We start from the raw sequence: 132,934 nt of genomic DNA on the forward strand, positions 1-132,934 counted from the left end.
TTGTATTTGAAGGGGTTGGAAATGTTTTGCTTAAGCTGCGATACCTTTATTAGTTACACAAAGTCATATCCCCAACACATTGGTTAAAAGAAGGGTCAAACATGTCAAGTATTTAATGAAATGCTCTCATCAAGGTAAAGACATTGTAAAGGAGGAGGAGGTGAGCTGTGACATCACCTATTGTGAATGGTGGATCCTGTGTAATCTACTGTATATTGAGGTGTTATCAATCACTGTACAGGAGGAGGTGAGCTGTGACATTATTGTGAATGGTGGATCCTGTGTTATCTACTGTATATAGAGGTCCCATCAGTCGATGTACAGGAGGAGGAGGTGAGCTGTGACATCACCTATTGTGAATGGTGGATGCTGTGTTATCTACTGTATATAGAGGTGTTATCAGTCATTGTACAGGAGGAGGAGGTGAGCTGTGACATCACCTATTGTGAATGGTGGATCCTGTGTTATCTACTGTATATAGAGGTGTTATCAGTCATTGTACAGGAGGAGGTGAGCTGTGACAACACCTATTGTGAATGGTGGATCCTGTGTTATCTACTGTATATAGAGGTCCCATCAGTCATTGTGCAGGAGGAGGTGAGCTGTGACATCACCTATTGTGAATGGTGGATCCTGTGTTATCTACTGTATATAGAGGTGTTATCAGTCATTGTACAGGAGGAGGTGAGCTGTGACAACACCTATTGTGAATGGTGGATCCTGTGTTATCTACTGTATATAGAGGTCCCATCAGTCGAAATATATAAACACTACAGCCCAAAAAAATGAAAAAAAAAAATCAATCCATATTTTCTTTCCGAGAAATGACAGCATTTTATTAAGGTAAAGTCCGGATCTCATGAAACGGAATTTAAATTATTTTTCTTTATTTCCTAAAACAAGGAGAGGAGTTATAATCCTTATTACTAAAGCCATTTTTATATCACTCATTGTATGAACGCATCAATGGACTGATTTCGGGTCACAATATTCACCATAACAAAAATGAAAGAGTTTGACAAAATAACCTACATACAAAATAAAAAACCTTAATACATCCCCCTGCATACAAGAAATGTAAAATAATTTAGTTGTTATTTTACGGTATTGCTTACAACAGAAAACACTGTCATATTAAATGAACGGCAACAGACTGGAGGTCTCTGGATTCGTACATTGTATGTAAGGCTATTTGAACTTGGGGCCAAATTTTGAATTGCTCTAGTGAATATAAAATGTTGCAATTTTGATTAAAAATAAAATCTATTGTTTTGTGCGTACAACTCCTATACAGGCCTATGTGTCTCCATGGTAACAGACTACAAACCCTTGTAGTCTGATTCTACAGTTTGACTCTCTCCTACTTGAAGATTGAAGGGAATGTGACAGAGCAGACTACGCAGGGTGTGTTTGTGGTCTCCGACCATGGCGATCTGCATGGGAGCTGTATACACAAGACGGTAGAGCGGTTTTAATGATTTAACCATATGCAATGTTATATCAGTTTTTATTTTAGGTGGAAAAATTGTTGAAAAAGTGAACTTGATATATTCCTCGTCCACTTGACCCGTGGTGGGGACTACTGAAATGGAAGAAAATTTGAGGTGTCAATAAAAGTTATTTCTTTACTTTATTACACCCTCTATGCTAGGGTCAAGTTTGAAAAAATAATAAAACCCAATTAAAGGCGCCATTTAGGAAATTTGATGCATCTTTATTTCGTGGGATCTGGGATAAAGGGAATCTTGTCAGCACAAAATGACTGTTCAAACCAAGCACAGGAGCTCAGCGCACCCTTATGGTGGCCCAGCCGGTCCAGGCTCTTTCCAACCTACCTGTTTTGCATTCATCTCCGTCCTCCTCTACCCTGATTGACAGCTCTGGTTATAAATGAGCCAGCGAAGGGCGGAGGTAGAGAGAAAACAATTCGATGGGAAGGTGCACTGGACTACCTGGCCACCCCAAGGGTGCACCGAGTGCCTGTGCTTGGTTTGAACAGTCATTTTGTGCCTCCCTTTAATATACAGCTCATATATGAAATATATGGCACCACTCCTAACATGTCAGTTTAGTATTCTCCATAAAGCAGTTCTAGTGCACTTTTTTCACAGAAATAATAATTGTGCCATTCCTCCGTTATTTCTCCTAGATTGCATTTCATAATGAGAAAGATCGGTCAATCAAAAAAAAAAAAATTAATAGGACATTTTGGATAGATCAGGAGTGCACTTTATTTATTTTGGATGTTTAATAACCATATTTTAACACCATGTCATTTGTAGGTCTAAAGTTTTGAGCCAATTACTGTCTTAATCTTTCTTCATAGCAGCCGGAGCTTTAATTTTAACAAAGGAGTTTCTATTTACCCTCATGGGCACAGATCTAGAACATAAGATTCCCGTCTGCCTGCAGCCACCACTAGAGGGAGACCAAGAGCTCAACGCAGACAGGTTCTACATTTAACTGCACAAAAACACAGTCTGCGGACAGGTTCTAAGCTCCCCCTAGTGGTGGCCGCAGGAGCAACCAACCATTTTAGAGATGCGAAACAATCAGCACAGAACTTTGATCCCATCATATCGTATAGCTAATCTTTAAAGCGTATTGGTTTTGTTTCAATTGTAAACATTAACTAAACATAAAAATAAATTGGGAAGACATTGCTAAAAATGGATGAAATTGCATTATTTATTTCTGTGTCTTCGATTTGGAGAATATTCTGTTGAATTATATGACAAATTAGAATTAAAAAGGTAAAAGGGATCTGGCAGAATGGATGATTTTATGCCAATTGAATTAAAGAGGTTATATGTGATTAAAAACAAAAAAAAAAACAAAAACAAACTGTGTGCTTTATTTTCCCAGATAGAGGTCTCAAATAAGTGGATCTGAGTTGCAATACCAGATGTGACCAATGGGTGGGCACAGATTTCAGAATCTATATATTTTTTATTGGACAACTCCTTTAATTAGAAGGATTCCTCATCATTCTAATTATATATTTTTTTATTGGACAACTCCTTTAATTAGAAGGATTCCTCATGGGTGTGCTTATTCCGGTGGCGTCCCTCCCCTGCGGTTCCCGCTAATTAATCAGGGAGGAGACAGATACCCAAGATGCATCTTGTTCCCTCCCATCAAGTAGTCCGCGCTCTATAAAATTTAGGCACGATCTGATATTCTGAAAGGTCCCCTTTAAACAAATGGGGGAAAATAAATCAAATTAATAACGACCAGCAAAAACAAAATAAAACTTAGCAGCTCACATATGAAATGATGCACCTTCACTCTTGTCTTCGTAAAATTAGTACTAATCGGTGACGTGTCAGAATTTGTCATTTATTTCCAAAAAAAACAAACAAAAAAAACATTCAATTTCCATACGTGAACAAATGCGTGATTTTATAAATAAAAGAGCAAAATCCTAAACTTGGTTCTTTTGTACCTTGCAATCATTTGACCACTGGGTTTAATTTTTGATGGTCTTAAATATAATAATTCTACATATTCTACAGCTAAACATTACAAAAAAAAATAAAAATAAAAAACCTAGTATTTTCAGTAGAAGGAAAAAAAAAAAAAAAAAGTGTGGCATGAATACTGCCAAGCCGGATTGCCCCATTATTTTTTGCCTGTAGCTCAGTACTAGTGCCAGCTCTGAAGTCTACAGCTAGACTAGACTGGTTGTTAAGGACTTTGCTGCCTGGCAACACTGTAAAAAGCATATTTGTCGGGAGGGAGGTCGCTGCAAAGAATGCAGGTTTTGATTTTAAGCCAAATCCCCTCCATAGAAGAGACCGTCCCAAAAATGCCACTCTCGGAAGATTTGGGGAGGTCTCAGAAAGGAGGATTTCCAGTGTTCCGTGACAGTAAACAAGTACATGTAAGTTGTAACTTTTAAACAGTGTATCCATGGTAACCAGTTTGAAATGATACACTAGTATTGTGCTGGCAACAAAGTGGGGCCGGTAACTAAGCAGCAGCGTATTCAAGCCACGCCCCTTCTCAACAGAATTATTCATCAGATTTTTCTATGAAAAAAAAAAAAATCACTTTAAAGAACCTACGTAAAGACCATAATGAATCAGGCTTGGAGATTAGTTACCGATTTAGGTTTACACCCCGATTCGGCCAATGTCCGTAACAAATCGGATTCTTTGGGTTATGGGCAGTATAATGGGATTATTTGAAGTTAATAAAAAAAAAAAAAGGGAGAGCCGATATGGCGGCTCAGACCTATTTACTGAAATGAGCTGCAATACCAGACTCAGCCCACAGTGAAGGGGGCACCATTTCTAAAATAAAAACTTTTTCTTAACTCCGGAGACATTTATCTTCGAGTCCATTTACATAATGTTTTGATACGCCATAGAACATGGGTGTCAAACTGCATTCCTCGAGGGCTGCAAACAGGTCATGTTTTCAGGATTTCCTTGTACTGCACAGGTGATAATTTAATCACCTACACAAATAATGAGTTGGTGATTAAATTATCACCTCTGCAGTACAAGGAAATCCTGAAAACATGACCTGTTTGCAGCCCTCGAGGATTACAGTTGGACACCCCTGCCGTAGAACATGTCTGAAGATGGCAATGGGATGGGTAACTGAGTTATCTTCAACCATGACTAGAAATAAGGGGCCAAAAGGTGGCCATACAGTTATTCATCTCAACATACACATGCGCGCTCATTTGGGCTGAGCGTGCATGTGTTTCTAAGGGAGAAATGGGAATAAGATGCTGCCTGACACCTCTGACCACAATTTATCTCCCTTGACATGTTAAAATTCAGCATGCCCCACCCTTCGATCTGCTTAAATCTGTCTTCAGGGAGAATTAGGACATCCCCCATACTCATTACATTTTTATTTAAAGGATATTCCCATCTTGGATATTTAGGGAATAGGCAGAAGATATTCTCAATGGGGCCTCATCTTGAGCCCCCTGGAATAAAGAAGTGTCTTCGCATCTTATCCTGCCGATATGCCATAAATGTCCGAGAATGGACATCCCCTTTAAGGAACTTTTTAGAGACTTGTGAAGGTCCCAGGACCCAGACAGCCACGGATAACTCTTTCTGATATGATTCTATGGCGTATCAAAAAGACTTTGAATTGAAAGGCGTACGGTAAATTAGTGTCATGTGTCTGCGAAAGCACACAACAGATCTTCATTCTCAAATAGGAGGAGGCGGAAGTGAATTAATACTATGGTCTTGTCTTCTCATTTTTCAAAAAAAAAAAAAAAGAGGTGGCGATATAATGGAACAGTCTACCACATTATGGCTATATAAAGCTCGACTCTATAGAAAGTGCAACATGTGATCTGGTAGATATACTGAATCGGAGGTCACATCTCCAGCTAGAGTAACCTAAATATCCAACACTACTCATCCGATCAACTCGTAGGTGGGGTACAAGAACTCCCCTCGCTTCAACGTCTTCATGAATACATCAAATTGCCACGATTAATATCAACAGTTCATGACATTAAATAGAATTAAATATTGCTATAATACTTCTTTAAAACATTTCCTTTCTACAAATGAGCGATCGAAAAAACAAAAACCAAAAAAAAACATTGAACTCGACAGCTTTTTGCTTTCCACACAGTGGAACAGACGTACATACACACAAACTCTGAAATCGACTTTGGATGTAGCATTGATAGAAATGGAGAAGGGAGAAGGTTTGGGGTGGGGGGGGGAATGGTCTATCTGGTTGTCATCCGAAAAAAAAAAAAGAAAAGAAAAAAAAGTTTACTCTATTATGAAAAAGAACCCATAAAGGCACAAAACTACCGCACATCACACAGTTTTTTTTTGTAGCTCGTTTCGAGTTTTCCTGACTAAAATCTAAACAGTTTACCAAATGTACAAAGCTTTGTCGACAAACAGCAACGTATGGTATCACTGCGACCTGAAAACACAGTCGAGATTATCATTTCTTCATTATGCTAAAAAGTTGACGCTTTTCGTAACAATTGTTTTATCTCCTAAAACCCTTCTGGAGGAACCCTACAGAAAGTCTCTGTGTTTCACCACCGACGTACGACACATCGTGGGCTTCTGCCAAACAGTTATCAGGGATCTCAAACCCACGATTGTCTATGAAATACAGGAAGCTTATTCTCTGTTCAGTCAAATTTTACTTCCAGCAAACTGAAGTCCAATTGGTGCCACCTCCCAAGAGGCTCACGCGGATTTGCCAAGGTTCACCGTAACATGTGGACCTCCTCCAACAGTAGTGTAGTATCCGGTCACTAGAGTTAGTCCTTTTGCTTCTCCATGTCTTCTGGTGTTGCTGCCCATCTCAGTAGCTTAGATTAAAGGTTTTTCTAAAATCCATTAAGTTTTTGATTGCCACCTTGAGGGGTGGCGATAGTGGTGGTGAAGGGTCACTTTACATTTTTTTTTCTTTCCTGAAGATAAATACAAACAAATCTATATATTGCTTTTCGATGGTGCTTCGTCATACGACAGCTCCATATTGCAGGTTCCTTAAGGACCGGCGTGCAGAGTTTGGTATTTCTTTTTATTGTCAGCATCTTTCCCGTGCTTGTAAACCAATTCCTCGCAAGACGCCTTATTTTTCTCCAAGTTTACAGGACTCGAGAAATCCGTGGATACAGTTCCGCTCTGTAAGCCAGATTCCTTATCAAGTAGACTTCTTCTTCTTCTTCTTCGTTCCGGCAAAAGAAAAAAGTAGTTACAAGTAAACTTTCTCCTCCTACGTCTTAAAAATCTACCGTCATGTCTTCCTAGAGACTAATTGACTAGAACATAGCCACTGTGCTGAGAGTCAACGGTTTCCATCATCTCACAGTCATAAGGCTCATTGAGGTTCAATGTTTTGTAAGATGTTTGAGGATCGAGTCCTGGTGAACTACCCGGGGTTTGGTGCAATGCCAAGCCGCTTTGTTGACTAGGATCTATGGAATACTGGCATTGGTTTGTATATTCCGTTTCGTGCAGCGGCACCCCTTGTAAGTCACACGTCTGGTAGGCATAGTGTAGGGGAGGCTGCTGCACGTGAACCTGACTTAGGACCTGCGGCTGGCTCGGCTGTACCATATGTTGCATCTGCTGGGAATGCAGCTTGTGATACTGACTCAAGAACGGATCGTATTGCATTTCATCGGAAGCGGGTTCCAATACCGGACTCAACGGCTGAGACAAGCTGAACTGGTTCTGCTGTACGGACTCTTGGTGTGACAACGGGAGCTGCTGCCCCTGAAGTGGGTAGGTGTTTTCCACTATCTGCATCTGGTTGAAATAAGCCTGCAGCTGGGGTTGCTTCTGCAGGAAAAGCCTCTTCTGGTGCAGCCTGTGAGGTGGAAAACTAAATTAATTACACAGCAATAAAAACAAAATAAAAAAAAAAGACAGGGACGCAATATAAGAATAAACTGCTACAAAGAATCAAAATCTGAAGACTATCCTGGTCGGATTAGACTTTAAAAAGGTACCGAAATCTGCTAATAACACTGACAAGCTGTGCACGAAAACTTATGATTATCTACAAGCTCAATGTCTTCTTCCTCCTGACTCCCCAGTATGCTCTGTTTGGTAGGGCAAGAAGCTGCTTCAAGAGACCTCTGGCGGTGGCCGATCTCCCCAAGAGATCTAAAGGCTCAGATATGTTGAAATCCAACTATGCGATCCTTCTCGTGACCAACAACTTCCATTGGGGTAATGTAGGAACCCGACATAAAAATTAGCTGGTGGATTCAGACTACATTAATCTCAAGTGCATGGCCACATCCAATAGCCACGTGCAAAATAAATCGGGAAATGGCCTGGCCCACTGAATATCCACCAGCCAAGAAGAAGAGGACGACCTAACCATGTGTGAACAACTGGATCTCAAGGTCACCTGTGTTCCTGAAGTTGCTGCTCCAAACTTCTGGGTGTTTCCTTGCAGTAGAGCGGGCAGCTGTTCTGAGCCAGAAGATTCCCTTTCTGCAAAGGAAGCAAAACACCGATTGAGTATGTAAGGCGGGAACTAATGTCACAGACAGGACAACAAGAAAGCGGAGAAGAGGAAACTAATCTGGATATATGAGCTGAGACCCAGGAAGTCTAAATTGTGGTCAGACTCTAAAAAAAAAAATAGCTGCATCAACAAAGTCTAAATGCACCTGGCATGGTTCTCAAGGTTCTCATGCTAGAACTCTGGTTATGTCCGTGCACAGACCTTGAGATGGTTATTCTGGACGCCATCAGCTGATTTTTCTTCAGTTAACATTAAAAAGGCTTCCCACAAAAAATCATATCACCTATCCACTGAGTAGGTGATACATGTATGATTGCTGGAAGCTCAACCACTAAGACCTCCAAGAATCACCAGAGTGGGGGTCCTGTATCACCTGGGCCAATGGAGGAGTAAGGCACATTCATTACGCATGCACACTACTGCACCCATGGCAGTGGTCACGCATGCTCACTTCTGCTCCACTCACAACGAAACTTGGCCTCCCGTCTTCAGACCCATTGGTTGAACATCCAGTGATCATTACATATAACCGTTTTTTACAGAGTTGTCCGCATTGCACAATTTCCGCCTGTAATCTGCGTTGAAACTGTCAGATGTGAAACCTAAAGTTGCGACAATTGTGTATATGGCTGACAATCCATAGCACATGGCATTCACATCCTACCTGCAGCCGATGCTGTAAATACTGTGTCTCCAGGCTCTGACGCCTGGACAGAAGTGGAGGTTGCAGGTTACTAGGGAACGTGGAAATATTCTGAATTTGTGCAGAGAGATTAGTCTGCAGAAACAAAAGCAGATGAATGTGACGAACAGGCCATAAAATCCTACACGCAACATGACAGGAACCCTAAACTGATATTTCTGAATGGCAGATTCGTAAAGCTTCTGACATGGGTGGATACGCCAATTATCTGCTTGTCCGGCAGTTAAAAATATGGTCGATGGCCCAGCATTCTAGTATATACGAAGCAGGCAGACTACTAGAGAATGTTAATATGCAAAAGAACCAAGCTTTCTGTAGACTCCCTGACCTCTACTCCCCACTGAGGCTTACATTATACCTGGGGGTGGTTGGGATCTTGTAGAGTATGGGATGCAAGATTTGGATCTTCTGTAGGTCCCATCTGTTCATATAGCATCTGGATCTTATTGAGCTCCAAGATCCCCTTGGTTCTGGCCAAGTTCTGGAGGTGCTGCCGGAAGGCCACGATTCCTAAGGTGGTGAGAAAAGCACAATTTTTCAGCACAAAATACTGACATGTCTTTCTTACTCCTTGTATCTTGAAATGAGAGACGTTAAATAACCAGTTTAGTAAAAATGAGAAACTTATGTACATGACATCTCATGACCAAAGAGATCTTGAAGACCTCCACTTAATGAGGTAAATAATCCCCCAAAAAAGATCAAAAATGTATAAAGATACCTTGTGTTAGTGAGGTGTCAGATGCCCGTCTTCCTTCACGAAAACTGACTGGAGACCTGTTATGTGCTTCACGCTTTTGAGAGGACATTGGTGGCATGGCCAAGTTTGTAGGCCGTAAGCCTATATATGGTGGAGTCAGCCTTGTGACGGACTGGTTGGCCATAGACACTTCCTTCAGAGCTGAAAAATCATCCGGGAAGTTGAGGTCGCTCTGAATTGATCCCATGTCATATTCGGAGTCAACACTGCCCAAAGATGGGTTGTTCCCTATAGTGAAGAGTTTGCCTGCGACAAAGAAGACGATTGTAATAATTTCATCACTCCACAATGACACTTTAATGGACAAACAAGGATATTATTTATTTCCCAAACCACCTTATCGAACACTTCCTTATCAGAGTCTTACTCGAAAAAGTAAAGTCTCCTATACATGTGAGATAAAATTCATTTTAAGTTGCCAAATTTGGAGCGATCAGCCTACCATGTACATGGAGGCTTCCAGACTCCCTCCTTCCCCAAACATGGGAAAGAGCCAAAAGTTTATGTTCATGGGGCAGTCAGGAGAGACAGCTTAAGGTACAGAAAAATGATATATTTTGGGTTAAAGGCAAAACTGTTGAAGAATGAAACATTTAAAGTATTGTCTTACAAACCCAACCCTCGTGCTGCACTCTATTAAGGCATATGAGAGTCCTCAAGGTGGTCCCATGCTTGAGAGCCTCTTCTATGAGCAAGACCTGAACACATATGGTCAGCCCTTCACTTGGATGCAAAGACAAACAAATGGGGACCAAAATCATAATGGCGGTCCTCTCAGGACTAGTAAAAAAATAAATCAAAAGCCACTGTGATCAACAGATTATTGTTCCACTTTTGCTTTGGAGTTTGCTAGGTGAACATCACTCAGGACTGCAGCGACGACATTTGGTTCTCCAACATTATATTGGGTTTCTAAGACTGTATATGGCAGATCCATCCTTAGGATGGGTAATCGATATCAGACTGGAGATGGTCCAACTTGTGGTTGAAGAAGCTGTTGCGCATTGGATGTGGAACAGCTCCGTACATTGGTGACCATAAGTCCAATCGCTCACTATGGGGTGGCGAGAACTTGCAGTGCCAATAATGGCTGCTTAGGACAGTCCATCAATTTTACATCAATGTGGGTCCGACTGTGTCCCGACCAATCATCTGTTCGAAGTGGAACAACTCCATTTTTTTAGGATTAAACCTCAGTCTGATGAGCTGCATCCACTAGAAGTAGAGAGCTCAGCCTGGCTAACAATGAAGTGGACACAAAGCTCATGATGGACCCCCACTGTAGTAAGGATAAGGCCATCATTTTAAGATTATCCGGTGGCGCTGACTTCGGCATTTATAATACCTGGTCATCGTCTCAGCAGGTGCGGTGGGCCGTAACGTCATCGGCACCAATCACCTCCAACACAGACGTCACCAGCGCCGGATAAACCTTTTAAAGACCTCGATAGCCCCTATAATAGTGACGTGTGAATACCGTTCTTATATTGCGAACATGCACACAATTGTGTAGACATATGGAAATTGTGTCTTCCCGAAAATAAGCAGCGCCGTTTTCATGGCAGGATGTGAGGATGTTACTCGAGACCAACTGTATAAAAGTTTCTATGTAATTGTGGGATTCACATTTTGGGCAAAGCAGTAAAAGAAGGCAGTCCCAGCTGTGGGATCCACATCAATCTGATAAATATCAGCTATCCAACGGATGTGAAGACTCACCTTCCATGTCTGGTGGCACACTGGGCAAGACGACTAACTGGTTGGTCACTTCCGCCAGAGTGTGTCGCCTCTGCCCGCTGCGTCTGCCTTGAAACGCTGCAAACGCCATGGCCGGATCATCCTCCGAGTCATCTTCTGTCTCAATCCCTTCATCTATAGAGGTCTCCATCATGTTACTTGGCAAAGACTGGCAACCCTTCCTCATTACTACAGGGGGCAGAGGATCCATCAGGCAGCCATTAACCTGTTAAAGTGTAAAATAAAAGTCAGAAATCACCAACACAGCGGAGCCTGACAAGACGGCCACACTGGGTTATACATTTACAAATGTGGTTTCTGATTCTCAGAGCATCAGGGGTCCCATTTTCACATTTTGTGCAAACTTAGGCGCGTTCAGCATGGTCTTATTTATTAAACTAGAGAAATATCTGTACTTTATTCCTGTGATCAGTTTACACAGGTCAAGATTAAATTGCCACTATTCACTAAGTTGCAGCCATAAAGCAAGTTCCTCCCCGCTTCGAAATTTTGGTATTATTTAATATGAAGCTTTTTACATTTCTATCCGCCACACAATAAGGCATTCTTACATTGTCTAAATAAGGCTACATAGAGTGCCCACATAACACCGTCCTATATTGCCCACACAATAATGCCATTCAATGCCCAAATCAAACAGATATTCATTATGTAAATAATACCGCCATACAATGACAAGACAATAGTACTTCCCACACAGTTCAAATAGAAATAACATATATTGCCCCTATAATAATGCCAGATAAAGGTGCTCTTCACTGTGCAAATACAGTCATAAAATAGATTTTTGGGGACAGGGATGATTATGTCTGTAGAGAGCTTTAAATAAATGGCGCTATTATAGTAAAATAAATACAATACCTAAATAGTATCTAAACAGAGCTACTATATACTGCCCATAACATTGTCATAGTAAGCTGCCAAGCATTGCGCAAATAATACTGCCATATGATGCCTGAATAATATTTTAATTAAAAAAAGGAATACCCTACACAGTCCAAATGACAGTCATAATGTCTACATAATATCGCCATTAAATACCCAGATAAAACTGGGTGCAAACACTACTACCGCCATACAATGCCTAGATAGCACCTTCACATATTATCTTAACAGCACTGCCATACAGTGCTCACATAACACTGCCATACAGTGCCCACATAACACGGCCATTCACTGCCTAGATAAAACTGCTATTTACAGTGCAAATAACACGGCCATACAGTGTCTAAATAACACAGTCGCACATTTCAAAAATATTAGTATATAATGCCGAAATACCACTGTCATATATTGCCCATAAAATGCCGCCATTCAATGTCCGGATAAAAACGGCTATTTAGTGCGCAAACAATACTGTCATAAAATGCCTAAACATACACCTGGCCACACAAACACTGCATCTACAGTTCACATAATACCGCCATATCGTTCTGTGCAGAGCAGACAGCAACGTTCATACAGGCAGCCCTGAAAAAAAGAAAAGAAAGACAACCAAAAAATCCCTATATGTAAATGTGATTGTATGTTGAAGCTTAATTAGCTTCGTTAAGAAATGAGTGCGACTGATGTGACGCGCGCCCTGTGTTTCCGACAAGGACTAATGACTTTGGACTTTTCATGGTTTCGTGTGAGCCCCAAGGTCAACCGGTTACAGCCGTGCAAATGATGCATAATCATGTAATTAAATGGGGGGGGGGGGGGGAAGCGTTACGCTGCGAATGTCTGATCTGCATCAGTGAGATCGGACCCAAAGCAGCGAGATGACAACAATGCCTTCGGCGGGGAAGGAGCTTGGAAAAAAAAAAAAACATGCAGGAAATGGTGGCAGAGACTTGGGAATTTAATCATTTCTCTCCAGGATGTGACTAAGAAATCGTTCCAGAGAAAAACGGCCTCTGCGAGCCGCGGATCCTGTGAACTTCAAGAACCAGCGGGGGCCTCCTTGTGCCGCGTAATTCCTTTCCGGCCTTGGTGATGCCAGCGCACGTTGCCTTCTCCTTTATCTGGATGTCCACGCCGTGGCGTTCTCACAGCAGGAATGGGCATCTTAGGAGTCCAAGGTAGGAGAATTAGCTGCATCCCTGGTGGAAGCAGAATCTATGCGTCTTCAGATGAAACCACCAGAAGGAGCGCAGGCCGGGCGAAACACATGGACAACAACACTAAAGCTGCAACTCCCGCACGGCCCATCAGCCGCAGGGACATTAGCATTGCCTACCCAACCTAAAATAGTTGCTACCCCAAAAATACCTTAAAAGGGGTTAACCAGGTGGGGAAAAAAAAATACATTTACTGATTTCCTAGATGGTCTCTTCATCTTGGTCCGACCCACAGTGGAAATGCCCTTTAAGCCATTCATTGGCTGAGACTGGTCACGACGGAGGCCAGTGATTGGCTGAACAGGCATTTCTGGCGGGTCAAAACTGGACCAAAAAGCAAAATGTTACTACTATTATGTTTTTGAAGCTTTTATTTTTAACCTTTTTTCAATCGCCCCATTAAAAGCAATATTTATCAGCTAGAACACCCTTTAAGAGAGGAGGTGTGTTGTGAATTCTGTGGTCAAGCTCCCTCCTGTGGTCATGAGTGGTACTTCGGCTGGTTCTGTCCATGAGCTTCCTCTGGTGGATGTGAGTGGGGCTGCGGCTTCTGAGTTTCCTTCCTCAGGTGACGAGGTTAAGTCGTTAGGTGCTGCTCTATTTAACTCCACCTAGTTCTTTGTTCCTGGCCTCCAGTCAATGTTCCAGTATTGGTCTTGCTCTCTCCTGGATTGCTCTTGTGACCTGTCTTCCCTGCATAAGCTAAGTCTGCTTGTGTTACTTTTGTTTGCTATTTTTTCTGTCCAGCTTGCTATATTGGTTTGTCTTGCTTGCTGGAAGCTCTGGGACGCAGAGGGAGCACCTCCGTGCCGTTAGTCGGTACGGAGGGTCTTTTTGCGCCCTCTGCGTGGTTGTTTGTAGGTTTTTGTGCTGACCGCAAAGTTATCTTTCCTATCCTCGGTCTATTCAGTAAGTCGGGCCTCGCTTTGCTAAAATCTATTTCATCTCTGTGTTTGTACTTTCATCTTTACTCACAGTCATTATATGTGGGGGGCTGCCTTTTCCTTTGGGGAATTTCTCTGAGTCAAGGTAGGCTTATTTTTCTATCTTCAGGGCTAGCTAGTTTCTCAGGCTGTGCTCGAGGCACCTAGGTCTGGTCAGGAGCGCTCCACGGCTACCTCTAGTGTGGTGTGATAGGATTAGGGATTGCGGTCAGCAGAGTTCCCACGTCTCAGAGCTCGTCCTATGTTATTAGTAACTATGAGGTCACTTTGTGTGCTCTTAACCACCAGGTCCATTGTGTTTCTGAACCACCAGTTCATAACAGAGGTGCGCTTTACCCTTAAATGTATTGAGGATATTATTTTGTGACATTTCCTAAATATTACAGGTTCTGCTCCTTCCTCCCACACTGCACAGTTCTCCTCTCCACAAAACAGCTGTAGTAGGAGGAGAATTTGACCAGACACACCCACCAGCCTCCTCCAATTGAAAAGCAGCTTGCCTATGTGTAGCGTTTTTTCATTGGAGGAGGCTGGTGGGTGGGTCTGATCACATGCTCCTCCTCCAGAGGCCAATTTGAGGGCAGAACTGTGCAGCCTGTGAAGATGGAGGAGAAGAACCTGTAATAAGTATATATTAGGAAGTGTCACAAAATCATGTCCTCTACACACTGGATAAATTATACATTAAATGGACAATCCCTTTAAGTGAAATAGTTGGCGCAGAGAGGGTAAAGTAAGCTGAATTAAAGTCCCAAAGGGCAAGTAGTGGAGGGCCTGATCTACACCGGGCCCTGCAGAGTTCACGACAGCAGATATTTACGCAGATGTTTCCGGCCTCGGCTCCCCAGACGGAGCTAATCTTGTTAACATGAAATAAACTGATTTTTACGACCCCGCTGGTCCCCGTGCACTTAGAGAAGATGTTGCTGTGTGGAAGCAGCGGCACATTTCTGAGAAGATCCCCGCGGTGAAGCTAAAAATACCGGATAATACACATTGTTTTTACAGCTCTCGGTGGATGAACTATCACGACTCCTCAAGTGATTGTTCATGGTGGTAATGTACCCATCATCCCGTCACCTCGGCCGGAGCGGGTGATAAAACACTACCTCTTCACGAGCACAGTTCACGCCATCCGCCGCCGCCGTTGTGGATGAAAAGATTTTAGCCATGAAATACAAAGAGTTTACGTTTCCAATATGAACAGGACTATATTTATCTCATAGGCACGCAGGGCGCCCGCGGGGTACGGCGCATTATCGGCAGCATGTAGCCCACGGTGCACCCCAGGTAGAAGATTAGGTTAGTTCTCCTAAAAGTCCAAATGGCACGAAAATTGTACCTTCTGGCTAAAAGGAGCGATCAAAGTATAGAGCGGCCTCATGAGGGGGCCTGCTCTCCGCCCTCCTCACAGTGACCGACAGGCAGCTGTGTATTTGCAGCCCGCCATTCACCGCTGACAACCGCAAGAGAAGGCAACATACGGTATTCAGATAATGGAGCCGCGTAAACTTTACTTTTTTGTATTAAAAAAAAAAAAAAAAAAAAATCAATACAAAAGGACTCATCCACTCAATTCTTCACAGATCCAGGGGTCTCCGCCAGTGCAGCGATGTTGTGTCATACACCCATGTGACTGATGCAACCAATCACTGTCCTTGGCGGTCTTGTGCCGGACGTGCCCAGCATCACTATCAAGGCTAGTGATTGGCTTTGACAGTCATGTGATGTCCCGGTACGTCATCATAACTAAAAACAAAGAGGTGGGCGCTGGATCGGCGAGGGACTGAACAGGTTACTTTTTATTTCATCACATTCAGTGCTGTTAGATTCTTCCATCCCAGGACGGACAAACCAGCGAGGAAGTTTTCATTATTATTGTTAGGGTGGGGGTGGGGGTGGGGGGATCCTGCAGCTTCAGGTTTCCTTTGTATGTTCATACATTTGGGACCACTTTAATGAGAATCTGTCATACCGAGCATGCTCTCTGCAGGCCGCATATTATAGAGCAGATTGAGATATAGATAGAATATATATATATATATATGTGTGTGTGTGTGTGTGTGTGTGTGTGTGTGTGTGTGTGTGTGTGTGTGTGTGTGTGTGTATGTAATATATATATATATATATATATACACACACCGTAGTTTTATGGGTAAAGATTCAGGTATGACTGCTCGTTATAGGCTTAGGAGTCAAGTGGGCAGTCCTAGAGATTGACACCTATTTCTGTATGTACACTGATCATGGATTAAGACCGCCTACTGGACTCAAGAAAAGATTGAGCAGGAAACAAAATTAATAAAATACAAATACTTAATCTTTTCCCGCAAACCAGTCGCCCATCACCCGCATTCTAAGAGTTTGTATCGGTCAGATCCTTGTTGATCTCTTTTCTCTTTCTCATATATCTAAAGCATAAACCTAATATTTCCTCCTTATATTTACAGTTTCACTTTCAGGTTTACGCCATAGTTTTCAGATCTTCTTCCAACTTCAAGTACGGAGGTCTATGAATGGGGAAGGGTCCTCTGGACAACTCCGTAGACACAATCCAAGTACTAGATGAGTTGATAGAACATTAGGGGCCATCAAGCCGACCAGACTACAAAAGACTTGGTGACCGACAAGCGGGTTTCTCCACCATGACAGTGAGCACAGGATGGCGGGACTGTGAGCAGGGAGATGAGCCTTAACACTGGAAAAAACATGGTTCTTGTACCAACTCTTCGTGATGAGTAAAACCAGCAAGCCACCACACATTGGACAATGCTATTTGAAGGCCGAAACTTGACCCGTTGACTAAAAAGCCAAAAATAATGACCCCCTGACCTGTAAATTCCTGTGGAATTCTTCTAAGGATAACCCTGTGTCAATGAAATACCTACTAGTTCATTCTCAAACCAAGTTTCAAAAATGGTGGTGACACAGATGAGGCGCGCACTCGGCAGTATTGGTACTTACCGTTGGTGTATTCACGCCCTCCTCCTCTAGGAATGTGGTATCAGCCTGGCAGCTGGTTTGGGGGTAAGAGAAGGGCTCCACCATTGAGGTCTCTGGGAGAACTTGGGTCCTCATCAGCCGTACATTTTGAGACAAGAGGTTCACTGGAGACACCACCGTACTGGTCTATAAATAACCATGAAACAAGATGGACAAGCTTAGTTTGCATTATCGACCAGTCATAACAACAAGTATACAAGTATCAGGCATACACGATGATATTACTAATTGTCACCGATCTTTGTTGACTACTTGCATCATGTAGACTAGGATCCAACCGGTGGGATGCTGAAGAGAGCTGGAGAACCAGAGAGGTCAGACCTGACAGAGCTGGGCGTGAAGTGGGCTGGCTAACCGGCTCATTTCAATAGCCAAGTCAGCCCCCGTCCGCATCGACGCATTAGTCAGACAGCCAGCCCCCTTCACACACAACAATGATCTTGTTCTCTTCTATGTCGAGCACTAGCCAAAAGATTAACTGCTGAGACCACAGACCAGGTGAACCATCACGGCCCCGACGCCGGTTGGATGGAAAGTAAGTGATGCGGTTCTGTTCTTTGGTCACAAAACTGGAAAGGGATGTCATCGACTGTGCCTCCCTTTCCAGTCAACATAATGCTGCAGCCAATCACAGGCATTTCCACTCAGATGAAACTCCCCCCAAAAAATTGATGAAATCACTTCCAATCTTGGCCGAGAGCACCAGATGGGCATATACTGGAGCCTATAGCAACCAGCTGTACCACATGAGGAACCCAGGACCTGCTGGATGTTACTTCCCACCCTATACACTAGGCCCATTTCATCCATCATTTGCTGGTTATCAGGAGCAGCTTTGACTCATATCTAAAGGTCAAGTACTTAAATTTGCATTAGGCCGGTCATGCCGTGCAATAATCTGATAAATGTGTGAAATTCTGCATCTGCAGTGTTAAATTAACTCTACGTCCGTTTATATCCCCGATCTACAGTTTTCTTTACGCATTTTTCCCAAAAATTTACCAGTAAGTTTAATAAAGTCCATAAACATTCTTGTATCAAGACCTTCAGGAATTGTAAACCAAGAAAAGACAGTCAACGTCACAATGTAGAATAACTGGGTCCACGAAGACACGATACCAGGACTGGTGACCATTGGATTCACCCATAGATTACAAGAATGGGGGTTACTGTCCTGTGTGAGTGAAGTGCTAGGATGCGTGTGATCACTGCCGAATTCACAGTCTATAAGCATGGTGGACAGGTGTGCGTAGGTACCTACAGGATGAATGGTGCAGCGGTCACAAATGCAGGTTACCACTGTTCTCACGGTTGATCAGACCCCAGCCGATCCCACATGTCCCACCTTTAGTTTGGATAGGTGATACATGTACTAGCCCATTTAGAGAGACCTGTACATGATGCTGACTTACTATTCCACCTGACACACTCCATCTTCGAGTCGGTGAAGACGCTTACACAATCCCTTTAACAGGGCACTGCGGGCAGACTGATGCACTGGAGGCAATTTCTCCAAAAGAAAAGTGGACCTGTTGACTATTTCCACTTTTCCTTTGCACTTTGTTGTGACAAATCCCCACCATTCTGTCATACTCTGCTCTCTTTTAAAAAGGAACACACAAAAAAAAAAAAAAATGCAGAAAAAATATTCCGGCGCTTCCTCCGGCAATCTCTATTGCTTTGATCCTGCTATTTCATGTTACAATTAAAACAAAGAAATACATTTAAAAAAAAAAAATTCTCTGCAAATTTCAGGAATGCCTCCATGTCCCCCTTATTCTCCTCACTAGCTGCAGCAGGAGCCTCCCCCCTTTCTGCAGTAGGACATAAGTTAGCCAACCGCATAAGGAGCAGGGAAATAAGGCAACTCCTATTTCTTTGGGATTTCTACACAACAGATTTTCCAAATCCTAAGAATAAATGCTGAAGACTGACGAACAGCGAGGACAAGGATGATATTTCTTGTCTAACAATTTATTTTGAGGATTACAATTTAAGACAAAAAAGAGGCGCAGAGCGAGTGCCGGGCATTGCCTAAGATGTGACACAACATCTAGAGAACGCCGCACAGTGACCGGTCTAGTCTGCCAGCTCCTCCATTTATTATTACGAGAAGCAGAACTATAAAGCAAATTATTATTATTGCTAAAGTAAAAAAAAAAAAAAAGAACACTGGAAGAACTACGTCAGTACGGAGCGATCATTTCCCTTTGGAAGAGACAGCGCTATCTCTCCGCGACCTTCACCAAGGTCGTTTCACTTCTCTGCACCAAAACATTGATAAGATGAAAATATTTCATGAATGGCTTGAGAAGAACAATGGGAACAGCAGCTCCTGCGTCATTTTATTGTTCAGAGCCTGCTCCGAGACAAGAAGGAACCTGTTATGCAAATAGGAGCGGAGTTTATCCCGGGGCCGCCTGGCGTCCTGCAGTGACAGCCCGTTTCTCGGGCTACTTAGTTCTTGCTGACGGTGAGGATTTGTTCAGGATGCTACGCAACCGCCGGTTTATCTGCTCTATCACAGTAATTATGGTTATTGACAGTGTATTCGCTCCGGTCGACATGGTTAATAGGCCGTGTAGTGTGTGTATGAAACGGGAATGCAGAGTTTATTACCGAGTCACGCCTAATTTGCGCCCAAAAATAATCATCAGCGACTTACAGGAAAAGGTACTTCAAATTGCAGGCACGTGTAAATGGGTCCTTCCTTAACGTGTTTTCAGAAAAGTGGGTGATGCTAAGCAAGAGGATGTAGAGCTACCATCGGACCAAAAGATTTATTAAAAATTGGGCCGGAAATTTGCACAAATTGGGAGTGCAAATTTACGTAAGCTTGTGTTCTGCTGCAAGTACAGCCAACAATGAGCCAAACCTGTTTAATGCATCTTACAACAGCACAAACGAGAGGTCATTCTCTATACTGAGCATTCAACAAAATACAAAGAAAAGAAAAAAAATCAGCTTGGTTCAAGTGTTCATTTTCACCATCAGTGATTTTCTTGTATTCTGTAAAAACAAAATTGCAAACCGTATGCTATCCATTACAAAATGAACACAGTTGGTATCCGCGTGCGGTTCACAATTTCGCAGACCCATAGATGCACAAAGGCGATTTTAGTCAGTGACGCGGTCCACAAAAAGCATGGACATCTGAACAAGACCCATAGACCATACTGGGTCCATACAATATGGACGTGAAAATGGGACGTCCGAATGAGGCCTTGACCAGATCCAACCGTGGTTACAAGAGGTTGATTAAATGTATTGATTACAGATTCTTCAAACGGGTCATCAATATCAAATGAGCAAGGGTCCGGCTCCCGCACCGGTCACCTGTTAGCAGGTTGTGCGGCCACCAGAAGTATGCGGTGTAAATACACACCATACACTGGGGCAGTGGGCGTTCTCCGGTCCTGCAGCTCAGATCACAAAGGAACCTTCAATCAACTGTTGGTGGTGATGCTGGAGGTCACTTGCCACCAATCTGATGGCTATTTCTAAGAATAGGTCATCAATATTATATTTTCGGATTCTTTAACGTCTTATTTTTACTTAGAAGGCTCCGTCACCTTTTCTTAAAGATGAAGTAGACAAAAATTCCCTCTTTCAAACAGATAAAGTCAATGGAGTCAAAAAGAAAGATTCTCCCCAAAAATCCTTATTCGGCCCTCTTCTCACAGCTTGAGACATTGGCTCCATGGACAAAGAACCGTACCTCCTGCTATCTGGTTCTTATAATCACATGACTCTTCTATGAGGACTACATGTCTTTACATCTCACGTCCCCATCTGCCCTGGCATCTTCTCACATGGCAGGTAAGGTGAGGCTCTTCCCAACATTCGGTCTTACATCATCCACCACATGTGATACTCTGGCCTACAGCCCAGAAACCTTTCAGTGACCACACCTGGGATCATCAGATCCAAGACCCACAAGCTTTACCGCACCTAAGCCTAAGATGTCAAGAGAAGATTTCTGCGGTGAGGAGATTAAATCGACGATAAAGGGCGGCCGTACCAAGTTGTTACGCAGTGATCACAATCCAATGTATTGCAAGGCTAATCTGCAGCTCTACAGAGGATGCCAAGGTGGACTGCGATCATTGCAATGTCATACTGTCCATTGTTTGCAAGACCAAATGTATCCCAGATACTTCCACATTGCAGAAATCATTATGCCGGTATGACGGCACAAATATTAGGTCATCCTCCCCGGTGAATACAAGTGCTGCATTGATACACAAGCATGTATAGGAAGAGCACATTCTTCCAAGTGGTGTGACACATCAGTGCCATTGTCAGTCCGTACGGGGCGATGTCAATAATATGATAAATCTGTCAGTCCTAGTTATAATTATAATAGTTTCCATCACGCCCCACCCATTAATAACATAGTACATGATTGTTCCTGCAGCATTACCTAACAGGCACACATTACATAACCAAAACAGGTATCCGAGATCTTTCCATTTCAAGTAAGCAGGACATTAAGATTCAGCTGTTATTTACTGTACTTTTATGGCATCAATCTAGAGGCACTGTCCTATGGGATGTCGTAGATTAGGAGACACTGTTGCATGATACTGTAGATTAGGAGACATTGTCGTAGATTAGGAGGCACTGTCTGTGGTGTTGTAGATTAGGAGGTACAGCTTTACGTGACGTTGTAGATTAGGAGGCACTGTCTGTGGTGTTGTAGATTAGGAGGTACAGCTTTACGTGACGTTGTAGATTAGGAGGCACTGTCTGTGGTGTTGTAGATTAGGAGGCACTGCTTTACGTGACGTTGTAGATTAGGAGGTACTGTGGTATGTGAGGTAGTAAATAAGGAGGCACTGCTTTATGTGACAGATTAGGAGGTACTGTGGTATGTGAGGTAGTAGATAAGGAGGCACTGCTTTACGTGACATAGATTAGGAGGTACTCTGGTATGTGAGGTAGTAAATAAGGAGGCACTGCTTTACGCGACAGATTAGGAGGTACTGTGGTATGTGAGGTAGTAGATAAGGAGGTACTGCTTTACGTGACATTGTAGATTAGGAGGTACTCTGGTATGTGAGGTAGTAAATAAGGAGGCACTGCTTTACGCGACATAGATTAGGAGGTACTGTGGTATGTGAGGTAGTAGATAAGGAGGCACTGCTTTACGTGACGTAGATTAGGAGGCACTGCTTTACGTGATGTTGTAAATAAGGAGGTACTGCTTTACGTGACGTTGATTAGGAGGTACTGCTTTACGTGACGTAGATTAGGAGGCACTGCTTTACGTGACATTGTTGATTAGGAGGTACTGTGTACGTGAGGTAGTAGATAAGGAGGTACTGCTTTACGTGACTGTAGATTAGGAGGTACTGTAGTATGTGAGGGTGGAGATAACGAGGTACTGCTTTACTTGACTTTGTAGTTTAGGAGGCACTGTGGGTATGTGAGGTAGTAGATAACGAGGTACTGCTTTACGTGACATTGTTGATTAGGAGGCACTGTGGGTATGTGAGGTAGTAGATAACGAGGTACTGCTTTACGTGACATTGTTGATTAGGAGGTACTGTAGTATGTGAGGTAGTAGATAAGGAGGCACTGGTTTACGTGACGTTGTAGATTTGGAGGTACTGTGGTACATTGATGTTTTAGATGTGGAATATTTTCCCCTGTTCACACGAGACTCCTCAAATTGAGCTGCCGTTTGGTGCAGGGCAGTTTTGTATAATGTGTATATAACATGTATGACAATAAAATGAATGGAAACGTGTCAGGTCTGTCATGTGTCCGGATTCCAGTCTCGGCAGCACGGACATCTTTGTAGCCTGCAGTCAGTGAGGAGTCTGCAGTGCGCGAGAGTCCGACGGTTTCACTTCCGCTCGCTCCAGCAGCAAAGTGGATGTGGTACGAGCCGCCCCCGAGGAACGCGACCTGTGGTGAGAGCGGTTAGTTCTGCGCACGTCAATTTATGCTGCAGATTTGAAAAGCAAAGACTGAATTGGCAGCAAAGAAATCTCTCTGGTCATCCTGAGCCGAGCGATCAGCGTGAAGAATAATTGCTAGAATTACTGCAATTGTTCTTACACTTTCACAAGTTTTCAGTCCTTACAGTTGGTTCCTTTTTCATACAATAGACCAGACAATCCCCTTAAGAAAGGAAACATCGTTACCTTGGAAACTGTTTGCTCCGCCACCGTGCTCGGCCGCCGTTGTCGCGCGTCGATCCTGGCCTCCACAGGGAAGCTGCTTCTGTGAGACTTTAGTCTTTCCACCAGGAGGTAATATATGGCAGCGAAGTGATTGTAGCTACGGTCCTGTAACGACTGCAAGAAAACACAACCATGTTATGGGCTCAAAATTAATGTGCAGTTCAAGCTGCAAACCGCGCTAACGAGCATTTTATCTCGTCTACACCATTTCTGCATCTCGTTACACTGGATATCAGGAAACATAATTATTGGCAAAATGAGCAGAGACCCAATGAAGGTGTATGGGCACGTTACGACAGACCTAAATAGGGGACAATGCCCCCAAGTCGTTTGATCGATGGGCTGTGATGAAGTAAGAGCGACCGTTCTGCGCTGGCCCTGTCTCTTACCTCTATGGTCTTTTGCTGGTCTATCCCCAAGCTGTGCATGAGCCTCAGGACTTGCTCGTTGTGTTCCCCGATAGAAGCTTCCTTGTCTTGATTCTGTGCGTACAGGACGGGCCGGTTCACGGGAACCTCCGTCATCATCCATTTGTGCTCTTTGATTTGAGCAATTGAAAGACGTTTCGAGGGCTCCAGCACCAACATCCTTCTAATTAAGTGCTCACATTCTAGAAAACCAAACAATAAAAAGCAAGAAAAACCATAAAGCAAAACTTATATTCATCAAAAATATTTAACAAAAAATTGCTTAAGTACGGATGGAAAGCTACCTTTAAAAAAAAAAAAATGGAAAAAAAAACGCAAAGCAAAAAAATGGGACGAAAAAAACCCAAACAAAAACAAAAAAACAAAAAACACAAAAGCAAAAACATGGGAAGAACTGAAAAGGGTGGAGATGGAGCGATAATTTTGGCACCCTGGTGAAGACAACAGTACAAAAACGGCACATGGTTCGTGGGGCCCCTGTTACATTTTTAGCTTTGGGGCTCCGGAGCTTCTTATTACTAGCTCAAACCTATTAAGACTTTTCAGATTCTGCGAGATTTTAGGGTTTCATACTTTGTTCTTACGCTAAATTGCGCTGGAGTAAGAAGCAGTTTTTTTTTTGTATAGAAGAAATCTAGAACTGCGCCATAGGTTATGCCAATTTATGGTGTCTGCCATGCGGTGAGTCCAACAGTCTCACTTAGGGTACGTTCACATTAGCATTGCGGCGGGCGCAGCCGCGGCGACGCATGAGTCATGCACCCCTATATTTAACATGGGGGCGCATGGACAAGCGTTGTCTTGCATTTTGTGACACATGCGTCATTTTTGGCGCAAGCGTCAGGGCGCAGAGGATGCAGCAAGTTGCATTTTTTTGCATCCAAAAGCAAGCCAAAAATGGACGCATGCGTCACAAAACCATGCGTTTTTGCATGTGTTGTGCGTTGCGTCGCCGATGCAACACACAACAACGCAAATGTGAACGTACCCTTATCTAGTCACTAATGAAAAGAGCTAAAGTTTCCCAATTTTTGGCTTTGGCAAAAATGTGGTTTTTTTTTGTTTTTTTTTTACACCAGAAAATCGTGGTAAAGCTTTGATAAATCATTCTGTTTGCTTCATGATTTTTCGCCTATTTTGGATCTACTTTACCGAGTAGTAACAGTTTATAAACTGCGATATGTAAATCTTTTCTTCTCGCTGACAATTACATGCAGTTCTTGGCCTCGGAGCAAATAACAGACAACAAGCTACATGTTACTACATGCGGGGGAAAAAAAGAAAGAAAGAAGTTAAATCGCAGATAGTGTGCCTCGAGGGATCACAGTTTAATGAATCTCCATACGTCACAGCCTTAGCCCGAGGTCTGTGTTTCCACCACAAAGAATCTGGAGAAAGATTATGGCTTTGTTTCCATTATTAATCCTGTCATTCTTTACTTGTAAACATTCGGACAGGAAGGAGGGAAAACTAGATGGGGCGAAGAATGACCTAGAAGCGTCTGTCTGTCACTAGGACGAGCGATACTGTGGGAAGATGCCAGACGTGCGTGAAAATAAAGTCAAAGCCAAACAAAGTGGAAACTTTCCCAAAATTTTGGAAAGAAAATATTTAAAGCCACCAAATCACACAAGTCTGACGTAGAAATACGGCAGCGCTGACTTCATTTCACCCGTTCTTTTGAGAACCAAAACAAGTAAGAAGGTTTCCTTAAGGTTCTAGGATAGACCGTGGACAATACTTTGTTCCGCTTCTCTACATTTTTACGACTTCTACAAAACCAAAATTAGGATCTCACAGAACATTTTTAATAATTTGGATGAGTTGTCCAGGATTCCAAAAATGTGGTGGCTTATTTCCAGGAAGGGCACCACTTGTGTCTACAAGAGCTCAGCTGTTGAGGTAGGTGCTGTTTTTTGGAAGAAAGCAGCCATGTACTTCTGATCCTGGATGTCGTCCTTTCTGAATGAGCTTCTTCTAATATATACACACTCCCTTGTATTTGGTTTCGTTTCATGGAGGCTTGTAGAGGCAAGAATCGTGTATGCGGCAGGGCCAAATTTGTCATAAAAAACACTGACAACCTGACGGACTCTCGTCTAATCTCTCCTGAGAAAATTATTGAGCATTAGGCATGTCCGGTGAAACACGTCATCATGTATCCACGGGATAGGTGATCAGTGGAGGTCCAAATGCTTGAACCACCACCAAATTGGCACATTTATCCCCATTAGGATGGAGCGGCAATGTGGTTATTCGACCACCATTTCATTCTCTATGGGGTTGTGGAGCCTTTTCCGTCAGCTCCTTAGAGTTTGAAAGGAGAGGTGGTTGGATGTCTGACCTGCTGCTCCATTTTGTAATTGGAATAAAAGTTCCCCTTTATGATGATCAGCATTTGGACCACCATTGATCAGCAAGTAATCCACAATCCTGCGGATAGAAGATAACTGGATTTTAAAGGTCTTGAGTGAAAACAAAACATGCCCAATCCTTCTCTTCCCCAACATCATCTGAGATAGTCTGGTGGAAATCGGCAGATTTGGACGGCTGGGGTCATCTACATAGGGTGAGTAGTAAAGAGAAGAGGTATGGCAACAACGTAACTTGGACACTCGGGAGCTACAGCTAATTGGGCACCAAACCCTGTGGATGCTCTCATGGCAGCTGTTACTGGTTTTCATCTCTGGAAATTCAGGAAAAAAAATAAAATAAAAATAGCACAACAGCTACAAAGACTTCTCCCTCAAGAAGACGACATTGGTCAGAACCTACAGATAAACCTGAAGGACCGGCTCACCAGACGAGGGCATTGGAAAGCCGAGCTCTGACGTCAGATCATCGCCATTCCCTTTAATATGCACAATCCCACGAGGGATATTTTGATTGCAAACATAAAAGTTAATTAAACGACATTCAGAAACAAAACACCGAAGTAAAGAGGTTTTGTAAATGGATGGAAACACATGAATGCGCGACCGCATCGATCCGGCAGTGTTTTTAATTGTCAAGATACATTTCATTTACAGCAACTTGGAGCAGATGAGCCCGGACGGCGGAGCCTCCTGAAAGGTTCGTCCGCTCGGGAACAGGCTGCCTGAGAGATGGATTATGTGAAGGGAAATCCCTGGTGATCGTCTATTTACCAAGATCGCAAGAGCAAAGCATTGTGGGGAAAGTAACTGAAAGGTCAGCCCCATGATCGCCTGCGAGCCCGAAATGGAGACGTTGTAATCATATTAAAGCACACCCGCCATTTTACGAGACTGTTCAGAATAAGCTGTGTGTCTACAGGAGAAAACGTTACTGGCTATTAAATAAAGTCTATGCTGAATTGCTCGCCAGTTTTCCCTTCTGGGGGATTTATCTATAAGTTTCAGTTGTCTCTGAGCTAGAGGGTGTCCCCCTTACACAGCACACACAGACATGGAGGGATTTCTGCTCTCCTGTCTCTATGTATTGCATATTCAGAAGCATGGAGGACAATATACAGCAGTACTGAGCATCCAGCTCTAGAGTGAGAGAAAACAAGTACTAGAAAGCAACAGCACAGTCTGTGTATGTCTCTGCCTCTCGCTCGGCTCTTCGCTTCTCGTGTTCTCCTCCGTAGACCTTAATAGCAGCAATATAATCCCTCAGTTTGCTGGTATTTCATCTTGTCTCGTGCAACTCAGATTTTAGCTCTATTTCATTCAGAGTGAATGAGTTCAGGATGTAAGGGAGGGAGGAGAAGTGGCTCATATGTGGGCAAAGCAGCAGATTTCTCTGATATACTATCTTGTGCTGAATGCAACAACTAAACGCTACACTGATGCCTTCACGCTGTGCCAGCCTTAGCACTGGTTGTCCATCCACTATAAAATCCAGTGTCAGTGCATTACTCTTAATCACAAAGCTCTCCACAGTGCTGCACTTCTCTTATCGGCATCTACCTTAGCGCTCTGTTCTAATGATCAAAGACTAAGGGCATGTTCACGTGTGCCGATCGTGGTCGATGAAGGACTGCCGATAAAGGACTGCCGATAAAGGACTGCCGATAAAGGACTGCCGATAAAGGACTGCCGATAAAGGACTGCCGATAAAGGACTGCCGATAAAGGACTGCCGATAAAGGACTGCCGATAAAGGACTGCCGATAAAGGACTGCCGATAAAGGACTGCCGATAAAGGACTGCCGATAAAGGACTGCCGATAAAGGACTGCCGATAAAGGACTGCCGATAAAGGACATGCAAGCAGATTGGTGGCAGTTTACTGGCCTGTTTAGACCAGCCGACCAAACTTCTATGTGCCCAAAATGGTTAATGCTGTGTACATCATGTTTACATGGGATGATGTGCTGCAGAAAATTAAAATCTTTATATTTGCTTAAATGTCATCGCTCCAGACGAATGAGCAGTTTGTTCATTTTTCAGGCATTTATGTCGTGTTTGGATGGGCCGATAATAGAGTAATGAGGAAGCTTAGGCAGTACATCCTTTTTTTCTTATGTTCACTGTTCCCAATTATCAGTTCCTATAAACTGGCCTTAACATCCTCCAAAATCAGAACCTCCCCTTCAAACTCCAAGTGTTCTCTCATGCTGCACAACCTCTCTGGATTGCACTATACCGGACAATCAGGCAACCTCAAATATCTACAGTTTCAAGAGTGTCCTATAAAAAATACTGGCTGTTGGCTGTAGCATTTACTGTACAAATCTAGCACTTTTTTGCCTTTTGTGACACCCTCATTTCCGCAGATTGTAAGCGGCTGTAACCAGGGCTTTCACCTTTACATTAGTGCAGTCTATGGTGGATGGCTGACAGCAGTAGAAGTCGGCTACTGGTTATTAACGTTTAAGGAGCAGTAGATTATTTCCTAAAAAAATAACACGAGATCCGGAAGATGGCAGTAAGTGGACCTGGTCATAGAAACATCAGTCCACAATTACTAAACTATTTGTGCTTTCATGGCTTTACTTCAATGTTCTTTTTTTAAAGTACTAGGCACATCATTTTGCAAAAGAAAAAAAACAGTAGGTATGTGGGCTACAGCCATGCAAGGACAAAGCTGTAAATAATGCCCCCTTTCTCTTTTTAAAGGCTTTTCTTGTGCTGCACTAGTTCTTTAGAATGCGCTACCCTAGACAGTCAGGTAAATCCTTAATTTTACATGTGCCCTAAAAACGCATCGGATCCACATCAAAATCATAATTATACAAATAGTTCTGCAGATTTAAACTGCAGATTTTACCGCTGTTGCTTTAAAAAGAGTTGAAAATCACCAACGGGTCAACTGAGGTGCAGAACATTTCTGCAGCATGTGGACAGGCATTTTTTTTAAATGTCACCCACATGGTAGACGTGGCATGATTTCCATCCGGTGTAGAATCACCTTCACTCTACCTGCAAATCTCTCCAGACCATGTATGTATCCACCACATATCTGCATAAGGGCGCATTCAGACGTACCAGAAAATTATTCCGAGATCAGACCACAAAGCACGGACTGGCCACGAGCTTCCCAACCTGAGTGTTACAGCGTCATAAACATACATGAAGCTTCCATGCTGGGGCAGGAGACCAGCGGCCAGTCCGTGCATTGTGTACAACCTCGGACCTATTTGCAGGGACGTCTGAATGCGCCTTAAAGTTGATAGCACAAGTCATTAGTTTAGAGTCTGGCTGCAAACGGACAAGACCCAGAGTCCAACTGACTGCGAAACGAACCTCCACAAATCCAGCAATTTGTGCGAGTGCGAGATCCTGACACCCAAGAAATGAATCAAGGTAATTTGCAGTTGTTAAGAAGAAGTCATCTCCAGCTCTTCCGCCCTGTGCACTCTCCAACGCCTGGGTTTTTCCTTATCCCGAGTCTTCGTTCCTGGCAGCCGCCTGCTCATTATGAAGCGCGTGCAGATCTCGTCTGGCGGGTAATTATATTGGGCCAGGCGAGCGCTGCTGATTCAAGGCTTTAGGCCGAGACATCACGTTTTCCCCACATTACAGGTTGCTGAGGACAGCGGAGGCTACTTAGAAGCATCTTCCCAGCAAGGTGTGGTTTTATTTCTGAGAGACCCGTCTCTGAGGACCTCTGTATACACCAATAAAAAAAGCATCGAAGGAAAAAAAGCTAAAGGAAAAAACAAACAAACAAAAACGGGACTTTGTGCATCCATGGCAGATGGCTTAGGAACGCCTCTTTGTAGGTCATTATTGCCTTTGCTTTATTAATTACATGCACTGAGCAAATGTCGCTAATTATCTGCAGATGTAACAAAGGCCGTAATGTCACAGTGTACAGCAAAGGGTGCACTGGGTGCAGGACAAGCGTGCTATGTGCGTGAGGCATCAGTATGAAGGGCCTGGATTACAGGACAATTACAGTGGAGACCGCCTATTGATTTCCGGTAGGGCGAGGTCTTGGAAGGCAGTTAGCATGGTGGAATTAAGGAGATGTGGAGACCTTTTTTGGAGCGTTTAGGGGTTGGTGGCTGTTGTCGAACACCATAAGGAGTGCAGTACTTGGATAGAGTAACCACCTTCCAAGAGGCTGCAGTGCAACTTGCCATTAAGCCTTGCTACTGCTTGAATACAGCCATCCCGGAACCAATTTTAAGGGATTTGGCCAGGACTGAAAGTTCAAGGACTCCCACCGATCGGGAGAATGGAGGTCTACAGAGCTTAGTCGAGTGCTCTGTTCATGGTCTATCGAGCTACCAGATATCGCGGAGCACAGCACTCCGCTATCTCCAGCAGTCCCATAAAGAATGAAAGGAGCGGAAGTGCGCATGCTTGACTTCCGTAATACCAGTCTTCTGGATTGATGGAGTTCCCAGCGGTCAAACCTCTTACAATCAGTGGTTATCCCTCATCCTATAACAAGGGGATAACTCCCATTCTCAATAAAGCCCCCCTTAAACGTTCATCTGGGTTTAGAAATTATCAATATTAGATTGGTGGGGGTCATATTCTTGGAACCTGCGGCGATCAGCTGATTGAAGGCGTCTACCTGCATTACGTCCATTATGGCGGTCAACGCTCTGTGACCGCGCTACTAACCAGACTGTGTGCAGGTAGCCAACATGATGCAAATATTGAAAAGGTGGCCGAATTGGCCATGCCAGACTCCCACCAATCTAACGTTGATAGAAGATTTTAAAATCCCTTTAGAAGACAGGGTCTGATGAGCAACGACCCCAGAACACCAGTGTGTGAGTGATGGGCGCAGGAACAATGGGGATCTTCCTGTGCCGACACCTAGGACTCGTTGGGATCATTACATGATCACGTCAACAACAAGTAGGGCTGCATTTGTCGTGTTAATCATCCTCGTTACATTATTCATGAAAAAGCGAGTTGTACCTTCAGACATGAAATATGGGATCCGGAATCTTCCCTCCAGCACTCGCTGTCTCAGGATCGGGAGCGTAGGGCCGTCGAAGGGTAAAGCTCCGCACACCAGGACATACAACACGACACCCATACTCTGCAGGAGAACGGTGAGCGGAGAGGACATCAATTAGTTCAGAGCGAAATTAACATTTTCCACCCATCTACCAAAGTCACACACATATAGAAGTACCCATATATCCAGCTGAGGTCCCTCGTACTGCTGCCCCTCAAACACTTCTGGTGCAGCATACGGTGGGCTACCACACCACGTGGCTAGGGGCTCTCCGGTCTTGTAGAAGTTGCCAAAACCAAAGTCTATTAAAAAAAAAACATGATAAATGTAAAACAGGATTACTCTAACACATACGATGAGATGCAGATCTGCATTACAGGACTTTGTTGCAGTGCGGATGATGGACAGAGATAGGGATGTTGCGGCCATTAGTGGTTTTGGCAATGCTCTGTAAGCTTAAAATGGTCCCTGTAATTTCAGACAACTTTGTCTCAGTTTTTAGTTAATGTTACAGATCCACAATCTGAAAAATTACTTTATTTATAAATTATGTCATCTTACCACGCAAAAAAAACGCAAGCTGGAAAGTTGAGCAAAGGCTGTTCTAGCACCTACAGTGCTGGCAGAACACCGGCGAAGAGGAACAGAGTTGATGACAAGTTGCAAAGCATGACAATCATGCCAGTTCCTGGATATTAGACTGGTACGTGCAACAAAAACTTGTGGGAGATGCTTTTCTACAGGTAGCAGGCTATTAGAACGTTTTGCTCGTGATGATTTTGTATTTGTTTTGCCCGGACACATTTATATCCATGTCTCAGCTGAGAACAGGACTGTGAGAACATTAGGAAGTTATAGATTCCCCCCCCCCCCACTTGTACCAGAAAACCCTTTAGATATTCCAAAGGTCATGGAATGTACACAGAGGGGGTCTCGTAACGAAACGACATGGTGTAATCATATTGGTCGTCAACTACAACAGACGTAATGTCTGGACAACCGACCTCAGGGCACGAGCCACATTGTTATACTCTATCCGGCCAAAAAAAACCACGTATGGAACGTTTACCGATCGCTGGTTCTTGCAATAGGGAAAAACAAGGGTCCATTTCATATGGGCTCCAATATAGGCTTTGAAACGCCGCGCATAGGAACCAGTGACATCATCGTGATGCAATAGACTGATAATATTGATTTTGAAGCCAAATTTGTCTCTGAAAATCTATATCAACTGTGTCACTGCATCGACCTGCCGGGAAGACTAAGAATAACCCCAAAAAAGGAAGGAAGGGGGGGGGGGGGGGGGAACCAGAACCCAGCAGCTCTCTCCCCCCTACAAAGCAGGAAATCACAGCACCACTTCTCATATTTATCACTGACTAATCAGAAACCTGTAAACTCAGCTGTGCCATCTGCCGCTGGGAAAACTAGTAACTTCACAATGTTAATGCTTTTTTCCTAAAGCCGAAACCAGGAGAAATTTCTAAATGATATTAAATTAAGACAGTCATATACATTGTAAGGCGGCCATTCGGTCAACAGCTCACCCTCCCGACCAACAGCTCACCCTCCCGACCAACAGCTCACCCTCCCGACCAACAGCTCACCCTCCCGACCAACAGCTCACCCTCCCGACCAACAGCTCACCCTCCCGACCAACAGCTCACCCTCCCGACCAACAGCTCACCCTCCCGACCAACAGCTCACCCTCCCGACCAACAGCTCACCCTCCCGACCAACAGCTCACCCTCCCGACCAACAGCTCACCCTCCCGACCAACAGCTCACCCTCCCGACCAACAGCTCACCCTCCCGACCAACAGCTCACCCTCCCGACCAACAGCTCACCCTCCCGACCAACAGCTCACCCTCCCGACCAACAGCTCACCCTCCCGACCAACAGCTCACCCTCCCGACCAACAGCTCACCCTCCCGACCAACAGCTCACCCTCCCGACCAACAGCTCACCCTCCCGACCAACAGCTCACCCTCCCGACCAACAGCTCACCCTCCCGACCAACAGCTCACCCTCCCGACCAACAGCTCACCCTCCCGACCAACAGCTCACCCTCCCGACCAACAGCTCACCCTCCCGACCAACAGCTCACCCTCCCGACCAACAGCTCACCCTCCCGACCAACAGCTCACCCTCCCGACCAACAGCTCACCCTCCCGACCAACAGCTCACCCTCCCGACCAACAGCTCACCCTCCCGACCAACAGCTCACCCTCCCGACCAACAGCTCACCCTCCCGACCAACAGCTGACGAGGCAGCGGTGCCACAGGGGTCCAGAGTATCTTTTCGATAATCTCTACTGACCTATTTCATGGGAGAACAAAAAGATTGGGACTGGTGAACTCCAACATGTCAGACACGTCTACTCTCCAATAACACAATTTGGGGTGGAGGGGCTGCCAGCACAGGTCACAGGAGAGAACGCTGCGCCCCTCATTCCCAGCACCACTAACAGCATTGTGCGCTGGGGTTATATTGGCAGTGGAAATATCTATAGAGCTTCCGAAAAAAAGAAAAAAAAAAAAAAGGTGGAGGACTTTAACGATCATTTGTCCCCTACTGTTCAGCTACTTCTAAATCTCTCCAACGCTGATGTTTTGGCAGAGACCGGAGTTACCCTGGGATCTGAGGCAACTAAAACAACAGCTGCGTTACTGTGCTTGACCCGTATCTGCACAGACAAGTGAACGCCATGTGTCCCTCCAAACAGCGGAGTGACGCCCCGATGAAGCGTGTGGTCAGAATCCACCCAAAAACTCCTGTGGAGCTGTCGCACGCAAACTTGAGGCTAAATAACAGCAGAGGCTTTGTGACGGACAGATGGACAGAAACGTGTCTGTGCAGCCGTCAGGATGGGAACGTCGGCTGCGCCCTCCCCGCACAGCGAGACGCCTCATTTCTAGGGGCAGAATACTGACCCAGTCCACCTCCCTCCATTACTGAGGTTACATAACAAGAATCTATAATTACCGGGATTGGGAATACAAGCTGCACAGAGAACAGAGTGTTCCTCAACCTCTGCAGGAACGTCATCCCCCGGACCCACACTGTAAACACTGCACCTGAGGGGCCGCACATTCTGGGACGCACGGGAGACGCTTTATTATTACTATACATACAATGCGGGTCATTATAATCGCTCTACCGAATGACCCGAAGCCCAGAATGAAGGCATTGATGCACGAGTGACGTGCGGATACGTAAAAGATTGTAGAAAAACTCACGTGGCACAAATATAGATCCAGATTTCAATTATTCCATTATTAAATAGAATTTAGACCTGATGAGGCTGGTGTGCTTAATCTACAAAAGATAAAAATCATGGAAGAATGGCTTTACAATGCTAAAAGAAATATCAGCATTTTTTTTATATATATATACGGTATATATATATATTAAAAAAAAAGTCCTGGACTCCTAAAATTCTCATCTTAATATTAGAGGATGGCTTAGGCTACGTTCACACTAGCGTTGCGCCGCCCTGCGTCGGCGACGCAACGCACGAAAAAACGCGCGCAAACGCGCGCAAAAACGCGCGCGTTTTGCGACGCGTGCGTCGTTTTTTGACCAAAATCGGACGCACAGAAAATGCAACTTGTTGCATTTTCTTGCGTCCGACGCTAGCGTCGGAAACGACGCAAGTGTCGAAAAACGCCACCCTAAAAACGCACGCGTCCCCTATGTTAAACATAGGGGCGCGTCGCCGGCGCAACAGCGACGCACATTGGCGGAACGCCAATGTGAACGTAGCCTTACGACAGTTTCCCTGCCCAAGTACAATATACCAGCCTCATCAAGACTCAGATCTATTTCATATTGTATGATGTCTGGTGAAATCACACCAATTTCCGTAGTAAAAAAATAATTCTGACAGGTTGCTTTAAAAGGCTCCCACGTGGATCGGAAGATTTATTACCAAAGCCGAACTTTATTCTGGAGACATCACGTAGTCGATAAATCCAGACGCTGCTTTTCAGGCGTAAAGACATTAGGACACGAGTAATTCTCTGCATATTATTTCAGTGCAGTGCGGCCCTAATCTGAGGTGCGAATGTTGGATTTTATGCTGATGAGCGCCATGCTGGCCATCTTCTCGGCTGGCATCGGCTGTTTACATTTGGCTGCGGAGCTGCCGGCAGTCACAAGATTAGCCATAGGACATGCGGTCAGCAGCAGTCTCACATGCACGGAGCTGTCACTGCTCCAAGTCATTACATCAGACGTGGAGGTCAGCTCAGGAACACGGGCAGAAAAAGGCAGAAGCAGCTCGAATCTATAGACGAGCGCTGAACAGAAAACATCACTGAGACACTGCTAAAAACGTGGGAACTTATTTACCAACGCCGAATTCTGTCGCGTGCCTTTTTGCACAAAAACTTACAACTTCTATTGACAGTAAAAAAAAAAAAAATTGCTTAGAAAGTTCTGTGTGGTTAACTATATTGAAATTAAAAAAAATTGGGGGGGGGGGGGGGGGGAGAGGAGCATAATTTAGGTGTTTTTATGCATTTTTCATCTCTAAATGCAATTTTTGTTCCATAGCTTACAGCTAAGGTAGCTCCCGATCCACTTAAATATAGAGTCACCTGGTGCGCATGTGAAATGGAAGCAAATTTTGTATTTTTTTGGTCGGGTGCATGCGCAGAGGAAGTCGAGCAAGCAGAGCATCTCATTATGCCCATCAGCATTTCGATGGGACGTCCTGTGCATTTTCCAGATGGGAAGGAAAGTCCAAGAGCAATGTACAGGATTATTATTATTTATTTATAAAACACCATTATTTCCATGGTGCTGTACATGAGAAAGGGGTTACGTACAGGATTATAGATATCATTTACAGTAAACAAATTTACAGTGACAGACTGGTACAGAGGGGAGAGGACCCTGTCCTTGCGGACTTACATTCTAGGGGATAATGGGGAAGAGACAGAAGGTCGGGGGAGGGGCAGCTCTGGTGGTGGTGGGGCGACAGCTCTGGCGGTGGCTGGTGAGGCGGCAGCTCGGGTGGCTGGTGAGGCGGCAGCTCGGGTGGCTGGTGAGGCGGCAGCTCGGGTGGCTGGTGAGGCGGCAGCTCGGGTGGCTGGTGAGGCGGCAGCTCGGGTGGCTGGTGAGGCGGCAGCTCGGGTGGCTGGTGAGGCGACAGCTCTGGCGGTGGCTGGTGAGGCGGCAGCTCGGGTGGCTGGTGAGGCGGCAGCTCGGGTGGCTGGTGAGGCGGCAGCTCGGGTGGCTGGTGAGGCGGCAGCTCGGGTGGCTGGTGAGGCGGCAGCTCGGGTGGCTGGTGAGGCGGCAGCTCTGGCGGTGGCTGGTGAGGCGGCAGCTCGGGTGGCTGGTGAGGCGGCAGCTCGGGTGGCTGGTGAGGCGGCAGCTCGGGTGGCTGGTGAGGCGGCAGCTCGGGTGGCTGGTGAGGCGGCAGCTCGGGTGGCTGGTGAGGCGGCAGCTCGGGTGGCTGGTGAGGCGGCAGCTCGGGTGGCTGGTGAGGCGGCAGCTCTGGCGGTGGCTGGTGAGGCGGCAGCTCGGGTGGCTGGTGAGGCGGCAGCTCTGGCGGTGGCTGGTGAGGCGGCAGCTCGGGTGGCTGGTGAGGCGGCAGCTCGGGTGGCTGGTGAGGCGGCAGCTCGGGTGGCTGGTGAGGCGGCAGCTCGGGTGGCTGGTGAGGCGGCAGCTCGGGTGGCTGGTGAGGCGGCAGCTCGGTTATTGCAGGCTTTAGGATTTCCTGAAGAGATGTGTTTTCAGGTTCCGTCTGAAGGATCCGAGAGTGGTTTACATACCTAATAGGGCAATCTTCTACTGATGACAAAGACAGCGATGAGAATGACCACGAAGACGATGCTGCCTGCCACGGACACCAGAAACACAGTAGGATTGGTTCCTTCACCGATCATTGGAGATGGCATTCTCTGGGCCATGTTGTGAGTTCTCTCTGCTGCCAGCTCCATGCTGTGTGCCTCATGTCTGCTGCTTGCTCTGTTCATGCTCACTGTGTGCATAGGGATGTCACCGAGTCATGAAATCTCACAGCTGGGGCATCACGTAAAGGGCACATGAATAATAAGTATGGTATATTCAAGAATTTTTTTAATGCATTAAAGGCAGCCATTACATTTTAGGAATGTCATAGAAACTACCTAAAAATAAATAAGTATAAAAAATAAAAAAAAACACTTTCAATACCCAAGAAGCGCTTATGACAAACTAATGGTGTTTGACCATAAGCTGAACTTCAGCCATGAAAAAAGTTCTCAGGATGGAACTGATGGCAAAGACAACGTCCCTGCAGCCACACGACGACGTCCCTGCAGCCACACGACGACATCTCTGCAGCCACACGACGACGTCTCTGCAGCCATCAATGAGCCTAATCTGATTGTTGGAGCCATGAATAGCTCTTGTATAATCCGAGTCCTACAATAAAGCTTTATGTTAAAATAAATTGATAACAAATGTAAAAATAAAGAAATGTACGGAGACCGCTGGTAATGAATCACGCGGTCTGAATCAGTCAGTCACTCGCGCATATCTTAACCTTATATGCCTTCTGGGTCAGATTTTATGTAGGGTTTGTGCATACCGTTCTGATTTTCTTGGCACCCGCGTGTTTTTAGGACATGTCAGCCAGATGTACGACCGAGTCCAAGAAAATGATGAAACTGCGTCACATTCAGCAGCCAAATTAATCCTGGCAAGTTCTCTGGCTTGCACTTTACGGGTCAAATTAGTTTGCTGACATGTCTCTGAATCGAGTGGTGGTGACTCATTATCATTCAGAAAGCCCTCACCTTAGGCAAGACATCTGGTCACATGGAGAACAACGCGTTTCGCATGTTAGAGAAAACATTAAACTGAGCACGGAGGGTCTTCTTTTTTTTTTTGTGCTTTCATCTATTCTTCAGTTTCAATGGTTCTGGGGTGGGTCCAAAAGACTAACTAGTATCTAAAGGAGCCAAGAACCAATGTGCAATATTTGATATATAGTTTTTTGTCTGGATTCCAGACTGCCACAATGGGGCACTTTTATCTATTAGAATTAAAATTGGCAGTGCGCTTGCCAGACCACCGAACAACAGGTGGTAACTTTTAGATAGTTGGAGGTCCAATAACTGCGAAATAATCGGGCACTTACTGTCGGCTTCCATATTAGACAGTTTTGATCAACGAGGCGCATCGGACCAGATTTATCAAAATTTAAAAATAATAATAATATAATAATAATAATTTTTATTTATATAGCGCCAACATATTCCGCAGCGCTTTACAAATTATAGAGGGGACTTGTACAGACAATAGACATTACAGCATAACAGAAATACAGTTCAAAACAGATACCAGGAGGAGTGAGGGCCCTGCTCGCAAGCTTACAAACTATGGGGAAAAGGGGAGACACGAAAGGTGGATGGTAACAATTGCTTTAGTTATTCGGACCGGCCATAGTGTAAGGCTCAGGTGTTCATGTAAAGCTGCATGAACCAGTTATCTGCCTAAGTATGTAGCAGTACAGACACAGAGGGCTAATACTGCATAAAGTGTATGAGAACATGATGCGAGGAACCTTTTTTTTTTTTTTTTATTATAAATAGGCCACACAGGGATCGTTAGGTTAATGCATTGAGGCGGTAGGCCAGTCTGAACAAATGAGTTTTTAGGGCACGCTTAAAACTGTGGGGATTGGGGATTAAATCGTATTAACCTAGGTAGTGCATTCCAAAGAATCGGCGCAGCACGTGTAAAGTCTTGGAGACGGGAGTGGGAGGTTCTGATTATTGAGGATGCTAACCTGAGGTCATTAGCGGAGCGGAGGGCACGGGTAGGGTTGGTAGACTGATACCAGGGAGGAGATGTAGGGTGGTGCTGAGCCATGGAGTGCTTTGTGGATGAGGGTAGTAGTTTTGTACTGGATTCTGGAGTGGATGGGTAGCCAGTGTAATGACTGGCACAAGGTAGAGGCATCGGTGTAACGGTTGGTGAGGAATATGATCCTGGCTGCAGCATTCAGGACAGATTGGAGCGGGGAGAGTTTTGCAAGAGGGAGACCGATTAGTAGAGAGTTACAATAGTCCAGACGAGAATGAATAAGTGAAACAGTCAGAGTTTTTGCAGAGTCGAAAGTAAGAAAAGGGCGAATTCTAGAAATGTTTTTGAGATGCAGATAAGAAGAGCGAGCCAGTGATCGGATGTGGGGGGTGAATGAAAGGTCAGAATCAAGGATGACCCCAAGGCAGCGGGCATGTTGCTTTGGAGTAATGGTGGAACCGCACACGGAGATGGCAATGTCAGGCAAAGGTAGGTTAGTAGAGGGAGAGAACACGAGGAGTTCAGTTTTTGACAGGTTTAGTTTCAGATAGAGGGAGGACATGATGTTAGAGACAGCGGTAAGACAATCACTGGTGTTTTCTAAAAAGGTCGGTGTGATATCGGGAGCAGAAGTGTATAATTGGGTGTCGTCAGCATAGAGATGGTACTGGAAACCAAATCTAGTGATTGTTTGTCCAATAGGGGCAGTATACAACGAGAAGAGTAGGGGGCCTAGGACTGATCCTTGAGGAACCCCAACAGTAAGGGGAAGGTGAGAGGAGGAGGAACCAGCAAAACATACAGTGAAAGATCGGTCAGAGAGATAGGAGGAGAACCAGGAGAGAACGGTAAAAAGATGGGGACAGCCCATGCTGGGATCAGAATACCAGGCAAGACTTCTGGGTCTCCTGACCGGAGCCAAGGCCTTCTCTCTTGGTAAGGCCTCATAAGTTTATCCAAGCTTTTCTGAACTGAGGGCGGTCAGTGTTTTAGTGACGTGTGAAACAAACCTTTGTTCCTCATATCAACCAATAAGAGCAGCTTAAAAGAGAACTCGTCATTGGATTTTTTTTATTTTTTTTTATCATTATTTAAATTGAGTGTCGCCTCCAACTGCCACTGCTCCACAGATTCCGGAACAGTTGTTCATTTCCTTCTGTGCCCCTCCGTTCCAAATTTATGCCTGCTGGAAATAATGATGCAAACATCTAACAAACTGGGCGTATACCACAGAACTTCTGTGTGGGCGTTTGCTTTTCGCCCAATCAAATCATGGCCACACCCACAAGAAGCTCTGTGGTAAACGCCCAGTTTAACGGGACGATTTGCATCACTATTTCCGGGGGGCATAACTTTGGAACGGAGGGGCATAGAAGAAAAAGGAAAACTGTTCCAGAATCAGGTGATCAATGGCAATTGGAGAAGGTACTTGATTAAAATTTTAAAAATCCAGCGATGGGTTCCCTTTAAGACGTAAAATCTGAAATGATTATTTTTTTATTTTTTTTTGTACCCTTGAACAAAGAAAACAGTTTTGCACCTATAATTAAAATACGGCGCAGATTCTTATGACAGCCCATGGTTCACTTTTGGCAATGCCACCTTTTAAATAAGACACAAAATGTCATATTTATCACATACTGGAAGAAAATATCGAAGTAAATTTTCCGCGTCGGCGTTCTACAGTTTTAGATTTGCAAATGGGAGCTCGGTAAATCTAGGGTTACAAACCTAATTAGCATCTGTGCATATGATCTATGGAAAGTCCCTGGTTTGGAAAGCGGAGTAGGACATGTAGGATTAATTATTAGGCGCCTAATTACCAGCAGTCTGCGCTGCGCTCCCCTTTGTGATTATGGTAATGTGGAGGTAGCGGGTGATTGGGCGGGAAGACGAAGCTGATAACGGGAAGGTAGGAGACAGAGATTGGGACGGCTAATTGTCAGATCTGACCCATTTCATGCCCTGAATGTTAATGAGCGGCTCTTGACGTCAATGCTGAGCGAGCTGTCCGTCAGCGAGACAGAGCCAGCTATGGGGGGAGCTGCCGGAGGAAAGCAGTCCCTTTCACCTTGATTCACTCACACACAGCTGTGTGCATGAGCAGCTGCACAGAGCAGGACGGAGTCCGTCTATGTGTGGCTCATACGCCCGCGTTCGGCAATTAATGAGACCGTGAGCGGAGTAGAAGAACAAATTAATCCAACAGATTTTCCAAAAAGACATCATGTGACTTAACTTTCCTGCAAGAGTTTTTCACAAGACTCCGGGTCAGGACAGTAAAAGGGGTCCATAAGACCACATCTAAAGATGCGTTTACATGTGCAGATATCTGACCAATTTCTCTTCAATCAGATTGAAATTGTCGGGCAAAAAAAAAAGATAGAAAAATCAGCCATAAAATTGATCTGTCGCGTTTAATAATCTGCATTATCCAATCTCCCTGCTGTCTTTCCCGACAGAAAGAGTCCTCTGTTACAGCACCACTGCAGCTGATCACCGGCCACTGATTGGCGGCAGCGGTCAATTGACATAATGTTGTGTGTCCTCACACTGCAGGTAGATCACAGGAGCCAGTTCGGTCGGGCAGGTTAAGTATATTGGGGTTTTCTTGTGTGTGCGCACTGCGGAACTATTAAAAAAGGGGTCATCTAGAAGTGGACAACTCCTTTAATAATCCAGAAACTGGGTCCCAAACTCCAAAAATCTACAAACTGTGCAGCGTGCTCGCCAACTGTTAAAGACGTAAACACTAACGGATTTTCTAGATATTCGCATGGCGGATATTCCCCACTATGACCACACAAAGCGCCTTGTGTCCGTCGGATCTTTTCTTCCCCCTGAACAGTCCGCATTGCATTCTTGTCATGTGGTTGTCGGCCCTTTTATTTTCTCTCTGCCGTTAGCTTTGCGGCTGGATGGAGCCGGCTTGTCTTTCAATCGAAATGGACATGGAGTGGTCGCTACTGTCACACGGAGAACATGTCGCCAGGATGCAGTGTAAAATACAAAGCCGCGTCACTACATAGGTTCTCAGACAAGGGAAACATGATGGTGCAAAGATCCTTGTGCGACTGGGACCACAACATGAATAGTCTGTTATTTTCAGTCTGCAATCTTCATTCCTTTATTAATTTTCAGACCCCTGAAGTGTAGTCTGCAGCAGGATTCAAGCTTCAGATCTTATGGGAGTGTCTCTCTCAGTAATACAGGCTGGACTGTGTGTATTCAGGGTGCTGCAATCTTCAATAGCTCGCATATCAGCATGACTTCTACCCTGCACTTATTTCCTCACTTTGTACTTTCCTCCCTATCTGTTGCCTGTTTTCTCTGCCATCCCTGAGCTACTTTATCCCCTCTCCACTGCACATCAGTGAGAAACCATCTCTGCATCCCTCCCGTTCACTCCAACACAGGGAGAAGATCACGCAGACAACTGTCAGGAGCAAGTGCTGATGGATTGGCATCATTTCTGCAGAACACTCAACTAAATGAGCAAAACGGTAGAACAGTGTTAGTGAATTTCTACGAGAAGGTGCACACAGTCAAATGTTTTGCTTCAGATCTGAAAGGTGCCTTACAAAAAGCTCTGCTGCTGCCAGCTACTCTACGTTTCCGATCCAGAAGGGGGCTGGCTTTAGCTACTAAAATGAGCAACTGGGGCATTTAACTACATTTTTAAAGCCATAACTGCATAAAACTCATTACAATTGGAGGGTAGGCAGCTGCTGGATGGATCAGGATAATCCAGTGCTACTAAACATGAAAAAAAGTGATGTGTCAGATATGGAGGCGCATGCAGAAACCATAATAAAAAAAAAAAAAATGGCAAAAGTAAGACTTACTGACTCGGCAAAGCTAAAAAGAGTTAAGGGCTTTTGTATACATTTTTCATTTCTGGAGAATATACCGCAGAGCTCAGTGATTCAGGGGTAGCGGCTTTACGCTACGTTTGCTATTCTATATACATAATAAATGAGTTTTCGCCTCGTACACAGATGGCGGCTATGGCCACGTAAAGCTCGTATGTAATTACTGAGCAGCTACATTTTATCTCCATCAGATTCTTATATACTAGAGAGGCCAATAATTATCCAAAAGCTGCAATGTTGCCGGACACCGGTAGGGTGACTTTCCAGCTGTGTTTTCTGATGAGATGAATAGACCCGCCTTACTATTAAAAGATGATGTCCCAGCTTTAGAAGGTGGGTTTCAGATGCTCGGTTAGAAGAGAGTGCGCGGGCAGACGATCAATTCATTGTCTATTGGATGGCTGAAGACTGCAGAGCGCTGTACTCAAATGAATGGAATGGTGGAGTACAGGCAGGGTCATCACTCCATTCTAATGCTCGAGGTATCAGAGGGTTTCCCAGGGGTATCACCCATCCTCTGGATACAGTGCCAAGTTGGAAAATAATCAGCCATAATAGATCTTCATTACAGGCACATGCGACTTTACTGTCCATCCCTATGAGCATGCCCGGCCATCATTCCACTGTAACAGGGCATTACATATTGTATCGTTCCAGAGATTGGAGGCTGTCCCAGGGTATCACCCATCCTATGGGTACAGTGCAAAGTTGGAATAACCCCATCACCTATAATAGATCTTCATTACAGGCACATTCATTTTTACAGTACACCACTATGCACATGTGCGGCCATTGTTCCACTATCGAGGCATTATAGTGCATCGTTCCAGGGATTGGTAGCTGTCCCAGGTACCACCCATGCTGTAGATCACTTGTCGAGTGGGGGAAACCCCTATAGCTGTAAGAGGGCGATAACTATGCCTCAACTTCAAAAGGTTTTTTGTACTCATACCAATGTTGCATGCGCCATTGGACTCCACGTATATAGGAATTTATTCTCCCAGAAGCTCTGCTCTGCTCACATGGCGCCTGGCCTCTGTGCCATGTCATACAGGCACCGTGCCTATAAGCCCTTCTAAAACTCGTACCTGAGAGTTTGGAAATTGTTAGATTGACTAAAGGCTGGGTAAGATCTTAAACAATAAGAAAGCCAAGAGTACACAGACTGCGGTAACACACAAATCCATCTGTACAAAGCCGACAAAGAGCCCTCATGAGAAATCCTTCACTCATCACGACCCGCAGCAATGATAAAGGTCTGAGTACGCTGAAGGACCCGACCATCATCATGGCCTTAATAACAGGGTAATCCATTCCCATTACTCTTCCCTCATCATATATTCTTCATGTCTGATATGGTGGGGCGTTAATGTGGATGAAGGTATGGACAATCATAGGTTAGCTCCACCAGAAGAAGAAGCCAAGGGACACTGGGCGCAATATGGAGGAATACTGCAGCCTGAAGCCCTCCACCAGTAGAGGAAGCCAACAGACATTGTCCGCAGTACGGAGAAACATTGCAGCCCGACACCCTCCACCGGTAGAGGAAGCCTAGAGACACTGTCCGCAGTATGGAGGAACGCTGCAGCCCGACACCCTCCACCGGTAGAGGAAGCCTAGAGACACTGTCCGCAGTATCGAGAAACATTGCAGCCCGACACCCTCCACCCATAGAGGAAGCCAAGGGACATTGTCCGCAGTATGGAGGAATGCTGCAGCACAACGCCATTCACCGGTAGAGGAAGCCTAGAGACACTGTCCGCAGTATGGAGGAACGCTGCAGCCCGACGCCCTCTACCAGTAGAGGAAGCCTAGAGACACTGTCCGCAGTATCGAGAAACATTGCAGCCCGACACCCTCCACCCATAGAGGAAGCCTAGAGACACTGTCCGCAGTATCGAGAAACATTGCAGCCCTCCACCCATAGAGGAAGCCTAGAGACACTGTCCGCAGTATCGAGAAACATTGCAGCCCGACACCCTCCACCCATAGAGGAAGCCAAGGGACATTGTCCGCAGTATGGAGGAATGCTGCAGCACAACGCCATTCACCGGTAGAGGAAGCCTAGAGACACTGTCCGCAGTATGGAGGAATGCTGCAGCCCGACGCCCTCCACCGGTAGAGTAAGCAAAGATACACAGTCCGCAGTATGGAGCAACGTTGCAGCACAACGCCTTCCACCGGTAAAGGAAGCCTAGAGACACTGTCCGCTCCACCGGTAGAGGAAGCCAAGAGACATTGTCCGCAGTATGGAGAAACATTGCAGCCCTCCACCCATAGAGGAAGCCAAGAGACATTGTCCGCAGTATGGAGGAACGCTGCAGCCCGACGCCCTCCACCAGTAGAGGAAGCAAAGATACACAGTCCGTAGTATGGAAGAACGTTGCAGCACGACACCCTCCACCAGTAGAGTAAGCAAAAGATACAGTCTGCAGTATGGAGGAACGCTGCAGCCTGACACCCTCCACCGGTAAGGGAAGCCTAGAGACATTGTCCGCAGTATGGAGGAACGCTGCAGCCCGACGCCCTCCACCGGTAGAGTAAGCAAAGATACAAAGTCCGCAGTATGGAGGAACGCTGCAGCCCGATGCCCTCCACCGGTAGGGTAAGCAAAAGATACACAGACTGCAGTATGGAGGAACGCTGCAGCCCGACACCCTCGACCGGTAGGGGAAGCCTAGAGACACTGTCCGCAGTATGGAGGAACGCTGCAGCCCGACGCCCTCCACCGGTAGAGTAAGCAAAGATACAAAGTCCGCAGTATGGAGGAACGCTGCAGCCCGATGCCCTCCACCGGTAGGGTAAGCAAAAGATACACAGACTGCAGTATGGAGGAACGCTGCAGCCCGACACCCTCGACCGGTAGGGGAAGCCTAGAGACACTGTCCGCAGTATGGAGGAACGCTGCAGCCCGACGCCCTCCACCGGTATAGTAAGCAAAGATACACAGTCCGCAGTATGGAAGAAAGTTGCAGCACGACACCCTCCACCGATAGAGTAAGCAAAAGATACACAGTCTGCAGTATGGAGGAACGCTGCAGCCCGACACCCTCCACCGCTAGAGGAAGCAAAGAGACATTATCCGCAGTATGGAGGAACCTGCAACCTAATGCCTGAAGACCAGCAGAGACACCTGCCACAGTTCAGAGGAACGCACACTGACCCGTTCTAATCCCCATGGTGGATGTTCTGATAGCCTGCAGCAAATGGGGAATAAATTGGGGTTTTCACTTTTTTTTTTTTTATGCTTTTACCCTCCTGCCCCGAACTGTATAATTTCCATGCAATCAGTAATAAATGATGGTGAAGACCCTACTAACCAATGGCTGAGCTTCTCATGTGTGTAACATCACAACATATCTATAGTTGCTAGTGAATACGGAATCTGCTGCTCCAGCACAACACAGATGTGATGAGACCGCGATATTTTTTTTAATTTTTTTTTAATTTACACTCCCATGCGTGGAGCAGCTTTGCACGCTTTCCCAATGATGTTCCAATTACACGTCAGAAGGACTCTATGCCCCGACTCATTATCACGAGGTCCCATGTAACAGCACAAACACAATTATTACATATAGATGTGGAATGTGCAGCACCGACACCGCGATCTGCAGGAATCCCACCAGAACTGCAGCAGGAGGGGCCACCCTTGGCTCCTAGACGCACGGTACATGCAATATACATATAATGCATCATAATTGCTCGACCCTCTAAAATCTTAATTCCCCATTAAAATTCATTGTAGCCTGCCAATTCCCAATTACAGGGAATTCATCACCCAAGTAATGTTCTCACTAAATAAAACCAGATGATACATATTAAAGATCAAAATAAATTATTTTCAATTTTTTTTTTTTAATTCTATTTCAACTACACAATCATATAGGAGGAGGTGAGCTGTGACATCTAACGTGAATGGTGGATCCTGTGTAATCTACTGTATATAGAGGTGTTATCAGTCATTGTACAGGAGGAGGTGAGCTGTGATATCACCTATTGTGCATGCTGGATTCTGTGTTATCTACTGTCTATAGAGGGGTTATCAGTCATTGTACAGGAGGAAGAGGTGAGCTGTGACATCACCTATTGTGAATGGTGGATCCTGTGTAATCTACTGTCTATACAGGTGTTATCAGTCATTGTACAGGAGGAGGAGGTGAGCTGTGATATCACCTATTGTGCATGCTGGATTCTGTGTTATCTACTGTATATAGAGGTCTTATCAGTCATTGTACAGGGGGAGGTGAGCTGTGACCACCTATTGTGAATGGTGAATCCGGTGTTATCTACTGTATATAGAGGTGTTATCAGTCATTGTACAGGAGGAGGTGAGCTGTGATATCACCTATTGTGAATGGTGAATCCTGTGTCATCTAAATTACGGAGTTACTCCTTTATTGTAATCCTGCCTGTGATGATAATGGGACTGCTGAGAGGCGTCCCTATAGAACAAGGAGTGTCAGTCTTCGTATTAGCCAAAGTGAAAACTGCAAAATTTCAGGATTTATTTATTTTTAATAGAACCGATTCAAGATTTAATTTTCGCCAAGATTAGACTAAGTAAAGTGGTTCTCATCTTCGCTTTGAAGGAGGTTAAATTACGTGGAGAATTCTGCCAGGTATCTCCGGTGTTGTGCAGAGTGACCTAGCTGCTGTATCAGTAGCTGCACCCGATACAGATCCTATTCCACGGTCATCTCCGGCCGGTATATCCGGTGTACACCCCTGAATGTGTCTGCCGCAGTTTACCTGCTATCTTGATGTTCATGTGGTTATCCAGCAGGAGGTTTTCAGCTTTCAAATCTCGGTGCACGATGTGGCGACTGTGACAGTACTCCACAGCCGAGAGGATCTGCCAAAACTTCCTCCGCGCCTCTGACTCACTGAGGCGCCCGTGGTTCGCCAAGTAATCTGCAAAGGAAAGAGTGGAGACACTTTAATTGACGTGAAGCCAACAGGATTCCGGTACACAAGCAGCTCCTCTTGATTTCGGGGAGTCGGAATCGCTGATCATTAGACATAAAATATGGCTCAAAATTCGCATCAACTCTGGTTGATTTTGCTTCAGACATTCCGTGGCGGATTCCGAGAACAGATCTGAATTCTCAGAATACGCGGAAGGTGGATATCTATTTTTCTGTCATTTTAGACAATTTTCTAGGATTTTCACTTTTAACATTAAGTGAGCAACAAATCTTTGATCTTTCCTTTATGAAAAAAATAAAAATAATCGGCATGCTGTGGAATTACCATAAATGAGACCAATTGAACAATTTCGATCAGATTGGACATACCCTTATAGTTCATCAGATGATGTTGGCAGCTGGAAAAAACACAGTATAGTCTAACATCTATCGATGCGGAATAAGGGGGATAAGTAATCACCATACCTAAAAGATCAAAAACTGCCGAGACGCATTACAGGAAAACAATCTTGTTTTTAGGCCAAACGCGTTTCATTTTGTATGATTTTAAGGTCCAAGTTTCCAGCCAGAACTAAAGGAAGAGATTGAGATCACTGCATACTGGGTCACCATTGTATCCAATGTAGGGTGTGTATGCGGTGAGCACCTCAGCTCCCTCTAGTGGTGGTCCATATGTATGGAACGCTGTATCGGCAAAATGAAAAAAAAGTCAAGAAAGCAAAAAAGTTTAGGCAGGTGTTAAAGGGTGCACATTGGACCCACATTCAATGTTATATCAGAGAATTGCATAAATAGTAAAAATAGAAATGTGATACCCTGTTCAAGGTTTTTTGATAGAGCTAATTATTAGTTTCTTCCCCTACATGCTACTCCTGAACGAGTTTACCACTAGCCGTGTTACGGAATTATTACATGTCCCTTATCAGTTGATTTATTTCCGAATTTTATGGGTTTTGAGGGTTTTTTATATTCGAAAGTAAAACAAATGGCAAGAAAATATCTGTAATAATTGAGAATACGTTAACAGGGTTCGCACAAATGAGGCCTTCCATAATAAAGTGTTTTTTTTCTTCATTTCTGGCCACTTTCCAGGAATAGAATGGCTTCTTCGTTCCAGAAAATCTGACTGATTCGCATTCTTACAACAGCAGACATTCTGCTAGAAAACTTATTAGAGGAACATGTCAGAATATGGGTCACTTGTTTAAAGAGTTCTGTTCGGGTCAGAGGCTATCCATTCAATCAACTTGGAACCTACACATGAAACCATTTTTCTTGGCTTTTTTTTTGAGGACCATGTTCACAGGTCAGATTTGTGCCGTGGATTTGCCGTTTGAAGCGCTGCGGACTTACACTAGTCTTCGCCCCGTTGCCATTTACCAAGGCTTATCCTTCTGTGCGGATTCACGATACTCATTGCCTCTAAGCTGGGGGTTGGCAACCAATCAAGATAGTCATCGATCTCCATAATCTTTAAAAGGCGGAATGATCGCGCATGCGCGATGCTGCTCCGTCAACAATCTCAGCACGGATGAAGATCACTTAGTGCGGCAGGTGGCTTAGGGATGGATGTCTAGTTACCCAACCCAATAATGGTCATATTGGTCATGGAATAGTCCCAAAAAGAGACTAAAAGGAAGAAGTGGAGCATATTTAGCCCAGATGTTAGGGTCCCTGGATACGTGAAGATAAATTTATAAAAATTAATCCTGATCAACAATACAATTAATCATTTTATCTTTTGAAAGGCTCGAACTTATAGGGTTTTTCATCATTTCAGACGCTTTCCTCTTTCCAATTAAATCGACGACAATCTGATGATTTGTCACGGAACCTGGTTTGGATCTAACAAGGAAAAGGCCTTTTAGACCTATCCTAATACACCATTATATGATTATTCAGCTAAAAAAAAAATATGTATCCCCCTATTTACAGCAATCTCAAGATGGGAAATCTGGCAGAGTGAAAATGGGGCTGTAGAGTATCAATAATGAAAGGAGAGGAGGCGCATATTTCAACCCCAGCCCCATTAAATAGTCAACGGGACTGCCAGAGAAAGTCACTTATTTTCGGGATAGACAATGAATGGAGCGAAGGATGCTCAAGTGCACTTCCACACCATTTGGTACGGTGCTCTACAGCCCCTTTCTCAGAGCTCCAGATCACTGATCTCGGGATCGTTGAAGATTCCGGTGGTAGGACCCCAAGCGATCAGCAAGCTATCAACCTGTGGATAAGGGGTAACTTTTTTTTTTTTTGAATAACCCTTTGAATCCTGGAAAAGGAACCTGCACATTCACAGCCAAATAAATGTGCAAAGTCATGAGGACCAATACATGAAGCAATACCAATGGGCCAAACAGGATCATCAGTAAAATATATTTTTCCCACCAATTAATTTTGTTTGAACCATGGAAAACTTATGCGTAGTTGATTTGATGAAATCATAAGATCTTTGTTCCTTATTTTCATGGGTTGTAGAAGTTTATAGACCCTCTTTATTAAAAAGAAACCCATCAGGTCCCCTAAGCAGTTACTGCACTTAAGAGCCCACGTCCTGCATTTTAGTAAGGTCTCTGATGTCCCAGACCAACGTGTGCATATGTTGCAAAACAAGTTCTTTTCTGATGATTGCCATCTCAAAATTACTTCGGACTAATCCCGTGGGTGGGTTGTTGCTTCCTTACCGGCCTAGCCTGGCCCCAATCATCATCAAACGTTCCCTCCATTGTCTACATACTTTCCAGCTTGCTGCAAATCTTGCGTCTCATAGTCTTCCTCCAGCATGCACAGTGGAAGAAAAGCCTCTCATGAGGATATTTGGAGTTAGACCTCCACCAAATTATCCGAGGCAGAAGACTGCTAACCATAGTCTCCGGAGTACTAGACTGTGATATGATTCCAATGGCCACTGTGTAATGCTTCATATGGCCTGTAGGAGTGCTGCAGGGAAATTACACACCAGCTGCCATGTTCTAAATGAGATTGGAGCTGATCGCTGATGGTCTGAACAGCAGGACGACCTGTGATCAGCGGATTTTTGGGGAACCAGTCAAAACAAAAAAGGCATCTATGCAAGTAAGGCATAACAGAATAGGTGGAGTATAAAAAAATATATATTTCCCTGCAGCACACGATTGGCCCGACTGCCTTTCATTCAAAACTACCAAAAAAGAGAAGACGAGACAAATTTGCTTATACTTGTAGCCCAATGTCAGGAGACCACAATTAACCCTTTCTTGGCCAGCAGGCTAATTGTTAACCATTACAGAAGTAATTATTGGCCATAAATAAACAGATATCGTGTCATACGGATTCACTGCCGGCAGAAGATATATAATTACGGGCTAAATTATTGGTAGCTCGTTCTAGTTACGATGGTAATTACAGACAGTTAATTAAACTATAATCTACGAAACAATACCCAGATAACGCAGCCGGCACCGTAACTTCCACAGCAATTATCAGTTACATCGGTGAGGTGGCCTTACAGCCCCCACATCTCACGTAACGAGAGCCATAAAATGCGGCACCGCTGGGCTAATATTCACAAGGTATTAATTCTCAAAGAATTGATATCGGTCACAGTCTCACAAAACTTAAATTTAGTCTGGGAAGATGAGAACTTTTCTTTTGATGGATTTACTTTTAATGGACCTTTTTGTGTAACATGGCCTGTAGAAATTTCTGAAAGTAAGAATTTATAGGCGTCTCAAAGAAATTGTAATGTTATATCAAATTTTTTTTTCCCCATTAGATGATTTCTATCAAAATTTCTAAATCATGGAACTGGATAAAAAATAAGTTTGTTGGATTTTTTTTTTTTTTTGCAGAATTTTTATTTTATTTTATTTTTTTAAACTGTTTGTATAAAACTTTTGCAAACTTTTTCCGTTATGGTACATACATTTGAAAGTGGTTGGGAAAAGAGAGCAGGAAACAGGTTAAATCTAGGGCTATAGACTGGTGTCATGACCTCCTGGAATTTGAAGGAAGTCTTTTCAGGTAGATATGGGTGCAGTGCTTTCTACTCCACGGTAAGTGGACGATTACGGTAGGTGCTTTCTACTCCACGGTAAGTGGACGATTCAGTGCTTTCTACTTGGTGGTAAATGGACAATTCGGTGCGTTCTACTCCACGGTAAGTGGACAATTTGGTGCTTTCTACTCCACGGTAAGTGGACGATTCAGTGCTTCCTACTTGGTGGTAAATGGACAATTCAGTGCTTTCTACTCCACGGTAAGTGGACAATTATGTGCTTTCTACTCCACGGTAAGTGGACAATTAGGTGCTTTCTACTTGGTGGTAAATGGACAATTCAGTGCTTTCTACTCCACGGTAAGTGGACAATTAGGTGCTTTCTACTTGGTGGTAAATTTATAATTCGGTGCTTTCTACTCCACGGTAAGTGCACAATTGTTGGCTTCCTAACTTCACGGTAAGTGGACAATTCAGCGCTTTCTGCTCGGCGGTATGTGGACATCACGGTGAGCATAATCCTGAATATCCAGCTGGTCAAAATCGTATGAAGTGGATTTACTGTATACAGGACTGTGCTCTGCACCACAGGGGGTGTTCAATTAAATTCTACGACTCATGTCCAAATTCATACAAAAAAGTCAAGGAAGAAATTGGTACATAAGGGCAAGTTTGCACCATGTCCATTCCTTTACATCCATTTGATCAGACTAAGATAATTTCAGTACTTATTTTACTTTAGTCTAAGCCAGGACTGGACTAGCCCACCGGCAAATGCACTGTTGGGTGTAGGTGCCTTCACAAAAGTCGTACCCCCCAGCGTTCAGCAGAAGATATCCCAATTCATATCTAGCTGTGAAGTCAACTACTTGCCACTTGATTTCTTACATCAAGAAAGGCGCCGGTTCGGAACCAACAAACATTGGACCAATAAAGTCTTCTCATTTACCGCAGTGCAGCCCATTTAAGATGATATTCTCCTCTACAACTACTTGGCATTAGTGTTTTATTTGTAGGATGAGAGGAACATAAATGCTACGACCTCAAATGAAAAGACCACAAGTTGGTTCTACTATGGATTCTCCCCACCAAATCAGTTTACAAGCTGGACTATAGCAAGAAGACTTGTAATTCACAGATGGAAGGTCTCCAAGGTCACAGACCCTAGAATAGTCACTGATGGTAGTAGCCGCTGATGATGCAATAAAAATAGTCTGGCTGACGGCAAATGGGTCATCACCACCAAAAGAGCATTGAAGAAGCTACAGGTCAGAGGACAAGACAGAAGAGTAGTCGGAGACAGTAATAGAACAACAGGTGTCAGGAGAAGTATGAAAGGGGCAAGGCAGGAGCAGATAAGACTTGTTGTGAATTCTGTTGTCGAACTCCCTCCTGTGGTCGTGAATGGTACTTCGGCGAGTTCTGTCCATGGACTCCCTCTGGTGGCTGTGAGTGGAGCTGCTGCTTCTGAGGTTCCTTACACAGGTGACGTGGTTTATCCTTTGGTTGGCTGCTCTATTTAACTCCACTCAGATCGTTACTCCATGCCAGCTGTCAATGTTCCTGCATTGGTTCAATTCGCTCTTGGATCTTTCTGTGGCCTGTCTTCTCCAGCAGAGGCTAAGTTCCTGATAGTTATTATTCGTTCATTGTTTCCTTGTCCAGCTGGTTATGATTTTGTCTTGCTAGCTGGAAGCTCTGGGATGCAGAGTGGCATCTCCGCACCGTTAGTCGGTGCGGTGGTCTTTTGTAGTTTTTTGTGCTGACCGCAAAGATACCTTTCCTGTCCTCTGTCTGTTTAGTAAGTCTGGCCTCCCTTTGCTGAAACCTGTTTCATTTCTGCGTTTGTGACTTTCATCTTTACTCACCGTCAATATATGTGGGGGGCTGCCTTTTCCTTTGGGGAATTTCTCTGAGGCAAGGTAGGCTTTATTTTCTATCTCTAGGGCTAGCTAGCTCTTAGGCTGTGAAGAGGCGTCTAGGGAGTGTCAGGAACGCTCCACGGCTATTTCTAGTTGTTGTGATAGGATTAGGGCCTGCGGTCAGCAGAGCTCCCACATCCCAGAGCTTGTCCTGTGTGAGTTTAACTATCTGGTCGTGCCGGGTGCTCCTAACCACCAGGTCATAACAAAGACTGTGGCCAAGACCAATCAAAAGAGGAGTCAAAAGAACTCACAGAAACAGGAACCAAGAACGGGGATTAACTCAAATCAGCCGAGAACGTGGTGCAGAAGTCAGGCCAGCAGAACTTGACATCATGTTTGGACAACCCAAAATCCTGACTCAGATTGTATAGCAAGTTGATGGCAAAAGACAGAAGCCATTGCGTCCAATCACTGAAGATTGGCATTAGGGCTGGTGGACCATCCAGTCTAAATCCTGGCCTAGATGATACGAATTTGTCCTCTTCCCTACAATGCCTGGCACATCTTGGAGAAGGCTAGAAATCCGCTTGTCATCCAATACGATGCATGACATGTTCTGGTTGGGGGACACGGTTCTGAATACTGGTATAACCCCATACGAGCACCACTTATCTTCTTCCCTTACTTCACCTTCCTATAAGAAGAGCACTCGTACAAAAAAAGGCCAAGAACTTGGCAGATTCGCAGATAATATTACAGACCAACGCTGGGGTTTAGGCATCTGTATAGATCGTGTATAGCGAATACTATTTTTAGGAATCTATTTTCACTGATAATATTTATCTTGGAAACTTGTTATTCAGAGTGCAAGAACAGATCAGACGTCTGAGGAACCACATGCCGTACTGCGCCCATCCCTGCAGGCATGGTGCATCACATGGACTCCGCAAGGCCGGAGTGTAGGACTGATGGGTACACGATTGTGGCTTCTGATGGGCTTACGTAAATTTGATGCCAATCAGAAGTAAATGGGTGGAGGATGATTAAAGGATTTTTTTTTTTTAACACAGGTCTATAAAACAGCCAAGCAAATGTTTGTAAGAAAACTCATGATACCATTGTCAGAAAAAGCCAATTCCCAAGTAGCATGCTTGTTCACCATATTCCTTATGTGGCCTACATGATGATCATTTTCAGCAGCACATCCGAATGTGAAATAGTGAAATATCTTTGCACTCGTGGTCTTACCGGAAGAGGGCGACGATAACGATTAAAGGATCATTCATCAATTTTAGCCGAGGTTTTGAAATCTCCAAAAATCTCATCTCCTTTGCCAAAAATTTTGGTGCAGAAATTGTGCAGATTGCAACTTCACAAGACTTAAATTTTAAGAAAAATCCACAAGAAGACCATGGAGAAATCACCAACCACACAACTGAAGAACCGATATCAAATCTTTGTAGAGGATGAAGATGGCACACCTAAGAATGAAGCAATACCAGCAAGCAAAAAAGAAAAGGGCACACAGCAACAAGTGACAGCAAAAAGTACAGCCAAGAAGCAACGAAGAGTGGTGGTGGTGGGAGACTCACTACTGAGAGGCACCGAAGCAGCCATCTGCAGACCGGACATAACTGCAAGAGAAGTATGCTGCCTTCCAGGTGCGATGATCAAGGATGTGACCGATAGGATACCAAAGCTCTTCAGCTCCAAGGACGTCCACCCATTTCTTCTGATACATGTTGGCACCAATGACACGGCAAGGAAGGACCTACCGACAATCTGCAAGGACTTTGAAGAGTTGGGGAAGAAAGTAAAGGAACTGGATGCACAGGTAGTTTTTTCTTCTATCCTTCCAGTAGACGGGCATGGCACCAGGAGATGGAACAGGATCCTTGATGCAAACAACTGGCTAAGACGATGGTGCAGACAACAAGGATTTGGATTCCTGGACCACGGTGTGAATTACTGGTATGATGGACTCCTCGCCAGAGACGGACTACACCTCAACAAACCTGGGAAACACACATTCGCCAGAAGACTCGCTACACTCATCAGGAGGGCGTTAAACTAGAAGAAGAGGGGACGGGAAGAAAAACATTAGACTCGAACAAAGACGACCCAGGAAAACATACTCAGAAGGGAGGTAAGAACATTTCTAAAACAATCCACAGTGAGGAGATTGGAACAAAACAAAATCCTCTAAACTGCATGCTCGCAAACGCCAGAAGCCTGACAAACAAGATGGAAGAACTAGAAGCAGAAATATCTACAGGTAACTTTGACATAGTGGGAATAACCGAGACATGGTTAGATGAAAGCTATGACTGGGCAGTTAACTTACAGGGTTACAGTCTGTTTAGAAAGGATCGTAAAAATCGGAGAGGAGGAGGGGTTTGTCTCTATGTAAAGTCTTGTCTAAAGTCCACTTTAAGGGAGGATATTAGCGAAGGGAATGAGGATGTCGAGTCCATATGGGTTGAAATTCATGGAGGGAAAAATGGTAACAAAATTCTCATTGGGGTCTGTTACAAACCCCCAAATATAACAGAAAGCATGGAAAGTCTACTTCTAAAGCAGATAGATGAAGCTGCAACCCATAATGAGGTCCTGGTTATGGGGGACTTTAACTACCCGGATATTAACTGGGAAACAGAAACCTGTGAAACCCATAAAGGCAACAGGTTTCTGCTAATAACCAAGAAAAATTATCTTTCACAATTAGTGCAGAATCCAACCAGAGGAGCAGCACTTTTAGACCTAATACTATCTAATAGACCTGACAGAATAACAAATCTGCAGGTGGTTGGGCATTTAGGAAATAGCGACCACAATATTGTGCAGTTTCACCTGTCTTTCACTAGGGGGACTTGTCAGGGAGTCACAAAAACATTGAACTTTAGGAAGGCAAAGTTTGAACAGCTTAGAGATGCCCTTAATCTGGTAGACTGGGACAATATCCTCAGAAATGAGAATACAGATAATAAATGGGAAATGTTTAAGAACATCCTAAATAGGCAGTGTAAGCGGTTTATACCTTGTGGGAATAAAAGGACTAGAAATAGGAAAAACCCAATGTGGCTAAACAAAGAAGTAAGACAGGCAATTAACAGTAAAAAGAAAGCATTTGCACTACTAAAGCAGGATGGCACCATTGAAGCTCTAAAAAACTATAGGGAGAAAAATACTTTATCTAAAAAACTAATTAAAGCTGCCAAAAAGGAAACAGAGAAGCACATTGCTAAGGAGAGTAAAACTAATCCCAAACTGTTCTTCAACTATATCAATAGTAAAAGAATAAAAACTGAAAATGTAGGCCCCTTAAAAAATAGTGAGGAAAGAATGGTTGTAGATGACGAGGAAAAAGCTAACATATTAAACACCTTCTTCTCCACGGTATTCACGGTGGAAAATGAAATGCTAGGTGAAATCCCAAGAAACAATAAAAACCCTATATTAAGGGTCACCAATCTAACCCAAGAAGAGGTGCGAAACCGGCTAAATAAGATTAAAATAGATAAATCTCCGGGTCCGGATGGCATACACCCACGAGTACTAAGAGAACTAAGTAATGTAATAGATAAACCATTATTTCTTATTTTTAGTGACTCTATAGCGACAGGGTCTGTTCCGCAGGACTGGCGCATAGCAAATGTGGTGCCAATATTCAAAAAGGGCTCTAAAAGTGAACCTGGAAATTATAGGCCAGTAAGTCTAACCTCTATTGTTGGTAAAATATTTGAAGGGTTTCTGAGGGATGTTATTCTGGATTATCTCAATGAGAATAACTGTTTAACTCCATATCAGCATGGGTTTATGAGAAATCGCTCCTGTCAAACCAATCTAATCAGTTTTTATGAAGAGGTAAGCTATAGACTGGACCACGGTGAGTCATTGGACGTGGTATATCTCGATTTTTCCAAAGCGTTTGATACCGTGCCGCACAAGAGGTTGGTACACAAAATGAGAATGCTTGGTCTGGGGGAAAATGTGTGTAAATGGGTTAGTAACTGGCTTAGTGATAGAAAGCAGAGGGTGGTTATAAATGGTATAGTCTCTAACTGGGTCGCTGTGACCAGTGGGGTACCGCAGGGGTCAGTATTGGGACCTGTTCTCTTCAACATATTCATTAATGATCTGGTAGAAGGTTTACAAAGTAAAATATCGATATTTGCAGATGATACAAAACTATGTAAAGCAGTTAATACAAGAGAAGATAGTATTCTGCTACAGATGGATCTGGATAAGTTGGAAACTTGGGCTGAAAGGTGGCAGATGAGGTTTAACAATGATAAATGTAAGGTTATACACATGGGAAGAGGGAATCAATATCACCATTACACACTGAACGGGAAACCACTGGGTAAATCTGACAGGGAGAAGGACTTGGGGATCCTAGTTAATGATAAACTTACCTGGAGCAGCCAGTGCCAGGCAGCAGCTGCCAAGGCAAACAGGATCATGGGGTGCATTAAAAGAGGTCTGGATACACATGATGAGAGCATTATACTGCCTCTGTACAAATCCCTAGTTAGACCGCACATGGAGTACTGTGTCCAGTTTTGGGCACCGGTGCTCAGGAAGGATATAATGGAACTAGAGAGAGTACAAAGGAGGGCAACAAAATTAATAAAGGGGATGGGAGAACTACAATACCCAGATAGATTAGCGAAATTAGGATTATTTAGTCTAGAAAAAAGACGACTGAGGGGCGATCTAATAACCATGTATAAGTATATAAGGGGACAATACAAATATCTCGCTGAGGATCTGTTTATACCAAGGAAGGTGACGGGCACAAGGGGGCATTCTTTGCGTCTGGAGGAGAGAAGGTTTTTCCACCAACATAGAAGAGGATTCTTTACTGTTAGGGCAGTGAGAATCTGGAATTGCTTGCCTGAGGAGGTGGTGATGGCGAACTCAGTCGAGGGGTTCAAGAGAGGCCTGGATGTCTTCCTGGAGCAGAACAATATTGTATCATACAATTATTAGGTTCTGTAGAAGGACGTAGATCTGGGTACTTATTATGATGGAATATAGGCTGAACTGGATGGACAAATGTCTTTTTTCGGCCTTACTAACTATGTTACTATGTTACTATGTTACTATGATATGTGGATTTTGCTGCAGGTATGCCACTGAAAAAAAAATTCCTGTAAAGTTTTTACGTGTGAATGCATATGGTGCGGAAAATCGGCAACATAATTCACTGCTGGCTAAATTTAAAAAAAAAAATAATAATTTCCATGTGGCGGAAATTTTCAGCAGTGGGATTTTGGATTCGGCAGCATATCAATTCTCTCACTCTGCAGCACGCACTGACAAATCTACAGACTTCAATGCACTATTTGCTGCAGAACACCCGTTATGCGCGTGCGCATTTGGGGTCAGATAGGCTCCTAGATCATTTCACAAACAGCATTTTCAACATCACATTCCCGATCTAGACACCGAACAAAAAATAAAAATGCGCCCGGGTGGGAATTCACAAAAAACAAGCACTAAGAAAGCCATTTGCAAGGGGGGATGAAAAAAGAAAACGGTAATAACAGAAGCGTTATCGTGTTCCTAAGAGGAACGGGGGTTTTCGGGTGAAATGTAACTTTCAGCACAGCTCCTAATTACAATCCTTTCCTAACAGAGAGTCCTATTGGAGGCTACTGACCTTCAAACCTCCTCTGAGCGGCTCCTAATGAGCTGGTTGAGTGATACCGGCAACCACGTCAGCGCTGGAATAATCTCTGCTAAATGTCCCAGTATGTTTTGGAGTCATTACTCAGACCCAGGGGTATAGCACCTGCATTCCTCCAGCTAACAGGCGGCACATACACAAAGCAGATTTCACCCAGCGATTAACCCTGCAGCTCCTGGATGAAGCGCAGTATTACCAGCTCTAATCAGTGGTGCTGATGGAAGAAAACTCCAGGGGTTTTAACTAGACATAGTCTTCTTATAGAAGTGCATCTGTGCAATCCTTGCATTCGCAACTCTGCCGCTTCAGCAGCAGCATTCGCAACTCTGCCGCTTCAGCAGCAGCATTCGCAACTCTGCCGCTTCAGCAGCAGCATTCGCAACTCTGCCGCTTCAGCAGCAGCATTCGCAACTCTGCCGCTTCAGCAGCAGCATTCGCAACTCTGCCGCTTCAGCAGCATTCGCAACTCTGCCGCTTCAGCAGCATTCGCAACTCTGCCGCTTCGACAACATGTAGCCCTAATATATTAAGCTGTGTTTGTATACATCAGTTGTATCCAGCTGGTTGTTTTATGCCTGAACCAGCTATATTTGGTGCGCCGGTCAGGTGTCCATAGGTGAGCCAAAAAATGCTGAAAGCAACCGGTTTAGAAAAGATCAGTTTTGGCATCCGGGAATCTAGACCATGCGGAGATCACAGAGGTTCTGGAGAATGCCGCATTACATGTGCCCTACCTTATAACCCCCCACCACCACCACAAAAAATAAAAAATCTGACCATCCTAGATTTCCAAGGCCACATTTTCAACCCCACCATGTCGGTAACCTTCTGTAAGCAGAGGTTTCTAAGCGATTTTTGTTCCCATTGTCCTACAGATCACACTGCAACTGCCCATGGTTTGCCTGACACAATATGACCTCAATCCTAAAATGGTTGCCCAACTTACCAATGGGGTTCCCGTCTGACCAGGTTGATCTTTGACCAATTATGTTAAGGCACAAGACCGGAGCCGTGTGTGAAGGGGGCTGGCTCCAAATTTTCACCATTAAGCTGCGGTTGTAAATCACAAGATGTCCACAAGATGTGTTTAATTGAAGGAATCCGTCTGACCACGTATTCCAGTAGCTAAAGTCAGAGCCTTTTCTTGTTTATACATTAATTGTGACAGAGAAGGGGTCTGGCTCAGCTACTGAAATTAGTGGCCCCCTTCACACACATCCCCTGGACATCTAGTGATCTACGACCGAAGCTTATTGGTGAAAATTGGGGCACTTGTCAGATTGAAATTATATTGCCAAGTTGCTCTTATGTACATCTAACCGTATTTACATTGGACAGCCCCTTTAAGCATATGGAAAGCAGAAGTTGATTTTGTGACTACAACATCCTTATGAAGGTCTCTGAAGTCCTCTTATTTCCAGGTAAGCAGTGAAGTTTAACCAACCACCTGCTGGCTGCCCCTCGTGCCCCGCTGCCTGGAGGACCCGTTTGATTTGCCTCTGAAGATCAGGACCTTAGTTGGGTCATAAACCCTCCTAGAATCAGTGCAGGCCTGTGCTACTGGCCTCTGCCACACCGAGAGGGGGGTTGAACGTGACTTTCCTCAGCTAGGACGGCTCTCATGTTACACTTCACCGGGGAGGTGATAAATGATGGCTTGTTAGCAGTCCTATGAACAGAATATTTACAAAGTGCTGTGGATGACGCAGGCGAGCTCTTGGCATCTGCTTGTGATACTTATTCTTCGTCCGGCAGGGGAATTTAGCAATGGAGGGAGGGAGAACATTGAAGTCACACTAGAGATTACAATTTGAAGTTGCAGAAGAAAAATGAGTAGAGACCTTATATAGTAAAAAAAAAAAAACATGCAGAGTTATGGAAGCCGCAAATTTTTCTCTTTTCTTTGCTGGGACTGTAACTTCTTACTTCTATGAAAGCGGCTAAACATAAGCGAAACATTCCCACCGAGATAAGAAAAATCGTATCATAGGATCACACAATCGTACCACAGTGCTTCCGGAAAACTTCCCTCAAACCCTTGAAGACCAAAGCAAGATTTTTTTCCCTTTGCACTGCGCACATGGCAGCCCGGCCACAAGGCCCCGGCGGCCCAGCCACAAGGCCCCGGCGGCCCAGCCACAAGGCCCCGGCGGCCCAGCCACAAGGCCCCGGCGGCCCAGCCACAAGGCCCCGGCGGCCCAGCCACAAGGCCCCGGCGGCCCAGCCACAAGGCCCCGGCGGCCCAGCCACAAGGCCCCGGCGGCCCAGCCACAAGGCCCCGGCGGCCCAGCCACAAGGCCCCGGCGGCCCAGCCACAAGGCCCCGCAATGGTCTCCGGTTGGTGAGGTTGTGCTGCAGAATGTGCCTCTCCCCTTTCAGTTCCTCTACCTGAAATCTACGCAGTTTGGAGGAGCGCACCTCTAGATACCGAAATCTTGCTGCTTATTTTAGAGATCCCAAGGTTTTCTTCTGCTACAATTCATGGCTAACAAACTACTTTAGCCAACAATTAGGATGGATGTCCAACTGGGAGGCAGAATGGAGAATATGGTGATGTCCAAACAAATTTTGATACACGCAAAAATGATTCATTTTATTTCAAGGAAAAGCATTGTTTTGGGAAAGTTTTTGGAGCTTTTGTTCCCCTCAAACATTTATTTAGGAGGAGTTGCTTTTTTTCTCCTTTCTTTGCAGCCTTTTCTTTGGACAGTGCCTAGTTTGGAGAAGTTTCCTCCAAGATCACGCGCATGCTCTTTTTCCACTAGATGCTTTTCTAAGGCTACGTTCAGACTAGCGTTGCGCGCCGCTGCGTCGGCGGCACGACGCACACAAAAACGCGGCAAAACGCACGCAAAAACGCTGCGTTTTGCGACGCGTGCATCGTTTTTTGCCGAAAATCGGACGCAAGAAAAATGCAACTTGTTGCGTTTTCTTGGTCCGACGCTAGCAGCAAAAAAGACGCAAGTGTTGCAAAACGCAACACACAAAAGCGCATGCGTCCCCCATGTTAAACATAGGGGCGCATGACGCGTGCGTCGCCGCTGCGTCGCCCGACGCTAAGGCGACGCACACTAGCAGAACGCTAGTGTGAACGTAGCCTAAACCATTTCAGAGAGTAAAAGGGCCATAAACCCTGGGCATATAAAACAGCAAAGTGGATTTTCCTTTAGATAGTTTCCCAAACAATGTTTTTTGTTTTTTTTTTCAGGAAGATTTTGGAGTTGATCCACTCCAAACAACTCACATAAAAATCCACGTGGACATAAGCCTAAGAGGGACACCCCCCGAGCCTCAGACTATTGGCGGATCACACCAAAATCGGGAGGACCTGCCAACTCCGATCCAGTTCCCCACCAGTGTCCGTGCCAGTAAGCCCTCAACTATTATGTTCCAGTAAAATGGGAAACTTGGATTATCGGAAGAATATTTTCATCATCATCGTCACAGCAGCGTGATAACTTGTAAAGATTAGCCGCCTCCATTCATGGTCTATAATGGAGCTACAAAGACACCGGATGGGAAACTAATGAAGATCGGTGAAAAGAACCAAGACACACAAAGGTTCAGGGATTCCGTGAGGTCCATCACGGAGGACAACACACGAGTCTTTGCTAAAATTCTGCATCGGACCTGGTGTGCTAAGTGAGGAGGAAGATTTCTGGTCTGAAAATTTTGGGTGACTAAGCATTACTGATCTAACCTGTACCTAGCGGGAGACAAAGCCGTCTCTGTGCTCAGGAGAGGGGGAAGAAAAAAAAAGAAAAAGAAGTTAGTGAGCACAGGAAATCCTTACTTACTCGAGCAGGTTTCTGCACACAGATGCACATCAAGGAGGATGAATATAGCCCTGTGTGATGGAGGTTTGGCTTTCCGTTGTGAAACCAGCAGGTCATCAAATGAAAGTGCCAGAGGATTGTGCTGCTTAATAAACCGCAGCTTTATAGCTCAAGTTCTGCAGGTTTCTTAAACTTTTTGGAAATAAAGAGTTACGGTAACTTCTCAGGGCAAATACTGGATCTGGGATTATATCAAGAGAATGTTTTCAGGGTGCAAACTGTATATTTTTTTTAATCATAAATATAGAAAAATGTATTTATTTTACTCGCTTCTATTTCCACAGCCATAGCATGGATAGTTTAAGAGATTTGGAAACCTTTTAAAAAGGTTTTGTTTGCATTTATTTTTGGGCAAAAAATTATTTAGGTTTCCTTAAAAATTTTGCACCATTTAGTTTTCCTTGCACATTGTTGGCTGCAGAATGGGTTAACCGAGAATCCAACAGCGAGCTCCTGCTGACCACAAGTCTTATTTTCTGGACTACTCTATACTGATTTATGACTGCACGAAATTATCAGAGAAATCGGCTTCTTTTTCCTCCTGATCGGTCATTCATAATTTATAGGTAAAATACTGTCTTCAGTGAAAACAGACTTTCCAGTATGGAAATAGGAGAGGACAGTTGGTGCTTATAACATTCTATGGAAAACTAAATCTTGTTACAGGAGGAGCAGGTCTGTGTCGCCTTTAGCTGCATAGAACTTTAAAAGCACCAAGCGTCATCCATCTCAGTAATGTGAAATATTTGTCTTCTCCGAATACAGATTTTACTCATAAATTGAGTGAAAGAAGCGGATTTCTCTGATAAGATCTCTCACAAATCTTCATTTTCATGTGTACTATTCATTTATTTCATAAAAATGTTCATGAAAACGAAAGCTACTCTTTAAATAAAAAAAAACATTTGCAGCCAAGGTGTCTAAATGGTTTAAAATATGGAGAGGCCATATAAAAACCTATAAAGTTTATCACATTATTGTGCCCCAGGGGCTCGTGTAGAGTGGTCTTCGAGTATATTCCTATCATATACCGGAATATGTAAAACCTATTAATACAGCTTTTTGGTCACATGGCCACCGATATTCGATAATTAAGAGTTTTTCTACAAGAAACGAGTTAGCGTGTGTCTGTTTTTGAACAGTAGCACGTTCGGCCATTTTTTTAATCCTATATGATTAAAGGTCAAGTCTTAGCTACTTTTCTGCTGTGCCAGAGAACATCCCCCCATTTGGACCACCGATGTGCCACTAATACCGCATACTGGTGACCAGCCGGGTGACCAAAACAGTTGTGTTTCTAGTGTTGGCACATAGCATATGAAGGAGCCCCGGCAGAGACAAGGGCGAGGGGGGACCCCGGCAGAGACAAGGGCGAGGGGGGACCCTGGCAGAGACAAGGGCGAGGGGGGACCCCGGCAGAGACAAGGGCGAATGGGGGGGAGGACCCCGGCAGAGACAAGGGCGAGGGGGGGACCCCACCAGAGACAAGGACGAGGGGGGGACCCCACCAGAGACAAGGGCGAGGGGGGACCCCGGCAGAGACAAGGGCGAGGGGGGACCCCGGCAGAGACAAGGGCGAATGGGGGGGAGGACCCCGGCAGAGACAAGGGCGAGGGGGGACCCCGGCAGAGACAAGGGCGAATGGGGGGGGGAGGACCCCGGCAGAGACAAGGGCGAGGCGGGATCCCGGCAGAGACAAGGGCGAATGGGGGGAGGACCCCGGCAGAGACAAGGGCGAGGGGGGACCCCGGCAGAGACAAGGGCGAATGGGGGGGAGGACCCCGGCAGAGACAAGGGCGAGGGGGGACCCCGGCAGAGACAAGGGCGAATGGGGGGAGGACCCCGGCAGAGACAAGGGCGAGGGGGGACCCCGGCAGAGACAAGGGCGAGGGGGGACCCCGGCAGAGACAAGGGCGAGGGGGGACCCCGGCAGAGACAAGGGCGAGGGGGGACCCCGGCAGAGACAAGGGCGAGGGGGGACCCCGGCAGAGACAAGGGCGAAGGGGGGGGGGGACCGGCAGAGACAAGGGCGAATGGGGGGGAGGACCCCGGCAGAGACAAGGGCGAGGGGGGACCCCGGCAGAGACAAGGGCGAGGGGGGACCCCGGCAGAGACAAGGGCGAGGGGGGACCCCGACAGAGACAAGGACGAAGGAGGACCCCGGCAGAGACAAGGGCGAGGGGGGACCCCGGCAGAGACAAGGGTGAGGGGGGACCCCGGCAGAGACAAGGGCGAGGGGGGACCCCGGCAGAGACAAGGGCGAGGGAGGGGGCCCCCGGCAGAGACAAGGGTGAGGGGGGACCCCGGCATAGACAAGGGCGAGGGGGGACCCCGGCAGAGACAAGGGCGAGGGGGGACCCCGGCAGAGACAAGGGCGAGGGAGGGGGCCCCCGGCAGAGACAAGGGCGAGGGGGGGTGACCCCGGCAGAGACAAGGGCGAGGGGGGGGGACCCCGGCAGAGACAAGGGCGAGGGAGGGGGCCCCGGCAGAGAGAAGTGCAGGGGCCCCCGGCAGAGACAAGTGGAGGGGCCCCCGGCAGAGAGAAGTGGAGGGGCCCCCGGCAGAGAGAAGTGGAGGGGCCCCCGGCAGAGAGAATTGCAGGGGCCCCCGGCAGAGACAAGTGGAGGGGCCCCCGGCAGAGACAAGTGGAGGGGCCCCCGGCAGAGAGAAGTGGAGGGGCCCCCGGCAGAGAGAATTGCAGGGGCCCCCGGCAGAGACAAGTGGAGGGGCCCCCGGCAGAGACAAGTGGAGGGGCCCCCGGCAGAGAGAAGTGGAGGGGCCCCCGGCAGAGAGAAGTGCAGGGGCCCCCGGCAGAGAGAAGTGGAGGGGCCCCCGGCAGAGAGAAGTGCAGGGGCCCCCGGCAGAGAGAAGTGGAGGGGCCCCCGGCAGAGAGAAGTGGAGGGGCCCCCGGCAGAGAGAAGTGGAGGGGCCCCCGGCAGAGAGAAGTGGAGGGGCCCCCGGCAGAGAGAAGGGGGGACCTGGCTTAGCCATTTAATCAAGTTAACGAGCCCCCTTCATACAAGTCACTGATGACGAGGCGACATTGGAAACTGACTTGTTTTGGAGCTTTAAGGATGTGACATTTTGGTGACGAACAGTGAACGTATCGAAATAAAAGCGTGTTAGTAAGTTTCATAACTTTATAGAATGTTTTACATTTTCAAAAAAATGGACAAAACCATAAAATATTTATTGTTTCCTTTCATCTAAATGGAAACCTTTTTCTTGTCACACAGCTCTGCGTAAACCTCTACGGCGTTTTGCGCCCACAGCTCCTGTGTGCAGACCGATGTTACAGAACAGCAGCAGCAGGGCGATCCTGAAGACCCCTCATGTGCTGGGCATGTTCTCCGGCACTGGGAATGTGCGCCCGAAACGTCAGGAAACTTATATTCCATACTAGATGCATTATTTTTTTTTTCCTGGCGCGCTGCTGCAATACAGGGAAACTGGTTGCAAAAGTGGGCACGCCCTCAAAATCTCCAAAACTTCCTATATGATGAGCCAGGTCACCATTATATGTAGAATTACAAGTGGTCAAATCTACTGAAGTATTGTTTGGTTTGTTTTTTTTTTTTGTTTGTTTTTTTAACACCATTTTTGCAGCTATTCCTTTTTTATCTCCCATGCTGGTTGGAGGCGGCTTCATCCGTCCGTGTGAGGGCGCGTTTTACGCTGCCGACAGACGCGAAAGACGGATACAAAGCAGAAAGGAATAATGACTGGGATGGAGGAAGGTCAGAAACTTCTCAGATCTGCTGCCAGGACTCTGCGGTGAATGGGAAATTATATTTGTCTGCACGTTCACAGTTCACTACAGACCCCCGATCGGCCGAGGACCCCACCCTGCTGCCAGCGGAGTTATGTAAAAAGCTTGTGTAATAAAATTATGGGGCTGACGAATTAAGGAACCGGCAAGAAATTTAAGGACGTATCTGCTGCAGTGCGAAAATCGGAAGAATCCAATCCATCCCGATCAACGTAGGAAGAAAAGGGGATTACAACCCATTTGTTAGTGATTAGTAGGGGTGCAAATGGCCGGACCCCAAGCCGCCCGTCAGTTGTGCGATTTGTATGGTTTATAGATGAAGCTTTCTTCTAATCTCCCCATCGGCAAAAAAAAAATCTAATTGCGTGGTCGTATTGTCTGTAGCCATAGAAACTGTATCACAACTTCTTATACAATCTATGACATGTCCGGCACATCGAGGATGGCTCCGTTTTCCTGGAAACTGCTCAGTAGCCCGCGCTCGCTCCCGCTCAGGCCGTTCCCAGCATTTATGGCATTCAACCAGCTAATCAACACACGATTGCACAAGGCAAAGAGTAACCGTGGGGGAATAAAAAGGGAGCAGAGCCAGCGACGGCATTGTATAGCAGCTAACAACATACATTATCTGTACGATACATGGAATATTATAGATAGCTGCATTTTTCGTCAAAAAGGAACTCGTTGCTCAATCTGCCATCCCTAATCCTCCATGATATACAGCATAAAAGAAAAAGCTGGAAAGTAGTTTACATTAGAGTCAAGGGGGCGGATCTGGTCCAAGTGGTCCGGGTATCCCAAGCCAGCCTCAGCGGAGGTCCGGGTATCCCAAGCCAGCCTCAGCGGAGGTCCGGGTATCCCAAGCCAGCCTCAGCGGAGGTCCGGGTATCCCAAGCCAGCCTCAGGGATCTAGCCACATGGTCGCAGAAGAGACTAGTCGTGTTTTTGGGACTGCATGACTCCTCGACTCTCTTAGCGGATGCTCCATCATGACTTTTTTTCCCTGTACGCCTTAACGGTAGTTTAAAAAATGTTGCAGTTTAGGGAAGGTATAGGTGATTATTCCCAGCAAAACAGTCTTAAAAATCTGGATAATGATTAGCGAGGAGCGAACCTGGTCGGGTATCATCTGAGCATCTGGGCAGCATCAGAGAATCTGGGCTACGCTAGCTCGTATTTTATGTTCTAGTCGCTGCGGCTGCATGATTCGCGGCTGTTAGACAGCAGCAACATGTGCAGGGATTGGCTGTTTGTTAGGAAATCACTGCATGTGTTGCGGCTGTAAGAGCCACAAATCATGCAACTGCGAGGACTAGAACATAATATATGAGCGCGCCCTACCTAGAGATACTTTGATATCACCCAAGATACTCGGATACCACCCGAGATGGTAGATACCGTAACTGAAAAGTCAGGTAGGCTGGCGGGAGCTGTCTGCGAAGGACGGTTAGGGTTAATCATCATTTAGCGTCCAACCTACAGATTTCGTTGGAAGACATTGAACAATTTTATTGGAATCCGCCACCCTCTGAAAATAATAAATTCCCATTATAAATGTCATCATTTTTCCATTCCTCGGCTCCTGAAGCCGTTCTGCCGCGCTCGCTTAGAGAAGTCGTGAGCCAGCAGGTTGAGTCACATTAGTTCTCGTTCCTTTTTACAAACTTTATCTGTCTGTGACACATGTCGGTAATGAGGGCGATCGACTTGCAAATGAGCGACTCATGGGTGCAATATTATTGTTGGACGCTGAATCACAGTCTCACACAATTAAGGTAGAAATGCCAAACTGGCACAAAATCCAAGAAAACGCTGCAAGGAGAAGTTTAGAGCGCGGTCGGCGTGAAGTCTGTCCCCAATCCGATGCGGACGTATGAAGAATTACCACCCGTGAATGTTGTCATTCTTTTCTTTTTGATCCAAGTCTGTTCAAAATTATGTGTGGACATATATCGGTGGAGCATCCGTATTTCTAGTAAGGGCTCGTGCATGCAACCATTTTAATCGGATGAGCGCCATCTGTGGTTTTGATGGCTAGTGCTCATAACTAGGTTATTCTACAAAGGCTGTGAACGTCGGAGCTTTTCGGAACGGTCCGAGGAAAATAAAATCGCAGCAATACACGATTTGCCTCCGAGAATCAGATGGCACTCACACTCTGATGACATCCGATTTTCATGGACTGACGCTAGGGTTATGGAGTCCAAGGGTGTTGGTGTCGAAGCCCATTTTGGTGGAGTTGGAGTCATGGAAATTGAGGAGTCGGAGGTTTGGATTATGGACTCCACAGCCCTGGTAGAGCTGTAGAATCGGAGTCGGAGTCCATTTTGGTGGAATTGGAGCCGGTGTTATGGAAATTGAGGAGTCAGAGGTTTGGATTACCGACTCCACAGCCCTGACTGACACAATGGAGAAGGTGGAGAAACTTTTCGTCTCCACCTCCGAGAAAAATCAGATCCCACTCTAAGGGCTTGTTTTCACTTGCGAGGAACACGTCCGTGTCTCGCATGTGGAAACGAAGCTCTGGTGCCGGCACTCCGGAGCGGAGCGTGCGGCTGCACGTGTTGCTATGCGGCCGCACGCTCCGCTCCGGAGTGCCGGCACCAGAGCTTCGTTTCCACATGCGAGACACGGACGTATATCTCGCAAGTGGAAACAAGCCCTTAGAGTGGGATCTGATTTTTCTCGGAGGTGGAGACGAAAAGTTTCTCCACCTTCTCCATTGTGTCAGTCAAGGCTGTGGAGTCGTATATCTCGCAAGTGGAAACAAGCCCTAATAAGAGAGAATTAGCTTAATTGGACACATTTTCTTCGAATTTGCTTCAAGAGTCAAGTAGATGGAGCCTCTAGGAATTAGGCTATGTGCACACGTCAGGATTTCTTGCAGAAATTTTCCTGACAAAAACCGGACATTTCTGCCAGAAATCCACATGCGTTTTTTCATGCGTTTTTGATGCATTTTTGATGCGTTTTTGGTGTGTTTTTGGTGCGTTTTTTTCCAAATGCATAGAATAGCGGGAAAAACGCAGAAAATCCGCAATAAAAACACTATAAAAACTAATTAAAAATGCATACATTATGCATCCTATCCTTTAGAATGCATTCTGCATGTTTTGTGCACATGATGCGTTTTTTTCCACGAAAAAAAACGCATCGCGGTAAAAAAAAAAAAAAAAAAAAAGCAGCATGTTCATTAATTTTGCGGATTTTCTGTGTTTTTCCCGCTATTCTATGCATTTGGAAAAACACGCACAAAAAAACGCGTCAAAAACACATGCGGATTTCTGGCAGAAATGTCCGGTTTTTGTCAAGAAAATTTGTGCAAGAAATCCTGACGTGTGCACATACCCTTATCGTGATGCGTTTTTTTTCGTGGAAAAAAACGCATCATGTGCACAAAACATGCAGAATGCATTCTAAATGATAGGATGCATAATGTATGCGTTTTTAATGACTTTTTATAGCGTTTTTATCGCGAAAAAACGTGAAAAAAAAACGCAAAAAAACCTGAACGTGTGCATATACCCTTAGTCACGGTGGCCATGCACAAACACGATGGCCATGCACAAAACCTGCACAATCTAGCTTGCTCGAAAACCTTTGGGTCAGGGTACCCCATATCAAGCCTGTCTGAAGTGACAAGTGCCGTTGTCTCCGTGTAAAGCTGGGTGAACCTTCCCCGCCTCCGATCAGCAGAGGCCGCCGCCAAGGGAATCCCATTGCTGTGTGTGCGCTATAAAAAGAGGAGGAGGAGGGTATCCTGTTCTCAGGGTCATGCCAGGGAAGGTTTATTGAGCATGAGCACTGTGACTCTTCTCCCATTAAGCTTCTCCTCTGACTCCTGAAAAAAAAAACATTTAACACTATTTTTAAAAATCGATCATGCTCCTACTTTTAGATATAAGGACACCCTAAGAAACCAAAAAAGGAAAGTAGCAACGTAAAAGAAGATGACCGGCCCTCTTTAATTTATCACATTGGGGGGGGGAGGGGAACTTCCGGCATCCTGTTTATAGATGATACCAGGAAGATCTCGGGGGCAGTAAGCGGTCAAAATGGTAATTTTTTTTTTCATCTCCAGTTGTGCAAAGGATTTAGAGATTTGCATTAGTGAAGTGAAAAGGTGGCAAAAAACAAAAACAAAAACTGCATGTGATTTTGTGCAGTGTTCATACGGTGCAGTAATAATGGTCGGTGGTCGTCCCTGGACTGGATGTCGCACCACTACAGATATAGAGTAATTAGAAGGAAATAAATGTAATTCATGAAGATCCCTGGACAAGACGTAAAGCATCTCCTCCGTCTTGTGGTCTGCTGAACGAGTTATGTCCCAACTCCTGGAGAAAATTTTCCTAGAAATAACCATTCACAAGAAAAAAATACAGTTTATATCTGAACAACTTTGGTACGACTAAATTTAACGTGAAGCACTCGTGACGACCACTGGCTTCCTCCTCTCCTCGAAAATCACCATCTTTATACCCGTAAAGCTGCAGCATAAAAAATAGCGTTGCGCTGCTGTGCTCATCTCGGAGTCATTACGGACCGGCATGAATAATGACATCAGCCCAGCTGTGGTGAGCGGCGCCAAGAACACAAAGTTACTGGATTTTCTCACTCGCTGCCGAGTCCATTAATCGCGGTTGGGTAAGGGGCACGTTACAGCATGACTTCCAGTTTTGCTTAGATCGGAGGCTGTCGGAGTTGGTTTTTTTTTTGCAGTCTGATACCGAGTAATGACAGATCATCTGATCGCTGCGTGATCTTCAAGCTTATGTGCTCTTATATGAGGGGATGAGTGTTCACAGCAGATGAGAGCACTTCAGATATCAAGGAACAAACTGGTCGGTTACATGATCGGCTCTACAAGGAGGACACGTCACCAGGTCAAAAATTAGCGAGTGTTTGCTCTTTATTTTAGTCCTACGTTCACTGAATATTCTGTTTTTAATTTTTTTTTTTTTTTTTTAAATCCGCCATACAGTTCTAGACATAGGAACCTTTTAATTAAGAGCAATTTTTTTTTTTTTACTGTCTTTACTAAGGAGGAGGAGCTTCAAAAGTAATTTTGCAAAGCAACCAAAAAACACCCACCCGAGGAATCTTGTGCACTAAAGACAAAAAAAATGCACTAAAAGGATAAAAAAAAAAAAAAAGCCCATATCTCTGGATCCGTACAACGGATTTCAATATAAGAGACTGGATCACTCGGTGGAGCAGAGGGAATAAAATAAAAGCAAAAACTACTCTTCTCTGAAAAGGAAGACATATCCGAGTAAGTTTACATAGCCGATCCTCGGTGTGGGTGAAAGAGTGATCAGGTCAGTGCTTCTAATTCTCCGTTCTAGAATATCGAGGAGGACCTCAGAGCCTGGACCTGCATCGTCTATAGGTTGATAGAAAATCCTATCATGGCGTAAGTAAAGAGACGCGAGTCCTGCATCTATACAAGGCCTCATCGTGAGCTGCTGGCAGTAGAGAAGAAGCTGCGCATGTGCAGTAAAATGTATTTCTTTAGGTACTACTTATAAAAGAGATGCCGCTGACATTCTCAAGTATTTATACAAATATTCAGCTCATCAATTCATGAGCAACTGCTGACCCAACTATCATCTTGGAAATCTCTACATCGTGAGCAGCCATCAGTAGCGAGGCGGATGCGCATGTGCAGATCTCTCAATCGATTTATATGGGAATTTTACAGAACGCTGGCCAAGTGGGCTGACAGCGGCGCACAACAGTCTCAAGAAAGATGTGGGACAGCATCCATAATACATTGTGGCTGTGTAAGTGTATAAACTGGCAGTGACCCTTTCATTGGAGCCATAAAGGTAGCCTAACCGGAAATTCCAAGCCTTGCTACCCGACTCTTGGATCACCAGGCCTTTCTGGATCATTTTGATGAATTTTCTTCTATTTACCATTTCAGGGATTTATGTCACATGCCTGAATGATACTTGGACAAGAAAAGTCCCTACATTACCACTGGAGACCTTCCAGATCTCAAATGTTTACACATGCCAGTGCCGAAAACCCAGAACTATCCTAGGAGGAGCTGCCCATGTAAAAATAAACAGGCTTCTTCCTACCACATCAGGTTATTTTCTAACACATGGGTATTAGACCTGCCAATGCATGTGCGTCACCGCAAATGAGAATGGTAAAAATTTCCAAGAACAAATCACCCCCGGCCAACGGGGCCTCTGACAGCTACAACTCCCTGAGCAAACGTCCCGGAACACAACGGCCCAGGAGCCATCGACGGCTCAGGCTGCAAAACATCCCCAACCAGCACTAGCATTAAATTTCATTACATTTCATACGAACGGCCCGTAAAGACACACCGCTGACATTCTCAAGTATTTAAGAGAAATTTCAACTCATCAATTCTCTGCCAACTGCTGACATCACCGACATCTTGGAAATCTGTACTTCCAAGGAAACTGACGAAACTTGAAATTCTGAACTTGGCCTGACACTCCGCCATGTTTCATGACTCAGAACTCGTACACAGCTGAATAACAGATCATTACAATGATTTATGAGGCTGTGCACAACCTGTCCCCCTCTCCATACATCTCTGTCCTAGTCCCCTGATAACTCCCCACATGTAATCTTCAGTCCATAACCTGTCCTCTCCATACATCTCTGCCCTAATCTCCTGATACCTCCCCACATGTAATCTCCAGTCCATAACCTGTCCTCTCCATACATATGTCCTAATCTCCTGATACCTCCCCACATGTAATCTCCAGTCCATAACCTGTCCTCTCCATACATCTCTGTCCTAATCTCCTGATACCTCCCCACATGTAATCTCCAGTCCATAACCTGTTCTCTCCATACATCTGTCCTAATCTTTTGATACCTTCCCACATGTAATCTCCAGTCCATAACCTGTCCTCTCCATACATCTCTGCCCTAATCTCCTGATACCTCTCCACATGTAATCTCCAGTATAAAACCTGTATCCTCCATACATCTCTGCCCTAATCTCCTGATACCTCCCCACATGTAATCTCCAGTATATAACCTGTATCCTCCATACATCTCTGCCCTAATCTCCTGATACCTCCACACATGTAATCTCCAGTCCATAACCTGTCCTCTCCACACATCAAGGTCCTAATCTCCTGATACCTCCACACATGTAATCTCCAGTCCATAACCTGTCCTCTCCATACATATCTGCCCTAATCTCCTGATACCTCCCCACATGTAATCTCCAATCCATAACCTGTCCTCTCCATACATCTCTGCCCTAATCTCCTGATACCTCCACACATGTAATCTCCAGTCCATAACCTGTCCTCTCCACACATCTCTGTCCTAATCTCCTGATACCTCCCCACATGTAATCTCCAGTCCATAACCTGTCCTCTCCATACATCTCTGCCCTAATCTCCTGATACCTCCCCACATGTAATCTCCAGTCCATAACCTGTCCTCTCCATACATCTCTGTCCTAATCTCCTGATACCTCCCCACATGTAATCTCCAGTCCATAACCTGTCCTCTCCATACATCTCTGTCCTAATCTCCTGATATCTCCCCACATGTAATCTCCAGTCCATAACCTGTCCTCTCCATACATCTCTGCCCTAATCTCCTGATACCTCCCCACATGTAATCTCCAGTCCATAACCTGTCCTCTCCACACATCTCTGTCCTAATCTCCTGATACCTCCCCCCATGTAATCTCCAGTCCATAACCTGTCCTCTCCATACATCTCTGCCCTAATCTCCTGATACCTCCCCACATGTAATCTCCAGTCCACTACTTGTCCTCTCCACACATCTCTGTCCTAATCTCCCGATACCTCCCCACATGTAATATCCAGTCCATAACCTGTCCTCTCCATACATCTCTGCCCTAATCTCCTGATACCTCCCCACATGTAATCTCCAGTCCATAACCTGTCCTCTCCATACATCTCTGCCCTAATCTCCTGATACCTCCCCACATGTAATCTCCAGTCCATAACCTTTCCTCTCCACACATCTCTGTCCTAATCTCCTGATACCTCCCCACATGTAACTCTCTGCCCTAATCTCCAACATGAAATATAAAGAAAACTTCATAAAATTTAGCATCGCCAGAATTGTAATGACCTGCAGAATCATGTTACCACCAGGACATTGTGACCAGACAAAATTTGTAAAAATAAAACCCAAAACACAGTAGCAGAATTGCATTTTTTTTTTTTCATTTCACGAGGAAAAAACAAAATCTCCAAAAGGTGAAAAATGTTTGGGAATTTAAAGGGTTGAAAATATCTGAAGAGAGGACACGTGTGAGAATGGGGGGGGTTGTTGCGCGCCTTTGTGACCGGTCAGCTTACAGCTGTCATTCCGCATGTGATGACCGTGCCGCAGACCCACCGCTCCGTTGCAGGCAGCAATAAACAGAAGCCAAGCAGTACCAGGAACACACTGCTCTCCGCTGAACGAGCCTCCGCTGGAAGGAGGAAGACTTCGGTTCGTGCGCAGAACGAGTAATATCCTGAGTGATCGCCAAGCAGGCGGATTATATGCCAGGGCTGCTACTATAATCCAGAACACGAAGTTACTAACAACCACCATTACACAACATTTAGAAATGAAAAACAGCAAGGACTGGGCTGTTCCAGGACGGTGGTTGCTCTACACATGAAACAAGAACATTTTATTAATGGGGATGAAAAGGAGAAAGTTTCACTTAACATCCTGAACTTTCCCCGAGCCAAGAACTAAACTAACACTGCAATATAAAAATATATACCGTATGTGAAATTCAGAAACATTATGGCTGACTATGCTAGTCCACAAAGGAGCAGAAATATCTTTGCTGCCTCAACCATGGACGCCATCTCATTTTACTAAGCAAATTATATTTTTAGAATAAAAATCATTTTTTGCAACTTAAAGAAGAAAAAAAAAAAAGTTGGACAATTTGTCTTCTGCAGCCTCTGCGTATCACAGTGCATAGGTTTCTGTAAAATGAGTAACCAGAGAATCTGCCAGCGAGCGAGTTCTAGTCTAACTCTTATCTCTGAACAATTTTCTAAGATGACAAAGTCTAAAATCACAGATGCGATCATAAATCAGCCAAGATGATGTTCAGGAGAAGAGAGGTAAGAGTTACAGATCACAACAAGCATTTTATAGTGTGCGCTGTACGCTGATACTTAGAGGTTGTAGAAGCTAAATTGTGCAAAGTGAACCTTTTAGGGATTTGTCCAATATATTTGCCCATCTCTAATTCTGATCAGAACCCAGCGAAATCCAAAAAAAAGCGCTACCAGCCCCTTCCACAGACTGTGACTGAATGATAAAAAGCTCAGAAAGGAACACACTTTCACAAGTGAGCAAATTAAAGTCGTCTAAACGTGACCTCCCCCAACCTTCCCTCCAGCCATAATCTCTTGGCACAACACGAAGGTCGAAGGGATAAGAGAATTACAACTGCGGAATACTTTACAACACTCGTTTGTTCTGCCGCAAACGGTAAATTGTTGCAAACGGAAATTTGAGAGGAGCTCGAGTCGTTCCAGGAGATTTTCCTCCTCCACTTTATAACTGGAGGATACAAGATCCCATGTTACAAAATAAAATAAATAGATAAAATTCGTCAAAGAAAAGAAAAGGAAAAGAAGAAGTTTGTAGCAACTGGCAGGAACTGCTCCTAAAGAAAAGGAAATTGTATCTTAAATTTTGACAGCTGTTGATCTAGCGCACACGTGGGAAAGGTAGTGATATCATGATGGATCTGTTCTTCGTCAGCAGCAGGAACCCTGGGAGCAGACGTCCACATGCAAAGCCAAGGGGCTGTTTAACCCCCTCATGTCACCTACAGACTTCCCCCTTATCTGGCTGATGAACTACTTGTGCCATCCTAGATGCACTCCTTTGTAAATGACATTTCTCTGCATCGGGTCAATACTTTTGGGCAAAAAAAGCTGAAATTAAAAAATAAATAAATAAAAAAATGTAAAAAAAAAAAAAATCACTGTGACCGTGTCCGGTAGGAACAGAAAACGTACCTTACTCTCCTTTTTGTCCAAGGCAGTCAGTGACGAGCTACACGTGCGCCGTGCACAGAGCGCAAGGCTGCACTGGTTTACATACAGTTCCAAAATGGATTTTCTCTGCAATCAAACACTTTGGCACGAGAAAGGTAAAAAGTAACGGGTCTTATAATGCCATAGGAAGCAATGTGTTTCCTAACCCTACTGCTATTGACCGGCTGGTTGAGTTTAACACATGAAACCTTCAGAAATTGCAGAAAATCTAATATGACATTTACAAACCGTTAACTAGGCTGGAATAAATCATCTGGCCATCCATCACGGCCTCCATAGCTCAACGTGAGAGCCGGGAGCGAGGGTAAAGACAGCTAATCGATAAGCCCCTGTAAAGGTCCAGACTCCTCCACAATCATTCCACACTTTGCATTACAACGTCTTGTGCTCGTTATGGCGGTCGTCTCGCCTGTTTATGGCAGACGTCGCTGAATAAGCAAACAATTTACATATAAGGGAAAAGCTTCTGCAGATTTCCCTTCCTTGCCGGAATGATGGAGGCAAATCACTAAAAGTGGAATTTGTGGACACACCTTCTTATTTAAAGTTTTTTCTATATTTTCATGACTATGAAAATTGTACATTCACACTGAATGCATCAGAACTATGAATTAACACATGTGGAATTATATACTTAGCAAAAAAGTGTGAAACAACTGAAAATATGTCTTATATTCTAGGTTCTTCAATGTAGCCACCTTTTGCTTTGATGACTGCTTTGCACACTCTTGGCATTCTCTTGATGAGCTCCAAGAGGTAGTCACCGGGAATGGTTTTCACTTCACAGGTGTGCCCTGTCAGGTTTAATAAGTGGGATTTCTTGCCTTATAAATGGGGTTGGGACCATCAGTTGTGTTGTGCAGAAGTCTGGTGGATACACAGCTGATAGTCCTACTGAATAGACTTTTAGAATTTGTATTATGGCAAAAAAAGCAGCTAAGTAAAGAAAAATGAGTGGCCATCATTACTTTAAGAAATGAAGGTAAGGCAGTCCGAAATTTTGGGAAAACTTTGAAAAAGTCCCCAAGTGCAGTTGCAAAAACCATCAAGTGCCTCAAAGAAACTGGCTCACATGAAGACCGCCCCAGGAAAGGAAGACCAAGAGTCACCTCTGCTTCTGAGGATAAGTTTATCCGAGTCACCAGCCTCAGAAATCGCAGGTTAACAGCAGCTCAGATTAGAGACCAGGTCAATGCCACACAGAGTTCTAGCAGCAGACACATCTCTACAACAACTGCTAAGAGGAGACTTTGTGCAGCAGGCCTTCATGGTAAAATAGCTGCTAGGAAACCACTGCTAAGGACAGGCAACAAGCAGAAGAGACTTGTTTGGGCTAAAGAACACAAGGAATGGACATTAGACCAGTGGAAATCTGTGCTTTGGTCTGATGAGTCCAAATTTGACATCTTTGGTTCCAACCACCGTGTCTTTGTTCAACGCAGAAAAGGTGAACGGATGGACTCTACATGCCTGGTACCCACCGTGAAGCATGGAGGAGGAGGTGTGATGGTGTGGGGGGGGCTTTGCTGGTGACACTGTTGGGGATTTATTCAAAATTGAAGGCATACTGAACCAGCATGGCTACCACAGCATCTTACAGCGGCGTGCTATTCCATCCGGTTTGCGTTTAGTTGGACCATCATTTATTTTTCAACAGGACAATGACCCCAAACACACCTCCAGGCTGTGTAAGGCTACGTTCACACTAGCGTTCGGCTAGTGTGCGTCGCGCTAGCGTCGGGCGACGCACGCGTCATGCGCCCCTATGTTTAACATGGGGGATGCATGCGTTTTTGCTTGTTGTGTTTTCCGGCACGTGCGTCTTTTTTGACGCTAGCGTCGGACCAAGAAAACGCAACAAGTTGCATTTTTCTTGCGTCCGATTTTCGTCAAAAAACGACGCACGCGTCGAAAAACGCAGCGTTTTTGCGTGCGTTTGCACGCGTTTTTCGGTGCGTTGCCGACGCAGCGGCGCACAACGCTAGTGTGAACGTAGCCTAAGGACTATTTGACCAAGAAGGAGAGTGATGAGGTGCTACGCCAGATGACCTGGCCTCCACAGTCACCAGACCTGAACCCAATCGAGATGGTTTCTGAGCTGGACCAAAGAGTGAAGGCAAAAGGCCAACAAGTGCTAAGCATCTCTGGGAACTCCTTCAAGATGGTTGGAAGACCATTCCCGGTGACTACCTCTTGAAGCTCATCAAGAGAATGCCAAGAGAGTGCAAAGCAGTCATCAAAGCAAAAGGTGGCTACTTTGAAGAACCTAGAATATAAGACATAATTTCAGTTGTTTCACACTTTTTTTGTTAAGTATTTAATTCCACATGTGTTAATTCATAGTTTTGATGCCTTCAGTGTGAATGTACAATTTTCATAGTCATGAAAATACAGAAAAATCTTTAAATGAGAATCTTTAAATGTCCAATCTTTTGGTCTGTACTGTACATATACAGAATACACACATATGTATACAATACACATATATAGAATTTATACATAGAATATATATAGAATATACATTTTATTTTTTTATTTAATTTATTTATATTAGAAACTGGCACAGATTTGGAACCACTCTTGGAGATGTGTAATAGGTGACATCTAGAAGGGATGAGGCATTTTTTCACCCCCTTCCCCTCCCCCCCCATCACTGTTTGCATGTCTATTACATATACTTAATAAAAAAAATTAAAAAAAAGTCCATACAATACTGGATTTTTAAAAAAAAACAACTAATGACTAAGACTTAATGGTAATGTGAAGAAAACCCCTACTTCCTAGAGGAGGATCTGAGCCGCATGGCGGCAGTCCTTCTATTATCACTGCCGGTCTCAGGGGTGTCCTTACATTAAAAAACAGCAGAAACATTTAGAAATGGTGGGGAATCTCCAGTGAAAGAAAGCCGCGCTGATCATTTAAGGTCAGAAGAAAATCCCTGTTTTCAAGCTCAGAAGTACAGGAAGCAAATGTTAAAACAATTAAAGCCGGAATGAATTAGTCAGGTAGGGAGCGACGTCACTAGACTTCCTGGATCCCTGAAATGAAGCGCAATCATGGTAGAAAACAAACAGAAGGCCTTTCAGGGGGCCCCCCGAGATGTGGAAAAAGACTTTTTTATTTTTTTCCTTTTGGCGTGAAGTAATATGGTATTTCTTGGGAAATGACCAAGAAAGGAAAAAAAAAAAAAAAAGTTTCCATTTCAGTTTGTGCAGTAAAGAGAAAATTTGAGCAATAGATAAAGCTGCGTCAACGCGAGACCCAATTAAGGAGGCTCCAAAAATCAGAAAATTTTGAACAGAAGGCCCAGGAGGAAAGCGGAATGCTGAGAAGCAAAATTGGCGCTCAATGCATAGCCCAGACTGACCTAGACGACTTAAATTTCTCTGCATAGGCAGAAAATGAAGCTTAAAGGGAACATGCCAAGGCGGGTTTACTACTGAAACAAGTGGTACGGCTGCGCAGGTCCTAATAAAACAAGAAAAATGATACCAGTCTTGTAAAAATCCGATTTGCCAGTGCTGAGAAATGAAGCTCTGAAAACACATGCAAATTGGCCTGGGGGCGTGTCGATGGATTTCCAAGTTACTTAACACGCCCCCAGTGCGCACACAGGCTAATTTGCATTTGGACTTCTAATCTTGATTTCTCAGCACTGCCGCATCGGATTTTGACAAGAAAGGCATCGTTTTTATCGTTGTATTAAGACCTATACAGCCGTACCAGCAGTTTCAGTTCTAAACCCGTCACTTTAATGTGTAAATCTTCACCTTTACAGAGTCCAGCATGCTCTGTGTCACCGTGATTGTGGTTATTTCTTAAGAGAGAAGAAAAGCTAAGCTGCTGATGGAATCCAGGAATATTCCAGGAGACTCGATTAAAAAAAAAAAACTTGATGCGGTTTTACTATCTACGCGTTTCAAAATTATCCGATTTCATCAATCAGGATCCAAGCCACAGTAAGAACATAGCATCATTGGGAGTATTTTTTGGATCTAGGTATAAGGAAAAAAAAAAAAAAGTTTAATACCCATAGTGAGTTTTATTTGTGCCCCTTTGGAAATCTTACAGAAAGAGGAAGGATATAAAATCAAGTTTCCTAGAGAGCTCGGCTGTAGCTTGTGCGCGATGGTTATATATAGGGCAGCAGATGTCCTGCATTAAGAGTCCCGCATTCTCAGGGCGTCCGGTTACAGCGATGGCCACTGTCGGACAGGGGCACATTCATGGGATTAAAATGTGTGAAAAGTGAAATATAACGCAACCTGTACACCGTCCATAGAGGATATCTACGGCGCACAATTTTCTGGAGAGGAAATCCGCAGCAAAGACGATGTACAGTAACTTTACTGAACTCCAGAATATGTAATTGTAGCTTTATGATCTCGCACTGAACGAGCTGCAAATCTCCAACACAAGCACAAAGTAGGAGACAAAACGGCAATGCGGTCACTTACCGAAGATCTCCCCATTTTTGGCATATTCTGTCACCAGATAAAGCATGTTTTTGGTTTCCATAACCTAAAATAAAAAAAAAATAAAAAAAGGCAAAAAAGTATTAAAATATATACCTAAAAATTAAAAAAAAAAAAAAAGAAGAAGAAAAAAAAGTAGTCGACTAATTAACAGGATAGTAATGAGAGAATATAAAGAAGACACCTAAAAGGAAAAATTCTAAACACCGCTCAGGCGTCATCTTGCGTTTCGGACAAGTCCATAATATCATAATTTTAGCAAAAGGCTATGCACGGTGCAGCCAGGAGATTGGAGAGCAAACACCTGCCACACTGCTCTCAATTCCCACAAGAACAGAGGATCAGGCATGCTGAAATTCATCAGCCCCATCCTCCTTCCTCAGACACCCGACATCAGGAGAAAGCTAGGACGCCCACCCAAACTAATGCTGCAAGTAATGTGTGGGCAACGGCTGCCATCTTGGTTTTTAGGCGGTACCAATTTGTCGAAAGAGGAGACAGCAACAAAAAGCTTCTCTGGAGGACCCCACACAGTATATTAATTTTAATTTCTGCCTATTTTTCCTATGGAGGCACTGCAGGGATGCTGAACACTTGCTTTCAGCTGCTCCTGTAGATCATGTCTGATTACAGATGGAGCTAATTTCAGAATTTTCGGTCAATGGCGGCCGGAACTGCTCATTAACGGAGCTGCGCTGCACAGCTCTGGCAACTGTATAGTGGCCGCGGCCAGTACTGCACATTCACCCCGTGCTGCTCCGCAACTGGGCAGATCCGGCCGCCATTGACATCAGTAAAACCTGATCAGTGGAGGTGCTGGGTTTCACAACCCCACAATCAGACACCGATGACATCCTGAGGATAGCCCATCAATCTTAGGGTATGTGCACACGATGCAGATTTAGTGCAGATTTAGTGCAGAACTGCACTGTGATTTACAGTACAATGTAAATCAATGTGAAAAAAAAAAAAAGCTGTGCACATGGTGCAGAAAAATCTGCGCAAAAACGCTGCAGATTTCAAAGAAGTGCATGTCACTTCTTTTGTGCAGTTCTGCAGCGTTTCTGCACCCCTCCATAATAGAAATCCACAGTGGTAAAATCTGCACAAAAAACGCATATAAAACGCACAAAAAAAAGCGCATAAAAAAAACGCACAAAAAACGCACCTGCGGATTCTGCCAGGAGATGCAGATTTAGTGCAGAAAATTCTGCACCACTTTTCCTACGTGTGCACATAGCCTGAAAGTATTGGACAACCCCTTTAAGCTGCCAAGATCTTCTCATAAGGAATGTAAAAGGCCCACAACTCCTTCCTTTAAGCCATGTTCACACATGTGAGGACGTTGCATCCCCCCCCACAGACCAAAGTAATCTATTCTTGCATTTTTTGCTGCTTTTGGTTTTAGGAGTTTCCTTACTATATATATATATAGATAGATATAGATATAGATATAGAGATTATATATATATATATATATATCTATCTATATACACACACACACACACTCTGCATGTTCTGAGCCATTTCTCAAATACCGTTTTACCGCCCCCTCCATTTCTTACCTGGTAAAGCTTGATAATGTGGGGATGGTCCAGCATCTTCATTATTTGTACTTCCCTGTAGATCTTTTCCAGGTTTACAGCATCCAGCTGAGATTTGTCGATAATCTTTATTGCCACCTGCGGAGCGGACAGAGGAGCGCGTGTTAGCCAAGCGGCAAGATACACGTCTAATTTCATACTATCAGAATTACACGTCTGCAAATGGCACCTGGAAATGGATCATCTTCATTTGTACAAGTTACTATTGACCTGCACATAAGTGATTAGCTTCGAGGGATAGTCTCCCGTCAACAAACATTTCCATTAAATAAAAATGTACCATATATACCGTACTTTTTTTTATATTTTCATGCACGCATAGAGAAATGTTATGTAAAAAAAAAAGTTATGTAAAATACTAGTAATTAGTGTACTTTATTTAATATGGACTGCCTGTAGTGACCGGCGAGGCTCTAAAAAAATCGATACCCATAACGATCAGCTCACAGTTTGCCAGGCTGAGTTCAGTATATTTTATATTGCCTGTCCCTGGAACTGCAGTACCAGTACATGTGAAGCAACAAACATTCAGAGGGACGAGGAGCCCCAGGAGGAGGGTCGAGGAGCCCCGGGAGGGACGAGGAGCCCCAAGAGGGACGAGGAGCCCCAAGAGGGACGAGGAGCCCCAAGAGGGACGAGGAGCCCCGGGAGGGACGAGGAGCCCCAGGAGGGACGAGGAGCCCCAAGAGGGTCGAGGAGCCCCAGGAGGAGGGTCGAGGAGCCCCGGGAGGGACGAGGAGCCCCAGGAGGGTCGCGGAGCCCCAGGAGGGACGAGGAGCCCCAAGAGGGACGAGGAGCCCCGGGAGGGACGAGGAGCCCCAGGAGGAGGGTCGAGGAGCCCCGGGAGGAGGGTCGAGGAGCCCCAGGAGGAGGGTCGAGGAGCCCCGGGAGGAGGGTCGAGGAGCCCCGGGAGGGACGAGGAGCCCCAAGAGGGACGAGGAGCCCCAAGAGGGACGAGGAGCCCCAAGAGGGGTCGAGGAGCCCCAAGAGGGTCGAGGAGCCCCAAGAGGGGTCGAGGAGCCCCAAGAGGGACGAGGAGCCCCAGGAGGGACGAGGAGCCCCGGGAGGGACGAGGAGCCCCGGGAGGGACGAGGAGCCCCGGGAGGGACGAGGAGCCCCAAGAGGGTCGAGGAGCCCCAAGAGGAGGGTCGCGGAGCCCCAGGAGGAGGGTCGCGGAGCCCCAGGAGGAGGGTCGAGGAGCCCCAGGAGGAGGGTCGAGGAGCCCCAGGAGGAGGGTCGAGGAGCCCCAAGAGGGACGAGGAGCCCCAAGAGGGACGAGGAGCCTCAATAGGGGTCGAGGAGCCCCAAGAGGGGTCGAGGAGCCCCAAGAGGGGTCGAGGAGCCCCAAGAGGGGTCGAGGAGCCCCAGGAGGAGGGTCGCGGAGCCCCAGGAGGAGGGTCGCGGAGCCCCAGGAGGAGGGTCGAGGAGCCCCAAGAGGGACGAGGAGCCACAAGAGGGACGAGGAGCCACAATAGGGGTCGAGGAGCCCCAAGAGGGGTCGAGGAGCCCCAAGAGGGGTCGAGGAGCCCCAGGAGGAGGGTCGCGGAGCCCCAGGAGGAGGGTCGCGGAGCCCCAGGAGGAGGGTCGCGGAGCCCCAGGAGGAGGGTCGCGGAGCCCCAGGAGGAGGGTCGCGGAGCCCCAGGAGGGTCGAAGAACTGAATCTGATATTGATGGCCGTCCTAGGGATTGGATCATCGATCAGTGGAGTAACTTGAAACTTGTGAGCCTTAATGTAAAATCTCCAACAGGGTCCAAATATACAAGTATTGGTCTTCTCATTCAGGTCTAAGGGACCTTTAGGACCCCCCTTAAGCTGGCCATACACACATGATAACAATCGAACAAAGAAAGATCATTCCAATACATGTGTTCATTTGCAGGACAGCACTATACATATTACATTGTAGACTCCTATGAGATGAAGCCATACATTTCCGATGAACAGCAAACGGACGTAAGGGCACGTTCAGGCGGCCATGCTCGTTTTTACGGATCCATTAAAGGGCCCCTGTGTGCCATCCGTTTTTAACGCACCTGCACAAAAACGGATCAGATGTGCACAGTTTAATGAAATGGACACATGGATTCAGGGAAAAAAAAAAAAAAAACCTATGTGTGAATAGTTACATAAATCGTATGGGTCCACTTTAAGCTTAGAAAGTCTCATTTAGAGGATGTCAGCCCCTATAGGCGAGAATGAAGCCCACCTCTAGCTGTATGTGAGCCGGTGACGTGGATGAGCCGCCCGGCACATGCACAATGAATAAAGCTGCTGACATTTCATGATTCAAGCTCTTTCTCAGAATTATAGTCATCTCCTCCGGGATGCAGCGACAGCTGGCAGGGGAGCAGAAGGATTGGAGGCAGCCTGATTATTCCCGCACCCCACAGGATTCCTCCAGGACACACTTTATATCCCTAGTGAATTTCGGCTTAACCCCTTCCAGACATGAAGCAACCCTCCATCTGACACATTCGGGAACATTTTTTGACCAATGTCATATAAAAGTCATAATACGCAATTTCTTCCGGATGTCACTAAATGCAAAGAGACAGAAGAAGAAAAAAATAACAAAAAAAAAAAAAAGCAGCCAAGAGACAAAATCCACAGCGAGCACCAGCTGAACGGTGCAAAGGGGGAAATCCACAACAAAGCAACCAGCAAGAAATCTGCGGATTCTACAGAGAAGGCATTGCTGATTTTTTCGTGGGTCACTTTCCGTCTCATGTGGACAGACCCTCATGATTTACCTGGCCTTCCGCATAGGAGAAGAATACTTGGGTATACAAAACCTGAATTGCTTTCTACACTAAAGAACGCTCCATCTGTAGACAATCATTTATGAGTGTATGTGGGGCAAAAGAATAACTACTCCATATTCAGTACAAGTTGGAAGCAAAAGGTGGCCAGACATACGTTTATCTGACTATCCAATGAATTAATGAATGAAAGGTTGGGCATGTTGAATTTCAATATGCCCGCTCCTTTTTTCTATACTGGAAGATAATCCGCTCCTGCCAAAGGTGACAAGACAACAATTCACTCCTGTCTTGGCCCAGCTGAGCGTGAATGTATATGAGTGGGGGGGGATCTAGAAGAACGGACACTGAAAGTCTGCGGTTCACGTAATGAACCCATCACTTAATTACTCAACAAATGAAGAGCTCATGGAATTTAAAAAAAAAAAAAAAAAAAAAAAAACATATAAACAATCTTTAACTTCTCTTTTGAGGTCAATGTAAAAATAACGAGACCCATGACTGAAGTCATCAGAGAGCAGCGATCCCTTTGATGTCAGGCGCTCATTTATGATGCGCGTGGATCGGTTCCTTTTTCCTTTGTTCTACTTTTTTCTGGCCTTACTCATAATAACCGTATGCTTTTGCTACATCATGCCAAGTCAAGTTTCTTTAAAATTTCCTATCACAAATCTTAAAACTTTCTGGAAAAAATAAAAAAACAAAAACAACAAAAAAAAACTACTTTACCATTTTTGGGTGTTAACTAGAATAGAATATGGAATTAAGTAACTTTAAACCAGTCCCCCAAATCCAGTGTCTCTTAGGGCAAAAGAAGAGCCCACCAGCAGGCAGGAGGGCTCTACAATTCATTTCTTCAAACCTCAACATTTTTTTCTAAAATGGAAAAAGGTACAAAATGTAAAAAGAATTTCTGTGTAAAACAAGGAGTGCTAACAAGTGTGCACATTTTTTCCCCAACTCCACAACTATGGCACGTCAGTCTGTAGAAACTTTTTTTTTTTTTTTTTTTTTTTAAGGGAGAATTTCTTAAGACTGACGCGCCCCAGTTGTTGGGAGGAAAACAAAATTTGCACACTTGTTAGCAATCCTCGTTTTGACTTTTTGTCTCAGGAAGTCAAATTTAGACAAAAAAGTTCCTGTCTGTCTGTGTATAAACTAGGGCAAAGTGTGTGCCTATTGAGCAGACTCTTCCTGCCAGATTTGCTTTGATTGACAAGACGTGCAAAAAAAGAGAAAGACGTGTCAATCAAGCAGAGTGGGTTGGAGGAGCAAATTGTGTCCAACCCCTCTTTTGGCCTCCCTCGTGTCCAACCCCTCTTTTGGCCTCCCTCGTGTCCAACCCCTCTTTCGGCCTCCCTCGTGTCCAACCCCTCTTTCGGCCTCCCTCGTGTCCAACCCCTCTTTTGGCCTCCCTCGTGTCCACCCCTCTTTTGGCCTCCCTCATATCCACCACTATTTGCCTCCCTCGATTTTCAAACTCTTTTCGTGAAACGCTATAGCATTTTGATAGTTAATCAAAAGTCTAATGACAGAACCAGAGGGGAATTCATACAATCCTTAAAGCTATGTGCACACGATGCAGATTTGCTGCGGATCCACAGCGGATTTTTCGGCGCAGAAACGCTGCAGATCCGCACTGTGATGTACAGTACAATGTTAATCAATGAGCTAAAAAAAAAAAAAAAAAAAGCTGTGCAGATGGTGCGGAAAAATCAGTGCGGAATTGCTGCGGATTTCAAAGAAGTGCTTGTACTTTTGTGTCGATCTGCAGCGTTTCTGCACCCCTCCATGATAAAAATCCGCATTGGCAAAAACCGCAGAAAATCCGCACAAAATCCGCATCAATTCCGCATAAAAACTGCACAAAATCCGCAGCAAATCCACGGCTGCAGATTCTGCCAGGCAATGCGGATTTTGTGAAGAAAATTCTGCACCTCTTTTCCTACGTGTGCACATAGCCTAATTGGGCAGCATGATATTGACAGGTCTTTCTTAAAAAAAAAAAAAATAAATAAATGGCCTTGGGCTAAACATGCATTTTTAAGTAAATCAAATGAGGAGAAATTATTATATAATATATATATATATATATATATATATACACACACACATACATACATATACACAGTTAGGGCCAGAAATATTTGGACAGTGACACAATTTTCGCGAGTTATGCTCTGCATGCCACCACATTGGATTTGAAATGAAACCCCTACAACAGAATTCAAGTGCAGATTGTAACGTTTAATTTGAAGGGTTGAACAAAAATATCTGATAGAAAATGTAGGAATTGTACACATTTCTTTACAAACACTCCACATTTTAGGAGGTCAAAAGTAATTGGACAAATAAACATAACCCAAACAAAATATTTTTATTTTCAATATTTTGTTGCAAATCCTTTGGAGGCAATCACTGCCTTAAGTCTGGAACCCATGGACATCACCAAACGCTGGGTTTCCTCCTTCTTAATGCTTTGCCAGGCCTTTACAGCCGCAGCCTTCAGGTCTTGCTTGTTTGTGGGTCTTTCCGTCTTAAGTCTGGATTTGAGCAAGTGAAATGCATGCTCAATTGGGTTTAGATCTGGAGATTGACTTGGCCATTGCAGAATGTTCCACTTTTTGGCACTCATGAACTCCTGGGTAGCTTTGGCTGTATGCTTGGGGTCATTGTCCATCTGTACTATGAAGCGCCGTCCAATCAACTTTGCAGCATTTGGCTGAATCTGGGCTGAAAGTATATCCCGGTACACTTCAGAATTCATCCGGCTACTCTTGTCTGCTCTTATGTCATCAATAAACACAAGTGACCCAGTGCCATTGAAAGCCATGCATGCCCATGCCATCACGTTGCCTCCACCATGTTTTACAGAGGATGTGGTGTGCCTTGGATCATGTGCCGTTCCCTTTCTTCTCCAAACTTTTTTCTTCCCATCATTCTGGTACAGGTTGATCTTTGTCTCATCTGTCCATAGAATACTTTTCCAGAACTGAGCTGGCTTCTTGAGGTGTTTTTCTGCAAATTTAACTCTGGCCTGTCTATTTTTGGTATTGAATGGTTTGCATCTAGATGTGAACCCTTTGTATTTACTGTCATGGAGTCTTCTCTTTACTGTTGACTTAGAGACAGATACACCTACTTCACTGAGAGTGTTCTGGACTTCAGTTGATGTTGTGAACGGGTTCTTCTTCACCAAATTAAGTATGCGGCGATCATCCACCACTGTTGTCATCCGTGGACGCCCAGGCCTTTTTGAGTTCCCAAGCTCACCAGTCAATTCCTTTTTTCTCAGAATGTACCCAACTGTTGATTTTGCTACTCCAAGCATGTCTGCTATCTCTCTGATGGATTTTTTCTTTTTTTTCAGCCTCAGGATGTTCTGCTTCACCTCAATTGAGAGTTCCTTTGACCGCATGTTGTCTGCTCACAGCAACAGCTTCCAAATGCAAAACCACACATCTGGAATCCACCCCTGACCTTTTAACTACTTCATTGATTACAGGTTAACGAGGGAGACGCCTTCAGAGTTAATTGCAGCCCTTAGAGTCCATTGTCCAATTACTTTTGGTCCCTTGAAAAAGAGGACGCTATGCATTACAGAGCTATGATTCCTAAACCCTTTCTCCGATTTGGATGTGGAAACTATCATATTGCAGCTGGGAGTGTGCACTTTCAGCCCATATTATATATATAATTGTATTTCTGAACATGTTTTTGTAAACAGCTAAAATAACAAAACTTGTGTCACTGTCCAAATATTTCTGGCCCTAACTGTATGTATATGTATATGTATATATATATATATCTCACCAATAAGGTTTGACTACAAAAATATCAGTTAAATATTATACAATTATCCAATAAACAGCAAATTTAAGGCTGTGTGCCCACATTCAGGATTGTTCGCGTTTTTCTTTTTTTTTGCCGGTTTTCCGCTGCAAGAACGCTTACATTAAGCATCCCATTATTAGAATGCATTCCGCAATTTTTGTGCCCACAATGCGCTTTTTTCCACACAAAAAACGCAGCATGTTCATTAATTTTGTGTAATTTCCGCGGATTTGCCGATATTTTATTGCATTGGGAAGCTCTGGAAAAAACGGGAAAAATCCGTCAAAACTCCGCGATAAAAACGCGTGAAAAAAAACGCAAAAAAACGCAAGCGGATTTCCTGCGAAAGGAGTCCGGTTTTGTTCAGGATTGTTTGCAGAATTTTCCTGAACGTGGGCACATAGCCTAATACTGTAAAGGCCATTTGTGGTCTCGTGTTGAACTGAACCACATGTCAGATAATACAGGAATCTAAATGGCTGGCTGCAAATTTTGTTTAACAATCATAATAAATGCCAAATAGGTCGCTATAACTCAGATAATTGGGGGAAAATTGAAAAAATAAATAAATTTGACTTTTGGATATTTTTGGAGTACAACTGTTACAACAAAAAAACAAAAACCCATAAAAAACAGCACAATTAAATTATTTCACTCATTAGGACTAATCTGGTGCCCTTGTATCTGCTTATTTTGCATGTTGGCTGCGGTTTTCTACCTTTCACTCCATGTCCTTGTTATCTAGAAGGAATCATCATCTCGATGACTGAAGATAGAATTATTTTGTTCCCGGCACTCACATTGTGTACGCAGCCATTCTATGTTCAATTCTTTATTATCCTGACAGCGACCGTCCAATGCCGCTATTCATCTACCCTGGCGTGCCCATCCATATCTGCTATGTCTTATGTGACATCTCGCTTTCAGGAGCGCTATTAAAGGCCTGTCGTTACCAATCATTCCCTACAGAATGCAATAAACCATCAAAGTTTGCCACAAAAATCAATACGTCTTCTCGTGCTGTCCGCGACTCAAGGAATACTGTCAAGGTAAATTGCTGTATGTACCATAAAATAGATGACCCCCATGTACGGGATCATCATGAAACTCTAAGAGTAGGGTTTACATGACAACGGAGGATTGTAACTGCTAAATAAAAAAATTAAATATATATATAAGCAAACTAGTCAAATCTAATGACCAATGTAATATTACAATGCGGTCTTCGCACATTGTAGGTCACATCAACGTTGACAATTTGTGGACTGCGAAGGTAGATATGTAGACGACGTACAACCATAAAAAACATGCAGATATATCGACGACGTGCAAAAAAAAAAAAACAACAACAAGCGAGTAAGCAGTCTTTGGAAGCCATCTTAAAGGATGTTCTCGCATTGGACAGGACAGGGGTACTTAGAAGGGTGCTTCATTTTTGTACCCATTTAACTGCCCCTTTAAAAGGGCTTGTCTGGTTGGACAAAAGTTCTCTCTCCAGAAGAGAAGTGATAATTTTTAGATTGCGGAGGATCTAACAGATAGGACTAATTGCCAGAATGGGGCACTTTACCCACACTACAATAAAATAGCCATGCGTATGCTCAACCACCATTCCCTTTATTCCCTATAGGGCTCCTAAGAATACTGTGATCCGTCAGTCTCATGGGAATAAAGAGAGCAGCAGTGGAGCATGCGCACTGCCACTAATCTAATGGGGATAAAAGTGCCTTGTTCTGGTGAAAGGTGTGGTTCCCAGCGGTCGGACTTCCACTGATATGAAAGTCAGCACTTACTCGTTGGATGAGTGGTACGGTAATTTGTAACAGTTGGACAAACCCTTAAGCATGTAATCCTGCCAATCTGTAGGATCAGAATCCCTCTGATTAAAGGAGCTGGCCAACTATTACAAGTCATCACTTATCCATGCAGATTGCTGAGGGTCCAAACGCTGAAAACAGTGTCCGGAGGGCCCTCGCTTGAATAGAGAAATGGTTGCGCATGAGTACAACCCCTCTATTAATTGTGAATGGGGCTGATAAAGATTGAACAATATGGGCTTTATTTAATTGGAGGTCTCCAGAGCCTGTTCTCGGGAGTCTGGACCCTTGCAGATCCACGTATCACTTACTTTGTGCATAGCAGATACATTTTTCATTGTCAGGCTATCCCCATTAGAGTGGCTAACCTTTAAAAAAAAAAATCCCTATAAACTTCCCAGTAAGCTCATCATGAAATATTTCCTGATTGGATTCCCATCTGTACTCCATTTCCCTGCAGCGCCTCCAACGGGGAAAACGAAGTACTGCTCGGTACTCATCAATAGACTCCTAACAAATACTTGTGCCCCCTTCTCAATGGTGACCTAGGCAGTTGCCTGCACTGCCTAAACCCATACCGACACTGACGTGGCTGGCTGCGCTCCATTACTACTTAAAGGCCTTTGCCCAAAATACAGAGAAGCAGAGTAATAAAGCTCAATAATATAGTGTTATTTTTGCCGATCTGCCATTAATTACCTGTAAACAAGACTGTAATAATGAAAAAGTTAAGAATAAAGACCAAATTAATTGATTTTCTTGGAGCAGGAATGTCTGCCAGTAATCAGCAGCATGTTGCCTAAATACTTGTCCTACGTTGTTGAAGAAAAAAATCCCGTCTTGCTCCAGAACATTAAAGTCCTGGCACGGTGACGGCAGCTAGGACGTATCCCAATGGTTTGATTCCTTAGTCTGGAGCTCAGCCGGCCGAGCAATCATTACATTCCAGCTCATGCACGCCCTCGGTGCTGCCGCTTCCAAAACTAAGTGAGCAGGCGGCCAAAAGCTGGAGAATAGGCCTTGTGGTTAAATAATGAGGGTTAATAAATAATAATACAACAAACAACGGGGCTTTGTTAAGACTTGAGTCAGTGCCTTCGTGTTGGTTTTGCTCACAGGATGACATTGCTATTCTCCTAATGATCTCAGTAACTAACGCTTTACATTTACTTACCGCGCCGTGCTGCCAAACATAAAATAGCACGCGGCTTAAAGGAGCCGACGATTATCTACATCAACCCTCGTCACAGAATGTATTCCAACATACCACCGCCATAGATACTTAGAAAAGTAAGGTTAATTTTAAAAGGTTGTGGTCACTTTTAGGGGGCAGTTTGTGTATTTTTTGGGAAGCAAAGTATTTTTGTAATAGGGTTTGATTAAACATCCTGGACTGTTTGGCTTCCTACAGCCTCTATGTATCACAGTACATAGCACACGGAGTTAACCGTAAAATCCATCAGCGAGTTTGTTATCTGATCCGAAACCCTTTTCTCTCTCTTCTCCAGGACCATCTTCTATTCTGATTCACAACCAGTTGAAAAAGTTACATTTGAACTGATCCGCAACGTTTTATCGTCTGACACATACATGTACTGTGACACATAGAAGCTGTAGAATTAAAAAAAACAATGCAACATTTTAAAAGGAAACTTTATTGCAAAAAAAAGATTTTCATCTAAAAATATATGCATTTAAAGGGGATGTCCACTGGATAGGTGATAACTTCTTAGAACTTTGAAGGTCCGACTGCAGAGAATCACACCAATCAATCACCAGAATTTGTGTAGGTTTATGCTCAGGACTGACTGTTCCGCCTTCCATTCTCTTTGGAGACTTCTGATAAAAGCAAATCGTAGCCTTTGACAGTCAAAAAGAGAATAAACATAGCGGTAGTCGAGAATGCCCAGTGCTACTCCACTGTAACAGACAACCCCAATAAAGTAAAAAAATAAAAAATAAAAAAAAAAGTCCCCAAAAACTTCTCAGGCTGAAACAGTGGACAAAACTACAGCCACCCACACTCTGATAGGTCAATAAGACATCAGAGGGTTGTTTTTTTTAATGAAACATTTACCCATTATTAATTTATCTTCCAGTCAAATCAACGGGTATATGAAAAAAAAAACAAAAAAAGAAAAAAAAAATACTAAACTTTATCAGCATGCACAAGAGACAGTAAAAATGCAACAACAAAAAAAGCCACAGGAAAAAATAAAAACAGGGCACAAAGCCTGCTTTTTTTGAAGCAGCTTCTTTACTGACAAAAGAGCAGGCTTTGGCATGGGGGAAAAAATGCAGCAATGATGCAATGTGTGAACATAGCCTGGAGGTGCAAAAAGGCAAAAAAAAAAAAAAAAAAAAAGCAGCGAGTGCTGGAGATTTTGTAAATCTCATTCACTTTGCTTGTTGGGTAAAAAGCTGCGCTCCTTTTTTTTGTGTGACAAAAATGTAAATGTGAACAGGCGCTTAGATGCTTTTGCATTTGCGCTTGGAATACGTCAGGATTGATACATACCGGAAATAGATAAGAAAAAGGCAACAAAAAAATGATGCAAAAAGGAAAACCAAGGAGGTGAACTCCAAGTTACAGAGTTGTGAAATGCTAAAAAGTCAATGTTGGGAAAATGATGACTTCCTCTGACCTCAGAAGGGTAACGCGGGGATCAGATAGAGGCCAAAACTGGGAATAAACATTTCGTCATCCCGGGCAGATCATTAACGCAGTGGACAGAGTATTCTGTTCTATCCATAAACAAAAAAAAAAAAAAGAGGACATAAAACTAAAATAACCAAAGAGATATTATTAACCATTCCTGTGGCAAAACAGCTGTCGGCAGCTGGATTATTGAGAGGAAACAGGAAACGTTTATTCAGCTTGTCATATACAAAAACATAGAATTCAAGGTTTGTACGGTGGAATTAAAACGTTTGTCCTTGGAACAGCGCCACTCTTGTCGGTGGGCTACAAGTGGTACTGCAGCTCATCTTAATGCACGCTTGCAATACCAAGCACAGCCAATAGGCAACAGTGGCGCTGTCTGAGAAACAAAGAAAAAGCCTGCTGAATATCCCCCTCTAAAGTTGTTATTTCCAAAGATCTATGGAGTCAGGACTACATTGCTATAGGCCAAAGATAACCCGTAATTGTACCATTCTGCCGGCGAGCTTTTATTACAGTATAAATTATATTTGCAAACTTTGGAAATTATACGTATAAAAGTTATTTTTGATCGATTTGGGTTTACGCAGATGTTGTAACGCAACTTTACAATCTGACAAGCGCCTGTTTATACGCACCTACCGCGCTGCACAGGTAGGAGATATGGCTCTAGTTAGTTGGTGACTATATCAGCGACATTCTTCATTATCAGGGAATATTGAAAATTCGGTGCAGTCCGCCAGCACCATGCTGTAGAGCAGGAGGAGCCGAGAAGATTGATATATAGATTTGTGGGAAAAGATTCGGTGTAATTTGTAACCTAATCTCTGCTCCTTCCGGTTTAAGAGTCCGGTGGGCGGTCCTAAATCAGTGAGGCTGCCCTAAAGCATTACTAAACCCAGCAGAAGCAGAGTGTATCCCTAAACTATATAGTTTAGTGGTAAAAATCAGAAGAACTTTTAAATTTGGTGATCATCTCGGCTCCTGCTGGGTTTAGGAGTCCTACTGATTAGGACCGCCCACTGGACTCTTAAGCCAGATTGAGAAGAGACTAATTTAATTATCAATTACACAGAATTTATTCCCAAAAAAAACTATAATCAATCAGCTCAGCTCCTTTTCCTCTATAATAGGCTGCTGAAGCATGGACACTGACCAGCATGCCCAATATTACAGGTCCACATTAAAGAGCCAGTCCAACCCAATAATACAAAAAAAATAAAAATATGCATAGCAATTCCAGATTTCACATGTATTTCTGTTAATATCCACAGCCATGTCTATTTGGATTACTGCTCAAGATAGACATACGGACGACCACATGACAACCCACATGCTTATGTTTTCAAACAAAGTTGATAAAAATCAATGGTACAAGTGAATAAGAGCCTTTATAATACATCTTATTAGCGAAATAGGCTTCTTTCCCCACTCGAGCAGATTCTCCTCCTCCTGGACTCCTAATTTTCTCTGAAAACCAGGTAAAATCTTCCAGTTCACTGAAGGATCAGAATACAGTTGCCTATTAACGTATATGGTGAGGAAGAAGAGTGAAAGAAGTAGAGAGACTTGAACAAAGACGGCTGCTGTTGCTTTCTTGTGTTTTAGTGCTGGATTCACAGTTACCCTGCTCAGTATTGCTGTATAAATGTCCTCCATGCTGCTGTTACTTTCTAGGATAGTCATTATTTAAGTCCAATGCTGGATTAACAACTACCAAGCTTAATGCTGCTACTTTCCAACAAGTCATTTCAGTCCAGGACAGGATTCACACCTATCCTGCTCAGTAATTTCTAATGTCCTCCATGCTGTTGCTACTTTCTAACAAGTCATTTCACTCCAGAGCTGGATTCGCACCTATCCTGCTCAGTAATTATAATGTCCTCCATGTTGCTGCTACTTTCTAACAAGTCATCATTTCACTCCAGGACTGGATTCACAGCTACTCTGCTCAGTAAAAATGTATAATGTCCACCATGCAGTTGCTTCTAAACAGAAACAGGAAAGCAGGAATCCCTCATGTCTTTGTGTGCTGTGTATAGGAGACATTATTCCAGCTAGTCCACACCCACTGGCTCAGAGACAACTGAAAAGTAGAGCTAGTGACTAAAGAGGGGAAAACTGGTGAAAAAAAAAAATACACCAAAAAAGAGACCCTACTAAGCTATGGAAATGTCACCACTGACCTGAGTATTTAGTAGTGTTGAGAAAGTTTTTTTTTTTTTTTTTTTAATAAAAGGGAACAAAAACTAAGATGTACAGTAATCATGATGATGATGATGATTGGTGGTGATGGTGATGAGGATGATGATGTATTTCTCAGCTAAACCAGAAATGGTTTTATTTTTATAGAAGTGAAGGGGCACATAAAGGAATAAAGGGGATGGAGAAATTGAATGAACATTCCAGGGTTGTTCCTGGCATAAAGGAGATTTATTTTTATTAATTGCAGAGTTAATAAGGCTTTTTTTTTTTTCTTCAATAAATAGCGGATTAGTCATTCCACAGGCGAGCGGCCTCATTCTGTATGAAATGCCAGCCGCAGCAGGGGTATCTGGATGGAGGTGTGATGAACAATTCAATGTCTGTTATTTATATACCCGGGACTGTGTATTAATGATTCGCCACGCTTTTGTAATAGGCGCCTATTTATTCCCTCCTCCCGCTGCCTCTTGGACATAACTTGGAACATTGTGATTAGAGGAATTTGTCGTAACGGCCACATACTGATATGTTAATGGCTGAAGATTCATTTCCAGCTATGGCAGAACTGTAAAAAAAAAAAATCTATATTAAGATGTTTTCACAGAGCCGTGAGATCCTGAGGTATAAAATTTAAGAAGGTGAAATATTACAATAAAATCGCCCATGAACTAAATATTTAATGGGTTAATGAAAAAAAAAAAAAAAAAACAAGTACAAGAAATTCCGAAAAAGAAATATAGTTCATGGTAAAGTTTCAGATAAAAGTTCACAAGGAGACAGATGTTGGCGACAGCGGCGATCTGCCCGGTCCTTCATTTATCTCCAGGGCCCCGTGCACGGAAAGCGCAGCAGCTACTCCTTATCTCCCGGTTGCACAGCATCCTCTGCTTCCTTACCTTCCCCACTCGTCACTGCTCATTACAAGCATTAGGATACGTTCACAGCTCTTTCTAAAACCCGTTGCGCATTTCTGCAAAATGCCGCGGAACTGCGCAAGTCCTAGTCAAGCCGTCATCTACTTGACTTTTCGAAATTCATCTTAAATACCGTAAGTAACACGCTACTTAAATCGGTAGGAAAAAAAAAAAAAAAAAATTCCGATATGGCTAACGGGGCTACAAAAACAATGGAGGTTGTGAGTGCTCCTAACCCATTTGTCCCCCAAAAAATGAGGTCCCAGAAGAGGGATGTACCGTAACAGGTTGGGGGAAGCAAAGTCACTCATGTATCGCCAGTCAACGAAACATAAAATATTGCCAAGCATGACAAGACGACGACACAAAGTTCAGGATGGTAAGATTGGCCCTCAACCCCAACCATTTATGGATAATTCTTCCATGATTTTCTAATGGAAATATTCAGAGGCATCAGACTCCGTTCGACGTCAGACGCAGATCCTGGTTCAAGAACACTTAATCCATGTAAGAATATGATTTTTTTTTCATTTAATACCTTTGAAGCGCCATCTAATTTAAAGGGGATCAATCTATTCTCTCAGATAACTATTGGACACTACAGCTGGGGACAACAAACAAGAGTGATCTTCAAATATATGGGATTACCCTTAATGGCCATGCTTGGAGGCAAACATTGTATAAAAGGTGCACTTTGATTCAGCGAACAGTTATTTGTTCTTCACTCTCCAATACACGTGCATGCTCAATTGGAATCAGCATGCACATGTTATCAGTTGGGAGAGGATAATATGCTATTGGTGATGGAGGGTCGGGACGGCCCCCGTCCCGAGAGAGAGGGTCAGGACGGCCCCCGTCCCGAGAGAGAGGGTCGGGACGGCCCCCGTCCCGAGAGAGGGTCGGGACGGCCCCCGTCCCGAGAGAGAGGGTCGGGACGCCCCCCGTCCCGAGAGAGAGGGTCAGGACGGCCCCCGTCCCGAGAGAGAGGGTCGGGACTGCCCCCGTCCCGAGAGAGAGGGTCGGGACGGCCCCCGTCCCGAGAGAGAGGGTCGGGACGGCCCCCATCCCGAGAGAGAGGGTCGGGACGGCCCCCGTCCCGAGAGAGAGGGTCGGGACGGCCCCCGTCCCGAGAGAGAGGGTCGGGACGGCCCCCGTCACGAGAGAGAGGGTAGGGAAGCCCCCGCCGACACCTGTCCCGTGAGTGCCGCGATGCGTCCATCCACACCTGTCCTGGGAGAACCAGGACAGTCTCATACACATCGATCAGACAGGACAAATGTATGATGGATATGTTAAAAACATGACCCACTGCACACTGCTGTCAAACGAGAGATTACCACGCAGACACAGCTGTCCCCATGAGTACAGCATCCCCTGAATCGTGGCCAGAGTATGACTGGGCCAATTTCCCATCGTTGCGTCTGCATCTGTAGAATATTCTGTCAGTATATCAAATGTCCCAGCCTGTGCTCGGTAACATTACCAGGGACCTGTGGAAAAATCATGTCGGGAGAATCGTGTTCTGCCCCAATAATGCCAGGTGGCATTGGCGAGAGGAGATGTTGCACTTTACATAGGTGCAGTCATCCAATGACTAAATTTATTACGTCAATTAACAGCCCCACCCCGCTTACTGTCCTCGTTGCAGCTTGAGTTCTCATTTCTATTTGGGTTTTGCCAAGTCACCCGTATGAGACCAAGCTATAAGACATGGGAGCCACTGAAATCTGAAAATCTTTAGTCACCCTCGTAGAAACACACCTTGTTGTGGTCACATCTAAAGACGCCTGGGTACTGGCACAAGAGCGGTCGGGATCATGCACAAATGCCCTTGAAGAAAAACTTTTCCTCCTCGTCCATTTCAGAAAAACGTTTCAACCTTCTTATACATCCTGAGACGGCGGCTGAAACACGACTGAAGGTCTCGCACCTACCATTGAACAAAAAGGGCACGCGACCGGGAGGAAAGCCTGAACCTGCGGCACCAAAATCGGAGATGTGGGTAACAATGATATTAGAGGACTATTGGTGCCGAGACTTAAGAATAGTAACGAAGGACAAAGAAACTCACCAACATGCTGGATTTTCTAGAATCTAGGGCACTGATGCCAACTGAGGTGGCAGTGTAGAAGTATAGATCAAACCAACTGCAAATGAACTGGCGGTGTAGAAGTTGGGATCAAGCTGAAGTGTAGCAGTAGGAATCAAGCTGATGCCCACCAAGTTCTGGTGTCACAGTGATGATCAAGCTTATGCCCAAAGTAGTGGTGGTGCAAAGTTTATGCCCACTGAACTAGCGGTACAGCAGTAGGTACTAAGCAGATTCCCACTTAATTGACGGCACTCCAGTAGAAATTAAGCTGATTCTTGGTGCAACAGGTAGGACTGAGCTGAAGCCCACCGAAATCTCAGCGTAGCATTAGGGATCAATCGAATGCCCATTGAAGTGCCCATTTAGCAGTGCAGGTCATTCTTCATTTGGTAGGACTTTGGCAGATATTTAAAAGAGAAAAATGCTTGAACACCACCTAGCTTTTTCAGAAATTTCTTTCTGGCTGGAATTGATTTCAGAAGTAGATTTGTTTTGTAAGAAAAATTGAACAACGTGAGGTCACTGGCTGAAACGCTCACGATTTCTAACGTGGTAATCTGCCCAAGGACAGGACGGCGACGGATGACGCCAACCTGTGCTGATCCATTCTTAACCCAGTCTGGATTTCTGTCTGTTCGCGGTCAAAGGGGGTAAGGATCCTTAACAGCTTACCCACTTCTTAACCTAATTATTATCCAAGTTGGATCACTCAGCATCAAGGCTAATTCCTTAGTCCTACATACAAGCTTAGTGCACAAACCTATCACATCTCCACTGACCGGCAGAATTATACGAAACGAGTGACTATTCGTGGTGTACCTGGGAATCCACGTTCCATCGGGAGGTTTCCCCAAACGTTGCAAGTTCTCCCCCATGTACAGTACATGTAATGCGCTAGATTGCTGATCGATGGGGGTCTGAACTTGGGGAACCCCAGAAATCACAAGAAGGAGCTTCCAGAACCCAAAGAACAAAGCTCTGTAGAGCCCCGTCTTCAATGGTGCGGAGGATACCTTCAAAGTAACATAGTAACATAGTTAGTAAGGCCGAAAAAAGACATTTGTCCATCCAGTTCAGCCTATATTCCATTATAATAAATACCCAGATCTACGTCCTTCTACAGAACCTAATAATTGTATGATACAATATTGTTCTGCTCCAGGAAGACATCCAGGCCTCTCTTGAACCCCTCGACTGAGTTCGCCATCACCACCTCCTCAGGCAAGCAATTCCAGATTCTCACTGCCCTAACAGTAAAGAATCCTCTTCTATGTTGGTGGAAAAACCTTCTCTCCTCCAGACGCAAAGAATGCCCCCTTGTGCCCGTCACCTTCCTTGGTATAAACAGATCCTCAGCGAGATATTTGTATTGTCCCCTTATATACTTATACATGGTTATTAGATCGCCCCTCAGTCGTCTTTTTTCTAGACTAAATAATCCTAATTTCGCTAATCTATCTGGGTATTGTAGTTCTCCCATCCCCTTTATTAATTTTGTTGCCCTCCTTTGTACTCTCTCTAGTTCCATTATATCCTTCCTGAGCACCGGTGCCCAAAACTGGACACAGTACTCCATGTGCGGTCTAACTAGGGATTTGTACAGAGGCAGTATAATGCTCTCATCATGTGTATCCAGACCTCTTTTAATGCACCCCATGATCCTGTTTGCCTTGGCAGCTGCTGCCTGGCACTGGCTGCTCCAGGTAAGTTTATCATTAACTAGGATCCCCAAGTCCTTCTCCCTGTCAGATTTACCCAGTGGTTTCCCGTTCAGTGTGTAATGGTGATATTGATTCCCTCTTCCCATGTGTATAACCTTACATTTATCATTGTTAAACCTCATCTGCCACCTTTCAGCCCAAGTTTCCAACTTATCCAGATCCATCTGTAGCAGAATACTATCTTCTCTTGTATTAACTGCTTTACATAGTTTTGTATCATCTGCAAATATCGATATTTTACTGTGTAAACCTTCTACCAGATCATTAATGAATATGTTGAAGAGAACAGGTCCCAATACTGACCCCTGCGGTACCCCACTGGTCACAGCGACCCAGTTAGAGACTATACCATTTATAACCACCCTCTGCTTTCTATCACTAAGCCAGTTACTAACCCATTTACACACATTTTCCCCCAGACCAAGGATCTACAAAGTGATCCTTTGTAGAGTGTAAAGCACTAGGAAAAAGAATTAGAAAGTTAATAGGGCATCCGGGGTCAACATGAATTATGTTCTATCCAGTGGAAAGATGTTAATAGCTCAGTGTGGGCCCCACCAATGGGACCCCCCCACGAATCGCCATAAAGTAGACCTACATTCTTTATCCTCCATTGGCTGTGAGCCCTCACAGGCAGGGTCCTCCCTCCTTCTGTACCTGTGTGCCTTGTTTTTTGCTCATGTATTTGTCAATATTTGCCCCCTTTTCAGATGTAAAGCGCCATTGAATAAATGGCGCTATAAAAATATATAATAATAATAATAATAATAATAATAATAATAGGCCTCATGAGCGCAAACTGGATGAGATGAATGAACCAGGCCGCTTGAACCGAAGTGTATGAGCTTGAGCTTGAAAATGTCCCCTGTGCCGAGCGCGCCACCGTCCCCTGTGCAGAGTGTGCCACCGTCCCCTGTGCAGAGTGTGCCACCGTCCCCTGTGCCGAGCGCGCCACCGTCCCCTGCCTTGATTGCAAAAAAGTATTAACTAGAGGACAAATTTTTTAAAAACTAAAGTTTGTAAATCCAAACTTCCAACATGGTGGAAGTTTTCACTGCATGGAATGAAATCCATGCTGAATTCTGACGAAAAAAAAAAAAAGTACAAACATGCAGCAGATTTGAAAATCCACACAGGTGGTTTATTTCTTTGCAGTTTTATTTAGCCGGTTATTATTACGTTACGGATTTTCTACACGCAAATTCCAAACAGAAAATTGGCACCTAACGTGCAGTATGTGAATGATTGCTAAGAAGAGCCTTGAATAGAGCGACTGCAGCACATGCGCAATAATGTTCGATTCGGAGCCAAAGAGACTGACAGGCGAGCGAGGAAAAAGTCCAATATTTCCTTAAAGGGAATGCAGCTCTAATTTGTAAGGCTAGGGTCACACATACCGCTTTGCATGCGACATTTAGGAAGCGGCATCTCAGCAGAAGGACCTCCGACATGCACCGAGCGTTTTGAGACCACAGCCTTAGTATAAAGGCAATTTTAGCCGCTCTCCTTCACTGTCTGAAGAGCACTCCTGATTTAGGTTAAGAACACGTAAGAAACTCAATATCTCACATCACGATCATCCGCGCAGGGGCCACTAAGAAAAGACACAGTGACCTAGAACTTAGACGCTTCAGCCTGAGATTACTAGACTGGGTTTACGGGAGCTTGTCCTCCTAAACCCAAGATGGTCCAGACACGGAGAAGCTTCGATGATGAGCAGCTCTTGACCCAGACAAATCCTTTCCTCTCGTCTAATGTTCTTTGGCGCTGACCTTCTTTGTGACACAAAATAGTTCTGTGAGGGCCACCACGGTCTTAGCCGCACACTTCGGATTGTGTATTCTCAACATGGATACAAAAAAGGCTGAACGATGACCGTGCAGGGAATTTGAAAGTTGCATTTAGCTTTTAATTTTTATTTTATTTTTTTAATAAAAAAAAAAAAAAAAAAAAAAAAAAAAAAAAAGGACAAAAAAAATTTCCCACCCATTAAATTTTTTTTTTTTTTTGAGGTTCCAAACGTCACCATGAAAAATGCACACTTGGCCACGTTGCTAGGACGAGGCTGAGCGCCGGGCCCCTGGTATCCATGGAGTTAATGTTTGTGGCACAGAGCTGGCCACGTAACAACGTGCGCTTTATGTAATTGCTGATGAAAGGAGATAAAATAAGGGTGAGTAAATAAACCTGGAGTCTGAGATGTTTGTAAAAAAATGAGAAATATTTGCACAAAGTAAACAGCTTTTATTCTGCCACGGTCCGTCCTGCCAAGATTAACAAAAAGTCAACCTCTGACTGCGCACCGACGGGGCCACCAATGTCACAATCAATTCTTCATTGGTTCCTTACATTCCTACGGGTTCAAAACTGTGCCCAAAGCAGCTGAATGTCTGGAGATGTCACATGGAGTTAAAGGGGTTATCCAGGTCTAACCTTCGATGATCTTTCCATAGGATAGGTCATCAATGAGATCGGTAGGGGTGACGGGTATCCCCAACGATCTCAATTACTGATCCTAAAGTCCCAATACACCTATGATGACTGAACGTAATGACTCAATACACAAGAGCGCTGGTGTTCCTTCCGAGAAAGCCTCTGCCAAATTCTTCCGTAGACTGCTTATTTCCTGGAGGCCATACAATCGGCAGTCCAAAATTGGACATGTTAGATCAATATCTCCTCTGACAATTGTCCAAGGATCTATACACAGACTGTTGGCCGCACCTGTCAATAATCGGTGGACTTGGCCGACACTAGTTTAATGGGGATGGAGGGCTCAAAGGTCACAGATACATTAGTCCTGGACAACCCCTCCAACTCCAGACATTCAGCGGTACCATCACATCGGGCACAGATTGGTTCCTTGACCAGCCGTTACCAGCTCTGGGGTCCAGATGAGATGTAGGCCATGTCGTAGTCAGACAATGGCACTGGCAAAATAGAGAGGTGGTATTTTTGCTCCCCCCCAATCTTGCCAAGAAACTAACATTTATGTGAGGTTTGTGCAAGCTTTGCCTATTTTTGGACCAACATTCCATAAATTGACACAAAAAAAAAAAAAAAAAAAAAAAATTTGGACAGTAGTCTGTCATGGGAATTCCTGCCAACAGTCCTGATTTTGCTAGGACTGTCCAATAAACCGGTGGGTATTTTGAGTTGTTTTTTTTTTTTTATCCTGGGTGTTTGTCGTTTTCTCTAAAAACTTTACAAATTTTGGATTTTGAATGTTGACAAGCAAATGTACAAAGACAGTGCACAGAAACTGGACTTTGTTCTCCGTGTGCTGCCAAGTCCAAGGTTGTTGGATTTTTCTGGGGAAGAAATCTGCACCGAATTGTGTATTTTGGGCTCAGATTTGCCTGTAAATTTCTTTACGAGAGCTGAAATATAAGTTTACAATACGGACTGCTGGATGTTGCCGCAGATCTGCAGGAAACCCTCAACGCTAAATTACTTGCGGATTCGATATCAGATTCTTTTTTTTGTTTCTTTCCGTTTTTGAAGCGATTGAGGAAAAATTAATAAAAACGCAGAACAGAAATTGTCCAATTATTTAAAAATCCCCAACGCCGGTCCATTTACGCTGAGAAAATAGGTCCGTAGCAGACAAAAGCGCAAAGGTTGGGCCAAAAATGGTCCATCAAACCGAGCCTTCTCCAGGTTGCACAATTGAGGAAGTTCAGAGAAAACTATCTGTGCACAGAGTTTTTGGAAAGTTGGAAGTTTTTTTTTTTTTTTTACACAATTGGAGCAAATTTTTTGGATCTTTTTCCTGCAGATTTCACGATGTTGAGCACGTAGGCTAGTAGTGGAGGTAGTCGCCGTCTCCCGCAGACGTGCAGTTGGACGGACGGATTGGGACGCCGCCTCGCTGCCACCAGCTCGGTGATGACAGCTCGCTCAGAATTAATACTTCTCATGAGAAAGAATGCATCACAACATTTGACGTCACTTGACATTTACACTCCGCCGTGCTTCCGGATACACCTCTCCTGTTTGCAAATCCTCAACCTGTTGATACAGGATCTGTTTCCAGAGTGGAAATGCTTAAAGCATTTTTTTTTTTTCTTTCTTTTTTTGTCGTGTCACATGTGAAAGGTTCAGACGAGGTAAAGGATTAGAGGCGCAGATTCCCTAATAATGAGGTCACCAAACTATCAGAGAAGTCTCCCTGTAAAAACGATGCTCGTAACTCTCTGCGCTACAGGTCCGGGCCGTGAGAGGCAGCGCCGGAGTTTATATTAGGGGAAGCGCAGAACCAGCCGTCCCGTAATAACCGGCCACATCCTATAATTACCTGGTAGCTTTAGGCTTTGTTCCCACAATGACGTTTTGGGAAGTTTTTGATGTTGCAGATTTTCTGCACCTATTGAGTAAAATAGGTTACTGGCATTTTTCTGAACATATGCAGCGTAAAAAAAAAAAAACTAAACAAAAACTCATGGTGGGAATGTAGCCTTATAGAGAATTGCAGATTTTCCACTAAGACCATAAAATAATAGCTGTCTGCAGTTTAAAAGGACCTCGGGTTCAAATCAGGTTTCTATGTTCAGTGGATTTTTTTCTCAACTTTCCATTTCATATCTTTATTGAAAAAAATACAAATAAAAAAATAATTTAGCAATTTTCACATTGGGACTAATACTATACTCATTTTTCATGCTCTGCACAGAAGACTTCAGCAGTCTCATCATCAAATACAGGATTACAATGACTGATAACACCTCTATATACAGAAAATACAGGATCCACCATTTACAATAGATATCACAGCTCACCTCCTCCTCCTGTACAATGACTGATAACACCTCTATATACAGTATATAACACAGGATCCACCACTCACAATAGGTGATGTCACAGCTCACCTCCTCCTCCTGTATAATGACTGATAACACCTCTGTATACAGTAGATAACACAGGATCCACCACTCACAATAGGTGATGTCACAGCTCACCTCCTCCTCCTATACAATAACTGATAACACCTCTATATACAGTAGATAACACAGGATCCACCACTCACAATAGGTGATGTCACAGCTCACCTCCTCCTCCTGTACAATGACTGATAACACCTCTATATACAGTAGATAACACAGGATCCACCATTCACAATAGGTGATGTCACAGCTCACCTCCTCCTCCTGTATAATGAGAAAAGGAGTAGCAGGAATTAAAAATAAATCTGTCCACTTGTGATCCGGTGACCAATTCTCTATAAAATGAAGGTGACAGTAAATCCCTACAAGACCTCACGCTCCCATACTTCGGTAGTAACCCCATTAATTTCCAAACGTACTAAAACGCCATTTGGATTTACGGTCGTTATCAGACGCCATTTACTAGATTATTGCAAAGTATCCAACATCTCGAGCTGGTTATGAAAATAAAATAAGAGTCGCAGTAATTTTACTCTACGCTGTGAATCCTCTCTGGGAAGAGCCGACCGCCCTCTTGTTATCTTTGGTCTCATTTCAACACGCACACAGCAAATTACGAGGGACAGATTCCACGGCTGCGCTCATCCCTCCCCAGGGGAGAGCGGCAGCGAGTTGCGCTTTTACCAGCAACTCCTCAGACACCTGGATTTATTACACGGCGATCCGCTAAGGGAACAACGCAGAGAAACCATAATTGTTTAGCAGCTACACAATCAGAAAACAATAAAATACTTAAGAAATAAAAAATATGCGAAGACCACCAACATCTTATTTTTTTTTTTTTTCCTGGGAGGGAAGGGATGGTTTTGAGGCAAAAAAAACACTAACAAAACACTATTCATCCAGTATTCTGCCAGAACTGTAGGTGCTGGAACTTTCTCTCACTTCCCAGAATGCACTGCTATGGTCATTATCCAATGGCTTGTACGGGTTCTTAAAAAGAAAAAACAAAAACATGATTCTAACAATATAGTTCAATGATCATTAGGGGGGACATACAAATAATCACACCCCCTTCAGTGCCAGCACAGCGCCATTCATGCTTATGTGGCTATGCCTGGTACTGCAGCTCTAACAAATGGGCAGATTGGCAGCGCCAGTTATAGCAATTTTTTTTTTTTTTTTTTTAAAGGAAAAAGACATGCCCCATAGGATCTAAAAGACTGAAAATGGGAGTTAAATAAAAAGTGCTGGAAAAAAAAAAAAAATCAGATAAATTGCCACCATAATGCGGCAATGCCTGCAAAAGACATACAATAAAAGAAAATAAAAAAAATAGAAAAAAAAAAAATCAATTAAAATTAATGCTTAATTTTACTAAGCAAGAAAAAAAAATAAATGCATGTGAAAAAGATTTTTTGGGGGTCCGGATTGCACCGATTTGCCTAAAGATGCAGGAATATATGTAGGTTATTACAAACATTAATAGAAATATATAAATATTATGGATACACTGCATATTTCATGTGCCAAAAGATCTCTACGATCCATAAGAAGTTATTTGTTTCCAGTGTGGACTTGTCCCCGGTGACGGTCCGTCCGCAGAAAGCGGCTATTGTCGCCCTGCAATAATGTAGCCATTAATGCCGAGCGGCGCGGACACGGCCTCTAATTGATTGAATGCTGGTTTTGATTATTTGCTACAATTTCTGAGCCAAGTGGAATTTCTCCTTCTAAAACATGACATTAGTGTTACATTCCAGCACGCTTCCCCCCCCCCAGACTTACAAAATAAAACAACACTGCACGCTGCAATATGGGACGGCGGCTTACAGCCTCGCATCACCCTCTGCCTAATTTCCATAACTTCACATAATCCACCAGGAATGTTGGAAAAAAAAAAATCTCTGTTCGCTTCGGGCCAAACTGGCGAGGATGTTTTCTTACTTCATTGTGAATGTACCGAGAGCAGAAAAAATACCAAAGAAAGCACTGATCTCAAACACCGCGGTCACAGATGAAGGACGCGTCCGGGGGACAAACATTTATTTGCGGCTAATTTTAAAATAACTAAATAACTAGGATTGTTTAATACATTGGGGCAGGAGAGGCAGCAGGAAACGATCTGGGTCAGAAATTTCCAGAGTGTACCGTGCGGCTACAACAGGAATTTCTGCATGATGGGGAAAGGATACTTTTTAGAAGCAAAAAACATGCAATCGATAAAAAAACAACTGCAAAACCTGGAGGCACTAGCCCTTTAAGAGAAAGCATGTGCATGACCTAACAGCAGAGGAAAGGCCGGCGCAGCAGAGGAAAGGCCGGCGCAGCAGAGGAAAGGCCGGCGCAGCAGGGGAAAGGCCGGCGCAGCAGGGGAAAGGCCGGCGCAGCAGAGGAAAGGCCGGCGCAGCAGAGGAAAGGCCGGCGCAGCAGGGGAAAGGCCGGCGCAGCAGGGGAAAGGCCGGCGCAGCAGAGGAAAGGCCGGCGCACCAGGGGAAAGGCCGGCGCACCAGGGGAAAGGCCGGCGCACCAGGGGAAAGGCCGGCGCACCAGGGGAAAGGCCGGCGCAGCAGAGGAAAGGCCGGCGCACCAGGGGAAAGGCCGGCGCACCAGGGGAAAGGCCGGCGCACCAGGGGAAAGGCCGGCGCACCAGGGGAAAGGCCGGCGCACCAGGGGAAAGGCCGGCGCACCAGGGGAAAGGCCGGCGCACCAGGGGAAAGGCCGGCGCACCAGGGGAAAGGCCGGCGCACCAGGGGAAAGGCCGGCGCACCAGGGGAAAGGCCGGCGCACCAGGGGAAAGGCCGGCGCACCAGGGGAAAGGCCGGCGCACCAGGGGAAAGGCCGGCGCACCAGGGGAAAGGCCGGCGCACCAGGGGAAAGGCCGGCGCACCAGGGGAAAGGCCGGCGCACCAGGGGAAAGGCCGGCGCACCAGGGGAAAGGCCGGCGCACCAGGGGAAAGGCCGGCGCACCAGGGGAAAGGCCGGCGCAGCAGAGGAAAGCCAACACCAAGTAAGTGTTGGACGGTTAGCTGTCGTAAAAATCAGTATTTTTTTTTTTTTTTTAAACACTAGCATGAGCCATTTTACAGATCACCATCTTCCCCTTTGAAGGAGTTGTCCAGGTTTACAAAACTGTGGCTACTTTTTTGTTTTATTTTTTTTGCGCCACCCCTGACTGTGCATGGTATTGCAGCTCAGCTCCATTCAGTTCAACGGGGCAGGATTGCTAAAACCAGACAATGAATTGGAAGTGGTGGTGGCGTTCTATGAGATAACAGTCATTTTTCTAGTCTTAGTGAAAATGGAACGAGACCTAAATTTTCCAAGATACACTGCAGTTAAAATGAAAAGAAAGAAAGAAAGAAAGAAAGAAAGAAAGAAAGAAAGAAAGAAAGAAAGAAAGAAAGAAAGAAAGAAAGAAAGAAAGAAAGAAAGAAAGAAAGAACGAACTTATGAATTTAGGACTGAACATAAAATAAACGTGGGGGTTTTCCTCTTTCCCCAGAAGGTTCTATATAATTTATGGATATTACTGGCTGTAAAACAATGGAACACAATTCAGAGAGGTACAAAAAAAAAAAAAAAAAAGATTCCATGACTCACGGTTATTTCTGCAGTGAATAACGTTCTTTTTTTTGTCTTTTTTCACAGTGATGACTTTTCCAGTCGCACGCGTTACTAGTCGTATAAATAGCTCCAGAAATGGGAAGTTTTCACCGCTTCCAGCTTTATATTTATAGGCCGCCGGGGTAGTGACCCGCAGGGAATATTTCCTCACATGGGCCACATACAAATACAGGAAAATCCCAATAAATAAAAGGGGAAGTTTGAAGATTTTTCTCCCAAAAAAATTTTTTTTGTTGTTGCAGGTACAAAATAATGAAACGTGGCTTAAAGGGAACCTGTCACCCCCGTTTTTTGAGATTGAGCTATAAATACTGTTAAATAGGGCCTGCGCTGTGTGTTCCTATAGTGTATGTAGTGTACCCCGATTCCCCATGTATGCTGAGAAATAACTTACCAAAGTCGCCGTTTTCGCCTGTCAATCAGGCTGGTCAGGTCGGGAGGGCGTGGTGACATCGCTGGTTCTTCCTCAGCTTTACGTTGGTGGCGTAGTGGTGAAGACACAGCGCGCGATCTGCGCTGTCATCCCTTTCGTCGGTGGGAGCGGCCATCTTCCTGGGGCCGCGCGTGCGCAGATCAAGTGCTCTGCTGCACGGGGCTTCAGGAAAATGGCCGCGGGATGCCGCGCGTGCGCATTAGAGATCGCGGCGGCCATTTTCCCAAAGCCGAGTTTGCATCTCGGCTTTGGGAAAATGGCCGCCGCGATCTCTAATGCGCACGCGCGGCATCCCGCGGCCATTTTCCTGAAGCCCCGTGCAGCAGAGCACTCGATCTGCGCACGCGCGGCCCCAGGAAGATGGCCGCCCCCACCGACGAAAGGGATGACAGCGCAGATCGCGCGCTGCTTGTTCACCACTACGCCACTACGCCACCAACGTAAAGCTGAGGAAGAACCAGCGATGTCACCACGCCCTCCCGACCTGACCAGCCTGATTGACAGGCGAAAACGGCGACTTTGGTAAGTTATTTCTCAGCATACATGGGGAATCGGGGTACACTACATACACTATAGGAACACACAGCGCAGGCCCTATTTAACAGTATTTATAGCTCAATCTCAAAAAACGGGGTGACAGGTTCCCTTTAATCACTGCGGTGCTGGAGCGAGAGATTAGTGGTGCGGAGTTTAGGGTCTTCTCCAATTAAAAACTTTAAAATGACTAATCCTTAAAGGAATTTGGAAGCTTGACAACCCCTTTAAATTTCACATCATCATGTTGGATATTCTGATTATAGAAAGAGTATCTAAATCTTGTATCAATGGTTAATTACTGAAGTTTTTTTCTATTTGGTTCTTTGCTCATTCTTCTGTATCTAGTCTTAAAGGAGTTAAAGGGGTTGTCTAGCATTAAAAAAAAAAAAGCCATGGCTGCTTTTTTTCCCCAAAAAAACAGCTCCCCTCCCCCATCTACAGGTAGCCTGCAGTTCAGCCATCCACTTCAATGAAGCCGAGCTGCGATAGCTCATAGTGGTGGGAAGCGACAGCCATGTTCTTCTATGATCCTGGACAACCCCTTTAAACATTACATGACATTAGACTTTTTTTTTTGTTTTATCAGATTTCCTGGATTATCAGATGCCAGATTAAAGGAATCTCACCCTCAGGCCTATGTTGAGAAAAGCACGGAGAACAGACATATCCATAATTTATCATTCAGAGACGAGACGCCTCTTATTGTGAGGGACCGATAAGGACGGCGACCTACAGAGAGGATTGATCTAAGCGGTCAGAACAGACGGGAACTAACCTAAGCATTTAGAGCATCTTCAATCATGGGGGGGATTAAGTCTGACACGTGAAAATTATATATATATATATATATATATATATATATATATATATATATCTCATGCTCTCTAATTTGTCATATATTCCTTTTCCACTGCATTCTGCCAGCACTATAGGTGCTGGAACTTCCTTTCCAGTCAACTCTGCTGCTACAGATGCGATAACAGCGGGAGAAGACTAGAAATCAGCAGAAGCCACCAAACTTTTACTGGAATCTCACCACAGAAAATAATCTCCAAATATCGAGGTTACACCGTGCAACTAGGCGGTGACCACAGTGTAACAAGATTCCGAACCCCCTTTTTTTCTTTTTTAACACATCATTCCTCCTGGACATATATCTAATATATAATAAATATTATATACGGTAAACATATACAAAATGTAAAAAATTTGGGTGGTACCATTCCCCATTTTCAATTTAATTCAATGACGACAACTTTTAACCCAATTTGTGATTTGTTGTGTTTGGGGGGGGGGGTCATATTCACGACTAATCTTACACATATCGCACATGTAATACCGACGTTACTTTTCTCATCTTTCAGGATGATTTTTCGTCAGATTGGAAAAAAAAAAATCATCTGTGGTTAATTAAAGGTAATTTAATCGCAAATCAAAATAGCTAATTATAAACGTGCCGGAGTTATTACATCAATTTTGGTCTTCTGGAGTGTTCCTAATTTTATACGGCTCTACCCCGCTCCGAAGCCGGGAATTTCTGGATATTGCGGCTGCCATACTCACAGGCTCCTGTGCAAAGCAGGTTTGTTTTTAGTATTTTATTTTTTAATATCGAGCTTAAGGAAAAAAGCCTAAATTATTAGTAGCTGGCAGAGTAAGATGACATTGTGGATATAGAAAGGTATCACATAGATCACTGAGGAGAAAACCTTTTAATCAGAAGAAAAAAAAAAAAAAAAAAAAAAAAAAAAGCAGCTACGGTACATAAACCTTGGTAAAAAAAAACAACTAAAAAAACGAACAAACAAACATGGGGAGCTGCTGTGGACCCTGTGCATGGAGGAGGTGAACTGTGACAGTGAATGGTGGATCCTGTGTCATACACTGAATATAGAGATTATCAGTCATTGTACAGGAGGAGGAGGTGAGCTGTGACATCACCTATTGTGAATGGTGGATCCTGTGTTATCTACTGTATATAGAGGTGTAATCAGTCATTGTACAGGAGGAGGAGGCAAGCTGTGACATCACCTATTGTGAATGGTGGATCCTGTGTTATCTACTGTATATAGAGGTGTTATCAGTCATAGTACAGGAGGAGGTGAGCTGTGACATCACCTATTGTGAATGGTGGATCCTGTGTTATCTACTGTATATAGAGGTGTAATCAGTCATTGTACAGGAGGAGGAGGTGAGCTGTGACATCACCTATTGTGAATGGTGGATCCTGTGTTATCTACTGTATATAGAGGTGTAATCAGTCATTGTACAGGAGGAGGAGGTGAGCTGTGACATCACCTATTGTGAATGGTGGATCCTGTGTTATCTACTGTATATAGAGGTGTTATCAGTCATAGTACAGGAGGAGGTGAGCTGTGACATCACCTATTGTGAATGGTGGATCCTGTGTTATCTACTGTATATAGAGGTGTTATCAGTCATTGTACAGAAGGAGGAGGTGGTGAGCTGTGACATCACCTATTGTGAATGGTGCATCCTGTGTTATCGGTCATTGTACAGGAGGAGGAGGTGAGCTGTGACATCACCTATTGTGAATGGTGGATCCTGTGTTATCTACTGTATATAGAGGTGTAATCAGTCATTGTACAGGAGGAGGAGGTGAGCTGTGACATCACCTATTGTGAATGGTGGATCCTGTGTTATCTACTGTATATAGAGGTGTTATCAGTCATTGTACAGGAGGAGGTGAGCTGTGACATCACCTATTGTGAATGGTGGATCCTGTGTTATTAGTTGTATGGTTTATAAGGCATTTTTTTGATGACATTGCTTTTAAAGATCATGTATCTTTTTTGCACCAAATATTTTTACATTTTCTGCAGATTATGGGTGTTTGGGTTCAGAGAACCCCATTGATCATAAAAACAAGACTCTGAATGATTGAGCTTCTGCACATTGCGCGGTGTATGGTCTCACCAGCTTTATATTGAGCCCCTACATCTCTGTGTGTGAAAGGTCCCATAGAAGTGAATAGAGCGGTGGTCACTACTGGCGCCATAGAAGTGTTTGGTGTTGAGGTCACGCTAGCGCACAATGGGGACTATTTGCACAGGAGTCTTTGGAACTCTTTCCTTAATGTCGGTACTGATGTCAGTGAACGGACCTCGCTCATCATCTGCCAGAAGACACAGAGACAAAGATGAAAAGAGGCGGCATTGTGGCAGCAGCTGGGTGTAATGCAATCCTCCTTTCTCTTGGGCTTTGCTTGAGTACGTCAGAGCCAAAGACAGTTATGACTGGTATGGAGATGTCAGGTACCAGAGACACCACATTGCCCAACACCACCGACATTGCACTTAACCACTTCAGTGACTTTAGAGAACAGAGATTACGTCGTGGGGGGGGTCGAGAATTCCGTCTCTAGATAAAAGTACTAGAAGTCCTGGTTGTTCTCCTCGGGGCACAGATAGACATGTGCTCGGAGCTCCGCCGCACTACACGCCGCACGTACAGATTAAGTTACAGGCACATAGTGTACACGACAATGACATACCTGACATTAATGACGTGGGACAGACAGATACAGGAACAGGTAGAGCTGCAATAGCGCCGACCCCCACCCCAACCATCCACATCAAAGCAAAAGATCTGGAGACATGCCAAAGAAAGAAAGTTACTCCTATCTGAAAATTATAAATGGGGATCACAGGCCTCCCGGAGAGCAGATTATAGGACACCATCGGGGTCCAAACATCACAACACTTCATATATTATAGATATCAGCCAAACCTGAGACGAGAAGATGACGGGCGCGTGCCCCCTGCAATGTAGGAGAAATATAAAAGGTTTGTTTGTAATTCCTTGTAAAACAAAAAGTAACTCGTTTCCATAACGTTTCTTGCAAGAGCTTTTTTTGTCATTGTGAAATTCCTAAAATATATGTTGTTAATTCCTCTAAGTTTTGAAAAAAATTCTATGATAGAATGACAGCGTATGTCCATTATCCCAATTAATTTGCTATAAAATTTAACGTAACATCTGGCGAAAAAGAGGTCGCCGGCAAAAAAAATTCACAAATACGCCAACTAAAAACGCTGCAAAATGTCTCCTGTGATTTCAGCACCGACAAGTCCTAACCCAAAAGCAGGTCTTAGGCCTCAGTCAGACGTCCGATGTACGAGTGCTCACGGATCGCGCTCACCCCTGTGATAAGTCTATGGGACCGTTCACACGGCCCAACTTTTCCTCGGACTGAGAGGTCAGCAGCAAATATTGGAGACAAGTCTGATTTTGATCCGAGGGTTGAATAAAAAATCAGCAATGCAAGTCTTTGGCTACGTGCACACGGTGGGGATGAGGCTTAGGAATATCTGGTGCGGATTCTGCCTCTCCTGGCAGAAAACGCACCTGCGGATTTGTCACGTTTTTTGTGCGCATTTGCTGCGTTTCTAAGGCTACGTTCACACTAGCGTTCGGCTAGTGTGCGTCGCGCTAGCGTCGGGCGACGCAGCGGTGACGCACGCGTCATGCGCCCATATGTTTAACATGGGGGACGCATGCGTTTTTGCTTGTTGCGTTTTCCGACACGTGCGTCTTTTTTGACGCTAGCGTCGGACCAAGAAAACGCAACAAGTTGCATTTTTCTTGCGTCCGATTTTCGTCAAAAAACGACGCACGCGTCGAAAAACGCAGCGTTTTTGCGTGCGTTTGCACGCGTTTTTCGGTGCGTTGTACGTCGCGTCGCCGACGCAGCGGCGCACAACGCTAGTGTGAACGTAGCCTTACCCCTGCGGTTTTCTATAATGGAATGGGTACAAAAACGCTGCAGATTCACAAAAAAGAAGTGACATGCTACTTCTTTTAAACCAGAGCGTTTCCGCAGAGGATTTTCCACAAAGTGCGCACAGCATTTTTTTTTCCCTCATTGATTTACATTGTACTGTAAATCATTTGCGGATCTGCAGCGTTTCTGCACTGCAAAAAACGCTGCGGATCCGCAGAGAATCCGCAACGTGTGCACATACCCTTAGGGTCTGTGGATAATAAAAAAAAAAAAAGTTCTGGCCACACTCGGATAACTTCGGAGAGGAGTCCAATTTTCACAGACAGAATGGAAAAGAGAGAATATATATATATATATTTATTTATTTTTTTTCTCCACGTACAAGAAAATTGGATGACACTCGCACCACTCTGATTTGAATAAATAGTTCAATGTCCTTGTACGCAAGAGAAAAAAACAAATTCGGACATGTTAATGAAGCCTTTCGGACCCTGCATCCGTAATATAGGTGCAGAAATTGGCCGCCATTACATCAGAAACTATCCTAGAACTCTTCGGAAAAAATATAAGTAATGCATCCACATAAATTAAAAGATGTAGATTTTTGTGCAATGGATGAGAACACATTCACTACTTAAGCAGAAAAGCCTGCTGCAAATGCTGATGTGTTGGCAGGAAAAAAATTATGCATTTTTTACATTTTTTATGCATTTTTCCTATTAGCACGGGGTGAGATCTGCAGCAAAAAAAAAAAACACTGAAAGAACTGACATGACGCAGATTTAAATCTGCAAGGAAAAATAAATAAGCAATGTATGCACTAGACTTCAGGAATCTCATTCACTGTGCTGATTGTAAGAAATCTGTGCAGGAAAAAAAAAAGGCAACAAAACCGCAATGTGTGCACAGACCCCAATTCATGTAGCAGAGCCGGATTTAACTCTTTGGAATTGCAGTCCTATGTAAAGGGCAGCACGCACGCTGCGATATTATAATCTCAGATACCAAAAGACAAACCCAGCTCTGCGTAGACAAGACAGAAATTAACCGTTACCAAGCCGACCATCGATGTTAACAATACCGGCTCTCTGCGCAGCATCATTATTACAAAAGCCGAAATCCAACATCCGGGATGGACAACGAGAACAGAGGAGCGAAACCTTATCGGTAACGTTACCGGGAGAAAGCGTGCAGTCTCATTATCACCCATAGAGGGATCGTCCCAGAAGATGGCAACTAAGGGTCAAATTGAGGAAATTAAAAAAAAGTCACAAAGAAACTAGCTTTTAGAACTTTATGTTCCATATTTGTAAATAAAAAAAGGTTGGTGTCCTTCTAGTTTATTCTTTCGGCTGACCAAAACTCACCAAAATTGACATTATAATAATATAATAACAGTGGGGGCCATTGCAAACCACTTCACCCCCCCTATATTTGGTATATTTTGCAACATAGAAGGAGGCAAGAAAATGAAGCGTTGCAATAACAGATACATTATTTTATTAAAACCACCACCTTGTACACTGAGCATTATCTAGAGATGTAGCAGAGCTGGCAATCTGTGGCTTGTACATGAGTGCAAACAGCCACAATGCAAAATAATAAAAGAGCTGGAGGAACAATTCAGCTCTGCTGCATCTGTGCAGCAATAAGCAGTGCATATAGGAAGGCACAGGGTGCAAAGTAACAAAAGCAGGCAGGATACAATGTACCACTGATTATGTACACATTCCCACACACATGGATACACAACATATGCACCAGCTGAAAAAGAAAGGCAGTCCAAAAAATCTGTAACATATATGCACAATCCAGGGTGACCTGAAAATCAGGGTCATGTAAACTTGTGCAATGTGAAGAAGGCAACACTTCTTCAGAGCTGCACTACAACTCCCAGCCTCCGATGGGGAGTGTGGGCTGAACACTCACCTACAAGTTATTTCTGCTCCATTTACAATCAGGCACATTTCTTTTATTGGAGGTGCATCTAAATATATAGGGGTATATAACACTATCAACATCTTTAAAAAAAATAATAATAATTTGTCCATAAATAGAAAATCAGATTTGCAAAATATTTTTTGGAATTTTAGTTAAAATTTTAGTAAATGAAACAAATGGGGGAGCGGCCGACTAATCACATCCTGCCCAGTTCCCTCAGCATTTATGACATGGGGTCAACATTTGCAACATTTTTTGGCATGCAGCAAAATTTGCACAAAAAAACAACAAAAAACCCGATAATCAATTTGTCTGCACAACACAGTGAAGAACGTGGAAGCTGCAAAAGCTTCACAGATATTGTATAAATAAAATGATAAAACAGACATTAGCAAATATTGACCGTCCGATTTGTGTTTTAATAAACACATTGATAGTATTTTTATTTATTTAAGTCTCTTCTGGACTCAGGCAAAAAAAAATAAATAAAAATAAAATAAATACAGCTTGGGCACTATGGGGTTAAAATGACAAGTCCAAAAAAGAAAATGAAAAAGAAAGCATAAAATGAGGAAATGTCACGGTCACATATACCGACACCCTGCGCTGGTGATGTAGAGGGATGGATGTAATACAATGGGCAGCATATGGCGGCATCTATATCCTTCGGCTGGGATATTGGGGGGGGGGTGCACACATTTTTTCAGCACTTTTTTTTTTCCCCTGGTGCAGATACAGTTATGAATGAAGCGCTCGGCATCCGCAGGTCACAGACGCGCGGTGACCTAAAAATTGGTAAATAAAGCAGAATTAAAGGCGTTAGCGACTGCGCGGCGGAGCTGGAAAGACGAGTAGTGGATTTTTACAATGGTGTGCTGGCCGATCACAGAACTAATGCGCCAAAGACTATATTGGCGCCATAGAACAATCATAAATAATACCGTAGAATGGCCAGGATGGCTGGTGCCACAATCCCGACCACCACATGAATGGCTCAGATCGGAATACCCCATGAACATCCCACCTTCATATGAAACCGATACGTCCGCTCTCCGTATATCGCCAGGGAATATGTTAGTACTATGCAACGACTATAAATAATACCGTAGTGAGGCCAGGACAACGGTTTCTGTAACCCTGGCCACCATGCTAGTGGATGAGATGGGAATACTCCTTTAATACCATGTGCATATATAAGTAAATGATACGTCCGCTCACAGTACAGCGCCGTAGAGTATGTTGGTACCACATACACTATAAATAATACCGTAGGGGGAGCAAAAGGTGACATTTCCGGAACTCTAATAGATGAGGTGGGAATACCCTTTTAGTAGCTTGTGCATATATGTAAAGGATAAACCTTAGTACAGCGCCATGGAAGATGTCGGTGCTATATAATGACTATAAATAATACCGTAGCACAGCTAGGCCAGCTGTTTCTGTAACCTTGACCAACACATGAGTGGCTAAGATAGGAATACCCACCCATTCAGTACTATATGCCTATATATGCAGCAGATACGTTTGCTATTGGTACTGCGCTGCGGTATACGTCGGCGCTTTTTAAGACCCATACATAACACTGTAGCGAGAACAAGATTTACCGTTTTTGAAAGCTGTGTAAGGCCGAGACGGGAATACCCTTCAGCAGCATGTGCATATATACATATTGGATATGACTGATCTCGGTGCAGCGCTGCGGTATACGTCGATGCTATATAACGACTATAAATAATACCGTAGTGCAGCAGTTTGTTACCTTGACCGCCATGGGAATGCCCCTTCAGTAGCATGTGCGCAGACGTAATGGATACGAGCGCTCTCTGTACAGCGCCGCAGAATATGTAGGTGATTTACAACGACAATAAATAATACCGTAGTGAGACCAGGAGAGCGGTTTCCATAACCTTGACCACCGCATGAATGGCTGAGATGGGAATACCCCTTCAGTAACATGTGCATATATACGTAACGGATACGTCTGCTCTCGGTACAGCGCCACGGTATAGGTCAGTGCTATAGAATGACTATAAATAATACAGCCGAGGTGAAGATGTAGTAAAATTCACATAAGTCGTGCTCCATATGTTTGTCAGTTAAGGGAGAAACGATACAGGAAAGGTGTAGGAGCCGGACGCGGAGCCTGGCGGCCACCGGTGCTGCCGGGTGCCCCTCGGGGGCGGGGGGCTGCCGGGTGCCCCTCGGGGGCGGGTGCTGCCGGGTGCCCCTCGGGGGCTGGGGCTGCCGGGTGCCCCTCGGGGGCGGGGGCTGCCGGGTGCCTCTCTGGGGCGGGGGCTGCCGGGTGCCCCTCGGGGGCGGGGGCTGCCGGGTGCCCCTCGGGGGCGGGTGCTGCCGGGTGCCCCTCGGGGGCGGGTACTTGCCTCGGTCTTGGTGATGCGGTGTCGCGCCAACTTCACCACAGCGAAATTCCCTTTCCCTAAAGTGCGCTCTATGTCGTAGAATCCGACCCGGACTGGACCCCTCTGGACAAGCCTCTGACAATCCGCCATGACCATGCTGGGACCCGGGCCAGGGAGCACGGAGGGGCCACAGACATCAACCGGCAGTCCGGGGGCAGGCGAGGCTGCAGGGACGAGCTCCGCTCAGGCACCACCACGCATGGTCCAGCAGGAAGAGACGCTCGGTGCACACCGGCAGCAGAGTCCGGCGCAGGCGGCAGCGCTCACTGTCCGGCGCAGGCGGCAGCGCTCACTGTCCGGCGCCGTGTGAACGGGGCTGCATCTCCGTCCGCGGAGGGTGCGGGAAAGTCACTTGGTGAAGTTGCAGGCGGCGGTGTAGCGGGAGGACGCGGCGGTGTAGCGGGAGGACGCGGCGGTGTAGCGGGAGGACGCGGCGGTGTAGCGGGAGGACGCGGCGGAGCGGGCTCGTGTCACACTCGGGAGCGGAGGCAGCTGTGCAGGAAGCCAGAGTGCAGCTCTACCGCCGCCGCCGCCTGCACAGCGCTGCGTGTTCTCAGGGCTCACGTCCATTGACGTCACGGCTGCAGGAGGGCCGGGGGCGGGGCCTCGGCGGAGCGCTTTTTTTTTTTTTAACCTTCTTCACAGCTCGCTTGCCAAATGGGTTGCCCCTAGCAACCGGAGCCAGCGCTGACGTCAAGCGCCTTCTGCATGAGCTGTCAGTCACCGAGCAGAGCGGGAGAGAGAGAGGGAGGAAAAGAGAGCGGGGCACAGGGAGGAAAAGAGAGGGGCAGAGGGAGAGAGGAAGGAAAAGAGAGCGGTGCAGAGGGAGAGAGGGAGGAAAAGAGAGGGGCAGAGAGAGAGAGGGAGGAAAAGAGAGGGGCAGAGGGAGAGAGGAAGGAAAAGAGAGCGGTGCAGAGGGAGAGGGAGGAAAAGAGAGGGGCAGAGGGAGAGAGGAAGGAAAAGAGAGCGGGGCAGAGGGAGAGAGGGAGGAAAAGAGAGGGGCAGAGAGAAAAGAGAGCGGGCAGAGGGAGGAAAAGAGAGCGGGGCACAGGGAGGAAAAGAGAGGGGCAGAGGGAGAGAGGAAGGAAAAGAGAGCGGGGCAGAGGGAGAGAGGGAGGAAAAGAGAGGGGCAGAGAGAAAAGAGAGCGGGCAGAGGGAGAGAGGGAGGAAAAGAGAGCGGGGCACAGGGAGGAAAAGAGAGGGGCAGAGGGAGGAAAAGAGAGGGAGGAAAAGAGAGGGAGAGAGGGAGGAAAAGAGAGGGGCAGAGGGAGAGAGGGAGGAAAAGAGAGGGGCAGAGGGAGGAAAAGAGAGGGAGAGAGGGAGGAAAAGAGAGGGAGAGAGGGAGGAAAAGAGAGGGGCAGAGGGAGGAAAAGAGAGCGGGGCAGAGGGAGAGAGGAAGGAAAAGAGAGCGGGGCAGAGTGAGGAAAAGAGAGGAAGGAAAAGAGAGCGGGGCAGAGGGAGAGAGGGAGGAAAAGAGAGCGGGGCAGAGGGAGGAAAAGAGAGGGACAGAGGGAGGAAAAGAGAGGGAGGAAAAGAGAGGGAGGAAAAGAGAGGGGCAGAGGGAGAGAGGGAGGAAAAGAGAGGGAGAGAGGGAGGAAAAGAGAGGGGCAGAGGGAGAGAGAGAGGAAAAGAGAGGGAGGAAAAGAGAGGGGCAGAGGGAGGAAAAGAGAGGGGCAGAGGGAGAGAGGGAGGAAAAGAGAGCGGGGCAGAGGGAGAGAGGGAGGAAGAGAGAGGGAGGAAAAGAGAGCGGGGCAGAGGGAGAGAGGAAGGAAAAGAGAGGGAGGAAAAGAGAGGGAGAGAGGGAGGAAAAGAGAGGGGCAGAGGGAGGAAAAGGAGGGAGAGGGAGGAAAAGAGAGGGGCAGAGGGAGGAAAAGAGAGGGAGGAAAAGAGAGGGGCAGAGGGAGGAAGAGAGAGCGGGGCAGAGGGAGAGAGGAAGGAAAAGAGAGAGGGGCAGAGTGAGGAAAAGAGAGCGGGGCAGAGGGAAAGAGGGAGGAAAAGAGAGGGAGAGAGGGAGGAAAAGAGAGGGGCAGAGGGAGGAAAAGAGAGGGGCAGAGGGACAGAGGGAGGAAAAGAGAGCGGGGCAGAGGGAGGGAGAGAGGGAAGAAAAGAGAGGGGCAGAGGGAGAGAGGGAGGAAAAGAGAGCGGGGCAGAGGGAGAGAGGGAGGAAAAGAGAGCGGGGCAGAGGGAGAGAGGGAGGAAAAGAGAGGGACAGAGGGAGGAAAAGAGCGGGGCAGAGGGAGAGAGGGAGGAAAAGAGAGGGAGAGAGGGAGGAAAAGAGAGGGGCAGAGGGACAGAGGGAGGAAAAGAGAGCGGGGCAGAGGGAGAGAGGGAGGAAAAGAGAGGGAGAGGGAGGAAAAGAGAGGGGCAGAGGGAGGAAAAGAGAGCGGGGCAGAGGGAGGGAGAGAGGGAGGAAAAGAGAGGGGCAGAGGGAGAGAGGGAGGAAAAGAGAGCGGGGCAGAGGGAGAGAGGGAGGAAAAGAGCGGGGCAGAGGGAGAGGGAGGAAAAGAGAGGGGCAGAGGGAGAGAGGGAGGAAAAGAGAGGGGCAGAGGGAGGAAAAGAGAGCGGGGCAGAGGGAGAGAGGGAGGAAAAGAGAGGGGCAGAGGGAGGAAAAGAGAGCGGGGCAGAGGGAGAGAGGGAGGAAAAGAGGGAGAGAGGGAGGAAAAGAGAGGGGCAGAGGGAGAGAGGGAGGAAAAGAGAGAGGGGCAGAGGGAGACAGGGAGGAAAAGAGAGGGGCAGAGGGAGAGAGGGAGGAAAAGAACGGGCAGAGGGAGAGAGGGAGGAAAAGAGCGGGCAGAGGGAGAGAGGGAGGAAAAGAGAGCGGGGCAGAGGGAGAGAGGGAGGAAAAGAGAGAGGGGCAGAGGGAGAGAGGAAGAAAAAAAGAGAGGGGCAGAGGGAAAAGAGAGGGGCAGAGGGAGAGAGGAAGAAAAAAAGAGAGGGGCAGAGGGAGAGAGGAAGAAAAAGAGAGGGAGAGGAAGAAAAAGAGAGGGGCAGAGGGAGAGAGGAAGAAAAAGAGGGGCAGAGGGAGAGAGGAAGAAAAAGAGAGGGAGAGAGGGAGGAAAAGAGAGGGGCAGAGGGAGAGAGGAAGAAAAAGAGAGGGGCAGAGGGAGAGAGGAAGAAAAATGGGGGCAGAGGGAAAAGAGAGGAAGAAAAAGAGAGGGGCAGAGGGAAAAGAGAGAGGGGCAGAGGGAGAGAGGAAGAAAAAGAGAGGGGCAGAGGGAGAGAGGAAGAAAAAGAGGGGCAGAGGGAAAAGAGAGAGGGGGAGAGAGGAAGAAAAAGAGAGGCAGAGGGAAAAGAGAGGGGGAGAGAGAGAGAGGAAGAAAAAGAGGGGCAGAGGGAAAAGAGAGCGGGGCAGAGGGAGAGAGGAAGAAAAAGAGAGGGGCAGAGGGAGAGAGGAAGAAAAAGAGAGGGGCAGAGGGAGAGAGGAAGAAAAAGAGGGGCAGAGGGAAAAGAGAGAGGGGCAGAGGGAGAGAGGAAGAAAAAGAGAGGCAGAGAGAGATAGGAAGAAAAAGAGGGGCAGAGGGAAAAGAGAGAGGGGCAGAGAAAGAGACGGAGAGAGGGAGGGACAGAGAGAGAAAAAGCGGGAGAGAGAGAGGGGCAGAGGGAGAGAAAGAGACAGAGGGAGAAAAAGAGAGGGAGGGAGGGGGGCAGAGGGAGAGAGAAAGAGAGAGAGGGAGGGAGAGAGAAGGGACAGAGGGAAAAAAGAGAGACAGGGTGAGGGAGAGGGGCAGAGAGAAACAAAGAGGGACAGAGTGAGAGGAGAGAGATAGACAGAGGGGGAGAGAGAGGGACAGAGGGAGAAAAAGAGAGAGGGGCAGAGAAACAGAAAAAGAGAGGGAGAGAGAGGGGCAGGAGAGACAGGGAGAAAAAGACAGAGGGAGAAAAAGGGAGAGAGTAGGGAGAAAAAAGAGGGACAATGGGAGAAAAACGGAGAAAAAGACAGAGGGAGAGGGGCAGAGAGAGAAAGAGACAGAGAGAGGGAGAAAAAGAGAGGGAGGGAAAGACGGGGAGAGAAAGAGGTGCAGAGGGAGAGGGACAGAGAGACAGGGAGAGGGAGGGAGCGAGAAACAGGGAAAGAGACGGAGGGAGAGAGAGAAACAGAAAGAGGGACAGAGAGAGTGAGGAAGACAGAGGGAGAAAAGGAGAGGGGGAGAGAGACAGAGGGAGAAAGAAACGGAGAAAAAGAGAGTGGGGCAGAGAGAAAGAAACGGAGCGAGAGACAGGAAGAGAGAGAAACAGGGAGGGAGAGAGAAACGGAGGGAGGGAGAGACAGGAAAAAAGAAACGGAGAAAAACAAGGAGAGACAGAGTTAGAAAGAAACGGAGAGAGGGAGAGGGGCAGCGAGAGACGAGGGAGGGGGGCAGAGAGGGAGGGAGCTAGAGACAGAGGGAGAGAAGCAGGGAGGGAGCGAGAGAGGGAGAGGGGCAGAGAGAGATGGAGAAACAGAGGGAGGGGCAGTGAGAGACGGAGGAGAGAGAGAGGGGCAGAGAGGGAGAGATGGAGGAGAGAGGGGCAGATAGACACAGAGGGGCAGGAGAAAGGAGGATAGAGAGAATAGAGACAGGGAGGGAGTGAGGGGCAGAGAGAGATGAAGGGAGGAAAGAGAAACGGAGGGAGAGAGACAGAGAGGGGCAGGAGAGAGAAACGGAGACAGGGAGGGAGCGAGAGATGGGCAGAGAGAGACAGAGGGAGGAGCGAGACTGGGAGAGAAATGGAAGGAGTGAGAGAAAGAGAGGGAGGAGAGAGAAACATGGAATGAGCGAGAGACGGAGAGTTACAGACGGAGGGAGCGAGAGACAGAGAGAGAGAGACAGAGGGAGAGAGAGAGAGACGCCTTGGACTTCGTATCCTCAATGGCCGCACAAAGGGAGACTCGGAAAGACAGACCCTAAACTCCCATGTGGGCCGCAGTGTGATAGACTATGCCATCACAGATATGGGCCCTACAAATATTGGCGCCCTAAGGCTGTGTGCACACGTTGCTGATTTTTCGCGGTTTTCTCGCGTTTTTTCTCTATAAAACCGCAAAAAAAAAGCATACATTATGCATCCCATCATTTAGAATGAATTCCGCAATTTTTGTGCACATGATGCGTTTTTTTCCGCAAAAAAACGCATCGTGGTAAAAAACGCAGCATGTTCATTAATTTTGCGGGTTTTTTTGTGGATTTCCCACTATATAATGCATTGGGAAATGTCCGGAAAAATCTGCAAAAAAAAACGCACCAAAAACGCGCAAAAAACACATGCAGATTTCTTGCAGAAAATTTCAGGTTTTTCTCAGGAAATTTCTAATAGAAATCCTGAACGTGTGCACACAGCCTTATAGTCATCCCACAAACACAACTGTCAGACCACAACCAACTGCTCCTATACATCAAAGCCACAAACAAATCATCCTCACAAACCCCGCAGCAGACTCTTTAGCTTGCCGCCACCCTTCATATGGTCCAAGGTGTCAGCCCCAAAATATAAAGATGCCATCAAAAGACCAGAGATCGAGTAGAAGCTTCAAAACTTCCATAATAACGTGTATGAATTTAGCCGAGAAGAAGACCTAGCGGTAAGAGACCTTCACGACATTCTCTATTCCATGGCAGAAATGTCCGACCTGAAAAGAAGCATCAACAAGAGGCCGAGTACATAAAATCCCACCAACTGGTTTGACAAAGAATGTAAAACCATATGGAAGGCCCTAAGCATGGCCTCAAATAAAAAACACATAGACCCAAACAACCCACTCTGAGAGAAGCCTACCACACCATACAACGAAACTACAAAGCCATCCTCGGAAAGAAAAAGCAAAACCACATCTCCACCAAACTCCAACGCCAAGATGCCCTTGAAGACAACAAATTTTGGGAACTGTGGAATCACCTTGGTTCCAACCAGAAAAGCAACAGCCTCCACATCCAGAGCTGCAACATCTGGCTCCAGTACTTCAAGGACCTTTACAAAGACATCCCAAGTGAAGACCTGAACCCGGCACAAAAAGAGCTGGGGAAAAAAACTGAAAGATATAGAGGAAAAGTTCAAAGATTTCCAAAATCCCCTGGATACACAACTACCGGGGGATATGTGTCAGCAGCAACCTGGGTAAACTCTTCAACTGCATCCTGAACAAAAGGATCCTCACCGAGCACAACATCCTCAACAAGAGCCAAGCAGGGTTCATGCCGAATCACCGCAATTTGGGGATTAATTGAATTGTCCTGGGTAGTGCATTCCAAAGAATTGGTGCAGCACGTGCGAAGTCTTGGACATGGGAATGGGAGGTTCGGATTATTGAGGAGGTTAGTCTTGGGTCATTAGCAGAACAGAGGGCACAGGTAGGGTGGTAGACTGAGACCAGAGAGGAGATGTAGGGTAGTGCTGAACCGTGGAGCGCTTTGTGGCTGAGAGTGATAAGTCTGTATTGAATTCTGGAGTGGATAGGGTAACCAGTGTAATGGCTGGCACAGCGTAGAAGCATCGGTGTAATGAATGGTGAGGAATATGATCCTGGCTGCAGCATTCAAGACAGATTGGAGCGGGGAGAGTTTAGTAAGAGGGACGCTGATTAGTAGAGAGTTACAATAGTCCAGACGAGAGTGAATAAGAGCGACAGAGGTTTTGCAGAGTCGAAAGAAACGGTTGAATTCTAGAGATGTTTTGATCTATTATCTATCTATCTACAGTGGCATGTAAAAGTTTGAGCACTCCTGGTCAAAATTCCTGTTATTGTGAACAGTTTAGCAAGTCAAAGATGAAATGATCTCTAAAAGGCATAAAGTTAAAGGTGACACGTTTCCTTTGTATTTTAGGCAAAACAATATATATAATTTCATCTTTTACATTTTAAAAGTTACAAAAAAGAAAAATGGGCCTTTGTGAAAGTTTGGGCACCCTTGGAGATTTGTGTGCACAGATAACTTTGAGGTCTCAGACCATAATTATCCTGTTAGGGTTATGGCTTGTTCACTACCATCATTAGGAAAGGCCAATTTCTCAGCTTTATAAAAACCCAGCCTCCTCTAACCTTTTGCCAAAAACCAGCAGCCCTGGGTTCTTCTAAGCAGCTTTCTAGCACTATGAAAAAGGTGGAGGCCACAAAGCAGGAGATGCCTATAAGATGATATCAATGTGTTTTTTAAGTTGTTCTTTTTCTCAGTTTGACATGTAATTAAAGGAGATATCCGGGACTTTACGAAAAATAGACCTAAGCACTAACAGGCGGGTAATTGCAACTTTCCTACCTGGTGTCATATACCGCTCCTGCTGGGCATTCAAAAACCTCCGCTGATGTCACTTCTACAGAGCACCGACTTCTTTTCTGCTCCGCTCTGTCGACGGGGCGGGACTTCTAATTATACTCACCTGCTCCTGGCGCGGTCCCTGCAGGTCCCTGGCTCCCTAGCTTCTTCCTGTACTGAGCGGTCACATGGTACCGCTCATTACAGTAATGAATATGCGGTTCCACCTCCCATAGGGGTGGAGCCGCATATTCATTACTGTAATGAGCGGTAACGGTGACCGCTCACAACAGGAAGAAGCTGCAGCGCCAGGGAAGCCAGAGACTGCGCCAGGAGCAGGTGAGTATAATGGGGAGGGGAGCGCTGCACGATATTCACCTGCTCCCCGTTCTGGCGCCGCTCCATCTTTAGCGTCTTCTGCAGTGACGCTCAGGTCAGAGGGCGCGGTGACGTGGTTAGTGCGCACCCTCTGCCTGAACGTCAGTGGAGAAGACGCTGCAGATGGAGCGGCGCCGGAACGAAGTCAGGTGAATATTGAAAGTGCTGGGGGCCTGAGCGACGGAGAGGTGAGTATGTGATTTATTTTTATTTTCATCGCAGCACAGCAAATGGGGCAAGTGTCTACACAGAGCATCTATGGGGCCATAATCAACATTTGTGCAGCATTATATCGGGCAAATGTGTCTATGGAGCATCTTATGGGGCCATTATTAACTGTATGGAGCATTATATGGGGCTCCTGATTCAATATGGATATTCAAAAACACTGAACCTACTGATGTCTCAATTAATTTTACTTTTATTGGTATCTATTTTTACTTTTGACATTTACCGGTAGCTGTTGCTTTCCCACCCTAGGCTTATACTCGAGTCATTAAGTTTTCCCAGTTTTTTGTGGCAAAATTAGGGGTCTCGGCTTATACTCTGGTATGTACGGTATCTATTATCTATTATTTATCTGTCTATTATCTATCTAGCTATTATCTACAGGTCCTTCTCAAAAAATTAGCATATAGTGTTAAATTTCATTATTTACCATAATGTAATGATTACAATTAAACTTTCATATAGATTCATTATCGACCAACTGAAATTTGTCAGGTCTTTTATTGTTTTAATACTGATGATTTTGGCATACAACTCCTGATAACCCAAAAAACCTGTCTCAATAAATTAGCATATCAAGAAAAGGTTCTCTAAACGACCTATTACCCTAATCTTCTGAATCAACTAATTAACTCTAAACACATGCAAAAGATACCTGAGGCTTTTATAAACTCCCTGCCTGGTTCATTACTCAAAACCCCCATCATGGGTAAGACTAGCGACCTGACAGATGTCAAGAAGGCCATCATTGACACCCTCAAGCAAGAGGGTAAGACCCAGAAAGAAATTTCTCAACAAATAGGCTGTTCCCAGAGTGCTGTATCAAGGCACCTCAATGGTAAGTCTGTTGGAAGGAAACAATGTGGCAGAAAACGCTGTACAACGAGAAGAGGAGACCGGACCCTGAGGAAGATTGTGGAGAAGGACCGATTCCAGACCTTGGGGAACCTGAGGAAGCAGTGGACTGAGTCTGGTGTGGAAACATCCAGAGCCACCGTGCACAGGCGTGTGCAGGAAATGGGCTACAGGTGCCGCATTCCCCAGGTAAAGCCACTTTTGAACCATAAACAGCGGCAGAGGCGCCTGACCTGGGCTACAGAGAAGCAGCACTGGACTGTTGCTAAGTGGTCCCAAGTACTTTTTTCTGATGAAAGCAAATTTTGCATGTCATTCGGAAATCAAGGTGCCAGAGTCTGGAGGAAGACTGGGGAGAAGGAAATGCCAAAATGCCTGAAGTCCAGTGTCAAGTACCCACGGTCAGTGATGGTGTGGGGTGCCATGTCAGCTGCTGGTGTTGGTCCACTGTGTTTCATCAAGGGCAGGGTCAATGCAGCTAGCTATCAGGAGATTTTGGAGCACTTCATGCTTCCATCGGCTGAAATGCTTTATGGAGATGAAGATTTCATTTTTCAGCACGACCTGGCACCTGCTCACAGTGCCAAAACCACTGGTAAATGGTTTACTGACCATGGTATTACTGTGCTCAATTGGCCTGCCAACTCTCCTGACCTGAACCCCATAGAGAATCTGTGGGATATTGTGAAGAGAAAGTTGAGAGACGCAAGACCCAACACTCTGGATGAGCTTAAGGCCGCTATTGAAGCATCCTGGGCCTCCATAACATCTCAGCAGTGTCACAGGCTGATTGCCTCCATGCCACGCCGCATTGAAGCAGTCATTTCTGCCAAAGGATTCCCCACCAAGTATTGAGTGCATAACTGAACATTATTATTTGTTGGTTTTTTTGTTTGTTATTAAAAAACACTTTTATTTGATTGGATGGGTGAAATATGCTAATTTATTGAGACAGGTTTTTTGGGTTATCAGGAGTTGTATGCCAAAATCATCAGTATTAAAACAATAAAAGACCTGACAAATTTCAGTTGGTGGATAATGAATCTATAATATATGAAAGTTTAATTGTAATCATTACATTATGGTAAATAATGAAATTTAACACTATATGCTAATTTTTTGAGAAGGACCTGTATATATTATCTATCATCTATTATTTTTCTATTATCTATCCATCTATTATCTATCTATTATCTGTATTATCTATTATCTATCTATTATCTATCTATCATCTATTATCTATCTATCTATATATTATCTTTCTATCTATCTATCTATTATCTTTCTATCTATCTATATATTATCTATCTGTTATCTATCTATCATATCTATATATTATCTATCTTCTATCTATCTATCATCTATCTATCTATTATCTATCTATCTATTATCTATCTATCTATCTATCATATCTATATATTATCTATCTTCTATCTATCTATCTATCTATCTATCTTTCTATCTATCTATATATTATCTATCTATCATCTATCTATCTATCTATCTATCTATATATTATCTATATATTATCTATCTATCATCTATCTATCTATCTATATATTATCTATCTATATATTATCTATCTATCATCTATCTATCTATTATCTATATATTATCTATCATCTATCTATCTATCCACTTATGCATGTTTTTAAAAGCCCCAATATTCAGGTGTTGTCCATCGTGACAAGTACATTTAGATAAGGGAGAGTATTATGTCGCATTCAATTAATTAATACAATTATTTTAGACTACCGTAAATAAATTATCATAAATATCACAAACCACTTTATTTAAGAAAACATTAGGGTTGTAAAGATGGGGATAGTCACAAGTCTAAATTGACTTTTGGTGGAGGGGGACCAAGCAGTTTACTATCCAACCTTTACCCCATTATTTTTTTTATTTTTATTTTTTTAGAAAACAGTCACCCTATTAAAGTTGTTGTTTCCAGGACTTGGATATTGACCTGTCCCCAGCATCAGATCAGTGAGAATCAGACAACCCACATCTGGGCTGTACGCGGTGTACGGAGCTGTGCTGTTCTCTGCACTATCTGTACGTAGGTACGCAGCAGTATAGTAGTGGGGTGCCACTTTTCGGACCTCGGCCCATCACCACTCAGTATATGGGGCTGTGCTGTTCCAGCTCTGTACACTCTACATCTGGCGGCTGCAGGACTTGCTCACAGCTGATTGGTTGTGTGTTTGGGGGGTTACAGGGTCTTACATATTACATTTGCATTGATTTTTTTCACATATTTTTTTCTTTCGACACAGATGAAATTGATGACAATCTCAACATTTCGCACGTTGATGAAATTTCATTACAGGAGAATTCAGCATCAGATTTAGAGTTACAAGACTCAGTGAAATTCCCGAAGCCAAAGCCAATGACGGTTTCATTTTGACAGATGGTCAAAGAAAAGTTTTTCAAAATATTTAGAAAGCAAATTAGTTTATTACGCCCTTTGGTGCAGTTTTTCATGCAGTGTTTTGAGCTTAGGGTATGTGCCCACGGTCAGGAATCGGCAGCACCTTGGACCCTGCACATATGTGCTCCATCCAAAACGCTGCCGGCTTTTGAACGCTGGTGATTCCGCATGTGTTCATTGAACCGTGCGGAATCACAGTGCCCAATACATTGTACGGGTGACATATTGCAGTGACTCTTGTCTCCGCAAGATAAATAGACATGCTGCAGTCTGGAGAGACGCGCCGCATGTCCGTCTCCGTGGGTGAGCCGCAGGCATCTCAGCATGCATAGTGGGCATGGAATTTCTTGAAATCCCGTCCACTATGCTGTAACACCCGGGCGCTGCGGGTTGGACGCTGTGAGTGTACACAGCATCCAACCTGCAGCGTTTACTGACCGTGGGAACATACCCTTATAATAAAAGCAGATACAGCAAGAAAGAGAAATGGAAGTCTTTCCTTTATGTTTTTTGTTCCTTGTGAATCCACTTTTGGCTTTGTCGGAAAAAAAAATGGGTCAAAATTGCCAGGGAATCTGCATGAGTAATTCCAGCATTACTGATTCCGGATGGAATATTTTTATGCCTTTTAACGCTGTTGGTGTGTAGCTAAGAGAAGGTTTATTAAAGGGATTGTCCCATCACAGTGTCTATGTCATCTATCCACTGAATAGATGATAACTTTTGCCTTCTGAACCCATGATTCACTTTGAAACACAGCTAAAACAGCTTGGCCAAGCCAGTCTGTCTACTCATTGAGGGATCAGATTACAGCTGCCTATTGAAGTCTAAAGAGAAAGAGAGGTAGAGCACAGTAAGAGAAGAAGCAGAGGGCACATACATAGGCCGTGATGCTGCTTTCATGTGTTTACCTTACCTTACAGCAGAGTTTAATTCACAGCTACACTGCTCAGTACTGCTATGTAATGTTCTCCACGATACTGCTTTCAAGTAAGGGCTTTATCTCTCACCAGAGCTGGATTCACAGTTACTCTGCTCTGCACTGTTTCATTATGTTTGCCATGCTGCTGCTTTCTAGTAAAGGTTTTATCTCACACAGAGTTGGATTCACAGCTACACCGTTCAGTATTGCTGTATTATGTTCTCCATGTTTCCGTTGTTCTGAACATTGAGATAGGAATCCCTCATTCCTGTGTGTAAGGTAGACATCATTGCAGCTAGCCTCCATCCACAACCTGTACTGTTGAATTCTGGCAGGTGTTTATCTTACCACAGAGCTGAATTCACAGCTACACTTCCTAGTACTGCTGTATAATGATCTCCATGCAACTGCTTTCTAGTAATTTTTTTTTCTACCCCCAGAGCTGGGATCACAGCTAAACTGTCCAGTACTATTTTATTATGTTCGACCTGCGGCTGCTTTCTAGTATAGGTTTTATCTCACCAAGTCACCAATAGTTGGATTAACTGCTACACTGTTTAGCACTGCTATATTCTATTCTCCATGCTGCTGCTGCTTCTGAACATGTGCTACATAGAGACAGGTGAGCAGGAATCATTTATGCCTGTGTATGCTGTGTGTCACGATGCTGCAATGCAGTTAGGTGCAGGCTCCACTAGATGGATAGTAGTGTGGAAGCAGGACTGCACCTATACAGAGCTGGCCTGCAGTGCAGCAGTGAGGCCACCACAGGTGGCTGCAGAATAGTCCAACAAGCCGGGTCAAATCCTAGACTGTAGTGCAGTACCAAAGGAATAAGCAAACGCACGGTCAGAGACAAGCCAGGGAGTCAGTAACGGTCAGGAGCGGATAAGCCAAAAGACAGAAGCAGGTCAGGATACAAGCCAAGTCAAAACCAGGGAGTCAGCACACTAAAGGGAAACAGGGAGTCGAGACGGGAATAGGGGAAAACAGAGACACGGGTTCAGACAGCAAATGCAGCAACCAAATCAGAGCAATCAGAGTCAGCTACAGCAGCCCTAGGCAAGAACTATAACTGACATCACCTGCAGGAAGCAGCGGCGATAAATAGCCAACCTGAACCCAGACAGAGGCTGAGAAAGGTT

At 44.9% G+C, this 132,934-nt stretch overlaps 1 protein-coding gene across 1 annotated transcript; it reads right to left on the minus strand.

Annotated features, from left to right (window-relative positions):
• Positions 1-2,206: 2,206 nt before the first annotated feature.
• Positions 2,207-120,320, minus strand: SIK2 (salt inducible kinase 2). Its single transcript, XM_069741863.1, has 15 exons — positions 119,705-120,320; positions 83,115-83,231; positions 81,532-81,595; positions 47,697-47,858; positions 31,449-31,573; positions 31,229-31,352; positions 23,846-24,066; positions 23,418-23,570; positions 17,227-17,391; positions 11,178-11,421; positions 9,420-9,704; positions 9,057-9,208; positions 8,660-8,773; positions 7,876-7,961; positions 2,207-7,326 (listed from the first exon to the last, which is right to left on the minus strand). Exons 1-15 carry the CDS (start codon positions 119,837-119,839, stop codon positions 6,768-6,770), a joined length of 2,706 nt encoding a protein of 901 aa, XP_069597964.1. The 5' UTR covers positions 119,840-120,320; the 3' UTR covers positions 2,207-6,767.
• Positions 120,321-132,934: the final 12,614 nt, after the last annotated feature.

Source organism: Ranitomeya imitator, chromosome 10, assembly GCF_032444005.1.
Source record: "Ranitomeya imitator isolate aRanImi1 chromosome 10, aRanImi1.pri, whole genome shotgun sequence".
Classification (NCBI taxonomy): Eukaryota; Metazoa; Chordata; class Amphibia; order Anura; family Dendrobatidae; genus Ranitomeya; species Ranitomeya imitator.

Coding starts and splice junctions, on each gene's coding strand:
- SIK2 (XM_069741863.1), bottom strand. CDS start 119,839: ATGGTCATGGCGGATTGTCAGAGGCTTGTCCAGAGGGGTCCAGTCCGG. Junction 81,596..83,114: donor ACATTATCAAGCTTTACCAG/GTAAGAAATGGA, acceptor TTTTTATTTTAG/GTTATGGAAACCAAAAACAT. Junction 7,327..7,875: donor CAGCAACTTCAGGAACACAG/GTGACCTTGAGA, acceptor TCCACCTCACAG/GCTGCACCAGAAGAGGCTTT.